Source organism: Vitis vinifera, chromosome 7, assembly GCF_030704535.1.
Source record: "Vitis vinifera cultivar Pinot Noir 40024 chromosome 7, ASM3070453v1".
Taxonomy (NCBI): domain Eukaryota; kingdom Viridiplantae; phylum Streptophyta; class Magnoliopsida; order Vitales; family Vitaceae; genus Vitis; species Vitis vinifera.
The window spans coordinates 11,697,339-11,841,517 of NC_081811.1; the positions used below are offsets into that span (position 1 = coordinate 11,697,339).

The 144,179-nt window shown below is 33.4% G+C and overlaps 5 protein-coding genes across 7 annotated transcripts; 2 read left to right on the forward strand and 3 right to left on the reverse strand.

Moving 5' to 3' along the window:
- The first annotated feature begins 3,327 nt into the window (after positions 1-3,327).
- LOC100248225 (cytochrome b5) lies at positions 3,328-8,765 on the forward strand. Its single transcript, XM_002265641.5, has 3 exons — positions 3,328-3,694; positions 7,872-7,938; positions 8,269-8,765. Exons 1-3 carry the CDS (start codon positions 3,611-3,613, stop codon positions 8,517-8,519), a joined length of 402 nt encoding a protein of 133 aa, XP_002265677.1. The 5' UTR covers positions 3,328-3,610; the 3' UTR covers positions 8,520-8,765.
- A 4,998-nt stretch (positions 8,766-13,763) lies between these two features.
- On the reverse strand, positions 13,764-20,508 carry LOC100243107 (BTB/POZ domain-containing protein At5g48800). Of its 2 annotated transcripts, none has more exons than XM_002265750.4 (4): positions 19,699-20,508; positions 17,560-17,626; positions 14,911-16,083; positions 13,764-14,559 (listed from the first exon to the last, which is right to left on the reverse strand). In XM_002265750.4, the coding sequence occupies exons 1-4, from the start codon at positions 19,788-19,790 to the stop codon at positions 14,041-14,043; spliced, it is 1,851 nt and encodes a 616-aa protein (XP_002265786.1). In that variant the 5' UTR covers positions 19,791-20,508; the 3' UTR covers positions 13,764-14,040. The 2 variants fall into 2 exon arrangements, with proteins under 2 accessions (XP_002265786.1, XP_010652500.1); XM_010654198.3 differs by lacking the exon at positions 19,699-20,508 and adding an exon at positions 18,263-18,845.
- A 21,918-nt stretch (positions 20,509-42,426) lies between these two features.
- Positions 42,427-72,104, forward strand: LOC100854111 (uncharacterized). Of its 2 annotated transcripts, none has more exons than XM_003632321.4 (5): positions 42,427-42,673; positions 43,259-43,371; positions 52,347-52,444; positions 71,419-71,555; positions 71,710-72,104. In XM_003632321.4, exons 1-4 carry the CDS (start codon positions 42,520-42,522, stop codon positions 71,516-71,518), a joined length of 465 nt encoding a protein of 154 aa, XP_003632369.1. In that variant the 5' UTR covers positions 42,427-42,519; the 3' UTR covers positions 71,519-71,555; positions 71,710-72,104. The 2 variants fall into 2 exon arrangements, with proteins under 2 accessions (XP_003632369.1, XP_010652502.1); XM_010654200.3 differs by having other exon boundaries at positions 42,441-42,673; positions 71,714-72,104.
- A 20,647-nt stretch (positions 72,105-92,751) lies between these two features.
- Positions 92,752-96,415, reverse strand: LOC100854136 (cyclin-dependent kinase inhibitor 3). The gene is made up of 3 exons (XM_003632322.4): positions 95,841-96,415; positions 93,370-93,573; positions 92,752-93,249 (listed from the first exon to the last, which is right to left on the reverse strand). Exons 1-3 carry the CDS (start codon positions 96,221-96,223, stop codon positions 93,180-93,182), a joined length of 657 nt encoding a protein of 218 aa, XP_003632370.1. The 5' UTR covers positions 96,224-96,415; the 3' UTR covers positions 92,752-93,179.
- A 13,771-nt stretch (positions 96,416-110,186) lies between these two features.
- LOC100260196 (E3 ubiquitin-protein ligase PRT1) lies at positions 110,187-127,997 on the reverse strand. Its single transcript, XM_002266050.5, has 7 exons — positions 127,358-127,997; positions 118,834-118,862; positions 118,560-118,739; positions 115,164-115,562; positions 114,858-115,058; positions 112,821-112,942; positions 110,187-110,934 (listed from the first exon to the last, which is right to left on the reverse strand). The coding sequence occupies exons 1-7, from the start codon at positions 127,438-127,440 to the stop codon at positions 110,536-110,538; spliced, it is 1,413 nt and encodes a 470-aa protein (XP_002266086.1). The 5' UTR covers positions 127,441-127,997; the 3' UTR covers positions 110,187-110,535.
- Between the last annotated feature and the right edge of the window lie 16,182 nt (positions 127,998-144,179).

The window sequence follows — 144,179 nt, forward strand, 5'->3', positions numbered from 1 at the left end:
TTTGCAGCCCTCTTTCGAGCCTCGTTCACTTTGTCCCTTACTCCCCTAAAACGTTCCCTGTTGAAAGCTCTCTCACATGTCTCTTCCCCGTCCCATCCTATAGACCTCACCTTCCTTCCTCTTTCCTATTTTCTCTGTTTCTCTTTCTTTTCTTGCAAGCTTCCACCGGCTGCACTGCTCACCCTTCAGCAAAGATGTCATCACCCCAACCACCACCATGGTGAGTAGGTGAAGTCCTCTGCCACACGTCTGAGCATGCAGATCACCTAGCCCTCCACTCATTGCCTAGCTCACGGGGTGGTAAGAAGAAAAAAAAAATTCTTCCATCCGAGGGGTCTACAATATGTCTTTAATAATGTTGGTTTGTCAATTGTTTTTTAGAAACATTATACAAAAAAATCACTTTTCTCTTTAAATAAATTTCATCTACAAGCAATATTGGACCTAAATATAATACCTTCCTTTTTAAAATTAAATTCCCATGTTTGGCACTCTTTTTTCTAGTATCATTCATCAAAAATAAAAAAGTTCATATCTCTATGTATCATATAAATACCATTTTTTTAATTAAAATATCAATCATCCTTGTATATGACTCAAGTGAAATTTTCTAAGAGCCTATTTCTGTGTGTGATTTGAAAACAGTTTTTAAAATTTTTTAACATTGTTTGGTCGTTGTTCTGTGAAAATAATTTTTAAAAATCAAATAAAATAGAGAACAATTTTTAGAGAATAAGTGTGAGTTTTTTTTTCAATTGTATTAAAACATCAACAACCTTAGAAGTGATAAATAGAGAATTAGAAGATTTTTCTTATAATTTCTTACAAAATAGTTTATATATTCTAATGTTTGTATTTATTTTCCAAGAAAAAGGAAATGATGTTTGAAAACATTAGTAACTGTTTTTTAAAATAGTTTTTTGTTCTTAAAAAAAAAAAATGCTTGACACTAAAAAAATTTAAAAAAAATCTATTATAAAAAAAAAATTTAGTTGTTTTTACTTATTCTCTAATGATTGTCTTTAAAAATAATTATACAAATATGAAAATTGATTAAGAATAAAGTATTACATATAAAAGTTATTTTTAAAATATGTTAATAATAATTGTTTTTTAAAACGGTTTTATGTTCTTTAAAACAATAATGAAAAACATAAAACAATTTTTTATTCTTAAAAACAAAAAATATAGTATTTTCATAAAATATTTTTTTAATTGTTTTCATTTGTTTTTTAAAAAGTATTTTAAAAATAATTATTTTAATATGAAGATTGATTAAAAATAAAATAGTATAAACAAAATTTATTTTCGAAACATATTTAAAAACATAGAAAACATGTTAAGAATTGAAACATAATTAAAAACATAAAAAAATGGGTTAGGAACAATTCAAATTCTTAAACATATTTTTGTTTGACAAAACATTAGAGAACGATTTTAAAAAGTCTTTTTAAGAGTTTGTTTAACAACGATTCTAAGAAATGTTTTTAATTTAAAAGATAAAACATTTTCAATAAAAGTTTTTTGAGTAAAAATAATGTAAAACACATTCTTAAAGTTGTTTTAAAACACATTTCTCAAACATATCCTTACATTAAACTTTTTATTCAACAAAAGAATATAGATAGTTTTGAAAAATACTTCCTGATCATAACCTATATTTCTATTGTTCTTAGAAAAAGTGAAAAATATATATTATTTTTTAAAAAAAAGTTAAACACAAACAAAGTGATATAACCAGTGGAAACAATTTTGAAACAAAATGCTTGCAGAATAAAAAATTTGAAGAAAAATATAAGGAAAAGAAAAAAAGAAATAAAAAGTGAAAGAAAATAAAATAAAATAAATAAATTACATTTATATATTATTTTAAATTCATTTTACTTATTTTAATAATTTTGTATAAAGATTAAATAATTTAAAAGTATATAATTTTTAATTAATTTTAATTATATTTGATTTTCTTAGATATTTTTTATGAGACAACTAGATAGGAGAAAATAATTTTTCCATTCTTTTCTTAATACTTTTGAAAAACTAAACATAATCTCAAGAATTAATTAAAGTGATGATTGAATTAGCATTTATAGAAAATCTTCTTTTAATAATATCTTTTTAAGACCAATTGGTTTTAAGTTTTTTTTTATCATTTTTAATAAAATATTTTTTATAAAAAAATTAATTATAAAAGCAATTTAGGATTTTATGGTGATTGAAAACAATTTGTGAAATATAGTAGGAATTTGTTGAAAACTTCTATTTTAATGTAAAAATAAAATAATTAAATTAGTTTATTTATTAATTTTAATTTTTAATATTTGAGTGTGTATTATGGTCAATTCAAAAACCCTGTAAATATATGACTACATGGCCGAAGTTTACTATTGATGGTCAATGGAAGCACCTACCGCCCGAATTCCTTTTTAGGATATTAAAATGGATACATCCCTTTTTTAATTAAATAGCCGTCGTCCACCAATTTCCACGAGAAAATGGCGAAAATTTCAGAATATCACGGATAATTGAAATCGAATATATATTTTTCTACGAATTCCCAAAAAAAAAATTCGAGGATAATTGGAAATAAATCTGGTCTGCCCGATTTTCTCGAATTCCCGAATTATATATATATATATATATATATATATATATATATATATATAGTTTAAATAAAATACCTATCTACCACGGATTTTCAAAAAAAAAAAAAAAACTGCCAAAATTCCTGAAAAAATTGGAGATAAATTTGATATTTCTTTTTCTAAGTAACTGCCCACCGATTTCCACGAAAAATTCGGAGGACGAAAAAAATCAACGATAAAATCAGAAATCCCTTTTTTGAAATATTTATTGATTTTCATGGGAAAATTAATTTTCATAATTATTTTATACATTTATTTAGAAAAGTGTGTTTCTATATTCATTCATATGAAAAAAAAAATCATAAAATAAGAATTAAGTTTATTAAATATTAATTTAAAAATGATTAATATTTTATATTTTTTTTAATTAAAAGTATTATCTTTAACGTACTATTTTTAATGATCTATCTACCATCTTGAACTATTGTATATGCTATTTTGAACTGATAAGTGCATAAAATTTTAATTATTTTTAAAAAAATTTTATTTTATAAGTATTTTTAGATATGTGTGTGAAAATACGATATTTTATACATGTCCATGATAACAATCAAATTAAGTATACCAATGTCAAAATTAGAAAGATGGAGTGGATGAACTATATTATCCATTTAAAAAATATTTTAACAAGATTACTTTCAAAAACAAGATGCACCCATGGTATTAATGTTGTAAGATTTGAGGAGGGGAGGCCAAGTAGGAATAAACAAAACTATGGGTCAAAAGGAAAGAAATAAGGGAGAGATGAGGTGCATGTGACGTGGGGTGTGGTGGGTGACAAGCCAACTCCTCCTCACCAAACCCCTCGACCAATTAAATATCCCACTTGACCTACCAACCCAACACCCCCCCACCACACTCCTCATTTCGCCCTCTTCACCTTCAAACTCTCCCCTATTCTTTCATCCTATAGTCATAACACCAGCATCCTACCCCTTTCTTTTCATCTTTCACTCTCATTGCCAGTAATGGGTGAAGGGAAGGTCTATACTTTGGCTGAGGTCTCTGAGCACAACACCCCCAAGGACTGTTGGCTTATCATCGATGGGAAGGTATATTTTCTTGTCTGAATCTAGTGGTTTTGTTTTTTGGATTTGGTTAAACCCCATAAGGTTGGATGATTTTGGAACAGATTGGATCTGGGTTTGGTTCTCTTGTTGTTGGTCTTGAGATCTTTGGATGGTCCAGGGAATGTTCTTCTGAATATTTCTTTTGTTGGCCTGATGTTGGGTTGTTTTTTTTTTTTTTTTTAATTGGATTTCTGGGTTTTTGTTTTCATGGGTGTTTTTTGTTTGATTAGTGTGTAATTGTGGTTTCTTTTTCATTCAGTATATTCTGATGAACTTTGATCTTCCCTTTCTCTCAGTTTTAATGTTTGTGTATGTGGTGGGACTCAGGATTTTGATTAGTTTAAAATGGGAAAATCTTGAATCTTAGTACTCAGATCTGTGTAAACATTTTGTTCTTTGCTTGTATAAGATCAGGTCCCTATAGTTGGTTGGTCCAAACTCTATATGGTGGAAAGGAAAGATGCTGATATTGATTTTATCTCGTTGATCTTTTGCACTGTATCACTTTTTCAAAGTGCCTTTTCTTTTGTTTTTTGGTCCATTGCAAGTCTTGAAAGGCAATTAATATTTTATTTTTTCCTTTTGTGAGATTGAAATTCTCTAAGTTAGGACTGTTGGTAGACCTTGCATTACTTAAGATACAATGCAGGCCCAATCATGGTGCTCAAAAACACAAATCATGAATCTGCATTTCAGATGCAAGGTTCCTGATAGTGGGAAATATGAAATATGAAATATGGAATCTTGTCCAACCATTGGATCTCCTTCTTAAAGACTCAGTCAGGAAGTCTTTGCTTCAGATAAAAAAATTGCCAAACCTTTGACTATTGGGATTCATAAGGACCTCATCAGTGGGAAATTATGAAATGTAGAATCTTGTTAAACATTGACTATGGTGCTTAAAGACCCTTTCCCAGAATTCGGATTTCATCAAAGTTTGGGGACTCTTAACCGTCGGGAATCTCCCAATTGTGGAAATAATGAATATAGAATCTTGTAAAACCATTAGGCAATTTGCAAATGAGAATTATCTAGTTTTGTCCTTTGCATTTTTCACATATTATTAGACCGATGAGGATGGATCTATTTATTTATTGTGAAAACCATTTTCAATCTAGATGGGTATTGTTATTTCTGATATTGGTGCTTGGGATATTAGAATATTAGGGTGAAATGTCTCTTCAATTTAATCGGTATGGGAAAAATTTGATGAAATGTTGTATTTATGTTTATATGACTTCTTAATATGCCATTGCTTGCCAAAATGTTTTTTTAGGCTATAAAAAACTCCTTACCATTCCATCGGATGCTCATTAAAAAGCTAGAGGATAGCTTTTGCAGTAGAATTGGAAGAACCTAGTTAGAAATAGTGTTTGGCATGGTGTTAGTAAAATAATTATTTGATATCTCCATTCAATTTTTTAAATTAAATAGTAGCACGAAAAACCATTAATTAGGCGAAAATGCTATTCAAATTCTTATGATAAACCATTAATTGTTATTGACTAAGGAAAAAATGCTAGTTTTTAGGGGATGGGAACTATTAGATAAAATAATCTAGTTGGCTTCCCATTTTTCTCTTCATTGGAACAAACATTTTACTTGGATTATCGTTATTCTCATCATTGCTACAGACATTAAATTAAAATTGGTTAGATTAGATTATCCATAATTTTACTTGGACCCTGGACAGCTAGTTCCAATTAAAATTGCATTTTTGGTAGGACATGATTCAAATTATAAATCATTAGGTTATTAATAAATTATAGGATTCTTCTCATAAAGGGCTTGCAACCTAGAATTCAAAAGTGTTTAAAAACAGGCCTGCCTGCTTGATGTTCTAGTTAAGGCTGGTCCCAAAAATCTTATTGTGCTGCTGATTAGGTAGTTTCTGGAATCATGTACTTTGGATTTAATTATGATCTGCATGTTATATTGCTCTTTGTTAAATGAGTCAAGTTCTAGAGACAAACTGAATTATTTGAATTAGTTGTTTTGATGATTGTTCTAGTGTTTCCTATCTCTCAAGCTCACTAAGTTGAAGTACATCTTAAGGGTGCTTTTGGCCGTCCCATAAAAACTGAATTGCCTTGTTATGATTTGTTTTAAAATTTGACATTCATAGCCAGCCTAATAGCAGAGGTGACGAGGAAATGACAGTCATCAAGAAAAATGATTGTAAAAATTTAATAGTGCAGTCTATGAAATCTTGTAAATAATCCCATTCCAACATTCTTGGTAGTGGCTCCAAGTTTTCTAATGGCCTCCTAGCTGATGCTTTAATCCACTTCTCATCCCTACTTGGATAGAGGGGGCACACAAACAAGGAAGGAGTTCAATGCTTTAAGGAGACTAGCCTGGCCTCTTTGCATAGTTTTAAAAGGCATATTTTGAGCGTGCCTAAGCCCAAGGCGCAACCGCTCCCTAGTTATAATGCCTTGCTTGTCAAGACATGCCTCTTATTGAAAAGGCATTCCTTGTCTACTTTTCCTTTTTAAACACGTTTATTTTTTAAATTTATAATTGTATATTAAATTTATATAATTTCCTCACTTTTTTTGTTGAATGTTTGAAATGTTAAATTTTTTATTGATTGGATTAGATTTTGGATGATATTTCATAAAATTGATGTGCATCCTAAGTCAGGTTTCATGTCACTCAGGTGCACGCCTTGTATTGCACCTAAGCTATAGGACTTTTGTGTCTTAGGTGCACCTTATGCCTTTAAAAACTATGCCCTAACACGAGTCTTTATTACCTATCGCTCTTCCTATGGCTTTTTAGTAGAGGGATGAGCCCAGGAAGAGGTGCTAGTCACCTTGACATAGAGGAATATTTTTTTTTTTTGTATAATCGAGGAACCTTCCATGGCCAAGCCCTTAGGACTCTCCATGGAGGCCAAACCTCGGGGTGTTGACCGCCCTGCAACAACCAATACCGAGTAAATTCGGGATATCATTAGTGGTAGGATTCGAACCTAAGACTGTGTCACTTATTGGGATCACATTTCCCAATATTCGCCTTGATCAACTGGGCTACCCTAGCGGGTCCTCAACATAGAGGAATATAGGTCAGGGATGGATAGAAAATGAGAGGTAGGCAGCCCCTTTATTCTAGACTTTTGGAAGATGTGCTAGTCACCTTGGCATAGAGGAATATATATATATTTTTTTTTGATAACCGAGGAACCTTCCATGGCCAAGCCTTTAGGGCTCTCCATGGAGAGGCCCAAACCTCGGGGTGCTGACCACCCTGCAACTACCGGTACCGAGTAAATTCAGGATATCATCAGTGGTAGGATTCAAACCCAAGACTATGTGTCACTTACTGGAATGACACTTCCCAATGTTCGCCTTAACCAACTAGGCTATCCTGGCGGGTCCTCAACATAGAGGAATATAGGTCAGGGATGGATAGCAAATGAGAGGTAAGCAACCCCTTTACTCAAGACTTTTGGAAGTTCGGGTTTAACTTCTATACTATTCTAGATACCATGACCTTTTTTATGAGTTCTGCTACCATTTTTTTTTTCTTATTCCCTATTTCCAATTCTTGTATGCAGTCTCATAGTTCAGAACCTATAGGTCATCGTATTTATTTTCTTTCTAGAAGTGCAGTAAATGATCTAATAATAATGTAATGGCTACTTATTTTACTTTCACAATTTCTAAGATTCCCTCTCTACGATATAGTTCAATATGCATCTTATTGAAAAAATAGGCAATAATTACTTGTACGATTGACACTATCACTTTGATATGACGGATGAGACTGTTAGTCCAAGTAGTGATGATGTTTTCAGGGTAGGACTTTTTTTAACCTTTTGTCAACTTCAAGGTAAATGTTAAAATGGGGATCACTTTGTCTCCTCTGCATGAGGAGTTCTGAACCAGTTAACTGTACCTCATCTTTTTTAGATCTTGGATGTTGTATTTGATATCAAATGTTCAGAGTTTATGAGAACGGTTTTGAGCTATGTTGAAGCACCCACAAGGTCCTGTACTCTGAAGGTCTGCCAACCCAAATATGGAGGGTGATTAACTTGGAAGTTAGGAGGTTCAATTGTGCTACCTGTGTTTACCATGTTAAAAGTTTGGCTGCATGTTGTCTTTTTCATTTTCAATAATGACAAAATCTGTGTCTTAATGTGTCGGAACAGGTATATGATGTGACAAAGTTCCTGGAGGACCATCCTGGTGGTGATGACGTTTTGTTGTCAGCTACAGGTATAATATAATACAAGCTTCAATGTTTTCTCATAAAACTTCTTGTTTATAATAAAATGGTTGGGTTGGGTTCAGATTTGATCAAGTTTGTGACTGGAAATGAAATTGTAGATCCCATACAACACCTCACCTCAAATGTTAATCCATAGGCAGTGCCTGATACCTTGCAATTCAAAACTGGGAAAAAAGAAACACTTCTGATATTTTCAATATTTAGTAGACCCAGAACCATCACAAGTATTGACTGTGTCCATCACTTTTGGACCTGCAAATAATATGAATTGGCAACCCTGTTTTATTGATGTGCCTTATGTGATATATGGTTTGCAGGGAAGGATGCGACAGATGATTTTGAGGATGTTGGCCACAGCAGTAGTGCAAGAGCGATGATGGACGAGTTCCATGTTGGTGATATTGATACTGCAACCATTCCCAGCAAGGTCAACTACACTCCACCCAAGCAACCCCACTACAACCAGGACAAGACATCAGAGTTTGTTATCAAACTTCTCCAATTCCTAGTTCCCTTGATAATCTTGGGAGTGGCTGTTGGCATCCGCTTCTATACCAAATCAGCTTAAGGATTGAGAGCTCATGCTGAGATGGAGAAGAGATCAACAATAAGGTTTATTATGTTAGTGAACAATGACCTCTTGTTATTTCTTTTCATCTGGAACTGTTACATATCAAGGGGTGTTAGGACATTTGACTTGTCTCTGGTAACGAGTATGCGCTTGTTCCCTTGCCAATATTTTTTTCATTGTGAGATCTGAATTACCTTTCTTCATCCTCAATATGCCATTGATAAAAGAACTTCCTTATTATAAGTTGGTGCTTCTTGGTGATTTGATTTGCCTTCATCACAAGGACCTTAGACCTATGACAATTAATCAAGAAATGGCATGCAGCCACATAAGTAATTAACAGCTGCTTATGCTTGGGGGTTTGCTTGTGAGATCACTGTTTCTTTTTGGGCTTACCCCTTATGTTTTGCTTGTTTGCTTCTGTTATTGAAATCACATGGTATATTAGTTATTAGATGGTGTAGTTTGAAACAATAGCCCCAAGCTTGATTTGTTGTCTAGCTCACATGAGCTTGACTTTATTTGTGACCCTGAAAAAGGGTTCATGTAGATGATTCAAAACAGCTGGAAAGTGGTTGTTTCTTGAGTGTGAGTGAGTTCATTACAGATTGCTGTAGCTGTGTCTCGGGTTTATTTTGATTAACATATAATTGCTTTAGGCAAGGTTTAAGTACATAATAATGTGTAGCTGCAGCTGGAGATGAAAACTGTTTCTTTTATTGAAAAAGGGGATTCCAATAACAGTTTTTGGAGAAGGGCTTTTAAGAAAGATAGCACCCCAAAAAATGTGTACTACTTTTAAGCATCTTATAGTTGAAATGGTAAAAGTTCTTTAGGCATTTATAGAAATTGTATATTATTTGTCTTTGGCATTTGTTTCTTCTTGTCAAATCTTCTGACCATGATCCAAATGGAAACAATTAAATAATAGTGTGGATGATTCACATTGTGGACCATGATTCACATAAATTTAAATAATAGTGTGCATGTATCACATTGTTGAAAGGGTTACATGAAGGTGCTTATTTTCTAGAGATTATCTATTTGTCATTGTTGAAACAATGGAACCCAATATTGTTGATATGGTTTGACTTTGATTATTGCCTCTCCAAAATTAATTTCTTTAAGGGGTGATCCTTATCCATGGATCATCTTCTTTATTTTCAAATGTTTGATATTGATTATTAATATACTTTTGATCAAGTTAAACCCATATTTAAATCCCTTGCTTGTTTATTGTTTGTTTTTTTCCTTCTCAAGCCCCAATTTTGATAAGAATCTTTTAAGTTTTGTATTCAATCAAAGACTCAGGAAACCTAGAAAAAAAGACTTGGAAAAGGATGCCAGAATGGAAAGGGAGTGAATACAATCATACAAGACACGATTATGATGGTTAGCATTACTAAAACCAAGCAAGAGCTTTGGTAGCAACTATGGATATTCAAAAGCAGTAATCTCTTCTGCTTGGCCTTATGGTTGTGCTGCTCTCATTTTCTTAAGGATTTGTTGGCATGGTCACAACTTTTGATGGAAGGGTTTTCTAAAACCATTTCTATGAATGTGAGATTTCTATCTAACATGTAAAAATAAATAAATTTAGGCTTTTATTTGAGAGGTTTTTAAAAACAATTGTGAACAGTAGTTTTTAGAATTATTTTTAAAAATTATTTTTTGATGTTTGATAGAATAAAAATATGTTTAGGAATTTAAAATGTTTTTAATTTGTTTTCCATATTCTTCAATATTTTTTTAAAATAAACTTTTATTTTTAATCGTAAAATTACTTTTTAAAACAATCTTTAGAAAACAACTAAATTATGCTCTTAGAAAATACCTTATTTTATGTTTTTGAGCACAAAAAACTACTTTCTTTTAAGCTTTAAAAAATGTTTTGTTTTTTTTTTTACTGAAAAATAAAATAATGTTTTTGAAAACAGCTTCTGCAAAATCATGAATTTTGAGCCTCAATCTCTTCTGCTTTGTTCTAAGAGTTGAAATGAGTTTTTAAGCATTCCAAAAAATTCCCAATATAATAGTTAAAAGGTTCATCCTAAATCATTCCAAATATCTGATGGACATGCACCTATGCAGTGTAGCTCCAAATGTTACTTGAAATATACAATATTCTAACATTATTAACATAAGATAAGAATAAGAGCCTTCAGCCAATGCCCAAGGCTATAACTAAGTGCAAATCCACATCCAGAACTTGAAAAAAGACAAAGTTTGAACAAGATTTTAAACTAGAGAATTCTTAGAACAAAGACAACACCTTCTCCAAAGATCCTTTCATGGAGTTCATTACCTTTTTGTCACTGTGTGACACAAGGGGCTTATAAGATAGGGAAATAGCCTGCTTGATATTCCTTCCCACCATTTGACTCTATTCTATAGTAGATGTGAGAAAGAAACTGAAGTTTGATAATGGAGGACAGTATGAAGGAGAAAGGTGTACTGAAATTGGTGCACCCGGGTGGGTTTGTGGAGATTCACACAGAACCCATAACTGCTGCGGAAGTCCTTAGGAAGAACCCCAGGCACAGCATTACTCGCCCTGATGTGTTCAGGAATCCATGGGTTGTGGTTCAGCCTGAGGCTGTTTTGACGCCAGGAAGAGTGTTCTTTATTGTCCCTAATCAAACAATTTATCGTCTGTTAAAAGCCAGTGGGCACTGCAAGCAATCAGCTCCCTTGCCACAATATGATTCTCCAAAAGCCACCCATGATCTGTGCCGGTTTCCAAAACAAATTTCACCACTCAGGGCATGGGCTGGGATAACTCCCAAGCACCAAAACCCCAAGCAGATCCTTCAGCATCAGGTTCGAACCATGCCTAGGAATGGGGTGATGAGTTCCTGGGACCAAGACTCTGATAAGAACCTCAGAGGACATTCTCTAGTTGAACCATGGGGCAGGGAATTTGGTAAGCACAGACATTACCACCAAGAATTTGAACAGGAACCTCTGTTAGAATCAATGGGTGAGACCACATCTTACCATGCTAAAGAAAATAGTTCCATGATCAATAACTGCAATGTATCACAGCCTAAAACCAAAGAAGGTGAACTCAAGTATAGACGTCGTAAACAGGCTACTATGTTGAAATCTTGTTTAAGGAAACAGGATAGTGTTCGGAAGGCACTTAGTCCAAGGGTAACATTTGTCTTGCCAAACAAGGATGATACGAAATGTAGGAAAGATACCCTGTTTCCAAAAGAATATGTGTTCTTCATTTCTTCTGATAACTGAAGATCAGTGGATTCTTTCATTACCTTGTCACTATGTTGCACACCTGTTCATGTGCCTATATCTGATAATGTGGTTACTCCTTGGAAGATGTTCTTATCTTCATTTGTTTGTCCTAGGGCAAAAGCGAATCCTTAGGTTGTCATAAGGGTTGGATTGTTTCTTTAATCTAATGTTTTGATATTTGGATGTTCTTACTTGCGGCCAACTCCAAGGGAAAAATGCAGCCACACACACACACAAGAGTAACGAAGCTTTTGGTCTACTTATTGTACTGTGTACTTTCTTCATATGCACTACTTATTGTATTGTGTACTTTCTTCACACACGCACAACTTATTGTACTATGTACTTTCTTCCCTATGTACTTTTTTCACACACTACTTATTGTACTATGTACTTTCTTCACACACATGTAGGCACATATGCACGAGTGATGAAGCTTCTGGTCTACTTACACACACAAGTGATGAAGCTTCTAGTCTACTTACACTTTCTTTTGTACATGTGAGCATTGTGATTTTCTTACAAACACATACACACACACAAGTGATGAAGCTTCTAGTCCACTTACACTTTCTTTTGTACATGTGACCAGTGTGATTTTCTTACAAACTTCTATTAGAGTTTTTGCAGTCAAGTTTTTTAGCGGTATCTTCTGAACAATTCTTGAAACCACACATAGGTCTACTTACACTTTCTTTTGTACATGTGAGCATTGTGATTTTCTTACAAACACACACACACACACACAAGTGAAGAAGCTTTTGGTCTACTTACACTTTCTTTTGTACATGTGAGCATTGTGATTTCCTTACAAACACACACACACACACGAGTGATGAAGCTTTTGGTCTACTTACACTTTCTTTTGTACATGTGAGCATTGTGATTTTCTTACAAACTTCTGTTAGGGTTTTTGCAGTCAATTTTTTTAGCGATATCTTCTGAACAATTCTTGAAACCACACACACACACACACGAGTGATGAAGCTTTTGGTCTACTTACACTTTCTTTTGTACATGTGAGCATTGTGATTTTCTTACAAACACACACACACGAGAGTGATGAAGCTTCTGGTCTACTTACACTTTTTTTTGTACATGTGAGCATTGTGATTTTCTTACAAACTTTTGTTAGGGTTTTTGCAGTCAATTTTTTTAGCGATATCTTCTGAACAATTCTTGAAACTACACACACACACACATGAGCGATGAAGCTTCTAGTCTACTTACACTTTCTTTTGTATATGTGAGCATTGTGATTTCCTTACAAACTTCTGTTAGGGTTTTTGGATTCAATTTTTTTAGCGATATCTTCTGAACAATTCTTGAAACTATAATAGGAGCTAGATTACCCTCCAAATATCATATTTTTTGGTCTGTGACAAGGAGAAGATTGATAATAAAGTATAGCTCAGTTAATAGTGTCATTGACCATCTGCCTTGAGAAAAATGACTATGTTACAGTGGGAGAATGTACATGCCATTACATTCTCAATCTGGAGGATAAAACCATGGGAAACAAAAGTAACTTTTGTTATTTTCCTTAGGGTTCTATTTCTATGTAATTGACAGGCTAACAGCCCAAAGGGATTTTAATGTTGAACTTCGATTTGAAGTTTCAACAATATTTTCTAGGACAGTTATGGCCACAGTGATGACCCTGGAATTCAGAAAATCTTAAGCTATCAGGACAATTTGGAATCTGGCAACCTAGGAAGTGAGTGGGAACACAAAGTTCAGCACTAGCGGATAATTTGAACAAGTACTAAAAAATTGACCACACTATGTTAAACGCATGTTAAGAGAAGGAAAGTATGAATTGTCAACCAGGAACTAGTTGGGAAATTGGGATTTCAGTAATCATTTGGATGTCATTTACAAGACCCAACTTTCAAATCACTGAAAGTTGAGTGATACAACCTGGTTATATAAGATCAGTTTTATGGGTTGATACCAGAGCCAAATTGAAAGTTGTTTCAGTAAAACAACTGTAAACAAGCTTTTCTTGCATATTAACGTTGAAAGATTTCATTCTGACTATGTGGAATATAAACAATATCAAAGTTAAACTCACCAAAAACAATCACTTCCAACAAAAAGACCCTATGGTTGGTAACTCAAAGCACCATAACTCATATACAAGGTGGGAAAAAGAAATGAAAAATGGCGAAAAGGAAAAAAAGGTCATCAAAAGCAGGACTTCCAATTACTCAACAGATATAGAGAAAAGAACCTGGGTTGTGTAAATTACCTAAACCATGGTTATTCAAGTTCTCTCAATAACCTTAGAATCTGTTCTTTGTGAATGCTTCGAGGGAGAACTCGATCCTCTTGAAGAACTATGTCCAAAAAAGTTCAGCTTACCAATCTTCCTTGAAAAGGAACTCATGAAGTTAAGAGAATGAGATTTCTCCATATCCCTCTTCATATGAACATGCTCTTTCTCCAGATCATTTAATCTCATTCGTAACCGAGCTAGCTCAAGTTTTAGCTCTCGGTTTTCTCTCCTTAATGATGCATAGTTGTCTCTTGGTGACATTGCTGCACTGAGAGCACCACTGCTGATCCGCCATGACTGGTGCACTGGCTTCTGGTCCTCATCTGCATAAGATGTGCATAAGGCATTTCTGAGCCGTAACTGCTCAAAATAGAGGACTTGGACTATAGATTGGAGAGGGAGGCGCTCGTTTTGTGCAGCATGTGCGCCAGCTTCTTGTGAGAGCTTTTGGAAATCAATCAGTTTGGAGAGCTTCTTCTTGTCTGGATCAGTTAAACCTTGATGGGCCTGAAATATGTATTCATAAAAGAAAAGAAATTAAAAGACTGAAATCCAATAACTAGGATATAAGGACCATTTTCTGTCCTTGTAAAATATAAAGGGAAACCTAAGTGCAGGAATTTGTTTCTTTCATCAACTTTTTTCACCTTCAATCCCTCCCTAACAAAGCTAATCCCAAACAGGAGGGAAAAAAAAACTAATTAATGCTAAGCTGCCAACTTCATAAAAGCTTAAGCTCTCAATATTTCGGGATTATAGCTTTGATACTATGTTAAGCAACTAACATTTTTTAAGACTCAGGATGTGGCTAATATGGCCTAATAACATATACCAGTCCAACAATAAATATGTACGTACTTTTAGGTAGATATCAATGGCTCGATATAAACCATCATGAACAGTACGTGCATGTGCTGGTAAAGTCTCTGCAATGACCATGAACTTTGAAAGCTTGAGGTTTGCATCAGGGGCAATTTCAGCAAGGTAATTATCCACTAGTTTTGAAACTTTGAACAATGCTGTTTGGGAGGGTGAAGGAGGACTTTCAGATTCAAAAACAGAGGCATCATCCATATCTTCTTCACTGTCATCTTGCTGAGAGAAATTTACTAAAATTCTATGCACTGTGTCAACATCAAATAAGGTATCACCAGCATGCCGGAATGATGGGATCAAAAGATCGTCCAGAGTAGCAATATCCAATTGGGACCCGATTCTCCTTTCAAGATCAAGCCTACTAGCAACTGAGCAATCAAGCATCACGGCGCTTCGTAAAATCCCAAATAGAAAATTAATGGGAACAGCAAGTTTTTCAACTGGCAGAAGGCTGACAATTGTCTCAACCACGAGTCGCTCGTGCACACTTGAACCAGCAACCAACTCAACTTTCTGCTGGCCAGATGGATTCCATAAACTGGATTTCTTTGTCAGTTCCTTCTGGGCATAGTTCACAAGTGACGCACCAATGCTTTCAGGGCGGACTCCACGGCACTTCATGGCTGTTATGACTTTCTGATACAAGTCAATGCGAAGAGCAGAAAGATCTTCTATCCACCAGTCCCCATCACATTTGGCCTGCCGGTTCATGTGAAGCCTCCCAGAGCTGCTATACTCCAAGCGCGAGAAACTTGAAGCAATTTGCTCTACACATGCTTTGGAGGCTATTGCATCTATACATCGGCCAACTATCTTCAGCTCATCGGCAAGAGGGAGTAGGTTTTCACATTGTTGCAAAACTTCCACGCACATTTCAAGGTTCTTGCAGACAACACTTTCAAGATACTCTTCAGCACGGGAACCAAGATTATCTTTTGAAAATTCCTCAGTCATCTCGAGGTAATCTGAAACACAACATAGCTGAGCAACATTTGCAGAGGTGATTTCGAAATTAACACCATAGCAGAATTTTGCTGCCAACTCAAATGACTCGGCACCTCCAGGTAGACTGAGAAGCTCAATCCTAGAATTTTCAGAATCCCTGCGTTCTGCTACTAACTTCCGTATTCGTCCACTTCGAGAGACGAGAGGGAACTGCATCAAACAATAAGATAATCATGAATTTTTATTGCAACCAAGACTGGATATCTCAGTGGAAAGAACAAATCAACAAATATCTGCTAACAATTGACAACCAAATCAGGACATGCTATAAATTTTAATATTTTGGAAGAGTATGGTATCAAAAGGACTGAATATTCGATACTTTTGCCTAAGATCATCAATTCCCCAAACCAAAAAATTAAGGAAGGGGGTGGCAGAAAGAAAGAAAAGAAAAGAAAAGAAAAAGAAAAGGCAACCAGTGACAGCAAATGGTCAACACTTTTTAGCAATGATCATGTAGTTCTTGTCCCTAGTTACTTATCCATGGACCATTAGTTCTAATTATCCTCTCTTCCAAATCATTTCTAGAACAGTTAATCAAGCACTCCACATTAAATCATAACCAAAAGGAGTACAAGACTGGTTTTTGAAAGTTCTATCCCAAGTAAACTAAAAGATTTCCAAATGCTCCATTTGGTTGCTAAAAAGAACTGAAGTAGAAGGGGGAAAAAACAGCAATCTTAAAACCATCTCAAGCTGGAAGGTTGTTTTAAGATATCTATTATCTTCCTTTTTCATCTTGGTGTCTACAGAAAAAAGAGCAGAATGAAAATCTGCTAGTAAATTGCAATCTCATATTGGTTTATACTTGACCTTGAAGGTCTCTCAGAACTTCGGATAATAGTAAATATATCCGAAGATACCTACTACAAATATGAATATGAAGCAGAACAAATATAAGCATATTGGAGAAAGCTGAATATGAACGACAATAGGGAAATAATATCTTTCTTGTGTTTTAGTTATCCCTAGTGAAGAAAACCGCCAAAAGTAGAAGCAAGAGCATCATGAAATCAAAAGGTTGCGCCAGGTACATGGGTATAGGTTTTTGGAACTCAAGAAAATTAGAGAATGCAGAAATACATAGTATATTACAATTCCAAAGTAACAGAACTTCATAGGGTTTGTTTTAATTTATGATGAAAGAAAACTAAGGTTTTGAGGAAAAACTTCAAATTTTTTATAGAAAGAGTATACACAACCTTTCACTAACCCCAATTTAAATTGTTCAGGCTTCTATAATCTGACAACCATTCATGAAGAATACAGATATTGTAAAAAACTTCTGAATATTTGCAGTATTCTCAAACTATTATGAATAATACCAGAATGAAATAATTCTCCTTTTCGTTTTTCTTTTCATAACATGCATCTCATTTTCTCCACTTGAATATATTGTATGGATTTCCCAACTTGTTTCCAAGTTTTTCCCCAGTTAAGAATTGATTCTAACTAACAGGAACGAAAAGGAGTACAATTATGATGAAGTGAACATGAAAGGAAAGTAATAGGAACAGAAGCCATAACAAAGTTACAAAAAGTAGTTTTGTCTATTTAAGAAGGAAGGTCACCAATCAGATAGGGAAGGTATGAAAAGATTCATCATAGAACCATGCAGAAACTCACCTTATGTAGTGCAAACATCCCTCCACTCACTTCTATTGTAATATCACTTGGAACATCCCGAAAAATCCTACAGAAGATAAACAACCAATTACTGACAAAAAAGGTAATTGTGAAAAATGATTATCATATAAACTTCAAGATCAGAATAGTGTCACTTGGCTTCTGCAGGATACACTACACCTAACAGCCAACAAATAAAAAGAGATCCATACAAGAAAGATCTGAAGACAACTTGTATGCATATTCAATCATGGTAGAATGTCATCGTCAACTAAAACAGTGCTTATGGAATTTGTGGTGTTGAACACACTGTTATCTACATCATCAGAATTTAAAAAAATGATTAAAAAAATACACAACAGAATACAAAAAAGGGTGAGTAAAGATCACTATGGCATGCCTTTTGCCTTCTAAATTTTTTTAGACTGATGAACTCTTACAAAAATCTATTTACCAATAGAAAAACAGGAGAGGTATCTAAATGGTGTGTTCAATCATGGTAGAATGTCATCTTCAGCTAAAACAGTGCTTATGGAATTTGTGGTGTTGAACACACCTTTATCTACATCATCAGAATTCCAAAAATTATTAAAAAAAAAAAAATGCACAACAGAATATAAAAAAGGTTGAGTAAAGATCACTATGGCATGCATTTTTTTAAAACTTTTTTTAGACTAATGAACTCATATGAAAATCTATTCACCAATAGAAAAACAGGAGAGGCATCTAAATGGAAGAGAGCATGGTGTGCCATTAGAAAGATATCGCTGCAGCATATTTGAAGAATCCTATTGCTGGTGTTACAGAGTTTTGAACATTCGAAGGATCTGAGAAGATGTAGGGACTCATTTACTAATCCAAACAAGAAGCACTAGACAGGGATTAGGGAAGCAGAGCAAAGAAATCTTCATTCACAGTGGGGCACTTCTAGCTATGGTGAAGCAAGAATATAATATTGGATGAAGATGTGACTTCTCTCTGGTTATATCAGAATTAGCTTATATTTAGTGAGAACATCCGAGGCAGTAACACTCAAAATCAATCATAGGTGCATGGGTTTAATAATGGATTAAACAAAGTCAAGGCTTCCGACATCATTGAGATAGAGACAAAATGCAAAAGGGTATTCAATGATATCGCCGAATGAATTGAAAATACTTCACATGGTGTCAAAACGAGGCTAGGGTGGACTCTATCATCACAGACATTTTGCAGCTACTAAACATACAAACACACCATGGACAAGAAATATGTTTGGAAGCTCAACTGCTCTACTCAATAAAAGGGTTGATCCCCACTACTGGGGGGTTGGCCAAGAAGTACATTTGAAAAAAGGAAAAAAGGAAAAGAAAAAGGAAAAGGAAAAGAAAAAGAAAAATAAAGGAAGGGAAGGGCCACAAACTTTAAGCTCAATAAGAAATAAGATCTGTATGCAAAGCCTTTTAACTTGGATCAAGCAGAAAACCATGGAAGTTCCCACTACCCGCTCGATCTTGCAACAGAAGTCCAGAATTGGATTCTCAATATGCATCAATAAAAGCTAATTACATAACTCAATATCCCAGTCCCATCAGCATCCTGACAACATAATATATCGATAAATAAATACAAACTGTAGACAAAATGCAAAGCATAACACCTCTTTTTCCTTAATGTTAGAGCCCTCAAGCACAAATAGCACAGCTCATCAAGAATATGCAAATACTCATATTTGAAAAGAAAAGAAGAAAAATCTTCTGGTTAACCAGCAGGAACCAGTTACACAAACATCCAGGAACAACACCACCACAAGACAGAACAAAAAAACACCCCGTAGACCAATAAGAAAAAGATTCGAAGTTCAATTGAATCAGAGCTCAAAACATCAAAACCAAGCAATAAAATGACTAGAGAACCAAACTTTTTTTATAAGAAAAAAAAAAGGAGAAAGAAAAAATTACCCAGAAGGCCAACAACAAGAACATCAAAAATTGAAGTGAACTACAACATCAAAACATAAAAACGGTGACAAACAAAAACGTTACTCTAACAGTAGTGAGAAGTGAGAAGTGAGAACTAATCATAAAACCAGTGTAAGAAATCAAGAATCCTTAGAACATCATAACAGAAAAAGACTAAAAACCAAACAAAGAAACAAACCATTCGTTGCATCGCTGACGTGAACACTTGGCCAAGGACAGCTGCTGCTGCTGGTGGTGCTGGTGGTGGTGGAGGTGGTTGTTCTTGTCCATGGGGAGAAGAGAAACCAAAGGGGGAGAAAAATGGTATTTTTAGAAAGAGAAAAGAAGGGTGGTGGGGTTAAGAGAAGGAAGAGAGAAGAGAGACAAAGACCCAGTTGGAGATGTTGCTGTTGGTGAAGCTCTTTGGCCATTTTCGTCAAACAAGTGATGTTCAAACCATGGATTGCAACTGTCCAAAGCAATGGGTCTCATTGGTGGGTCATGCTTTGCCTTTTCTTTTTGATATATCAACAAGACTACAACACACACGCCTGAGTTGCCCAACCATCTGCTTCATCTACTACTACTGATACTACATTTTCCTTTTTGCTTTGTTTAATCTTGTAAAGACCCAGGAAAACAGGACTGGGTTTGTAAGTTGTAACTTTGCTCATGAAAAAGTCAAGAAACCTCTCGTCAGCAACAGGAAAAGAGCAAGAAAAAAGGGAGGGAAAAAAGGCAGTTTATTTAGTTTGACATATTTTACGCTTTGTCCCCAAGACTTATAATTACAATTCCTTCCCTTTTTCACGAAATTGACATTTCCACTCAAAAAGTTCTCACATTTCTATCATGCCTAATTATTTGCATTCTCCCCTTTCTTGGGATCTGCGATTGCCATTTGGGTGTCCAAACCTCTTGATTTTCCCACTCTCTCCCCTCAGTTGCTGGTTTTTCCATACCTTGATTTCCAAGGAAAATTATTCTTCCTGTTTTTTTTGTCAAATATTTCGTTGATTTGTCTCTCTCTAATACATAATTTAATGCCTTATTTTACAATCCTTTACATTATGATTAGATTGAAACCAATTCTGATAAAAATATTTTTGATTTATAATTAGAATTTAGATGCCATAAAAAATTACTTTAGAGATATGTCTAAGAAGAAAAAGCATATTTTCATACACTTATATAAAAAATGAAAATGCATAAAATAGAACCGAAGTTTATAAAATATAAATTTTAAATAATTACTTAAAAATGATTAACATTTAAATATTACTTTTAACTATTCATATATTATAGGTACTATTTTTAACCAATAAATGAATTTAAATTATTTTTTAAAAATTCCTATTTTATGATTATTTTTATGTGAGTGTGTGAAAATATAATTTTTTTCAATAAAAAAATATCAAAGAAATAAAAAACACTAGTAAAAAAAATATTGGTTTTACCATAAAAATATACAAAAAACCTAAATATAATTAGAATTAATTAAAAATTATATAGTAGTATGTAAGAAATAAAAATAATTTATTAATTTTCTTATACTTTTCCTCATTCTACTACATACTAAATAATAGGGTTAAAATATAACTCCAAGCACTTAATAAAACATTGGACATGACAAATCTCAAAGGAATCAAACTTAAAGAAGTGAAGAATACTTGGAAATGGGAGTGGAATATATAAAATAAATGAGTAATTATATGGTGGTTTGATGGGTGTTGATGGTGGTGTCCACTTTGATCAAAAATGGGAAGTAGCATCCAACACTTGGACACAACAACCCAACTACTCATCCTGCTCTCACCCTTATAATTTCATATCATATCATAAACTTTATCTTTATATATATATATATATATATATGTATGTATGTATGTATGCCCACATAGCACTAGAAGACATGTGAAGAGCTATTATTAATTTCTTGGCTTCTTTTTTCTCATGGCTGAAATTTGTGATTGCACTAGTGGACCAGCAGACCAGTAGGTGATACTTTAAATTAAAATTTTATTTTAAATGAATTGTTTATTTTTGCTAAGGTTTAGTCATTTTATTTAAAAATAAATTGATTGTTAGTAAGATCAAGTTAATCCTCTAAAAGCCATTTGAGGTTACATCAAATCGTATAACTAATGCAATCCAATCCGAGACAATTACAAAGACTAATGCCAAATTCCGAACCTAACAAGATTGCAAACCTATCGTAATGTCAATGCTAAAAAGTGGGATTGTCAACTCAAAATATGAGGACTATCTCTTAGTTTTTGCTTTCTAATATTGATATTGATGTTGTATTTGGTTCTTGAAAAACTTAAAAAAAATAAATATGAAATTAATAAATCATTTTGTATATTTTCCTAAACTCTCACTCAATCATAGCCCACCTCCTCTCATTAACTAATTTTAATTATATTTAATTTATTTTTTTTATTTTTTCTATGATAATTCAAATTAAAAAAAAAATTCCTTGATTTTTTTTTCCTTAAGATGTGGTACAACATATTATCTTTATTTTGTTAAGAAATGCCCCCCAACTTGATGACCTATAAGGCTATAACTAGCATGATTGTGGTTGTAAGATCACCTTTTGGTTAGAAAATATTTAATTGATGAAAGAAGAAACAAATTAATTAAATGTGAATGTCAAAAGAGTAGTCAAAACTCCCACTTTAGATCTCCTTGTGTTTGACATTGCAATTGCAAATGTGAGACATCTTTGTCACTTCTTCACACAAAACATTATGTCCTATAAGGTTTGATGAATTTTACTTTCATTATACCATTTTTCATTGGAAATATTGTCATTTTATTTCTATTATTATTATTTTTTTATTTTTTATATAAATATAATTTTTTTTATATAAATATAATTTTTTTAAGAACCAAACATAAGACTAATTATTCATAAAGGGAATTATTTTATAGAAAGATTCATGGGATTTGACCATACAAACTTTTGCCCACATTGAATTTAAGGTTTTTCTTTTTAACAAAAGAATAGGAATGTGTGGTTTTGTTCATACCAATGACTTCCCAAAGCATGCAGCATAAAAGCAAGGGAAAAGGAAATATTAGCTTTAGGTGTTTCAGATATGGTGGGGCTGCAAATCCCTTTTCTTTCTTTTTGAAGTTGATGGGTTGGGTTGTAATTACTATAAATAACCCATTCATTATTTTTTAGGTTACAAAATTAAGAAGCTAATTAACAATAAGTTTTTTTTTTATTTTTAATTTTCAATGAATTGTGAGGGGTTTTTTTTATTTCTAAATTTTGAAAATAATTTTTATTTCTTATATTTTTTTATACAATCAACAAGAAATTAAAACAATTGAGGATCTTGTGAATAGGGATGATAAAAATATTAAATCCAAGAAAAATATTAAAAGATTATAAACATCATGCTTCCAAAAAATACAAAAAATTGAAGTTAAAAGAAGCATAAATTAAAATTAATTAGTTTATGAAACTTTATGCTACCATCCACTTTGCCTCCATTTCTTTATTTTTAATGGATTTTTGGGGGTATTGGTCTTCTTATCCCATAGCATAAGTTTGGTTAGGGAAAAAATTCCACTAGTGATCTTCCACTATAATTCAGCTATACATAAAATAATTAGCCTAGTCTAAAGAGAATGATTACTCAAATTAGAGACTTTTCCCCCTAATTTTAATTTCCACATAAAAATTTAGAACCTAGGATGTAGCTAAAAGCATTGAATCTTAGGCACCTAACTCCAATAATTCAAAAAAATTAGTGGAACATTTGTGGATTACAAGTTTTTAGTACTCCAATGAAGTGATTTTATCCCCCTTTTTTTTTTTTTTTTTTTTTTTTTTTTTTTTTTTTTTTTTGCTTTCGTATTTTTATCACTTTTCCGACTAGAAAGAAAACAAACAAGGAAAAGGTCAAAAAGGAAAAAGGGGAAAAAGAAAGACTCAAAAACTAAGATATGGGGGAGTGGGTGTGACCACTTTTTGATAATTTTATATGATTACCCACCACCCTCTAGCAGGCCATGTTGGGTGATAATAGGTGGGCGCTCATGCTTGGATCCACCACCCACATAATTACATTCATATCATATCATATCATTTCCTATCATATCTTCCACTATCTCCACCGTTCCTTTCATGTATATGGGAACAAAAAATATTTTGGTTTCAAGTCAAACTTCTTGGCATCTAAGGATATGGAAGGGCTACTTGTATATATATATATATATATGGAGGAGGGTCCCCCTATGAGATGGGGAAGTGTTGATGGGTCATGGGTCATGGCAAGTGAAGCTTTATAAATTTCCACTTCTTTGACTAGCTTGATTGAGTTCATATTACTTAATGTAGGATTACAATTTTGATTTGAAAGCCCTAATGTCCAAGTTCTTTGATCTCATCTCCTTTTTTTATGCCATTTTTTTTTTTTTTTTTTTGTGATCTTGTGATCTAGATGGAGATGGGGATGGGGAAATGTTTAACTTTTTTTCTTTTCACCATTTGGGATGATAACCGGTTTATTTTTGGACATTTTTTTTAATAATATTTTTGTTAGAAACGTCCTTAAGAAAAATGAATTGCTGTTTGAATTTAAATAATAATAATAAAAAAAAGGATTGTTTGGTTGAGTGTTACACAATAATGAAGTGGTTTTCAAGAATTTTTTCAAATGGTTTTCTAGGGTTTTAGAAATAATTTTAAAAGCTTATTGAATATCTAATATTTATAAGAAAGTAATTTTAGACTATAGAAAAGTTTATAACTCTCTCAAAATCACCATCAAAACAAGTTAGGGGAATACATATGCATGGCAAGAGAAAATTGATGAGTCAATAGAGGGGCAAGAGACAAAGGGACTCTCACATTAGGGAGAGGGATTGACTAAACACTCTTGATCTTTAAAATAATAAAGAAACTAGGAACTATTAATCATTAGATTGTTCTTGTGACACAAAATGAACCTTTCTTAGTAGGGGAAAGGAATAGTGATGGATTTCTATGGTGTTGGATTATTTCGAATTAATCTTAACAATCAACAGACTGAACGTTTGACACGAAAACTATTGTGTGTTAACGTTTTAGTTTGATTTCTAGTGACATATTGAAAGGAAAGATGTTATATGTGATACTTTGAATCTAGATGATTGCTTAGAGCCCCTCACCTGCATGATTTGATCTCTTTCTCATTTGTCGAGTCAAACTATAATATATACTGAAACTTTAACAACTCTTTTACTTTATTTTGGATGAGTTTAATTTCACTATTTTCTTCTCTTACTGGTATATGAAAAGAATGCATTTGATGGATGCTCGGGTATTGAGAAGGAATGAAGCTTTCAGAGGTATATATAAAGGTGGAGATTAAAATTATTATTAAAGTGATAAATATTAGTATAATAAAATTTTTATTAAACTAGAAATAATTTTCAGAAAAAATTTCATATTCCTAACTTTCACATTAAGGGTTTTTTTTTTTTTAAGGTTATAAACTTTTTTAATTAAATTAGTCAAATAGGTATAAAAACTTATATTGAACTTAAGAAAAAGCTTTGGCTTGTAATTAAATATAAATTTTAAATTATATATATATATAAAGATGCCCTTTGTATTTTTTTCTCACCTTGGATGCCCTCCAAGTAACTGTTCACTGTATTCTTTTCGGACATGGTTTGTGAAAAATACTTGAACATGGATAGGGATATTTCTTTTGTTTTTTTTTTTAATTTGTCTTTTTAAAAAAAAATAAACAATATTATAAAAATATTTTTAAAAAAAATCTAAATTATAAGCAAGGCAAGTGGTAAAATCATCAAATAATAATATTATTTGAAACTTCTAAGTATTTTTTTAACCCAACATCAATCTATTTAAATTCTTTATATTATACCAATTTATCCCCATAAGTTTTTTCTCAAAGTTGTACCCTCAATTGGAAAAACATTAACCTTAAATTTAATTTTAAAAAAGTTTAAGTTTTACGCAATTTGAGAACTAAAACACAATCATACGTGGTAATTATTATTTCTAGTACGCTTCCAAGATAGTCATCCTATATATATTTACTTGAGCAACATCTTATGATATTAGTCTTTCAATGCTAGTACCTAGTCTTTATCGAACCTCGCTTTCAAGGTCCCATCAAAGTTCTTTTCCTACTCCTACATTAGTACTTTTCATTATCGACTATTTGTGTTTGATTGATTCATCGTTACCTTTATTGTCCCATAGTTCATTTCCCCTCACATATTCGATCATCTTGAAAATAACCAACTAACTATTAGATGTTAATTAGGTCGTCAATTTATTATCATGTCTGTTGTTTCACAATCCATGTCTCTCTCATCCTTGACCAACTTGAGCTTAACCATCCTCCGCTAGTAAATGTTGGTCTCGAGGGCCATATGCTAAACCCCACCAAACTAAATAAATAATATTATATATGCACATATTAAAGATTTTTTTTTTTTAAAAAAAAAACTATATTATTATTATTATTAAACCTAGTAAATAACATGTCAAGAGAAGTCTAAAGTGATGTTATCAAAATGCATATGACCCTTAAAATTTCCAAACAGCTAGTTGTTATCATTGAAGATGTATTTTTGATATTAAATGTAACTAAAAGTTGAAAAAAAATACAATTTAATATATGAAGAAAGTCATTTTCAAGAGGGGTGGAAAATGTAAAAAATTAATTCTTCCTAAGAATGCAACATTCCAATGTGCAAGCTGTAACCATTGAAAATGTAGCATGATCAATGTTGAGTCACAACTGACAAGGGCACTTGCCTTTGCCCTAGATGTGGACATTTTTTTTTTTTTTCCATTTCTTGATAAATATTCTAAAACTTCATCACATGCATCCATGTTAAAACATTATACTCAAATTTGATCCAACGTACTATGATAGATACTTTTTACTTGTTTGTTTTTCTTTTCCATAATAAGTGGGGTTGATGGTAATATGAGATTTTTTTTTGGTATTCACGCGTGCCTAATTGAATGGGTTTGGAAAAAGTCTAAAAGTACGTGTTTGAAATATATATATATATATTAAGTTTGAGATAGATTAAAAAATTACCTTCTAGTTCCACCCGATTACATATATAATTAAATAAAAATAATTTAATTTATTTTTTATCTTTCAATTTATTTTAAGATATATAAAATAAAAATAATTGATTCCTGGTAAAAAAAAATATAATATTTATTTATTTACAAATTATATTTAAACTTTTTTATTAAATAAAAAAAAAAGGGTTAAATGGGGTAAGACATGTGGGAACTATCTTTATTAAGAAGAGATAGTGATAATAAGTAGGTATTTAGTAAAACTTAATATTTATTATTTAATTATTTAAATTGACTTTAAATTAAATTATATTTAAATTATTAATTTAAAATGTATTACTTAATTCTTATTTTAAGTATTAAAACTGTTTATTAAAATTAACTTAAAACATATTTTGAATAATTAAATTGATATATTTATCCTTATAAATTGTTATTAAGACAAAAAAAGTTGAGTAACAATAGAGATCATGAAATAATAAAAGAGATTATGAACATAATTAAGATAAATTAGGATAAAAATGTCAAATAAAGATATGGACTTAATAAGTTAATTGTTTTTACTTAAAGTTATTTTTTACTTTAACTCGTACTATTAAATTATTTTACTAAGCATATTTAATTTACTTAATAACTTAAATTAAGTTATTAAATTATTAAGTTGGTTTATCAAACACCGGATGTAACTGAAAAGAATCTATTAATGATAATGTTATATTCAAACGAAGTAAAATTTCATTTCAATATTCTAGTTGAATTTAACCCCATTCCTTAAATTCATGAACTTAAATTTCAACTTAGATTAAATCTACTCCATGATATAAGCAGTAATCTTGTACTTAAATCTTAATAGATGTAGAACAAAAGAGTAAGGAAGGAAAAAATTAAAATTAAAATAAAAGACAAAATTGTCTATAATTTATTTTTTTCAATATCAATTATTAATTTTATTTTTTTATATAAATAATAAACTCTAACTAGACATTTTTTTTTTCTTTATTTTTTTCCACTTTTCAATATGAGATTGAAAATTTAATATACCATTGAAAAATGGTAACTAATTAAAAGTCACTGCATGGTCATATAGATTTTATTTCTTCGTATCTTAACAATAGTCCAATTTTCACACTTCTCAATTTTTAGGCAATCAATTATTCATATTTAATCAAACAGCATGCCAAATATTCTTATTAAAATTTTGTTATAGTACATAAAATAATTTATTAATATTAAATTTGTTTTTTTAGTTTCCTTCAAATTTTTTCTTTCTTTTTATTTTCTTGTCCTCACATTTACCTTCAAAATTTTCAAAAATCAAAATAAGGTAAAATTCAAATTGAGATGAAATCTACATTATTATAGAAGTAATTTCAATCAAAAATGAAAAATTAACCTCATACTTAAAACCTTAACACTCTATTTGGTTTTAGAAAGTTTGAGGGAAAATGTAAAATAAAAAAAAATAGAAAAGAAAAGTATAGGAAAAGAAAAAAATGAAGAAAAATAAAAAATAAGTTTGAAGTCAATAAATTAGTTTTATATATTATTTCAAACTCATTTGACTTATTTAACTCTTTTATATAAAAATTAAATAATTAAAAAGTATATAAGTTTCTTACTAAACTTGATTATATTTTACATTTTTTGATAAAATTAAACATGATAAAATCATTTTTTACGTTTTTTTTTTCTTTTTTTAGTATTTTCAAGTAACCAAACATACCCTAAAAAAAAAGGTACCCGTGATGAATAAATAGGAAAAGGAAGAAGGCAAATCTAAAACTAAAATCAAATGGCAAGTGAGTTGAGGAGTAAGTAGGGAACAAAAACAGTGGAAACACAAAGGGTAATGGAAACAAGAGTTGACATGACATTCAATGTGAAAATAAATCATTAAAAAAAGCAAGTGTATGAGGGGTGGGGATGGTCCATTCCCTTGTGGATGTGGTCATGCATTGAAGCTTAGTCCAAATCAATCCCTTTGCATGCAAATTTATTTATTTTTATTTTTATTTAATTTTATTGGTGGGAACATAAAGTCATATCCTCTGTGAAAAAAAAGGTCACTTGTTGGGCTCACATCCACTTCTCTAATGCCATTGGCACGTGATCTCAATAGCCCAATGGACCCCTCTAGATAATGCCTTTGTTTGGTTGCAACCCCCAATAATACAACTACATTTCTATTCTTTTTTTATTGACAAGATGTATTTATTATTATTATGAAAATGTGACAATTGAATATGAATGTTTCTTAGTTTCCTTTTTTATGTCACCACCGACATTGTGAACACGTTTGTGACTGTAGTTACTTTTTGTTAGGTGGGAAAGGAAATGAGAAGTGGAAAGAAATGACTAGTTATATATATTTTTTTATTTTCTTTTTATTTTATCTACTAATTCATAACATAAATAATTTTGAAGTCCTTTGATTCCATTTATACCTCTCCAAGTCCACTAAGGTGTTGAATCATAAACAAGACGATAAAGAAATAAATAGAAAATAAAATTTGAAGCAAAAGAAAATTTCTAAGTATCTAAAAAGGGTTCATTGTTAAGATGATTCACTACTACGCATTTTATTTATATGACAAGGAGGATACATTTGTATTTTTATACCACAACAATCATGTATAATAAAGTTTTTATGCATATTTAATAAGCAAACAAGTGGTATTGTTGGCTAATGATGTGGAAGTGTTGGTATGTATCATCTCTTATAGTCCTCCTTAAGCGACTGGAGGACGCTATTGCAATGAATTTGGACCTCAAATACTAATATCGAGTGATAGCCAAGACTTTAGTTAAACAATCTACAAGTTGATCACAAGATGACACATCTCGGATTTCTAAATTCGAATCTCTTAAGGCTTCGTTCTTACATGATATACCTAACTTGTAGCCATAGAACCAACACTTATTTTGTCACACCAAATTAGTATATAGGTAGGAAGAGGAACTTTTAACTCTTTTAAGAGGGATCATAACCAAGTTAATTCAATCACTTCAAGGGCAAGGGCTTTATACTAAGACTATGTTGGATCAAAACACCACATGCTACTTTTTGGATGACCATGAAATCAATTAATCTCAAAGATAAGAACAACAACTGTTAACCGACTTTCGATCACGTGGATAGGAGCCTTGATTAGCATTTGAATATGCGGTTAAGACAAGCCTTTGACTTGGTTTAAGGGCAATACCATAGTCTATGGTTCCTTTAAGGTACCACAAAGCTCTTTTATCTACATGTCAATCAAGCATAATTAGACTCTACATATGTTGACTAAGCTTGGTCACATAGTATGAAATGTTTGGCCTAGTTAAGGTTAAGTATTGTAGGACACTGGTCTATCTCCTTTGTTGTCTAAAATACTAAGCCTTTTACATAGCAACTCTAGTCAAGAAAAACTACAGAAAGAGTCACTCCGGCTTTTGTAGTACTCCGAGTATTTTCCTCGAGGACTAGCTTATGGAAATTGTCAATACTAAGATAAAGGAATTGCTTTTGTTTGAATCCTAAAGTGAAAAACAATATGTGAAGTAACTTTTATGAAGTGAAACTAAGTAAAAGAAACTAAATTAATAACAAAATGAATATTGTTTTTTAATTCAATTGATTCAAGTTTGGGGTTTTCCACAATCTAACTTAAGGTATAGAAATAGAGAGAACAATGGTTTCTTAAATAAAGTGATCTTAGGGTTTTAGGGTCATTGGTTGTTCGTGATCAATCTTGCATTCTATAACTCAAAACTGCATCTGAAACCTAATTTTTCATTTTTAAAACAGATTCTTAAAACCACCAAAGGAATGATATTGATTATTGGTTTAAGGTTTGGCTTTTTAACCCTTCCTACTCCTTATAACTTTGTTTTAGGGCAAATAACGATAGGGAAGATCGGAATAACTAATGATCAAGAGTTACCAAGAATCATTAATATGAAGTAATAACCTATCGTATCATTCTCTAAACTAACTAACAAGGATAGGATGAAAAATTGATAAATTGTAATTCAATCAATAATTAATCTCATTGTTATAATGATTTACCTATTGTCCCTATAAGTTTCCAAACCCTTAGGTTTTCATACTTTAATCCCTAAGTTGGCTTTTTAGTCTCTCATGGGGGTAATGTCACATTCACAATCCATAATAGGGTAAAAATCCATAATTTGAATAAAAAGAAACTAAAAATAATATATTAAATAAAGAAGAAAATAAAACAAACCAAAGTTCTCATCTTCTTCCCACAAAGTTGTCAAACTCCTAGAAGATGATCCAAGATTCTTAAACCCTAGAACTAAGAGAGTTTATATAATATCATCAATTACCTAACATGTGGCACACTCTCATTCACCACTTATTGTAAAATAATTATTTAAAAATGAATAAAAATAGTAAAATGGAGATTTCTAGTTGTATGGGGCCCACTTAGGGCGGATGGAGTGCCCTAGATGCAATTCCCAAGGTAAAGGAGGCAAAACATCAAAATGGTAGTGGGTGAATTCGAAATTGGGGTCATTTCGAATTCATAAGTTGGATTTCGAATTCACAAGTTGAATTTTGAAATCATTTCAAAATGGTCCTTTAGCTTTGTGTAATTGTTTTCAAATGGTCATAACTTCTTCATTTTAGTTTTGATTTGTATACTGTTTAAAGCATTGGACTCCTGACTTCTCAAGCTTCGAAAAGATATATAGAATGTCTAAAATGGACTCAAGTAAGTACTCTAAATTTGTCCTCAAAGTTAGAGTATAGGTTGCCACCAGATTTTGAGTTCTAAATTTCTATGCAGCTTGATGAATCTTGCTTCATGCCTCATTTTCCATGTTTGCTTGCCTTCTTTCTTACTCCATAATGGTCATTTATCATCTCCCAAACTCATGACATTCTCGTCTTGCCTTTCCTTATGGTCCATGAGTCTTGACTTGCTTATTTCCTTATTTAACCATTTCTTGATCTTTCAAAATCTAAAGTGATTCAACTTGCACCATTTTTTTTCCTTGAACCTAAGATAAATATCCAAAATACAAGTTAAACTCATGGCTAAGGTCTTAGCATTGATTTAGGTTAAGTTGGGTGATTTAAGTGTCCTTTGGTGCACAAGTCATATTGAATATGTGCCGTTAGAGCACATATTTTGGCTTCAATCAAACACCAATCACGCTTATGAAAGTAGTAGGATTTTTCATCTTTTCTTTTTTTTTCCCTTTATCGTGGCTTGATGGTTTTTTTCTAATTGTCATTAATGTTGGACAAGATTTTAAGTTTTCTATTTGTGTTTCTCAAAGGGATTAGTCACATACTTGGATTAAGTGAGATATAACCTTATTAGATCATGATGGGCTTCAATGCCCAAAAAATACTGAATTCCTTAGTGTTTTGGAGCAAACTCTTTATTCAAGTCCCAAATGAGTTTGTTCAACATCTCATCATTCCCTATCAGTAGGATGTCATTACATAGATCAAAAGATAAATGAAATTGTCATTTTAATTGAAAATAAAGAAAGAGGTATCAAACCTTGAATTTTTAAACCTCATTATATTTATCAATGTTGGGATAGAGACAAATCAAGACATAATGTAACAAAGTTAGACTCAAGTTTCCACTTTTCTATTTATCATTTGCATTGATATTGATTTGAGCATTCAAACTCATATCACTTGCATTATCCATGACTTGGGTGCATTAAGAGTTACACAAAATATACAAGTGATGAGTTCCTTACAAGATGATAAGTAGTTCATAGTTGGTTCATAGATTTGGGAAATCTAGTAAAAATTGTAGTACACCACTTCTTAATTTGAGGAATGACTCATCTTAACCATCGGGATGGGTTTCCCACGATAAATGCACTAGTGTTATACAATGAACAAGATTTACGATGAATCATGACGTAAGGTTATCGAATTGTCATAATTCACCAAGCTATTATGTTGCATGAACTCTCAACCTTGAGAGGATATTGAGTTTGTGTTGAAATCAACAACAAGCTTTAACCCATGGGTGAGAATGTGGTCATATTGCAAACCCTCCATTTTGTCTTTTTGGCACATGTTATCCAAAGTTTACCCTTATTAGTCTTATGTTACCTTATTGTACACTTAGGATCTTTTTCTGGGCTTTTATTGAGTCCCCATCAATGGTCCACTATTACTCAATTGATTAATATTTTTAGATCTCTTTTAGAGTTATATCTTGGAGGACTTTTTAAGGATCCCTAGTGTGGTTGCTCAATAAACTCTGATTTTAGTTTAGGATTTTGTTTTATTTTGATTTTTTTTAGTGCATTTAGATTTTACTTCGTTTTTCCATTGCATGATTTAAAGATTAGATGAGTTTTGGATTGATTTTTTATTTTTGATTTTATGTGTTGGCTATTTTGATATTTGATTACATGTGATGGATATTTTAATTTTTAATTGTATGAAATTGATTTTTGATTTTTGTGTGCATGAGTTTGAATTTTGATTTTTAATTATATGATTTTGATTTTTGATTTTTAGTTACATGAAATTGATTTTTAATTTTGGATTGCAAGACTCATCTTTTGATTTTATTCTACATGAGGTCACTTTTGATTTAGATGGTATATAATTTGCATTTGGATATTGATGCATGATTTTTCTTTGTGAGGTCATGAAGGAGTAGGGACTTGAAGTAAGTTTTGGAAGATCATTTTGGAAGGGAATAGGAGCAGGTTTTACATGAGGGTATTCATGTAAAGGGCAAGGTTTGGTTAGATGAGAAGAGTGTGAGAGTTGTTAAGAGAGTTCTAGAAGGTGATATACAACTAGGAGAATAGAATTCTCTAGAAGGTAGGGTGCATCTAAGAGTGTGTGAGTGTGTGAGTGGGGTGAACTACAAGGGGACTTATCATGTTTTCTCTATGTTATTTTAGGGAAAGGACCACTAGGCAACAAGGAATGGACATTATCACTATGGATCAAGGGAGTTTCCATCATTCCATCAAGTGTTGTTTTTTTTTTTGGAGTTCTAGAAGACTTATTATGTGTTCTCTATGTTATTTTGGGGGAAGAATCACCAAGCAACAAGGAATGGACACTATCACTATGGATCAAGAGAGTTTTCATCATTCCATCAAGCATTTTTTCTATAGTTCTAGAAGACTCTGCTAGCAAGGCATCATCTGAAGGAGAATCACCATCAGCAAAGCATCTCATCATCATGCACCAATTGAGACCTCCATTTTTGGGTGTGCATCATATGATCATTAAGAGGAATTTTTTTTATTCTAGACAAGGTTGTAAGATAGGATCACATCAAGCTTATAGCCTCTACTGGATTGCCTCAATCCATGAACTAATTGTGGATAACTTATCTACTTACAAGGAACCCATACCTTGTATCATTTATGCAACTCCTAATGCACTTAAGTCATGTACAATGTAAGAGATATAGATTGGATGTTCAAATCAAAGTCAATACATGAAAAGAATAACAAGGGATAGTCGAGTCTAACTTTGTTACATCATATCTTATTTTTAGGGGCTTAATCTCAACATAACGAACCCATGACTTGTATCCTTTATGCAACTCCTATTACTTTTTTTTTTCTAAACAAGTTATTTCTTAAATAGGTAACCATCCAAGTCATGCTCTTTCTCTTGGGAATACCTAGATTTCTCTATTCCTAACCCTAAATCAATAGGGTGCATGTAAAAAACTTTCTATGAATCTCTATATCCATGAACAACGAAGACTATTGCATTTAAAAACCTTGATCTCTAAACAAGATGATTTTCCTGTGATTTGGACATTCCCAAATCAATTTTAATTTGATGAAGAAGCTTTGTAGATGTCATAGATCTCATAAACCTGACAATCTTTCACCCAATAGCCCTCTTTCTTATATTTAGGCACTAAAGGAGGTGGAATCCTCTTTGGAAGAGTAGAGGTTAGGGTTCCCTTCTAGAGTTTGAATAGTAAGAGTATATAATGAAGCCCTTATAGGTTAGGTAAATGCAAATCTTCCTAGGCTTTCTCTAAATCCTATACACAACGAAAACAAGCATATTTTTATAGGAAGATTTAGATCAAGTGCTATAGAATACAATACCTCAAATTTGGATGTTCCCAAATCTATTTCTTTCGATGTAGATGAAGATCAAATCCTCTACAAGTCTCATACACCTAAGATCTTCCACTTTAACTCTCCTTTGATCTTGGCATACCAAAAGTAGGTGTTTGGAAAGGTGGAGGCTATGACTCACTCTTCTCTCTGGATGGTGGAAAATGACTAACTTGAAAACCATAACCCCTAAGAGGGTATTTATAGGGTCCTTTAATTGAACTTAAGTGACTTGAGCCTACCAAGGGCCCAGATCACTTAGTCCAACATAAAATGGGTCCTAATTGATTGATTAACCTCACATGGTCATTTAATTAATTAGTTAGCTTAATTCAAAGACTTAGTTCAGTAACCTCTGTGCAACCTTACACAATTATCAAAACACCCTTATGCACAAAAGTGAACCAAGAGTCAATCTAATTCTTATAAACTGTGCCAATAAGGTATATGATCTTGAACAAGGATCACTGAAACCCATAGGACAGTACTGACTTCTTTAAAATCCAATTCTAAAGTTAATTTAACATCTCACTAAAGGATTTCAATTGCATTACAATATCCTATATAAATAACAACAAGACACTAAGTGCTCAAGTCCATAACTAGGTATTCATTACATTCATTCTCTCCATGATTTAATGCCCATGATTTAATAATGTGAAAGTTATTAGCCTCTCAAGACTACCTATACTATTCTTGAGTTCTAGAACCTCCTATTGTGTGTTCAACTTATATATCTTAGCTATCTAAGAGTTTCTATTAAGTTCCATTTAAGGAACTACTATGACCATAATTTACATAACACACCTTCTTAAGATCACCCAAGGGGACACTTTGTCTCAATCCCATGAAATGTCACGGTGTCTTTATTTACAATACCTATTATTATTGGCTTCCATCAATAGTGACCCAATCCATAACGAATATATGATCAACTTTCGATCTCACTTGTAGGTTAAAGTCACTGCTAACTTTAGCACAAGTTCAACATTCTCTCAAGGTTGAGAGACAACATAATGAAGTAATTTGGTGAGGTCATGACAACTTAATAACCTTATGTTATAACTTATCATAAGTCTTATCCAATGTGTAACCATATACACTATTGCACTCATCATGTGAAACCCATCCCGATGGCCAAAACTAACGATCCTTACAATTAGGAGGTGCACTATTGCCTTTAATGGGTTGCCTAGGTCCATGAACTAGTTGTGAACAAGTTATTTACTTACAAGGAACCCTTTACTCGGATCTTTTGTGGAACTTCTAATACACACAAGTCATGTACAATGCAAGTGATACAAAAACAACCATAAATCCCTAAAGTGGGTCTGTATAAGCTTACCTATGAGCTTAAACAACTTGAGCTCATCTTAGGCTTGAATCACTTAATCCAACCTACTTGAGTTCTAATTAATTTATTAACTCTATTGGGTTCCAATTAATTAATTAGCCCAGTCAAGAAAGATCATTCATAAGATCTCATACAATCTTAAGTTTTCGCCAAAACACCTTTATTATGAAACTAAAAATCCCTCAACAAAAGTGTTATCATGAAATATGAGCTCGAGCGGGACCACTAGGACTTATATTAAAATATTAGCTTCCTCGAAATCAATTTTAAAGTTGACTTAGCATCTCAGTACAAAGATTCAACTACACTCTAGAATCATATGATATTAGAATGGGATAAAACTTGGGTCCATGACCCATTATCCATTACATGTAAACTCCCCATGTTTTAGCATTCATAATCTAACGAGGTATGTGCTATCAATTTCTCAATATTGCATCTCCAATCGTTGAGTTACAAATCCTCTTATTATATAATCAACTAACATACTTTTGCTCACAAAGAGCATATGCCAAATTTCAATTAAGAAATTACTATGACCTTAGTTTTCTTGATCATATGTCCTTGGGATCACCCAATGGGACACATTGTCTCAAACTCATAAGATATCATAGTTTCTTTATCGAAAATACTTTTTGTCACCAACCTTCATCAATAGTGACTCAATCTATAAGGAATATATGACCACCTTAGGCTTTTACCCATAGGTCAAACCAATAGATGACTTCAGCACAAACTTAGTATCCTCTTAAGGTTGAGAGTCCATATAGTATAGTAACTTAGCGAATCATGACCACCTGATAGCTAATTTCATAATTTACCATAGGTCTTGTTTAATATGCAACCATATACAATAGTGTATTCACTATGGGAAAACTATCTTAATGACCAATATAAGTCATCCCTCTAATTAGGAGGTCGACTATAACCTTTAATGGATTATCTAAATTCATGAATCGATTGTGAACTATTTATCATCTTGTAAGGAACCCATGACCTGGATTTTTTGTGCAACTCCTAAGGCACCCAACTCATGTACAATGCAAGTGATATGAGCATGAATACCCAAAAAATAATTAATACAAACAAAGATAATAAAGGGAACTAAAATCATAAATAAATAAAAATTTATTAATGAAACTTTATTCTAGTATATCATGCCATGCCTTCAGTGGCTTTATCCTAACACTTTCACAATTAGAATGATGACAAATTTCTATTGTAGAAAGTTGTTTTGATCAAGTTTTACTCAAGATATATAACTCATGACATTGTCAAATAAAAAGGTTTTGTTAGCAATGAAGGATTGAGATAGGTCAATATTAGGTGAAAATGGAGCTAGGTTTGCTACTGTCAAGGTTAGAGAGGGAGAGGAGGTGGTTAAACCTATTTGAGGTCCTGAGGATGTTGAGTCAACCATAATTAATGGTGCTTAGTAACTTTGATACCAAGATAGAAAATAAAATTTAAAACAAAGAAGAAAATTTTGGATATTTGAAATGGCTCAACATTAAGAAGGTCCACCATTGCTTATTCGATTTATACGACAAAAAAGATACATTAAGGTTTCTACACCACAAGAATCATGCATAATAAGGTTTCTATACAAGTTTAATAAGCAACAACTTATAGTTGACATGTGGCATGTTGGCTATTGAGATGAAGGTGTTGGTAGCAATATCATGTGAAAACAAAGGTGAAGAATTGTAGATCATTATCCTTATTTTACTTTATTAATACTGTAAATGAAGGAATTGAAGTTAGTATGGTTTCAACTTTAGTGCGATGGTGATGCTTCAACATCATTGATAGAATGGTAGACAAAAATCGAGAAAATAATTATTAAATTTGGAAACAAGAGATGTGACTCATTTTGTTTAAAACAATTAATTTAAATTTAAATTTAATAATAAGAGAAATAAAAGTTCAAACAACTTTAATACTTCTTGATACTGTGAGACTTAGAGATGACAAATGTTAATGTAAAAAAGTTTTTTTTTTTTTTTTTGGTTTAATCTTTCTCATTTGCCCTTTAGGGGAGAGTGACATGAAGGAATTGTCTTATAAGTAATCCCATCCAAAAAGTTTTACCAACCATTTTCTCTTGTTGCTTAGCCGATGGACCATATGAGGCCTCTTTATGTTAAAAGGCTACATATAAGGTTGTGGGTGTGCTTGCTAAAGGAAATTAACATGATTTCTTTTATTTATAAAAATAAAAATAATGCACATTTTCATCTATCAATTGTTTTTATTTATAAAAAAAAAAAATCACTTTTGAGACATTTTGAGACATAAAAAGTAATATCTTAGGACTTTTCTAAAGGTGGTCATTTTCAAAAATGTTTCCTAGAAAAGTTTTGAGAATGCCATATGTGTTCTCTAATTTTCATTAAAATTTTGGGCTTGGGCCGGAGGTGGGCCTAACATTTGCCGGAATCATTACTATATATGCTCAGAAATGGTTAGTAGTCAATAGTCAGAGACAGACTTTCAAACTTTCAATGGGTTATGGAGAAGGAACCCTATTTCAGAAATTTGGCCCATGGGCTGCCCAATTAATAATGTAACATCCCTATAAGCCCAGATAAGGAGGGGTCATTGTAGTGGGATTGAGTGGAAGAAAATGTATTTGGATATGGGTAAAATGTGAGGGAATAGAAATAAAAAAGAAAAATATAATGAAATAAAAAAATAAAATGAATATATATTTAAAATTAATAAATTATATTTATATTTTTTAAAAAAATTATTTCTCATATTTTTTCTTTTTATTCACTTATTTTTCTCATAAAAAGATTAAATAATTTAAATATATATAAATTTGTAATTAATTTTAAGTATATTTTATTTTTATTTTGTGTTTTTTAAAAGAATTTTTTTTTCTTTCTTTAGTATTTTCTTTCAGCCACATATAGCAAGCAAAAAGGTTACTGGGTTTTGGGCTTTTGAAATATCAATCAATGTTTGCAATTTTTAGTGTCAAAATTATAGTTCATGTTTTAAGTTGATTTTTAGTGTTGAATATCAAAATGAATTTCTCATTCTAGGTTGAGATATTTATGTCAAAAGGACAATATAATTCGAAAAAAATAACTTCTATTTATTGAAAATATAATATATATAAAGCGAAAGTTATTTGATCAAGTATAAATACTACTTAGAGTGTGTTTGGTAGTGATGATGAAAAAATATTTTTAGTTTTTTTAATACTTAAAAATTTTTATTTTTCAAATATTAAAAATGATAAAAATATTTCTCAGAATCATTATCAAATACACTCTTAAAATGATTGAATAGATGTTTGTGCCTTTTTTTTTAAGTTAAAAAACTTTAAATTTTAGATTATTTAATTATTTCTTTTAGAACATGGAAGATAAAAATAAAAAAATGAAAAATCAACACACATGACAAAGATTTTTCACATGGAAAATAGATTTAAAAAAAAAACTAAGAAATCAAAGACCTCAAATTTACAATTTACTATATAAGAATATAATTTGCAATTTTATTTAAAAAACATATCCATCTAAGATTTACTTATATTATATTCCACATTTGTAACATAGTACTTTTGTATACTCTCAATGTATCTTACCTCAATACCGCAAGGATGCACATCTCCTTCATAATTTGATAGAAATAAATATAAAATTCTAATGGACTCAAATTAGAATTTTTCAAAATAAAAATCAGTTAAAATATGGAAAAAGAATAATTTTTGGATATTGGATTCTTTCCGTGAGCACTTTAAGGGTACTTAGATTGCTTGAGCATTTTTTTTTTAGTGTGTGAGCCTTTAGGTGGCACATAGATGTTCTCCTTAGTGCTTGAACATTGGAGGAGATTTTTAGAAATCTTTCAAAACTCCTTTTTACTTAAATATAAAACTGAATCCATACGATGATTATTCAACACTAATTTGTCTTTTTTAGACTTTTTTTTTATACTTACCTATATCATCCTAATTGATTAAGCAGTAATCTCAAATCTTAAAATGATTAATTGTATAAATTTTACAATTTATACATTGATAACCTTGATTAAATAATATTTTTTCAGCCTTGACTTGATGTTCTAGTGCTAAATTAATAATGTTATATTTTTTAAAAATAAATACTTCTTTATATATTACACAAAATTTAGAAAAAAAGTAAACTAAAAAAAGATTTAATGCATTCAATAATTCATAATCACGAAAACTTACCACCTTACTAAAAAAAAAAAAGGGAGAATTACCCTTAAAGGTAAGCTAGGAAAAAAAATTACTGAAAAAAGTTGGTAGATTTGATAATTCTTATGAAGAGCTTACATTTTTATTAGACCAATTTACCCTGAATATCTCAAGTCCATTTACCAATTGAGAAGTATATCTTCTTTTCTGACAATTATAAAGTATAAGTACAATACAAATGTAATATAGTTACAATGAAAAAATATTAACATTATGATACGTTACAATGTACCAAAATGACAAAATATTGAATTCGTTTTTTAATGAACTAGTATTTTTGGGCTATCATGTTGTATTTCTATCATAAAGCATCCTTGCAAGCCAAAATTATAAAAAGACAACAAAAATACACTATTATAATTTCAATACATGAAGTTGTTGATGGTAATCCAATAATGTATAAAAGAAAATCTATAAAATTAATTTTTTATATAAAAATATAAATGTACAATAAAAATACACTATAATTATAATATAAATATAATAACATTACGATATATTACGATAAGGTAAAATTTTGAAATTTTCCATTTTTTTATGAAATTGGGCGATTGTGGTTTTTTTTTTAAATAAAAATATAAATATACAATAAAAATACATTACAATTACAATATAAATACAATAATATCACGATACATTATGATAAGGTAAAATTTTCAAAATTTCAAATTTCTTATAAAACTGGGCAGTTGTAGGTTTTTTGGCATATATATGTCTAATATATAACAAATATAGTTTTTTATTATACAAAATGTTTCTCAATTGATTATAATTTTCAGTTTTCAACGAAAATCCAAATATGTTCATAAATACCCAAACAAAGTGGTTCCAAATAAGCATGAAACAACTGAATTTTTTTTTTCTTCTACCATGTCAAACAAGTCTCAACAACAAAACTAAAGTGCAAACCTTTTTAATGAAAATCAATAATAATCATATTAAACAACCCACTAAGAAAATAAATTAAAAATAAAAACACATCTTCAATATAACCAAAATAATATAAAAAAATTCAAAAAAAAAATTAAATAACATTTTACACAAAAAAATGTAATTTCTTTCTCAAAACCTCATTCAATATTTCAAATATAATATTTTAGATCTACATTATTAAAATTATTAACATTTCGTTCCTTCAATCCAAATTTTAAATTATTTATTTATTTATTTATTTGCAGAAACTGACGTATTTTTGTTTTTTGGCTTTTTTTTTTTTTTTTAAAATTTTACTTTTAATGGATTTTTTGCTAGATTCACAAAAAAATACAAGTTTTGTGGAGACAGTTTCAGATCATAATCTGAAGTGTTGAGTTTTTTCCTTTTTTCTTCTTCAATCCCGACAAGCTGCGGCTAGGTTAAAGAAGAATTTTTTTTTTTTGCTGTTGCTTTTCATTTATTAAGGGTAGTCTTGACATTTGAACAAAATAAGGTATTTGGAAGAATTATCATAATTTCACCCAACCCTTCAAAATAATTATTAAATATACTCACCTTTCTCGATCATATGTTTCCCCAGCCTACCCCTTAAGGGTAATTCTCCCTAAAAAAAAAGCCAAATTTTAAATCCACCTGTTTATAAACCTTATATATTATTTATAAAGTAAAAATATGATCATTGAGTTAGGTTTATGATGACCCCAAGATCAACCCAAATTTAAAAACATTTAAATATAAGTGTTTTATTCTGAATAGGCTGATAACATTGTATCAAATTTAAATTTACAATGCATTTTAATTTTTTTTTATATATTTATAAGAAATTAAATAATAAATAAAATAATATTTTCATATTTTTCTTTAAGAAGTTGAAAAATATAAGTTATGAATAATGCAAAAAAAAAAAACTTCCATGTTAGACTCTTGTTGCTTGGCTTAAAAAAAATTATATTTTAATCCCAACTTAGTAATAATAATATTATTATTATTATTATTATTATTATTAAAAAATGGCCCAACCCTAAAAAATGGCCCAAGCCTGCTCACAATTTGGATAATAATAATAATAATAATTAGGGCCTAAAAATTGGCCCAATCCTGCTCAGAATTTTGGGATGGGTTGGGAGTTGGGAGAATGGGACCACCTTTTTCATTTTTCATTTTTTTTAATTTTAAAATTTTTATTTTTATTTTTAAATAAAAAAATTTATTTACAGGCATTTTGCAAGATTTAATAATAAATTACTTAAAATTTGAAAAAGGGATTTATAATTATGGGAAACCCGTAACAGAGATCATCTGCAGTCGCATTACAGAGGAAGCCATGGATTTGTCTTCGTGGCTTCGTGGAAATATAAAAAAAACAAGGAAGTCTGATTCAGTGAAACGTCAAGAAGAGGTTCTTGGAGTGACAGACCAATTAATTGATACTGTCAAGTCCTTCTCCTTTCATACCTTCAAGAATTTCCCTCTCCAAGGTACTTTTTTTCTTCTACTTATTCTTCCTCACGTTGTTTGGCTCCCAGAAAATCTCTAGGAAATGGGAGCTTTGGAATGATGAATTCCTTTTGGGTTTCCAACCGTTTGGTTGCTGAGAAAATTTATTTATTTTTTGCCAAGGGAGTTTCTCTTACTTAAATTTTGCTGTGTTTTCTTGGAAATCTAATGGAGGATTTGTGTGATTTCATGTATTTGACAGATAATTTCAGTTTAGGTTTTGAAATTGCGAGGTCATAATCGGTTTTAATCGGAAATATGGGGATTTGATTGGGTTTGGTGTAGGTGATCAGGGAACATTTTGGCAATGATTCTCTGTTACCTAACAGAGGGGTCTTTTTGCTCATATGGCCTGTTTGGTTTGCAGAGAAAATGCTTAATGCTAAGAGTTACAAATAATCCTGTCTAAACCTAGATTTCTTTTATTTTGCTGAGTTTTCTTGGAAACCAGATTGAGGATTAGTGTAATATAATGTAGATGAGAAAGAATTTTAGTTAGATTTTGAATGGTAAAGTGATAATCTCATTCAATTGGAAATGGGGGGATTTGATTGACTTTTGTGCAGATGATCATGGAATTAATGGTGGTGATAATTCTCAGGCAACTTCAACTAACATTGGGAAGGATCTTTCTGAATGGCAGGAGCGACACGCAATGCTTGTGCTCTCAAAAGTGAAGGTTCAAGCTTATTTTAGTATTCAATATTTAATTTTCAGTTATGAATTACTGAAACATGAAACATAACTTTCAAACTGGGATATACTATATATACTCATCTATTGATTGAGTTACTAGTTGTGTGCATTATCAGATATATATACTATATATACTTATCTCTTGATTGATTTATTAGTTGTGGCATGATAATGCACTTTGAGTTCATGAGTTATGGCTGTTGAGGTTAAATAGGGAGAAAACATTAATGTCAACTTTTTATAGGTGTGCTGGGAATTTGCTGGAAAAAAAATAGTAATTGAATTACTGGAGTGATAATGCAACTAGAATATTGAAGTTAATGGTTAACCTCCTCCAACCCTTTCTTTCAAATGCTGATAATATGCATCTGATCATCTTGTAACTAGAGGTTAGGAAAACCAGTGGAAACTATTGTTTAAATAAAAATGGAATTAGATTCAGTAAGGTTCATTAGTGTTGACATCTAATTTTGTGCTGCAACATTGACTAATAATAAGTGTGTTTCATGAATCCATTTTGACATGCATGGTTAGTGACACATGGATGACTACCCAAAAATCATACCATTAGTGGTCTAACTCCATGTAGCCCTCCATTTCCACACGGTTACTGCAACCAATGGCTATGAATCTCCTTCCTGTGCTAGAATATGGTGGAAACCTTGGGTGGTTGCCCAAGTTCCTTGGATTCTCACAAGAAGTGGATGCTTGCTCATGGCGGATGCTGAAGGAAATTCTCCTACTTTATCTAAAGATGGAGGAAGCTGCCTCATAAGGTGAATGAAGGAGAGGCCACTCTCAACATGCTACAAAGGCAGTGACCATCTCGTTGAGGGTGGAATAGTTTGTGCTGTTGTAACCCTGCTGTATCCAGATTGAAAAGGAAAGGGGGCTATCTCTTTCCATTTTTATTGCTTTTCCTACTGAAATGGCTGGCTGGTTGGCACATGAATTGTCCCATTGGCTCATGGGTTTTAGCTTAATTGGCTTCCATTTAGAAAATCCCTGTGAATAAACTTAAAGGATCATAGCAAAAAGGGGGATTTGGTTGATTGAAAAGCTGTAGCTTAAAAAGCCAAGTCTTTGAGTTCTTTGAGATTTTTTGTTTTTTGTTTTTCTGATTTTTAAATTTTAGGAGTCTTTCTGGAGACTACTACTATACTTTCCATTTCCTTATCACTCTTCAATATTTTGTACTCCCCTCTCCATCATGGACACCTAAGCATCTAAGTGGTCAACCTCATTTTCTGTTAAGAATCCTAGTTCAAACAATTTGCTAATCTCAATGTTAATGGATAAGGCTTACTATATGTCATGTTGTGATGAAAGTTGTTAGTGTCCTTCGTTGGTGACAGTCATGAAGTGTGATGGTCATGATAACTTAAAAGTAATTAAAGCTTTGAAAACTTCTAAAGCAAAAGTATAAGGGGAACCTTAACCTTTCTAGCTTTAGGAACTTGTGGCTTTCAGCACCTGATTTTGGGACTATAAGGAAGTGGTGGAGTGTGGCCCAAGTCATTGGTTGGAAGGTTATTCAAAAGCTTGGTTTATTGAAAGCTTATCTTAAAGTGTGGATTGAAGACTTCTTTGGTAAAGTTGGAGAAAAAAAAAATCATATGGTGGCTAATAGAAGGAGGAAAAAAAAGCTGACCGCATCTATTTATGTGGAGCATGGTTGTATTTTAGAGAATTAGTATCTAATTTATGTGGAAATTTTAAGGTTCTTTGATCTCCTTTATGAGTGAAGGAACATTGAGAGGTTGAGGATTGAAGGGTTAGATTTGTTGCCCGTATCAAGTGTTGAAGTGGACTTTCTAGGAGGAAAAGATTTGATGGACCATTTTATAGATTGATAGGAAGAAAGCTCCTTGAAAAGTTATTCGGGCGAAGTTATCTTGAAAGTTTTTTGACAAATTCTACCATGATGGGGTTGTTAATAGGAGTCCCAACTCTTCATTGCTCTTATCCATAATGTGATCTTGTTGAATGATTTGAGGTTGGTAGAAAGTTTTTGTGGGTTCATTACCATTTTCTACTTTTGGAATTGATGGGTTTATCTAACCTTGAGCTTATCTTCAAAATACTTGGGTTAGTTTTAGGTTTTAACATCAACACTGACAAGATTGGGTTAGCTAGTCTCAATGTAAACCTATTATATCGTTTTTTGTGGATTTTTAGGATATGAGCCCATTGCTTACTCCTAACCTACTTAGGCCTTCCCATGGGTGGTAATGTTAGAGAACCCTCTTTTCAAGGCTAAGTAATGGAGGAAGCATGTAGGAGCCTTGATGGGTGTAAGAAGTCTTTGGGCTTGTTTATGATTCTTTTTGACCCCTTAGAATCACTTTTGTTATAATTTTTTCCTTTTTATAAATAATCTATTTTGTAAATGAAAAAAAAAAAAAAGTGATTGCCTGATTATTTAACTCACTTCATTTTGAGGTATAGGTAAGGGGTGGTTTTCCCAAAATGGATTTTCAAGAATCAATGGTCTCTTCTTACATGACATATTGAATTGTCTAGCATCCGTCAAATAATTTGTCAAATACTACCTTTGGTTCTCACATTCTTTGATTTAATTTCTTTTTACATTCTTCTTCAGATATTTTTTTTATAATATTCATTTTAAAATATAAAAAAAAAGAGAAAAAAAACCTGCTACTATAAATATTTTTTTTTGAATTCAGTTAAAATAGAAACATGAAAATACTCCTTAAAGAAAAGAAAAATGAAAATAGTGAGAATTGATCTTTGAATGATCGATTTATTCAATTAATGGTTGATTTTTGGGTTAAAATAAAAAAATGATTAAAATTTTGACATGCCTATTTTGGTTATTATATACCTTCACACATTTTGGTGATATAGTTTACCACATGTAAATGTTACTCTTGAAAGTTACAACTGAATTTTCTTTTAGTGTAATGAAAAGTGATTGTCCTAAGTGTTGCAGTAATACTAAATCGACCTTTTCTCTTGCCTTTGGGAGGATAATCCTAATTTAGTCTTGATTGCAATAAACACTTGTATCATCTCCCTTTAAGGTGCTTGTCCAGTTAGCATTTAGAACAAAAAGAATTTAAAGAGACAATTTGTGGGTCAAAAGTTAGTGTAATAGAGAGACACAAGGATCAAAGAGATCATTTGTGGTCAGAAACTAGTGAAATAGCAGAGAGACATGATCCGGAGAGACCATCTGTGGTTAGAAATTAGTAAAATAGAAGATAGATCATGTGATTGGGAGGTATCAAGTGTCTAGGCTGAAATCTGAGGGAGGCTTGGGTGGAGGGATAAAGCTCATAGGCAAGTTGGCATAGTTTCATAAGAGTAGATATTGGTTGCAAATTAATTGATATGACGTAACTTTGTAATTAGGAACTAGATAATTGTCCTTAGAATGCTATCCCTATGGCTCTTGTGATTTTACTAGTCATGTTCATTGTTTGGAACAAAACAATTATGGAACCAAACAATGTTTCTCTTGTAAAATTGAAAAACCCTTCAATGCTTATGTTAATGAAGTGTTTTGTGAAAATACAAAGTATTAGAATAAAGTACATAATATATATTACGCATACCTTGCAGTTGTTTGGTTCATTTGTTGCAAGTGGGTCATTTATGAAGATAGCAACCTCCAAATGATGGAAATTACATTGGTTTTTTTTACCATTGGTACTATTTGGCCTTTATAAATCAAAATATAAATATCTAACATTATATATTGGAATATAGATAATTATTTGGTATTGTTCATTGGTATCATTATATAATATTCATAAAAAAAAAAAGAATAAAATCATTGGTATTATTATATAAATATCATTGGTATTTTCACTTTGAGAATATGTGGTTGAAGGAGGAGGAGTTTAAGGACCTTTTAAAAGACTAGTGGCAAGGGCTCATTTTCAGGGGTTCTAGCAGTTTCATTTTGGCAGCAAAGTTGAAGACTCTTAAGGGTATCTTGAAAACCTAGAACACGGAAGTGTTTGGGAAGGTGGAGGTGAATAAGAGATTGGCTTTGCAACAGGTCAATTTATGGGACACTCAAGAGAGGTCTAGAGCCTTATCGGTGAAGGAGGGGGGAGGCAAGAAAGGAGGCCAGGCAGGAATATAAGAAATGGGTTTTCTTGGAGGTAAAAATCTAGAGAAGTGTGGCTAAAGGAAGGTGATAGGAATATAGGTTTTTTCCACAGGATGGCGAATAATCATAGAAGGAGTAATTTGACCAAGATTAAAATTAATGGTTCTTGGATAGTTGAGGGAGGGAGATCCAGGGGGTTATGGTTAGTGCTTTTCAACACCTGTTGTTGGACCCTGGTGGCTGGAGACCAAGTGTGGATGGGCTAGTCTTTGACAGATTAGAAGGGGAAGAAGCAGCTAGGCTAAAGGAGCCTTTCTCTATTAAAGAGGTTGTATCGGCTCTTTTTGACCTAAGTGGGGACAAAGCTTCGGGGCCAGATGGTTACTCCTTAGCTTTTTGGTAGTCCAGTTGGGATTTGGTGAAGGAGGAGGTGATGAGTTTTTTGCGAGATTTCCAAGAGCATGGGAGGTTTGTAAGAAGCTTGAACTCTACCTTCTTGGTGTTGGTCCTAAAAAAGGGAGATGCTAAGGACCTGAGAGATTACAGACCTATCAGTTTGGTGGGAGGGTTATACAAACTGTTAGCAAAGGCGTTAGCTAATAGGTTGAAGCAAGTGGTGGGTAAGGTGGTATCCTCTTCTCAAAATGCTATTGTTGAGGGGAGGCAGATTCTGGACGCAGTGCTAATAACTAACAAGGTTGTAGATTCTCTATTGAAAAGTGAATGTGGGGTGATGTGTAAACTTGATATAGAGAAGGCATATGACCATTTAAAATGGGATTTCTTGCTCCAGGTGTTGAGGAAAATGGGGTTTGGTGGGTTAAGTGGTGTATCTCTATAGCTTCTTTCTCGGTGTTGGTGAATGGCACACCGATGGGCTTCTTTAACAGCTCCAGGGGGGTTGAGACAAGGGGACCCTCTTTCACCTTATCTTTTTGTATTAGGTATGGAGGCCTTGAGTTGTTTGATCAAAAGAGCAGTTAGTGGGGGCTTTTTGACAGATTGTAGGGTTAAAGGGAGGGGTGGTGAGGGAGTTCAACTCACCCATCTGTTGTACGCTGACGACACGCTGATTTTCTATGCTGCTTCCAAGGACCAATTGGCTCACCTAAGCTGGGTGTTGATGTGGTTTGAAGTCATTTCTAGTTTAAGAATTAATCTGGATAAAAGTGAGATCATTCCAGTGGGGAGGGTGGAGAATCTGGAGGTGCTCCTCAAGCCCTTAACATCTTACCGTCTTACATGGCTAGCCACTTACATATAAGAACTTAACACATAAATAATTGGTACAAAACATATAGGAATTATGACTTGCTATATATAAAATTTATTTTTTTATTTTCAAAAAAAAAAGAAAAAAAAAAAGAACAAAGATGACAATGACAGAAAGAAATTTATTTTTGATGTGGGGGCTTTTTGACAAGTTGTAGGGTTAAAGGGAGGGGTGGTGAGAGAGTTCAACTCACCCATTTGTTGTACGTTGACAACACGCTGATTTTCTGTGCTGCTTCCAAGGACCAATTGGCTCACCTAAGCTGGGTGTTGATGTGGTTTGAAGTCATTTCTAGTTTAAGAATTAATCTGGATAAAAGTGAGATCATTCCAGTGGGGAGGGTGGAGAATCTGGAGGTGCTCCTCAAGCCCTTAACATTTGACCATCTTACATGGCTAGCCACTTACATATAAGAACTTAACACATAAATAATTGGTACAAAACATATAGGAATTATGGCTTGCTATATATAAAATTTATTTTTTTATTTTCAAAAAAAAAAAAAAAAAAAAAAAAAAAGATGACAATGACAGAAAGAAATTTATTTTTGATGTGGGGGCTTTTTGACAGGTTGTAGGGTTAAAGGGAGGGGTGGTGAGAGAGTTCAACTCACCCATCTGTTGTACGCTGACGACACGCTGATTTTCTGTGCTACTTCCAAGGACCAATTGGCTCACCTAAGCTGGGTGTTGATGTGGTTTGAAGTCATTTCTAGTTTAAGAATTAATCTGGATAAAAGTGAGATCATTCCAGTGGGGAGGGTGGAGAATCTGGAGGTGCTCCTTAAGCCCTTAACATCTGACCGTCTTACATGGCTAGCCACTTACATATAAGAACTTAACACATAAATAATTGGTACAAAACATATAGGAATTATGGCTTGCTATATATAAAATTTATTTTTTTATTTTCAAAAAAAAAAAAAAAAAAAAAAGATGACAATGACAAAAAGAAATTTATTTTTGATGATATCTTTGTTTAAAAATAGCCCTTGAGGCCTATCTCAAGTGGTAAAGGGACGAGGAGGGTTTGTGGGAGGTTCCAGGTTTAAGTCCTAATAGGGACACTAATTTACCTATTGAAAAAAAAAAGAGGGAAAATGACTTTGTTTAAAAATAAGTATTTTGAAAATTTTAAAATACATATTCTAGTATTAAAAAAATGCAACTATTGTAAAACAATGAATTATCTTTGGAAAACTTAACCTCATTTTTCCATCAAATATGCACATAATAAAACAATTATAAAAATAAAGGTTTTTATTACTTTTACTATTATTTAAAGATGAATATGTTGTTACAATATCCATATCCATTTTTTAAACTTATATCCATTTCCATTTTTTATATGAATATCCATGTCCTCTTCATTTCAAATAAAACTAAATTTCCATTAAATACCCATTTACCCATTTTGAATTGAATACCCATTACCCATAATTTAAATTCCAAGTAAATACCCATTGAGGCCCAAGTATACAACAACCCTTATCCATTACCAATTCTATATCCATTTCATACCGTTTCATCTTTGAATTGAAAAATGCAAATTTCATCTCTACATTGAAGAGTAAAGATGCATGGGAAATCAATGATGGATGAAGTAATGGTAGGAGAGAGCATCTCAAAATGTATGCTCTTGTTTAGACTCTTCTCTCACTCCTCTCCCTCCAATCTTGTCCATGTTCACAACTCTTCCTCTTCTCCTTTCCACGTGTCGCTTTGGCAAATTGCCTTCTTGATCACCTAGATTGCATTGTCTCAGAGTTGTCTCAATTGTGTTACTCAAATCGTCCCATGACTATTGATTCCTCTCCAAGTTGGCCAAGTCGTTTTGCAATTAAAAAAATTGTTTAACTCAATTATGGGTATCATAAGGGTGACGACCTAGTTGGATTTGACTCGGTCTAGACTGGTACAAGATTTTAAAACTTGGAGATTACTATCTTAAGAAGGACCTAAACTTGCTATAAACAAAGCAGCCAACTGTAAAATAAGGATAATATATTCGATGTACTTTATACTAATACTCTTTTTCAACAAAACTCGTACTTCATATTTCATATTAATACTTTCCATTCCTACAAAATGAGTCATTGACTTTAGCATCAAAGTATTTTTTTTTTTTTTTTGTTTTTTTGTTTTGTAAGTCCTCCTTCACTGCTTAGATTAGAAGTTGATAAAGACTCAAAAGATAAACATTGTTGGTTCCATGGTTTTATGGTTCCAAGATTTGCCTTATGGTTATTGTGGATTGAAGATAGAAATTCTAGGTCTGCAAACCAACCTCTTTTTTGTAGCCTTTTGTGTAGCTCCTATTTATGTCTAAAGATTCTCTTATTCTATTCTCTCTTTTATAACTCTCCATATTTGGAACCTTAATTTTTGATAAGATCTTATTGATTTGGAATCCTTCTTGAATGAAAGGTGTTAGACCTTAAACCCTTTGAGCTATGTATCCTTCTTTTGAGCCCCTTCTGAAGTGATACTTAGACCTCTTTTCCTCAAGACAAGGTTATTTGGAGGTTGAAACTCCTTAGAAATTCGGAGCCTTTACTTGGTTAGTGGCTATGAGAAGGTCAATACCAATGAAACAGGCTATAATACGATTGGCTTGGATGCTATGCTTTGTTCATATAGAGTGTGAAACTGTTGAACATCTTTTCCTTCACTATCCTCTTGCCTTGAAGTTGTGGTAAAACTTGTTTCATTTGACTAGTGTTTTGTGGTTCCTTCATCCCTTCCTAAAAAGAAACACAAACGAAAGGGTGACTTAAGCTCGAATTTGATGGAATTGGGAATGGGTATTGGTGTTTTGTTAAGTGAAATATGATGGTGGGATTGTTAGAGCTTGCTCTAGGCTAGCTGGAATTGGGTTAGTCATTAATAGGGATACCTTAATTTTATGTCACGGAGTTTTCTTTATTAGGTTTGTTTGTGGGCTGGTTGCTTGTTTGGAAGCCATCATCTTAAGCTTCTTTGTTTTTCCTTTCCCTGGTGTCATTAACACCATTTTTCCTGTTTCCTATTAGAAATACCTTATATTAGTCTTTGGGAAGAAAGCACCCTCAGTATATGGAAGATACTAATATTGCTTAAATTCTATTTCTATTATTTAAAAGACATTATAAAATTTACTTTTAGGTGCCCCATTGGCCAGCTCAACTGGTAGATGCTCTTACTCCCATGTGATAGGTCTCAGATTTGAACCCCAGACTTACTGGATACACAGTTATGTGGGGGAGGGGTCATGTATTAATGGTGTTCCCTGGTTCTGGGAAGCAAGATAGTCTGCCTTCAGCAGTAGTTCTCTTGTGCATTTCAAAAGATTTCATGTTTCCCTTTTCAAGATAAGGGAACATTTTGTATCCAAAATTAAGATTAAAGAGGCATACCTTTTCAATTGGATGAATTGGTTTTATATTACTATTTTTTAAGTGTCTCTAAGTGGAATGTTATTGGATTTTGTTGGATTTGTTTTGTGTCGTCTCTCAGAGATTTTTCAAAATATTTTCAATACAGTTTTGTCTCCAAGACTTGATTCTGCTCATAGACCTGTAGTGATTCTTCTTCTTGATTCTATAATCTTTTCAATTTTTTCCCAGGAACTTTCGCAACTTAGGTATAGGCTGTGCCCTGGCCACTTGAAGGAGCAACAGTTCTGGAGAATCTATTTCATGCTTGTCAAAAGCTATGTGGCAGAGTAAGATTTATATGTTGCCATTAATTTTGATAAATAATTACATTTATTATGGAATGGAAGCTGTTGGCATAATGTTACCTCATGACTTGGATTTCATATTTTGCATCTTCAATTAGTAAACCGGATACTGATTCTTTTCATTAGTCAAGACCTGGCTCCATGAGAAAAAAGGACCATTCAAGTGCTTGTTGTGTTGCTCTCCTTTCCCTTAGTTCAGTAGATGTGCCATAACAAGCAGAATATTTGCCTTTTTTCTCATCTCAAGTTTTAAACCCTAAATATCCACTACTTATTAGATGGAAAGGAACTACGTGGCCTTGATCCATGGAAATGGATCATTTTTGCATTTTAAAAAAGCAACTTTGTTTCTAGTTCTCTCTTTGGTTCTGAAGATGCTGTATTTCACAAACTGAAGTAAATCATTTAGAATTCTTGTATTTGGAAACTATTCATGCTTATTGTTGCCCCTGGATCTTGGCTCTGTTGTTAAATGGGTGGATGGTGTTGTAGTAGGTCTAGGGTCAAATCTGATATTGTATGTGCATGAAAAGAAATCCATGCCAATTATTAGCCTTAAGGTAATTTAGTGAATTCACATATAAAAGGTTATAGGGATAAGGTTGGTATGTTTATCACACTGCTTTGGCATCTTTGATAATATTTATAATACCTTTTATTATCAACAAACATATCAATCATATGTTGGTCATGGAAATTGAATGGTGTATAAATACTCTTTAAGTGCATGGAAGAATATGTTTAGTCATATGCTCAACTGGCATCTGAACTAGGTTTGAAATCTGTCGTTCCCTCATAACCAGGATATCCATTTTAGAAATTACTTGAGATTAAATTGGAATCGCATTAGGATTTCAAGTGGATTCTAATTGAGGCTTTAAAATGTATGAGTGCCAGGGTTGTATGAATGTATCATGGCTGACCAAGTACTTTGAAAAATTTGTGAAATCATGGATATTCTGAGTAACTAAGAAGACTTGAAAGCATAAGGACCCAATAGCTTCCAATTAAGGCTTGGAAGCATATAGATGATGTCACGATAATGGTGTATGGCAGTAAGAGTGTATCTTGGTTGACCAATTAAGAAATGGCAGATAAATGAAGAAAATCTTATGTGTGCTTGCACATGTATGAATATGTCTGCATGCAAGTGTAGACAAATTCATTTGTGAAAAGTCATGGCTATCACCAGTTGTGAACATGAGGAATTAGCTGAGATGTCTGGATTATGTGCCACAAAGCCAAGGTCAAAGAATGTGGATCAAGCTTGCCACAAAAGGTATTAAACAAAGAAATACAACAAATATACATAGCACATGTCATAAGCCTCAAAATGGTACACAAGAGTAAGTGACCCCAATAGAAATTGTTAAAGACCTAGCTTCTCTTCTTATCCAGAATGTAACCACCTGATTGGCTGTTCTAATAAAAGAACATACAATGGGCAAGATCATGAATCTACCTTATCCAATGGGCAAGCCAATAAGGACCTCTGCCACTCAAGGAGGGCAATGAATTACAACTGATGAATCTCCTCTAACATTAGGGTTCCTAACAGCAATGAATCTCCCAAAGTGCTAAAAGCTCAGCATCAGTGGTGCAACATGTGCTAGCCTCTTTAGAGGAACCAACATTCCATGCCCTTTATAATCTATAAAAATGCCTGCAGAACCCAGTTAGTCTCAACATTTGAATTTGTAGCCATCAAAACTTAATTTGAAGAATGAGCACAATGCATGAACTTGTATAGCTTCTTAAATTCCATGCAATTTGTAACTTGGGTTCAACTTCACCAAATATATGTGACTAATTGTAAGTTGGAACTAAAAGTTATGGTTTAAAATTCAAAAAGTTTATTTTGTGGATTTGACAATGAACCTATGTATTTAAGTGTCATGTTTTGTTGAAGGTAAATTTGTCAAAATTCTGGTATTCAATTTTTGGTGTGTACAATATTGATAAATGCCAATTGTTTTGACTTTTTTAGTGTTTCTATATTTATTGTTTTTTTGAAAAAAAAAAAAAGAAGGATTTTATTCATTGCGTTTTTGACAAAATAATAAAATATTTATAGCGTGCAATCCTACAAAATTAGGAAACTAAATTATGCAAATAAAGTTGACTAATTCCTAGACTCCTCTACTAATATGAAAAAAAAAAACTGGAAATACACAACTATATAATCTTGAAAATCAAGGAATTATACAACTATACAATCCCAGAAATCGGGGAATTATTTCCTTGGTATTTTCAATCAAATCTTGGAAAGTAGGAACTTAATTCCTTAGTATCTTCAATTAGATTAGTTAACACTCCTCAAGTTGGCAAGTAGATATCATTAAGTCTGGGCTTGTTAGTTATTGTCTAAAATGAGTGACTTGATAGACCATTTATTAAGATATTAGTAAGTTGCCTATCTATTGAAACATAAGAAGTACAAATTAATCCACTATATAGCTTGTCTTTGATAAAGTGTCGGTGATTTCAACATGTTTTATATGATCATGTTGAATTAGGTTGTGAGTAATATTGATTGCTAATTTAATATTGCAATTAAATTTTATAGTCTCCTACTTCACTTCTAGATCACCAATAATATTTTCCAGCCAACAGTGGTTCATAGATTCCTTGTGCCATGGCTCTGAAATCTACTTCAACATTGGACCTGGCAACTGCATCTTGTTTCTTACTTTTGCATATCACCAAATTTCCACCAAGAATAATATAATACCCAGAGGTTGATATGCAGTCTACTATTGATCCAGCCAAGTCTGTGTTGTTGTAGGCTTCTGAACTGAACTCTTCATTTTCTTAAAGGAGTATTCTGTTACTTGGAGTGGATTTTAGGTATCATTTGTAGCCTATAAGTGAGCTTCTTTAGGGGAGTGCATGAACTAGTTTACTATACTCATTGTGTAGGCTATATTAGGTCTCATGTGAGACAACTAGATGAGTCTCCCAACTAGCATATAGTAACATCCCTTGTCTATGGTTGCATCTTCTAATGCTTCTCCAAGCTTATGATTTTGTTCAATAGGTGTGTTAGTAGGTTTATATCTGAGCATCCTGATTTTTTTGAGATCAAGAATATACTTTTGTTGGGAAATAAAAGGACCATTTCTTGAATGAGTCACTTCAATCCTAAGAAATACTTAAACTTACTTAAGTTTTTTATCCCAAATTCTTGGGTCAATCATTTCTTAAGTTTGTCCATTTCTTCAATATCATCCATTGCCACAATTATATCATCCACGTAAATAGCTAAGGCTGCAATTTTACCAGTTATTAATTGTTTAATAAAAGGAGTTTTTTTTTTTTTTTTTGATTGGAAATGACACAGAGATATATTGATAGAAAAAAAGAAGTACAAAAGAAAGATGAGAAATCCTCCAGCCAAAGAAAACTAAATTACAAGAAATTACACTATAAAACAAGCGAACCCTCTATAATGGACCATTCCTTATGGAGTACACGTACACACCGCTAACCAGTCAAGTTGTAACACATTAAGGGGAGTCCCCTTAAAAACCTTGGAATAGAAAACCCAAAGAGAAGCAAGGAAAACAATAGAGTCCCAAAGATACTCTGAATTCCTAACTTTATCCTAAAAAATCCTCGCATTTCTTTCCCACCACACAACCCGAATTAGAGCGATGCTTGCAGCTTGCCACAAAACTACCCCCTCTTAGATGAACCAAAACCATTAAATTTGATGGACATCATGTCAAAGATACTCCTCGGGGGGACCTAATCCGTCTTAGTTAACTGAAATAATCTGTGCCACAACCCAATTGTCAAGGAGCAATGTAGGAAAATGTGATCTGCTGATTCTCCATGCTTCATGCACATAATACAAATATCAGGACTAAGGGCTTTGTAGGGTCTTCTCAATTGTAGCATGTCATTAGTATTCACCTTTTTGTGTGCCACTAACCAAACAAAGGACTTCACTTTGAAAGGGACTTGAGATTTGCAAACGAACTTAGAAGGAAAAACCTGAGGAGAGCCAAAAAATTGAGATAAGGCTAGAAAGAAAGATTTGACTGAAAAAAGCCCTGAAGAAGATAATGGCCAAAATCTGGCATCTGGAACCGAAGGAGATAGATGCAATCCATCAAGTGACTGCATGAGGCCTTCTAAGTCCTCTATCTCAGAATCTGAAAGGTTACGACATAAATTAAAATTCCAAGAGAAAGGACGAGTAGAACCGAGAACTGAAGAAATAGGAATATTTTTATCCAAGACTACTCTAAATAGTCTTAGATATTGGGTTCCCAAAGGTTGGTCCCCCTACCACAAATCTTCCAAGAACCGAATTCTTTCCCCATTTCCTACCACAAACCGAGTAAACAAGGAAAACTCCTGAAAGACTTATGCAATAGCCTTCCAAGGACAGCGATGTGACCATCTGACTAAAGTGTTAGCATCCCAACCATTAGAGTGTGATCCATAAATGCTTAATATGACCTGATGCCATAGAGCTAAACCCTCTCTAGGGTACCTCCATAACCATTTCCCTAAAAGAGCGAGATTTCTCAGAGAAATTTTCCCAAAACCCAAACCTCCTATTGCCTTCGGTTTACACACAACATCCCAACTAACTAAATGATCTCTTTTGCCTTCCCCAATCCCTGACCATAAAAAATCCCTTTGCAACCTCTCGATTTTTGTAGCCACTGAAGCGGGTTAATAAATAAGGAAAGGAAGTAACAGGGCATATGAGTGAGGCAAGATTGGATAAGAGTTATCCTTCCACTGAAGGATAAGTAAGCCTTTTGCCATCCATCTAATCTTCTTGAGATCCTCTCAATCACTAGATCCCAAAAGCCACACGCCTTGGGGTTCCCTCCCAAAGGAAGACCCAGATAGAGTATAGGTCAATCAGAAGCCTTGCAATCAAGCATCTCAGTCAATCTTGAAAGATGATTCTGATCAAGATTGATGCCATAAATATTACTCTTGTCAAGGTTGACCTTGAGCCTAGAAATGTGCCCAAACACTAGCAAAAGACTCTTGAGAGTCTGCAGATCTTCCTCCCTAGTGTTAGAAAAGAAAATGGTATCATCTGCAAATTGCAAATGGGTCACCCTAGTTTTGTTTCTACCCACCCTGAAACCCTCCAACAAATTTCTTTCCTCTGCTCTCAATAGCATCATGCTCAGTATATCTGCGACTAAAGTAAACAAAAAATGGGATAAAGGGTCACCTTGTCTTAATCCTCTAGATACCTTAACCCACCCTTTAGCGCTTCCAGTCACCAAGACTGCATAAGATACCGAGGATAAACTACCACTCATCCATTTCCTCCATCTAGGACCGAACCCCTTCTTCTCCAACACTTGATCCAAAAAATCCCACCTCACGTGATCGTAAGCCTTTTCAAAGTCAATTTTCAAGACGACACCTTCCTCCCTTGATCGTCTTCTCTCATCCACTATCTCATTGGCTATGAGAACCGCATCCAAAATTTGTTTCCCTTGAATAAAAGCGCCTTGAGTAGAGTGGATGGTTTCATGTAGAACCCCTCTTAGACGCCCTGAAAGCACTTTGACTATTATCTTGTAGAGGCTAGTGATCAAGCTAATGGGTCTAAAATTTGAGATTTTCTTTTTCAAACTCTTTTTGGGTAACAGAACAATGAAGGAGGCATTAGTGCTTTGATTGATAATTCCGCTCCTGTGAAACTCTGCGAACACTCTCACTAAATCTTCCTTGATCACATCCCAACAATCTTGGAATACTGCAATAGTAAAGCCATCAGGCCCCGGTGCCTTGTCCCTATTCAACTGAAAAATGACCTTAGAAATCTCTTCTTCAATGAAAGGGGAATCCAACCTTAACACGCTCTCTCCCAAAATAGGGGACCAATCTAATCCTTCAACGCTCCAAGACTCTCCTGTAGGACTCACGTAGAGCTTTTCAAAGTAAAGCAAGATCTCCTCTGTGATACTCTCGGCATTATTCAACACTAAGCCTCTTTCATTTTCCAACACCTTGATATATTTCCTATTTTGCCTGCCATTAGCCACTTTATGAAAAAACTTAGAGTTACAATCCCCTTCCTTAACCCATTTCACCCTAACTTTTTGTCTCCAATGGATTTCTTCCCTCAAAATTAATTCCTCTAGCTCCCCTTTTCTTAAGACTCTTTGATTTAACAGATCAGAATTGAGACCCCCCTACTTGCTCAATGGCATCAAAGTTAGCTAAATCATTGAGGATACTTTTTTTCTTTTCATTAAGCTCTCCAAAAGAAACCTTATTCCACTCCTTCAATTTGGCTTTAACAGATTGTAATCTCCTCATGAACTTGTGGCCTTCTTATCCATTTCCTTGAAAACCTCTCCACCAATTTCTAAAGTTCTCCTTCAAACTAGGATGTTGCAACCACATGTTCTCAAACCTAAAAGGTGTTGAGCCCCACATGAACGGGTTGGTATCCAAAACAATTGGCCAATGATCCGAGGTCCTTCTAATAAGGGCTTCTTGAAGGCCTTGGGGAAAGAGTTGCCCCCACTCATTTGAGTAAAGAAAACGGTTCAATCTCTTACACACAGGAGACTCTTGCAAATTTGACCAAGTGAATGATGCGTTCCGAAGAGGTGGATCAAGCAATTCACATTCTCTTATAAAACTTTCAAAGTCCTTCATGCTTGGAGTTGGACTAGAACCCTCCAATTTTTCTGAACTTCTCCTTATGACATTAAAATCACCGCCCACGCACCATAACGGGAAAGATAGGCCATAAATGTCAAAAAGTTCCACCCAAAAATCCTTCTTAAGTGAGAGACTGTTTGAGCCATAAACTACGGATATCCAAAGAGGTCCATAATCGTCCAAAGCAAACTTGACTAAGACCGAGAAAGATCCTATTACCACCTCCTCACTACACAGTTTTTTAGAGTCCCAAATGATCAAAATCCTACTGAAGCCTCGCACGCTGGAAGAGCAACCCATTCCTTATTTCTGATCGTCCAGACACTACCCACAAACCTTTTGTCCCACTTCTCCTTTTTTGTTTCCTGAATCATCACAACATTCGGATTCTTTGACCTTAGAAAATCTCTAACCACCCTTCGCTTATTCCTTGTGTTAAGAGAGAGAGAGAAGAAAACCTTGATTCTCATTCATGTAGTGTCTACTTACAATTGAGAAAATATATATATACAAGGTTAGGAGTCCTAACTACCATACATGTGACCTATATTAAAAAAAGGAAAGATTGTACACTATAAATTCATTATATTCAACACTCCCCCTCAAGCTGGAGCATATACGTCATATGCACCAAGCTTGTTACAAATGTATTTAATCCTAGGACCTCTGAGAAATTTAGTGAAGATGTCTGCTAGTTGATCATTTGAATTAACAAAACTTGTAGCAACACATCCTGATGCGATCTTCTCTCTAATGAAGTGATAGTCAACTTCAATATGTTTGGTCCTTTCATGAAAAACTGGATTAGATGCAATATGTAATGCGGCCTAGTTATCACAGGTGAGTTTCATCTGTTTATCCTTTCCAAATCTCAACTCTCGAAGAAGATGTCTCAACTATATGAGTTCACATGTTGCCAAAGCCATACCTCGATACTCAGCTTCAGCACTAGATCTGGCCACTACATCTTGTTTCTTACTCTTCCAAGATATTAGATTACCTCCAATAAAAACACAGTACCCTGAAGTGGAACGTTTATCTGTGGGTGAGCCAGCCCAATCTGCATCTGTGTAACCAACAACCTGAGTATGACCTCTGTTCTCGTACAACACACTTTGGCCTGGTGTACTTTTGATATATTGAAGAATACGGATTACGGCATCCAAATGGCTATCACATGGTGACTGTAGGAATTGACTAACAACACTCACAGGAAAAGAAATGTCTGGACGAGTAATGGTGAGATAGTTCAATTTACCTATGAGCCGTCGATATCTCCCAGGGTCTCCTAAAGGCTCCCCCTGTCCTAGTACAAGTTTGACATTCGGATCCATAGGTGTGTCTATCGGTTTATAGTCTAACATACCAGTTTCTTCCAGGATGTCTAAAGCATACTTTCTTTGGGAAAGGACTACACCGGAACTGGATTGAGCTATCTCAATTCCCAAGAAATACTTAAGTTTCCCCAAGTCTTTGGTCTGAAAGTGGGTAAAAAGATGTTGCTTTAATTTCTGAATACCATCCTGATCACTGCCTGTAATGACGATGTCGTCCACATAAACAACCAGATAAATACACTGCCCTAAGGAGTTATGATGATAGAAAACTGAATAGTCTGCTGTACTACGAAGCATGCCAAACTCTTGAACAACAGAACTAAAACGGCCAAACCATGCTCGAGGAGATTGTTTCAAGCCATATAGAGAACGGGGTAACCTGCACACTAAACCAGACTCCCCCTGAGCAACAAAACCAGGAGGTTGCTCCATATAAACTTCCTCGGCAAGATCACCATGAAGGAAGGCATTTTTAATATCCAACTGATAAAGAGGCCAAGAACACATAGCAGCCATGGAGAGAAGCAAGCGGACAGAAGCAATCTTGGCAACAGGGGAGAATGTGTCACCATAATCAGAACCATAAACCTGAGTATAGCCTTTAGCAACTAAGCGGGCCTTAAGGCGATCAATCTGACCATCGGGACCAACCTTAACTGCATAGACCCAACGACAGCCAACTGTAGATTTACCAAAGGGTAAAACAACAAGATCCCAAGTGCCATTAGAGTGCAGAGCAGCCATTTCATCCACCATTGCCTGTCGCCAACCTGGATGGGAAAGAGCTTCATGGGTGCTCTTTGGAAGAGAAATAGAGGATATAGCAAAAACAAAAGCAGAATAGGGTGAAGATAATCGATGATAACTCAAAAAATTGTAAATAGGATGAGGATTACGAGTAGAGCAAGTACCTTTCTGAATAGCAATGGGTAAATCATCAGGAGAAGGCAGAGCCGGGGCAGGAGAAGCCGAAGGGATAGGAAGTGAGTTAGCAGGTGCCTCAGCAAAAGGGAGAGGAGCAGCGACACGAGGGCGACGATGATAAACCTGAAGTGGTCGAGGAGGCACAACATCAGATGGGGAGACAATGGGAAGGGGTAAGACTTCAGAAATAGGAAGAGACTCAGAAGTGGTGGAAAAGAATGGTGAGTCCTCAAAGAAAGTGACATCAGCGGAGATAAATTATCGATGAGTCTCAAGAGAATAACAATGATAACCCTTCTGAAGTCTGTAATATCCTAAGAAGAGGCACTTCATGGCTTTAGCGGAAAGCTTGTCTTGTCCAGGAGTGAGAATATGAACAAAGCAAGTACTACCAAAGACACAAGGAGGAAGGAAATAAAGTGGTTGGTCAGGGAAGAGAAGGAAATGAGGAATATGATCATGTAAAACAGAGGAGGGCATACGATTAATCAAATAACAAACAGTAAGAACAGCGTCCCCCCAAAAACGAAAAGGAACATTACTATGGAGGAGGATAGTACGAGCTGTCTCAACAAGATGTCGATTCTTGCGTTCAGCTATCCCATTTTGTTGAGGAGTATGAGCACAAGAAGACCGATGAAGAATCCCATGATGAGACATAAATGAAGTAAATGGGGCTGAAAAATATTCTCTGGCATTATCACTGCGTAACACACGAATAGAAATATTGAACTGGGTTTGGATTTCAGCATAAAATTTCTGGAAAATAGAGAATAACTCAGCTCGATTTTTCATTAAAAATAACCAAGTATATCGAGAATAGTCATCAATGAAAGTGACAAAATACTAAAATCCTAAAGTAAACGCATTCCGACAAGGACCCCAAACATCAGGAGTAAGAGGTATCACAGTCAAGAACTCCTTAAGAGAGGCAATCTTGCCAATATAAGTAGATAGATCCAAGTCCCGTTGGTTGATATGGATAATAGCAAAAGCCACCTTATAAAGACGTTGGATATCATTCGTGTATAATCCTTTGGCCTGAGTCCAAAATTTAAAACAAGTTTTGTAGGCCCGAAGATGAAGAAGGATCTTGGGATCAACTGATTGCCATAATACACTACATAACTGGGCATCTATCTTTCTCCACTGTACGCGCTCAACCTCAGGGATATTTGCCTCCTATGTAACCAAGTGATCCTCATATCCTTATCCCATAAACCAAAGTTCAACAGAGGCAGACCAAGAAAGATAATTTTCACTGCCAACCAATTTCTCCGAAGTAATCATAGGAGATCCAAATATGACAGAGGAAAAAATGGAAGTTTTAGTAGTCATATCCACTTATCTGGAGAATGAAGTATATTTGGATCGAAGAGAGCCCTAATACGACTTCAGATGCGGCTGAAGAAGGAAAAACCGAAGAATCGCCCTTGTGAGAGACCAAATAGAAAAGAAAAAACAACCGTGGCACCATCGGAAAGGTAGAAGAACACTTCCCAAGGCACGTGCAGGGATTGGTGTTGAGAAAAAATAGCCGGAGGACGCCGGAAAAACTGTTCGGAGGGCCGGCGGAGGCAAAAGAACCCCAAAAGAGGCACGTGCAAGGCTCGGATGGCAGAAACAGGTATGAAGGGTGGCTAGTCGGCGTCAGGCGAGGTTGGAGGAGGAAGCGCATCACCGGAAAGTGGCTCACGCGCCCTCACGGGCCGGCACATGAGGTGCAGTCGCTGGCCGGAAAAACGCGCATGGCCGGCGCGTGGGTGGTTTTTTGGCTTCGGTGCTTTGGGAAAAATTGGAGATCTCCTCCAGGCGCTCCTTGCGGTGTCGGAAAAAGACGTTGCCGGAAAAGTTCGCCAGAAAAGTCGCCAGCGGTGAATGTTTTCTGACGACGATTCGACCGACCAGAAAGCTTTGGGGTCTGGGGAAGGTGACCGGAATGAAACACGGTCACAGGAAGGTTTCCCGGGAATTGATGACACGGGGAAACTGGAAAGGATTAGGTTTTCTCCCTTGGCTCTGATACCATGTTAAGAGAGAGAGAGAAGAAAACTTTGATTCTCATTCATGTGGTGTCTACTAGAAAATATATATATACAAGGCTAGGAGTCCTAACTACCATACATGTGATCTATATTAAAAAAAGGAAAGATTGTACACTATAAATTCATTATATTCAACACCTTGAACCCAAACCCCTGGTGTTCCAGCTGATAATTTTCATGGAAAAACTCATAGACCCTAACCCGCCAAACCAAATCCACCAAGTCTCAATTACTTGTGGAGCAAGTGTTCTTCCTCCTGGAATAAACCTTAATATCTAGAGAGTATAAAACCTTTCGCACTTTAGCCATTTTCCTGGGGGATAGGCCATCAATAAGGAATTCGCCCGATGGGGATACCACAGTATTCCCCTGGCTACCTGTCATCAGGTTGGAATCCTTCTTAGGCGAGCTAGGTTTAGACTTACTAGGGTTAAAACTCTCGGACAACTGGTTTGATAAAGCAAACTAGTTCTCCTCCTCATCACGGACAGGAATGCCAAGATATTTTTGATAAAAAGAGCCAACAACGTCTTTTTTAGAAAAAATTTCAGAAGTAACTTGATTTACCTTAGGCGACTAAGAAAGAGAGACTGAACTAGGGAGATGTGGACCAGAGGGACTCGACAAAGGAAGTTCTAGACTACAAGAAGGGATGGAAGAAGACTCGGGTGGCTAAGAAGGAAAAGACAGACATACCTCCATGTTTTCCACTCCCGGAATTTCACAAATCCCCTCAAAGATGAGTCCTTTACCTCTGATTTCTGAACTATAAGGTAAATCTATGACTGCTGAACCACGAAGATCGGACCCCATTCGGCCCAAAAAGCCTTCTTTGTCTTCTTCGAAATAGGGATTGCGCGGATCCACCTCTCCTCTTGACATCGAGGTCCCTTCCCTTGAACGCCGCTTTCTGTTACTTGACTAAAGACAGCGAAAGAGAGGACTCTCTCTTAATCCTCATTCCATCTGAGATTCCGTCCCAAAATCGTCTTCCAAACTGCGAACTTCACTAAACGACGATGATTTCCCGAGGAAAAGAGGCTCGCTGCTACTCTGATGTCCTTGTCGACAATCAACACTTGGAGGGAAGAGGGTGGTCCACATCTTCTTTGAAACTATCATCTCTTCCTTCTGCATAGAGCCTTTTGTTTGATCCACTGGAGCTTTCCCCTTTCTCGCTGCATCATCTTCTTCCCTTCGAGATTGACCTTTCTCACCAGAGGACATCGTTCCTCCTAAACTTTGGCCCAACCCTGACGGGCCTTTTAAATTACAGCCCAGGATAGTGTCTGAAGGTGGGCTAGGGTTGGAAAGAGACTGGGCCTTTAACTCAAAGGCCCGACCATCCTCTGCAGAGAAAGCCTCGATGCCGGCCCTCACTTCAATTGGACCTTGAGAGCGTGCAAGCAGCGTGATCGCCTTTGCAGAAGAACCATTCGCTGGAGTGTTGGAGATGATAACGCTACAGTCTCGTGGACTTGAGGATCAACTGGGCCAGCGTGAAGCCCACGATTCTTCGACCCTCTTTGGGCCCTAATAGGCTGGGCTTTAAACAAGGGCTCAGGCGCTGTGGGCCCATTGAATATTTCTTCTGCTGGGCCTAGACTACTCCCTCCCCAACCATTCTCCCTTTTGGTCGCCAATTTTGTGCTTGAACACCGATAACGTGACTGGGGAAGAAGCCTCCTATTGTAGCACTCATTATCCCTAATGCTACCGCGTAGCCCCTCTGCATTTTTTGACCATTGAGAGACGCAACCTCCCGCTTTCAACAACTTGTCCTTGCTACGGGTTGACTCAGACGTGACAATGTCGTCTTCATCAACTTCTCCGATGACTGAAACTGCAACTGTAAATGTCCAGGCCCCATCTTCCACCTCAAGCAACGCTGGGAGCACGACATTTGGAAGCATCTCCACCCACAACTTCACCTTCGACAAGTCTGCCAGCTTCAATGATTCCCTTGCCACCTTCGTTACCCTCCCCCACTTCTTTAGAATGAATTTCAATTGATCTTCATCCCACAAGTGAAAAGGAAGACCTTTCAATTCTAACCAGCCTCTTCTGAATTTTCCGAAAACAACCATATTTTCACTTGGCGACCATCTCCTTAGGAGAACAAACCTTCCTTTCACTAAAAGTCTTCCTTGTTCTTGGAACCATTCAACTCTCCTTGCTGAACCCACAAAGAAACACCCCTTGAAAGCAGAAATGGGAGTTATAGACACCATTCCTTTTGTGCCCATCATCCTCGTGATAGCTTTTCCTTCGTGAGTCCAGTCTTGAATTTTTTCTTTGCATTCGCAAATTACAGCTCTGGCCCATTTTCCAGCTGACAACAAAACTCCATTCCTATGTCCATCCTCTGCAACCACTTCTGCGTATGACCGGCAACTTCTGTAAATGCCCTTACTCATTTGAGTATCTCCAAACGTCTCCTTCGAAGCTCCTCCAGCTTGATCAGAATACTCTTGCACTGAAAAAATCGCCTTCCTAAGGTCTTCCCACCCATTGCCTTTAACACCCTCGGGGACGACAAGAATTAAAGGTTTCCTTTTTGTAACAATTTCTGTAATTTTCATGAAACACCCTCTATTATTGAAACAAATCTCCATCAAGTGAGTCTTAGTCTTTCTTATAAATCCCCTGGAAGCCTCCAACTCCACAACTTTCTTCAAATGCTCTATCAACCAATCCAACTCCTCCTTTCCAAATCCTACTAAGACAACAAAACCTCGGCTCCTTTCTGTTACTGATTCCCAAGTTCCCTCATTCGATCCTTCAAACTTTACCTAAAAAGACTTTTTCTCCACTTCAAACTTTTCAACCTTCATCCTTGTGATTTCAAGTTTGATGGATATTGCCACATTAATAAAAGGAGTATGATCCCCCTAGTTTGTTGTACTTCCAGTTTCTCATGGTTTAAGCAAATCTTCCAAACCCTGATATAGGAGATTGTTTTAGGTTATGTAATGCCTTTCACAATCTGCATACTTCATTAGCCTTGAATCCATGCAGGAAGCTGTTCCTAATGTCAAACTGTTGCTAAGATCAACCAAGATTAGTTGCCAAGGACAACAATACTTCTATAGTATCCATCTTTATTATTTTAGTGAAGGTTATTTGATAGTCCACTTCATATGCCAGATTGTAGCCTTTAGCTACAAGTTTAGCTTTGTATCTCTCCAAGGTTCCATCTATCTTATATTTTACAGTAAACAACTACTGACACCCCATTGGTTTCTTCCCTTTTGATAATTCAATAATCTCATATCTTTTTTTCTTTTTTTTTTTCAAGAGCACTCCTCTCCTCGCCCATGACTACTCTCTAATTCTCATTCCTAAGTGCCTCTTGAACTGTTGATGGAATTTCAATAAGATTTAATTGATTAATGAAGGCCTGGTGTTGTGAGGATAATTTATCAAAAGAAGTGAAGTTAGAGGTAGGGTGTTGGGGTGCATTTTCTAACTCCTTTCCAAGAGGTATTGACAAATTTAGGTCTTCAAACATTGGTGACAAAGGAGAATGAATGACTAGGGTTAGATTCAGTATCTATCATGGGTTTAGGTTCTTGGGTTTGCATTGAAACAGGGTTCAACAATCTTCTCCTTGAATAAACTTATAGTGCCATGATCCTCAGGTTCAGAAGTGTCGACCTCTGTAGGAGTAGATTTGATAACTATGGAAGGAGTTGTAAGGGACAAATTTGGTGGATTAGGTAAGCTCAAGTCAGCCTTATCTTGATTTAATGATAGAGACTCCTCCTCAAGATGAGGATAGGTGAAGAAGGGATGGTTTTGAGTAAAAGTGACATCGATGGAAATTCTCAGCCTCTGTAGGAGTAGATTTGATGACCATGGAAGGAGAAATTCTGTAGATTAGGAAAGCTTACGTTAGCTTGATCTTCATTTAATGATAGAGACTCCTAAAGATAAGGATAGGTGAAGAAGGGATGGTTTTGAGCAGAATTGACATTAATAGAAATAAAAAATTTCTTGGAAGTAGGGTGGTAACATTTATGCCCCTTCTTTATTGGTGAATAACCAATGAAAGACACATTTACAAGCTCAAGTATCAACTTACCATGACTTTGAGCATGAATATGGACAAAGGAGACAAATATGAACACTTTAGGTGAGATCTTGCTAAACCAATGATAATCAGTGAAGAATTCAGAGAGAACATTTACTAGGGCTTTGTTTCCCAACACTTTTGAAGGTAACCAAATGAATAAGTAAGCAACAATTAATACCGCTTCCCCCAAATATGATTTAGGGACACTTTTTTCAAATAACAAGGCATGGGTCATCTCAAAAAAGTGACAATTTTTTCTTTCTGCAATTGCATTTTGTCATGGAGTATTTGGACACATTGACTCATGTTTTATTCCTTATCTTTCTAGGTAAGAGGATAAGATCTGGTTAAAGTATTCTTTCTTGTTGTCAAATTTGATACTCTTTATTTGAACACTAAATTGGGTATTGATCATCTTGTGAAAAGTAGAGAAAATAGAAATAGCATCAAATTTGTTTTTCAAAATGTATAACCTAGTGACATTGAGTAAAATCATCAATAAAAGAACCTAACCAACGAGCTCTAGTGATATTTAGAATCTGAGAGGTCCCTAAACATCAATATGAATTAATGTAAAAGGATAAGATGATCATCTATTATTGCTCAAAGGAAAAGGAATTCGATAATGTTTGGTCAAGTGACAAACTTCATAAAGAAAGTCATTAACATCCAAAATTTGAAATAATAAAGGAAACATAGTTTCTAACAAAGTAAATAATAGATGTTCTAAACATACGTGATGTAGCCATATTTGAACTTTATTTTATCAAAGCTTGAAAGATGAGATAATGGTATGCAACCATTGCCATTATCACTCCCTACATCAAGATAGATCTCCTTTTGTTCTCTAGCCTGACCAATCGTCCTCATTGTATCCACATCCTAAAACACAATGGGATGGGAAAAATGTTACTTTACAATTTAAATCTTTGGGAAACTTGATGAATTGACAAGAGATTTACGGAGAGTTTAGGAACATGTACAAATTTTAGGGAAAGAGATGGCGTAAGGATAATTATCCCTTGTCTAGCCACAGTAACTAAACTTTCGTCAACTACTTTGATTTTTTGGTTTTTGGGACATGGCTATAAGATGAGAAATGATGAGAGTTGTGGTCATGCGGTTAGCATCACCCGAGTCTATAACCCAATTTCCATGCCAATAATCTTTTAAGGCACTAAAAGAACTAGTCATGAAGTACTTACTTGATCTAGCCAAGGTGTATGGTGTGTTGGGCATATTTAGAGAGGTGAGAAAACTCCGAAGTCTTTCAATTTCTTTCTTTTTTAGTCCCCCAAACTCCCAGTTGTTTGAATTCTCATGGTTGGATTTCTCCTCTAAAAGTGTCATATTTGCTTGGCCTCCTTACTATTCGAACTATTGCTGGTTTCAGTTTCCACCATTCCTATCAAGCAATTGTGGTTTCCCATGTAACTTCTAGCACATCTCCTTTGTATCCCTTGTTTTCTTGTAATGAGTATACCCAAGGTTATCCTTATTACTTGACTACTTGGATGCCTCTCCTCTACAAGAATTTGTGCTAGGTCCCTTAGTTTCTTGCAATGAGCATACTAGAGGTTATCCTTGTTACTTGGCTGCCTGGATACCTCTCCTCTATCAGAATTTGTCCTAGGGATTGGACCACTTTGAAAGCCCCAAAACAACAAAAGCAGACCCTTCACTTGCCAGAGTGCCCAATGTTATGCTTCTTCTCCCTTCTTCAGCCCTTATGATTGAAATACCTCATTCGAGGATGTCAGTGATTCCTTCCCAAGTACTTGAATATGTACCTAATCATATTCCGCGTTAAGTCCAAATAGGAATTAAAATATCCTCTCTCTTTTGATAAACTTAAGAAACATAGCATATCCTCGCTATTCTTTGTTTTAAGATTTTGATAATAGTCCAATTCAAACCATAATCTCTCATACACTCGATCATGGACAAAGCACCTTACTTTGTAGAGTGCATTGTGGTCTTTATCTACTAAATCTGAGCAGCATCTTGGACTTTAGAATTGGTTTGTTTCATTGTCTCCTAGATTTCCTTTGCCATGGTTAGGAACATACATGCTCCACTGATTTTGGATTGCATCGTGTTCTATAGCCAAGACATGATCACTGAATCCTTCTCATTCCATGCAGCCAACTTGGGATCATCTTCACTTGGCATTGGTCCAATCGAGTAATTGAGCTTGTCTTTTCACTTCAGGAACGTGCTCACATGTTGAGACCATACCAGATAGTTTTAACCATTAAGTTTGAATGAGGGCCGAAGGTTTTGGAAGTCATTGGTAGGTGTTTGGTTTTGGAATGCATTGTTTGAGACTGGGTTTTTGAGATTTTTGATGTAGTGGACTGTGAAATAGAGACAAATCAATGGTAAAAAAGGCCATTGAGAAGAGAAAAAAATGGTGACAGCAATGAAAACCGCTTGAGGCAGGGAAGAGCAGGAATGAAGGCCACTAGAAATCAACAGTAATAAAGAACATTGGGAAAAAATATTGGAAGAAAACTTTGAGACCTTGAACAAGCTTTAATACCATGAGGAAAAGAATGATTTTATTTATTGCATTTTTGACAAAATGATACAATATTTATAGTGTAGAATCCTACCAAATTAGGAAACTAAATTAGAGTAAAAAAATTTGAATACTTCCTAGAAATCCTCTTCCCTACAAATGATAAAAAAAAATAATAATAAAGCAAAAAATATACAACTATACAATCTGGAAAATCAAGGAAGTATACAACTATACAATACCAGAATTCTGAGACTTAATTCCCTAGTTAACAATGTTGTCAGAAATTAGGGGGTTAATTCCTTGGTATCTTCAATCAGATTAGTCAACAACTTTCTATTCTAATCTTCCAACATGTATGTGCGTATTTTTCTGTTATTATGTTAAAAAAATTTATTTTATACAATGTGATATGATACACAAACAAAATACCATATGATTCATAAGTCGACAAGTATGAAGCCAGGACTAAATACAGGACCTTGCCTAACCTATGTAAGGTGGCTAGGTGAAGAATACCAATCTGAAGATTTGTGAGACGTGATTAATTGGCACTTAATAGTGTGATGTGGCCTTCTGCCTTGAGTTTATCACGATCTTTTAGGTTATACTCTGACTAATAATTCATTACATATAATATATATATATATTCTATCTTGTTGGGTCTTAGGCAAATCAAACTTGTACCAATCAGAGATCTTCTAATTGCTGAGTTTAGGACAATAGCAGGTCGTTCCTTACAAAACATATTGATTACTTTACCAGTGATATACCAGGTACTTTCTACTAATCCCGCAGGTTCAAGTTTTCTTTTTGTAGAAGTCAGATCATTTAGGGAAGCAGTACTTCTGCTAGTTACTTTATGATTTGAGTATTATGGTCAATGCGTAGGAATTATAACTTTTACGCTCTTTAAGGGAGGGGAAAAAAACAGTGCATAGCATATTATTGCTCACACTATTGTGGTGAGCTGCTGTTCCTGTTACTGTAGCAGTATTATTAGAGCTACTGTAGCAGTGCTAGATCAAGGGTAAATGCCAAAAAACAAAAGTGGAAAACAATTGAGAAAGGACAATTCATGCAGTGATAGAAGTGAAGTTACACTATTTCTTTAAAGTTTGTTCAAATTCCTTTAGTCTACTTGCTCCGTTTCATTTGTGTGGCTAGAGTTTGACTGTGTATATTCGGCCAACATAATACTGAAACAAGCTCTGCCATCCATTTTTCTTCTCAAGTATGGTTTATCCCTTTTTCCTATTTCCCCTTGGAAAAATTGCAATCAAGTCTTAGCCTGATAAGCAGATAATTCATGGAACTTTCTAATTTTGAAGCATTTTCTGCTCATTTAGCATGTGAGGTTGTGGGCTAAAAATGTTCTTTTCTTGCTTTGTTATCAGATATGAGAACTCTTTAGATACTAGCGCATGTGAAGTTGAATTGGCAGAGACAAAGCAACCTATAAATGGACCACCTCCAACTCCTTCAGACGACAACTAAGATTCTCTCTTCATTGGAACTAGAAATGGGGGAGCAGGTATGAGTCATTTTCTCTTAGAAATGAACCTCTCATAAATATATTTGGGCATTTTTGGTGTTGAGTTAACAAAGTGTTAGAAGTTAATTTTTTGTTGATATTTGTGCTAAGCATTTGCTGATGATATGCTTAGTTTTGTCTTTTTGAATTAAAGACAGGATAAATGGCCGAGAGAAGATATTAGATTTGGAACCTTAAAAGGAATCTGAAGATGGCCTTTGTGGGAAGACAAGCTTGTCAAGATTTGAGAAAACTTTTCGGAAATTTCTGGGGAATTATACCTCGAAACCCTGAAAATCACTCAAATTACCCTGCCAACAATTTGAATATCCAGCATTTTTTAAAATTGTTTTGTTGCTTTGTAAGTAGTAACAGGAAGAGACACGGTTTGAAAATTCAACTAATGGGTTGATCAATCGATACCTTTACACATTCATTTTCCTAAATTAGGTACTAAGATCAAATTGTCTTGTGTCAACTGTAATGTGATACAATATTGAACCTTATACATATTTGAGCATTAACCATAGTGGATAACTCTTTCGACTCTACCTGAGTAGCTGCTGCATTTTGCTCCATGCTGTGGGAGAAGGCATTTGCATATGCAATGTATCTAGAATCATTCTAGATGAATCTACTTTCCTTAGCCAAATTAGAAATCAAAATTTTGTATTATTTGAATTTTGGTATCCAAATTCTGGGTAGAACTCAAGCAGAATCAGATATTAGTTTAGTTCCAGACATTTTCAATCCAAACATGAACTTCCGAAAATATTCAGCTTAGCGAACTATTTGTTTGGTTTCACAATTGTAGCCCCCCTCATATGATTGGATGTTCTAGCTTCATCTTAGTAACAAAGGAGTATCTTGTAGGTAGAGTCATGAATCTTAGAGTACGTTTGAGAGTGATTTTAGAAAGCGTTTCTTACATTTTTAACTCTTGAATGATAAAAATTTTCAAGTATTAGAAATCTTAAAAGCGCTTTTTAGAATCACTACCAAACGGGCTTTTAGAAAATGTGAGATCAGACTAATTTTAATTAAAATGGTTTTACATGGAATGTTTTTAGAATTAATTAGTTAAAAATGATGAAATGATTCCTAAATTTGTAAATTTAGCTATTCTCATGTTTTATTTGAAAAATAATCCATTTTTTAAAATAATCGTCTTTTATCATTTTAAAATGAAGAAAAAATCATGTAACAATAAAGATTCTTATTTGTACAACTAGTAATTCGAACGTGAACCAATATAAAGAAATTAATGATTACTTCTTTTATCTTTTGTACTGTTTTATTGGATTAGTTGCTCAAACATTTTAGTATATGTTGAGAGTCGATGAAAAAATAGGATTACTTCTTATGGGATTTGTTAAAAATCCCTATTATAAATTTAAATAATCACTTAAGTAATTGATACACCATTCAATGGATACTTTCATTAAAATTCACTTTTTTCGTTCCTTTTTTTTTTTGGGTCATGGAGATACTTTTTATAATTTATCTTTAAATACTTGCTAAATCTTTATATAGCATTTATGAAGTAATGTTTTTGTCTTTCAATTCACTCGAAGGTGGGTGGGGTTTGCATTTAATTTTATGGGCCCACGTGTCTTTATATTATTGGATTGTGATTTGTGGTTGATGATAGTGATAAGACTCCAAACTTGTTTCATTCCACCTACCCTCCCTTGGTTTTTGGCTTTCATTCGCAATCAGCCCATTTCGGTTTGTACTTTCCAAAAACCTCCCATGTGGCCAAATTTGTATACATTTAAAACCTTGCTCAAACACGGTTTTCCAAAAATACCGGTGAAAGAAAAAAATATATATTAATTATTTTCCAAAAAAAACCATCCACAAAAACTTTACGGATATAAAAATCATAAATAAAAAATTACATAATTATAATATATTAAATATGATAAAAGAATGATATACATCTATAAAAAAATTATGACTTTTTGAGATTTATAATCCATAACCTACACGTAAATGCCAAAAAAAAGGGATCTCTTTTTATGATATTTAAAAAATCTCCATTTCATTTTTTTTTTCTGATGATGTTTTTGAAAAACGAACTTAATTGATTGATTTAGAACATCTGATCCTCAATAGTATCTATTGATCCTTTCAAAGTTAGAAGAAAATAGGAATCACTCGATTTTCTGAATGATACAGTATAATATATATATTTTCCTAGATCTGATATCATACAAATCCTTTCTATACTCATAGATTATCACGTAGCATTATGCAAACTCCTTAATAAACTTTTCTAACACTTAGAGAAAACTTATTGGTCTAGTAATCAATTTAACATATTTTACAAAATAAAAAATAAAAAATAAAATTAGGAAACTTAAAATTTTTCAAAAGATTTTAAAACTTTTCATAACTTCCCAAAAAGAAACAAACTCGAAAACTTAAAAATTTAGGAATAATTTGCAAATTTTCATATTTTTAGTTTAAAAACATTTAGAAAGAGTTTTCATTTAAAAATTTTAATTTAAATTCTTTTCTTAAAAGATTAGTAAAATTTCTCTTTTTCAAATTCTCAATTTAATTTTTTAAACTAATTTTATTATTAAAAGATTGTTATTATTTTTAAAATTGTTTATTTAAACATCTATTTTATCTTTTGTGACATTATTATGATTTAATTTAACGTGCATAGAATAAGTAAAATCCTAAATTAGGATGGATAAAATAAAATTGTTAACTTAATTTAAATAGCTTAATGTGCCGATAGAAGGATTTCTGGCATATCAATTATTTTTGGCCATGAAAATAATTGAAATAAAAAGGGAACAAAAATAAAAAGAGAAACGAAAAAGGAAAAAACACTGTTGAAATTATTAAATTTGATTGGAAATTAATGATGGGGGGCAAGGTCATGTGGCAACTTGTGCCACTTGACATCAACCTGTCGGCGCCGCCATCTTATCTTATCACAACTTTTATCCACGTTTACCATGAAATCAAATAGAAAAAGTTAATATATTAATAAGTTTTTATCCTTTTTTTTACCCTCCCTTTTCAATTAATAATTGAGGGGTAAAAGCCCTCAAAAGTTCAAAATGTCTCATTTTTCATGACTTCCAATGGTCTTTTTGTTTTATCTTGACCACATTTTTTATTTCTAAATTGTAATTTTTTTCTCATATTTAAATCATAATATAGATTTGATCACATTTATAGATTTTAAGTTTAATGTGACATTGAATGAATACCTTAAAAAATTTTAAGGTAATATAATATTCACCTAATCCATGTGTTCATCTTTTGTCATGTTATAAAATACAAGATCTAGTTTGATTTATTTTAATTTCCCTTTAAATTCAAAGAAAATATAAGTCTTATTTATTTACTATTGAGAATAATATAAAAACTTACTAATTTTTAACTTTTATTATTTATATAAGAAAAAAAAAATTAAATGATTGAAGAAAAACCTTATGGGGAAGGCTTAAAAGTGAGAGTTGTCCGATCTTGAAGCTTTAATTGGATGATAAATATCTATTTCACTTGATTTGTTAGTGGTCAGAAATCTCTAATTCAACATATGCCCGACCACGCCACCTCTATTCTAGAGTTGGGTCCTTTTCTTGTAGGTTATGTAATTATTAAAGAGGTTGTGTCCATTGCATAGTTAATGTTGAGGGCATTCTTTAAGTGAGAGGTCATATTTTGCTAGTGGTGTCTATCTCTTGTATAGGGACAAATCGTGCTATGATGTGATGATGACGACAATCTAGTCATATTTATTGTGTTGTAGCATGGTGGACCCCTTAATAGTGTGTCATGTAGTTCAAGTGCACCACTTTTATTGACTTGACACATGATGGAGGATCTATGTGTGCCTACATTTTTTTTCTCTCATTTTCTAGGTCATTTTGATGAAATGAGTTGGAAAATTGAAGTGGTTATTGTAGGGACCCCCCCTAGAGCCCACGTGGCACACCACCTCTATCCGGATCAACTCTATTTGTGTCCCCCAAGGGGGACACGTGGCACGCCAGCTCTATCCGGGTCCCACAAGGGGGCACACGACACTCTCAAATATTATACCTGGACGGTGCTCTATTTTATCCGGATACATTGTCCGGATCATTGACAGTAAAAAGCAAGTAATGCTGAGTCACCTCAGACAGCCTATCACAGCCCACGTTCCGCCGCCTGTAGAGCGAAAGGACGGGAATGATGGCAAGTCACCTCCCACGATTTCTGACAGCCGCCTGTAGGGTGATGATGACTCTACCATCACCTCAGGGGCATCATGACAGGCCAAAAAGTCTTCCCACCATTAAAGGGTGGCAGAACTTTTGACACTATAAAAGGACCCTCACGTAAAGAGAAATGTGAGCTATCTGACTCAAAAAAAAGGCAACAGACTGATCCTTTGAGCCATGGCTAACAAAACCATCGGAGGGTGTGTCTGGACGCCCTGTCCGGACATCTTTTGCAGGATTGACTAAGCCAGAAATCACCCTTGGTTGAAAGCATGCGTCCACTTGGCAGCTGCGAGGATCCCTGGGACGCGAGGCTTCAACAGTTATAACACATTTTTTCAAGGCAAGTGATCATTTCATCTTCAATAGATGTCTTAGGTAAGTCAATTGTCACTTTTATAAAAGGGGGTTCGGTTCTAAGAAGTTTTGCTTTTCTATTTCCTTTCTCTTCTACCTCATTCTCAAATTCTTTAGATAATGACAAATTTTAGTGAAATCAAGAAGCACCATAAGATTCTTTCATGTGTAAGGATTTTTTTTCTTCAAAGGTGATCTCCCCTTGTTGAAGCTTGGGGAATGCTTAATTCCTATTAAGCAATTTGAAGGATGGCCTTTGACTCCCTTTACCCTTGCTTATGTGTTACTTATTTTATTTTATTTTTTTCTTTTGTTAAGGTGTCTTTCCACCATTTTAATCTATAAGTGTTCTAATGGCACTAACTGTAATGAACCATATGCTTGATCATAAGATCAATTTAGGGTAGTTGCACTTCTTATACTAGGTGAAATGCCTTAACACTAGTCCATAGTATATTTCTCCAAACAATCAATTAAGGATTCTAGTTTCTGAAATTCCAAACCTCAAGAAGAAAATGAGAGGACCAAGGTTTTTTCATTGGTCAATGAAGAATGAGAAAGGCTGAATATGCTAGAGGTTGCATCTTCAATGCCTTTTAAAAGGCATTTATGTTCACCCTTCCATCCTTTTGTTTCATTTTCCTTATTTTTTGAGTTGGGATTGCTTTTTATTTTTTATTTCTTAGAGAGTCTTGTGGATACTAGGCAACTCACTCGTTAGGGGAGTAGTTTTTTGGAGTGGTTAAGATGGTGAATTTTGGTACTTCCTACTATTTTTCCATATTAGAAGTTTTTTTTTTTGGTTTGAGAAAGTTAGTTGGACTCCTTACTCTCGGGAGCATGTTTTTGTTAGGGTCATTAAGGGGGGAAATTCCACTAATTTTAAGATTTTTAGTCTAATACCTTTCCTCTTTGCAATAGTTTAAGGATTTTGTGATTCATCTCAATAAAGATATTCCCATTAAGGATATAAAGACCCCCATTTTAGATCTATTAAAGGTGTTATAGATCCTTGTGCTTAACCCAAAAAAGAAGTTAGTTGGTAGTGAAGGCTAGAGTTTTTGTCATACATTCGAATTTAATTTGATTACTATTAAAGGATTGCATATCACACATTTGTTGTACTTTCGATATAAGGCATTTGTTCACTTGTGCATTATGATTTTTAGGCTTGACCCATCATAGAGGATGTTGAGCTTATTGACCTAGGACTAGAGGTTTGACATGGGGAATTCAAGATTGTGACTCATTTATCTTACAATCCGAGTAGTACTTTACCTTATCTACTCTAACACCTTGATTTTATTAACCTATACCTATCTATTTTGTGCCTTGTATAGCATCACCCCTTAACACCATTGCATGACTTTTTCATCCCCTATATAGAGCCTTGTATATCTTTTCGATCCAACTAGGTAGACTCCAAGGAGATTGAGCCTAAGATGAGTCTTGCATGATGAGGAGTGATTTATGATGAGAGAGTGGATTGACCACTTGATGATATCGTTGATTATTCTATTATTGAGAGTAGCATTTTTCAAGTTGTTGCAAAGTATCCAGTTTGGGCCCTTACACATGACTTTAGAGAATTAACATGACTATAGAGGTTGGTTTCTTGAATGATGACAAGGGGCTTGTGATGAGTGAGTGGTTTGATTGCTCTATGAGTTTGTTAACTATTTTATGGATGAGAGGAGTGTCTTTGAGGTTATTGTAGAGTATTCCAATTAGGTCTTTACACATGACTTTAGAATTCGCATGACTATCGAGGTTGATTTCATGAGATGATCAGGGAGTGACTGGTTTCTTGATGAGATGCTTAACTATTTGATGGATGAGATGGATAGAGAGGTTACACGGAGTATCTAGAGTAAACTTTCGCATGATTCCAAAGAAGGTGACATGATATATTATATGGATATCAACCTTTAGTGTTGATTGTTAGGACATTAAGTCTTGTTTACTTGTTAGCAAGTTTGTTCATTTTAATATTTGGCCATAGAAATCCTTTTAGATAGTGATTTGCTCTCCATTGAAAATCAAGGGTTGTTGTTTGTCTAAGTAGGAAGTCACAACAATGTCTAAAAAGATTTGGTTTATGGCAAGTTAAGCTCTTAAGAAGTATAAAGCGGAACAATACCCTTTCAATTAAAGAAAATTGATTTCTCATGAATCTAGAAAGAAATAAGGGACACTTGAGCAGGCAGCAATACTCAACTGCTTAGCACTGCTCAAGAGCCTAAGGCGTTTAGGCAATGGTTAAGTGGGCTTGAGCACTAAGGTATTTTCTATCGAAAATTAGAGAATATTTTTGAGATTTTAACGTAAATTGGATTTGGAAACCTATTCATATCGAACCTCTTTGGGTTATTTACCTATACATGCCGCATTATAACCTCAAAAGGGTTAGAAATCTTAATTTCTTTAAAGAGGTTTTCATTGAGGAAAAAGTCTAACGAGCCACACCATTTCCGATCTCTCATTCAAAGGATTCAAGCTTTGAATTTTGGGTTGAAAACCTTCATCCTTTCAGGGAGGCTAAAGTACTTTGTTCACTTAAGCAATCAAAGGTTATTATTTTGCAAACATGGGTTAAGTTTTAGGTACTAGAGAGTAAGTCTTTAGGGTAAAGCAACCAACTAAATTTGTGTAACTATATCTCATATAATGGATTTAGATTAGCGGTTTTAAACCTTATGGTTTTTTTATTTCCATAGTTAGTGTGGAGGTTTTTCACATAGAAATCCTTGTGCCTCATTGCATATATTTATTATCTTGTTTGCATTGCCTATAATTGAAAGAATTAATAATCCCTAACTTCTTGCATGGAAAAATTTAGTTATAATATACAAATAATTTTTTAATTTTTTAAATACACTCATTCACCCTCCATTTGTTACCCGACTGGAATTCCAGGCTTTTTCAGTTGGTATAATCCTATTGATTAAAAATCAAATTTTTATTGATCATATTGGTTAAAACTCAAATTTTTATTAATTATATAGGATAAAAATCGAATTTTATTGATCCTATAAATCCAATGTGGAACAATAAAAAAATGGGGCTCATTTGAATAGTCTACCTTACTTCAATGAGAGTAACTATCCCCACTGGAAAACTCGGATGAAGTTCTTTCTTAAAATGCAAGGTGAATGGGTATGGAATTTAATGGAATATGGATGAGGACCCCTATTAATTCTTGATGTCCATGGAAGATCAACTAGAGAACTAAAACCTAAACAAGATTGGGACAAAGCCAATAATAAAGGGAGTAAAGCCAATGCTAAGACTCTAGTTAGTATCTTTAATGGAGTTTGTCAAGATGAATTTCACAGGATAGAAAACTGTACTTGTACTAAGGAAGCATGAGACATTCTTCAAGCCACTTATGAAGGTACATTTACTGTTAAAGTTTCTAAATTACAAATGCTTACTACTAAGTTTGAGAACATTAAGATGCATGAAAATCAAAACTTTTCTTCCTTTTATTCTGAACTAAGTGATATAGTTAATTCGTCTTTTAACCTTGGAGAACCTATTCTAGATTCAAAGGTTGTAAGAAAAATTTTAAGATCTGTTCAAGAGAGATTTAGACCTAAAGTTACTGTCATAAAGGAGAGAGATTTTGATATAGTTAATGTTGACATTGATTCAATGAAAGTTGATGAACTTTTTGGCTTCATACAAACATATGAGATGACCTTACCTAGTTCTCAAAAGCCTAAAGACATTGCCTTTAAGGCTTTTGAGAATTAGGAAAAAGATATTGAAATGCCATATAATATAACTAGGGATGAATTGGTTCATATGGCTAAAAGAACTAAAAAGGTCATGAAATTCAATAAAAAGTTTTACAAAAATCAAGAATCTAGAAAAAGAAAAATACTTATTGAAAAATCCTTTAAAGAAAATGATAAAGGTTTCTCCAAAGGTAAGAAAGTTGAATGCTTTAATTGTGGTGGTATGGGACACTTTGCTATTGATTGTCTTAGCCTCAAAGATATTAAAAAGTCTATGTAGACTACTTGAAGTGATACAGATTTTGAAGAAAGTGGTTCCACAACTTCTGAAGATGCAAGGTAAGATCCTAATGACTTTTTAGCTTTTATTACATCTACAAAATTTGTGCATGATAGTGAATGTGATAGTGATAATGATGATGAATTCATTGATGATCAAAAGACTGTTTTTTTGAATTTCTTATTATTGTGCATGAAAAACTAATTAAGAATTATCTAAGAGATCATGATATACTTGAAGCTCACAAATTTAAGATTGATGTGCTAAAAGAAGAGAGGACTAATCTACTTGAAAAATTTTTTGAGTCTGAACATCATTTTTTCCTTGATAAGAATAATGCTCTTACTCAAGAGTTGAAAAATAATAAGCCTTCTTCATCTGTGAATGAGATCTTTCACCCTAAAACTGAAATGCTTAATGAAATTATTGATAAATGTAAAACCCATGGTTATAAAAAAAGGTTTGGGATACATTAATAAGGATAAAAATCCCTTTAGTGGAAAAACCATGTTTGTCAAAGGTAAAGATAAACCTTATAACCAAGCAGTATCTCCTGAAAACCCATCACTATGCATGCATTGCAAGAAAACAAGACACATCAGTATAAGTGCTACACTAAATTCCTAAAGAGATTTGAATCTCAAATGAGTAGGCTAATGAATGACTTTAATCTCTTAAAAATAACATCTTGAATAATGGGAAAGAGAATAAATTTAATTAGAAGCTTAGAAGTCAACAAAGCTCCTCTAAGTCACCATGTAAGATTAAACAAGTTTGGATGAGAAAAAATAGGGTTAAATGTCAAATAGTCTTCCCGCACTTAAAGTTAAATCTTCTAGTGAGTGGTACTTTGATAGTGACTACTCTAGACACACGATAGGAGACAAGTCTTTTTTCACTTCTCTTAAGGACTATAATGGTGGGATAGTTACCTTTGGGGATGGGAGCTTAGCTTGTGTGAAATACAAGGGAAATATATCTATCCTTAGTTGTCCTAAATTAGATGCAGTTCTCTATGTAGATAGATTTAAGGTAAACCTCCTAAGTATTAGTCAGATATGTGACAAAGACCATAGGGTGATTTTTTTTCAAAACTTATGCGAGGTAGTCAATAAAGAAAAAAAAGTAATTATCATAGGACATAGGATAGTTGGCAACCGTTATGCAATAATACTAACTTTAAAACACCTCTTGTGTGCAATAGAGCTAGATTTTATTGAACTTTGGCATAGAAGGCTAGGTCACATAAACTATAGGGATCTTGTGCACTTAGTGCATAGTGTAAAAGTCAAAGATATCCTTGAACTCTGTGGTGAACCTAAACCCATTTGTGGTAAGTGCATGAAAGGTAAATGAACTAAAAGTTCTCACAAAAAGGTTAAGGAAATTAGGGTCACTACACCTTTAGACTTTCTTTATATGGATCTTATGGGTCCCATGCATACTGAGAGTTGAAGTGGTAAGAGATATGTCCTAGTTGTTGTGGATAATTTTTCAAGATACTCCTTTGTGAATTTTCTTAAGGAGAAATAAAATATCATAGAGCACTTGAAGTCTTTGTTCACCAGAACATAAGTGGAAATAGGTCATCCAATTGTAAGGATTAGGAGTGATAAGGGGATAGAGTTTGACAATATGGATGTTGACCTTTTTTGTGAGTCAAAATGTATCAAACATGAATTTTCAACCCTTAGAACTTCTCAATAGAATAAAGTGCTTAAAAAGAAAAATAGTGTTACAAGAAATGGCTAGAGTGATGAATCATATGCATAATACCCCTATGCTATTTCAAGTTGAAGCTATAAATAAAACATGTTATACTGCCAACAAGACTTTTCTTATACCTAGAACAAAGAAGACATCTTATGAATTATGGACTGTGAGAAAGCCTAACCTTAAGTATTTTAGGACTTTTGGCAATAAGTGATACATACTCAGGAATGGGGAGAACCTAGGGAAATTTGATGCAAAATTTGACATAGGTAGTTTCCTAGGTTATTCTACTACAAGTAAAACCTATAAGGTTTATAATCAAAATTCACAAATTATCCAATCTAATGTGGTTATAAATGATATAAGGTATGATCAGGATATAATTAAGAGTCAAATTTTAACCTAGGAATTAATTGGGGATAACCTTAAAAATGTGGTGACCATAGAAGATAACCTTAATAATATGCTTGAAAGTAATGTTAACCCCAACAAGGATGAAACTGTACCTCAAGAAGTTAATTATGAAGAAACGAGGAATAAGCATAAATCCAGAGTACCCAAGAACCACCCTATCTCAAATGTTATAGGTAACGCGAATGAACGTGTGGTTACTTAGAGACAATCAAGATTAAATGAGATGGGTCTTATATGTTATACCTCCCAATTGAAGCCAAAGAGTGTGGAGGAAGCTTTAGGAGATGAGTTTTAGACCATTGCACTCCAAGAAGAGTTAAATCAATTCACTAGGAATGATGTATGGTATTTAAACCCTAGGCTTAAAGATAAGCATGTCATAAGTACAAAATGGATTTTTAAAAATTAGCAAAATGAAATTGGGGTCATAGTATGAAACAAACAAAGACTAATTGCCCAAGGATACTCAAAGATAGAGAGGATTGATTATGAAGAGACATTTGCACTTGTAACTAGATTAGAATCAATCAGGATACTTTTGGTAGTAACATACTCCTTGAGGATAAATTTTTATCAAATGGATGTTAAGAGTGCTTTCTTAAATGGGATTCTAAGCAAGAAAATCTATGTTGAGCAACCTAAGGGGTTTGAGGATTCAAAATTCTCCAATCATGTCTATAAGTTAAAGAAAACCCTTTATGGATTAAAGCAAGCTCCTAAATCTTGGTATGAGAGGCTCACTACCTATCTTTTAGAGAAAAAGTTTGAAAGAGATGGAGTTGATAGAACCTTATTTATACATAGGTCCAAGGATGAGTTATTAACGGCACAGATTTACGTCAATTATATTGTTTTTTAAGCCACCTCTAGTGACTTTACCCTTAATTTTGCCGAGGAAATGAAGATTGAATTCAAAATGATAATGGTAAGTGATTCGTTCCCAATTGGTGTCTCAGCTGATTCATGTCCTCTCAATGGTCCCTGACAGTGGTGCCATTTGATTCGTGTCTAGCTGGTGTCCCTTGATTGTGGTCCTTAGAGAGTAATCAACAAAATTTATAACCTATTACACCATGTACTAGGATAGCCTTAGCTAGATTAGCATAGTGGCTCTAGGGTCGTTCACTGGGATGGGTTTTCACTTCACAATTGATATTAATTCAAAGATGAATTGGTGCATTTTCATTTCAAGGTTAGCTTTAAAAGAAAACATAAAGATGTTTAAATGAGAAAGGTTTGTTTTTAAACTAACCAAAAATAGTAACTGATTTTACTTACAAAGAAAAGTGTTTCCTGGAGTTTAGACTACTGGGCTCAGGTTCCTCATACAAAAAGGAGAGTTCCGGTCACTTGTTTCTTTTCCTCGCATTAGAGAATTAACATATAGTTAATTCTCTAACCGGTGCGGTACAGATGCTTCCCATTAATGGGTTCAAACACTAAATCCCTCTCACTGATGCACCTTGCAATGGCTCGTGCCTCTCACCTAGCATTTACCATTCAAGGTGATCTTTAACTTTGGACTTCCCTTCTCAAGCTCGCAAGAGATAACTAATGGATGTCTCCTTGGAGTCCAAAAGCTTACCAAGTGTTGGCAATTCTAGAAAATCCTACCTTCAAGTCACTTCCCAAAAGCTCGCAAGAGGCAAACTAGTGCATCTCCATGGACGGAGATCACTTGCCTTACCAAGTGTTGGCTCAAGTGAGTTAAAGGCGGTTTAAGTTAACTAAAAAGATAAAAACCATTAACGGGTCATACTTTCTCTTCATTAAAAACTAAAACAACAAAACTTCCAATTTATGCATGAAGAAACTTACCCGGCTTTCTTTACTCCAAGAGACAAAGAGCCTAGCCACTCATCCTCTGAGGAAAAATCCTTAGAGTTTGATTGGCTAGAAAGAAAAAGAACGAGAAAACAAAAATATGAAAAACAGAGCAAGTGCTCTGTTCGTCGGTTTCATATATATGATATATCTATTCTTTACATTGGTTCAAAGATATATATAGAGAAGATATTTTCTAAGAAATATCCCAATAATATCTTTGACTGATTACAAGGAGAAAATAGAAATTTACACAAAGTATCTTGAGAGAAAAAATCTAACTTAGTCGGTGGCAAATATCGGGAAGCTTCAGGAAAACACCGCGGCACTGTGCAACATTCTGCCTTCAACTTGGAGTGATCCGGGTAAGCGCCATGGAGGATCCGGACATGGCTGACCAGGGACGTTGAAACGTCCTCCTCTCCCATCCGGATGTGAGATATCCGGATGTGAAATGTCGGCAGACGGAATTCTTCCCCGAATGGAATGAGCTATGTCGTAAGGAGGACCGTCTACGTGCAAGGTGTAGGGACCCCTCTCCCGGATGACATGGAGTGCGCATGGCTATCCGACGCAACTCCATCCGGATTCCCCAAGAGGGCATGTGGCGTGCTCTCCTATCCGGACTCCTTCAGAGAGAAGCACACGACACTCATGAACATCACACCCAGACGATAGCATATCCTATCCGGATGTGTTGTTCGGATCATTGACTTAATGTGAGCAAGCCTTGCTATATCCCATATTCCGCCGCCCTCCGATGGTGTGTCCGGACGTCTTTGCCAAGGATTCCAAAGTACTCTCCTCAATCACGGATTGCTTTGGTGATCAAAAAGCTATCAAAACACCAAAACTTAACACAATTTGATTAGAATTGATTGCAAGGGTCCTTAATATGTTAATTGGGTTAAAAGGTGATAACTACTACTCAAAAGTGTTTAAAAGAGTTAATTACAAGCTATGAAATAGCACTTTTTGAGTAGTAATCAGTAAGTGAGCTAACTTTCTTCCTAGGATTGCAGATTAGACAACTCAAAGATGGAATCTTTCTTTCTCATTCTAAATATGCTAAGGAGTTGGTTAAGAAATTTGGTCTATAATCCACCAAACACTTTAGGACACCTATGAGTACTACCACTAAGCTTAGCAATGATACATTTAGAAAAGAAGTTGAGCAAAAGCTTTATAGGAGTATGATAGGAAGCTTATTATACCTCACAACAAGTCATTCTAATATATCTTTTAGAGTTGGAGCTTGTGCTAGGCACCAAGCAAACCTCAAAGAGTCACACTGAATCTCTGTTAAAAGAATTATGTTACATTAATGAGACTCTTAACTATGATTTGTGGTATCCCCACGATTCTTTTCTTGAGAATGCTGGTTATTCTGATGCTAAATGGGCCGAAAATATTGAGAATAGAGAAAACACATCTAGTGCTTGCTTTTTTGTTAGTGATTATCTTGTGGCTTAGCTTAGTAAGAAACAAAATTTTCTATCTTTATCTACCATCGAAGTTGAATACATTGTTGTTAGGAATTTGAGCTAATCCAAACTATGGTAATCACCCTAGAGGGAGGGGGGGGGGGGGGGTAAATAGGGTGATGGTCTCTTTTTTACAAATTTAAACTATGCAAAAATAAGAGACAATTATATGCAAATATATAATAAACAAAATAAACACAATTGCATATACTTTAAAAGAGTTAGGGAAGAGAGAGTGCAAACACGAGAGTTTATAGTGGTTCGACAATTCCTTGCCTACGTCCACTCTCCTTAACCTCCTAACCGAGTGAGGGTTCCACTATCTTGAAGCTTCAACCAAGCTTCCAATCTCTTTACAATTGTATTATGGTTCCAATTCACCATCTTGGACTTTTGGCTCCAAGCACCCTTTACACTTCTCAAGAGTTATCCCACTCTTGAACAACCTCTCAAGTGATACCTCTCACTTGAGAAAATTCCTCTCAAAGATATACAAAGATTGATCTCACAAAAATCCTAGTAATAGAACTTTAAGCTCAAATGATACAAGAGAAACTAGGATTGAATGGTGCACTAAAGATATGCAAGTTTTGGAATAATGGTGCACTAAAAAATACTCTTCCAAGGCTCAAATATAAGCAAGAAAGATTTGGGAAAGTTTAGCTTATGAAACAATGAAGTTTGGAGCCTTTTTATAGAAGAAAAAAGTCATACTAGCCGTTGGGGGTTTGACCGGTTGAGCTACGGGTCGACCGGTTGACTAGCCGTTAGGAAAAGTGACCGTTGGGCCTCAACCAGACCTCAACCGATCCTCGACCGGTTGGTTCAACCTTGACCGGGAAGAGAAGGCCACTGGGAGAGAGAGAAACTCTTTGGCCTCCCTCAACCGGTCCTCGATCGAACGAGCACAACCGGTCGACCAGTTGAACCGGTTGAACCATTTTTTTAGCTAAACACTCAACCTTTTTCAACTTAAAACCTTTTAACACAAGTTTGAAAATCATTTAACACAAGGTTTTAGTTAAAAACATGAAATCATCCAATTCTTAAGATATTTAAAACAATATTACTCTTGGATGATTTTGGTGCATAAATAAACAATGAAATGCATGAAAGTCCTAGTGCACCAACAACCTTACAAAGAGATCTTAAGAAGCTTTGGTCTTGAAAAACTCTTCTCTTTGAGGTGGTCTTCTTCTTCATGATTTCTCCTTGGCTTGATTTGTCTTTGGATTGCCACTTTGGAAGTCGTCTTGCCTAATCACACTTGAAATATGATCATTAGTTCTAAACCTTGTTTTGTTATCATCAAAATCAAGATTAACCAAACCTTGGTTTCACAATTGTTCTTGAAAGTTGTTATACACAACTCTTGTGGATAAAACAAATGATGAAAGACTATGGGATTGAGTAAGGGATCATAAACATACATTGTGACAACTTTACTGTTATAAATAACTCAAAGAATACTATTCTTCATTCCCATACTAAACTCATTGAAATTTCTCATCATTTTATTAAGAATCTTATTGAAGAAAAGGTTGTCTCTCTAGAGTTTATCCTCATTGAACATCAATTGACAGATATCTTTATAAAACCCCTAGATTCTCTTAGGTTTGAGTTCCTTGTGAAATCCTTGGGCATATGCCTAATCGACTAACCATCTAGAGCTATAGGCCTAAAAGGTTTTAAGCTTGGTTGTTTCATTTTCTGCTTTTCTTTGGCCTTATGATTTTTGTTTACCTTGGGCATATGATTTTTGTTAAGTTACTTGATATATTAGCATGATTCGTAATATCTTGAGTTTGTGATCTAGAGAAATATACTATATCTATAAGACCTGATGTGAATTGGTTATTAGACTTGTAAATCATTATTGACGTATTTGATTCCTGATAATAAAATGTCTTTGTATAGTGGAATTTCAATCTTAGTTACATTTTGTGCTTGATTAAAAAGGAGACTTCTTAAGTTTAACTCATAAAATAGACTTTTTTCACTTTGGAAAGATCATTTTTCATGCTTAAATCTTATAATCCATATGCCTTGTTTGACTAAGATTATTATAATTGTTTCCAGAGATAAGTCAACAAATTCTTAACTCATCGGTTAAGCAAAAATCTCATACACTCTCCAAGATTCATGCTCTCAATTAGAATGAAAGGAAGGAAAAGTTTCTCATTTGCAACATTTGGAAACACCCTCAAAGTGGATACAAAGGCAACCATGAATAAAAATAAAAAGAAAAATCAATAAAGATCATGGTGTACAATGCATCCACTTTCAAAAGAAAAAGAAAAAAGTAATATATATATATATATATATATATATATATATATATATATATATATATATATATATATATATGTATGTATGTATGTATATATTTAAATTAAGGAAAAGTCAAGTTGTGTTATATATAGATTAACGAGGTTGTGTTAAACAGAAATCCAACGATCTTAAATCAAATTGACTAGAAGTGATCAATTTCGAAATATAGAACTAGATAGTGAGTTGTATTCCCTTGAATATCAATACTTACGTCTCTATGTTGGTCTTCTCATACACTAATAGTTATGCATTGGGTTTCAAATTTGAGATTATGATTAACTCTAATCCTTGAACTTGAAACTTCATTCTGAATGGATTGATATATACTATCTAGGAAATTCACATGGTATATTACTAATTAATCCAATGTTGAGAGTTTAAGAACATTATGATTCTACCTCAAGGTGTTTCTCATAACTTTCCTTCAATTCTTAAGAATTTCTTTAAAGTTTCTAAGATTTTAGTTTGTCTTTCTTTCCCTTCTCAATGCTAAGTTTCTACTTCCAACGCTCAAGCATTGTTACCAGTGCTCATTCCAACGCTCAATTACTATTATTAGTACTTAAACACTCATTCCAACACTCAAGTGCTCATTCTAGCACTCCAAGTGCTCATTATAACGCTCCAAGCACTCATTCTAGCACTCCAAGTGCAACATTATAAGTTATTTCCAGTGCCACTTGGAGCAATTCGAGAGCTATAATTCGTATCTAGCTACACTTCCAACGCTTGTGACACTCGAGTGCTAATTTGTATTAAGCGATCCTGTAGGCTATTTAAAGCCATTTAATGCACCATTTCACCTTTCCTGGTTGTTTCGAACACTTTCATCATAGACTGTACCTTTACGATCGATCATGTTTAGTTTTGTTTGAGTTTGGATTGCACCTATATTGATCTGTTATTTTCATGTCAGTTTTTTTTTTAGTTTGGCTCACACTTATATATTGATTGATCATTTTCATGTCAATTTGTTTTAGTTTTAGGCCACACCTATATCCATCAATCATTTTCATGTCAATTTTATTTTAGTTTAGGACTGCACCTATATCCATTTATCATTTTCAGGTTAGTTTAATTTGAGTTTTGGGTCGCACCTATATCGATCAATTATTTTCATGTCAGTTGAGTTTGAGTTTTAGACCACATCAATATCAATCAGTCACATTCACCTTCATTTATGAGTCTATTTGGCTTTGAGTTGCACCTTTATTTTCATTTGATGAGTCTTCTTATGTCAAGTCTATTCTCCTCTCTCTGCATGTGGTAGTCCTTTGAGCTTATTGCGTCATGTGTTAGGACAAAATTCTAGTTTTTCTTGTCATTTGGTATAGTTCACTTTGTTCCACTCATTGCTCACACTTGCATGTATTTTCAGTACTCACATTATTTACACTTGTGATCTTTACCAAAGAGGGACATATTTGTAGATCCATTTTATCCTCATAGCACATGTTATTCATCATATTTGATCCCCCTCACCTTGCATGTTCATGTAGCATGCGCATAGGATCCTGTTTTACTTAGTTGTTTGTCACGATCCTTGGTGGTCTGCATGTTACTAGGTTTAGCATGGACTCTTAGGCCACTTTTGGAGACCTTTAATAGGGAGTTTTTGGACCTATAGTGTGGCTTTAGAGGTACCCTAGGTGTTCCCAAAGTTTCATTGCAATTGGAACTCATTTGGGCACTTTTTAGTGACCCGAAACTCATGTTAACCTCTTTTGACTTGTGTTGAGGGTTCAACCGGTTACTGTAGCAACTCGACCAAATACTGTAGCAATTAAATTGGTTATTGTAGCAACTAATCGACCTCTTTCTATATTTATTTGTATTAATAATTAACTTTGTTAAAATTGAAATTAAATAATTTAATAAATTTATTATTTATTTTTTATATTTATTCTTATTAATTGTTTTTCTTTTTTTCTTATTACTAAATTCAAATATGAACTCAAATATACAACGAGTGATTAAAAATATTGAAATTAGATGGATTATGACATGTCTATACATATGTTCTAATATTAATATTTTGAATAAAAATTTAGATATTAAATAAAAAGTAATTAATTATTTTTTATTTAATTAATTAATTGTAATGAATATAATTATATTTTAATTCAATTTATTCTTTATTCTTTAATAATTAAGCATATTTTATTATTTGTTGAGTTTTGAAAACTAAAATAATAATCCTATTAAAATAAGATTTCTAACTCTTATAAAACTAAAATATATATATATATATATATATATACACTTTAATTATAATTTTCTTCCATAATGTATCAAAACTAAGTATGAAAGTAGGGGCATTTATAAATATTGAAGAAAAAAAGTAGGCCTTAATTTTGTGACACCTATTATAGTTAGAAAATAAGTTTGTTTTAAATTAAAAAGAAACTTAAATTTTAAATTCAAATAATTATTTGAATTTTGAAATCAATGTGTCATTGTCTATAATTTTATATAAATAGAGAAATTATTTAGAGAAAAAGAAAACTAGAAAAGAGTTGAATATAATTTGGTAGTTTTATTACAATTGTAATTAATCTTTACATAAGTCTATCAAAATAGCAATATCTTCCATTGGAAGATAGAATAAGAGAATTATATATTTTTTTGTTTTAAAGAATATACCAAATTCTTAATTTTTTTTTTTTTGTTATTTAATTTTATAAATTGAATTTGTTTTAAATAAAAATAAAGTTTGTATTATATATATATTATTTCCATTCAAATAAGTGTAATTATTTTATTCCCCATAATTTCTTGATTTTCCACTCTTCAAACGTCTATGAGAAAATTCTAGTTTTGAGAAAAAAAATTAAATTTTTTATATGAATTCTATAATCATCCATAATAGTAAAAAAAGATATAATAATTAAAAAATGTTATCTAAGAATGCTTTTTAAATAATTTTTTTATAATCTTATTGTATTGTTATCGATCTCTCATTTGTATTTAACCTTGAACAAAATTTACCACTTGATTGGGGCATGAAGCATGCCCCGACCTTTGGCATGGTGTCATGACTCGTGCCAAGACATGTGATGCATGCCACCATCCGTGTCATAACGCGTGCTAAGGTCCCTACTGTCAGCCCCTTAGCCTCTTCAAGGGTGTGACACCTACCATGGTGTCATGAATCGAGCCAAAACAAGTGAGAGCATGCCTGTCAGGACCCAAATGATGGTGAACTATACTCGAGTGAGGTGAAGAAGACAAAATAAGAAAATTATATATATTTTTTATTTTAAAAAATATCTTAGAAGAGTGTACTTATATTTTTTTTCTTTTAAATATAAATTTGTTAGTATATACTTACTATTAAATTTCAGATATCAAAATTTGTATTTATTAATTTATTATGAGATGTTTATTTTTCTAAATTAAAAAAAATTATATATATCTAAATCTTATATATTTGACAACACATGAGGTAAGTACAAGAAAATCATCAAGGGGAAGGGGTAATGCGTTTCTCATATCCCTCATGTGTCACCATCCCATCTTTTCTCTCACCGACAACCTTCAGATTACATAGAAGCAAGGAGACTAAATGATTATTTAGATCCTTAAAAATTTATTGAACATCTAACTTTTGCAAGGGACATACTCATAAACATTAGGAATTGCTTCTAACCCTTGTAGAATTACTCCTAAACCGACCTTAAAATCTGGAAAAATGAACAAATAAGACCTCAGTTGAGATGGAAATAAGAAACATATGTGGAAGCAACTCTCACCTTTTGAAATAGTGAAACTTTCACCCTCAAATGCATAAACCTGGTACCCTTCCTAATGGCCCAAAAAATTTATACTTGTCATTTAAACTTTTGTTTTTATTAGGGGGAGGGGAGAGGATTGGTGGAGAGTGAAAAGGGGAAGAGGAAAAACATGGAAAATAGTAGAGGAAGGGTGCCCCACAAGGCCACAACTAACACGGGAAGTAGATTGATTAAGAAAGAAATAGTAAAAGAGAGGAGAAGAGGACATCATCAAATCTATGTTGAAGCCAATGCTACAAACTGTACAATACAAACACTGCCAACACCCGTACTGTGTCCCATGTGAATAGCCAAGTAAAAGTTTTTTGTCACACAATCCTAACACCCCCAATGCCCTCTCAGTCTCACACACTCAATAAATGAGTGCCCACCTGTTATGCTGTCTTCTGCAGCCTTTTTACCACACATTCAACACTCCCTCTCTTGTAAAATGTATAATACTACGACACTACATTAGTGGAAAAGTATCAGCACATCTTCATTGTCAGAACAGCCCTGAGCCAGTGAACCCCTCCCTCTCCCTCACCCTCTTCCTCTTCCCCTGCCCCCCTGAAGTTAAGACAGTAGTCCTCAGCCCAACCCCACCATTCTTTTTAGGCATATCAGGAAACCAAAAGTCCACTTTCAACTACCAGCCCATGATGGAGAGTTTGAAGAGAATTGGAACCCAACATATCATTGAGCTTTAGAAAGGAGGGAAGGTGAGCAGAGTAGAGTTGGGAAGAAAGCCAGTGGGGTTTCGGCCATGGCCGTTTCTTTCAATCTGACTGGCAGGTGCAGTTAGGGCCCCTTTTTATTTCCTTTTTCCTTTTTTTAGAGTACCACTGACCACCATCCCCATGATCACTACAGGTTAAAACACGGACAGAAAACAATCTTACCTAAGATTTACATACTGAGAGTCATCACTATCAAAACATAAACTGAAGCTGCAGGCTTTGTTTTTTCATAGTGGAGAAATGGAAATGGTAAAAGAAAAAAACTACTGCAGGATGCGCAACACGGGCAAAAGATAGAGACAAGAGACTTAAAGAAAATAGGCGACCTTTATTGCTGAGGACCATCCCAAACAATATAGGCATAATGGATAACAAGAAGAGAAATTGTGAAAATTTAAATATACCCATTGAAAGAAGAAAAGAAATTACAATGATGAAAGCCATCAAGAAACTATGACTACCAATTCTCCCCATTATCCCTCTCGAATGATTTTCTTGTTTTTTCCATTTCCATTTTTTTTTTTTTCTCTTCATGAACAAAGGATTTTGGTTAGTGTAGTTCAGCAGCTCTGATGTGTTAGTCTTACAGAGGATTTTGGATTACACATCTTTCACAGCTCTAAGTCTTTTTACATGGATTTAGAAAAGGGCGATGAGAAATGAACTGAACCGCATCCACTCTTCCGAACCCCTTATCCAGATCCAGAGACCCCTCCAATGCAATGGCATTCCCCATTCATGGGCTTACTTGAACCCATTCAAAGCGTCCAGGGAGAGGTGTATCATTCACTATGTCAAAGTTGTACCTGCAAGTATCACATGGAAAAACAAAGGATTTTTCAGAAATCTGCGGGTGTGGACAAAGTTATTACTAAAGAAAGAACTCTTTAAACAACTAGAATAGAAATGAAAGTAGTATATACTACTTGTCCATGAACTCTTTCTGGGCATGTTCCTCTGCATGAGTAAAAAACTCCTCTAACTCAGCAGCTGTTGGGATGTCCCCCAGCACATTACTCCGAACTCTTCGGGTGGTTACACTTGAGCTAGACGGCCTTGTTGTAGAACCAGGGGTTGCAATGGTGTCTGGGTCCCTAATCAAACTGCAGGGTGTACTTTCCCTTGTGCTTCTGCAAAGCAAATCAAAGTTAAGGCACTACCTGAATATAAAACACTTACCACATTTGAAAAAATTTCAAATTGCATGACTTGTACTCAAAATAACTTCTTCATTGAAGAATTTAAGCCCCTAAAACAAATTGTTATTGCTAACTACAGGTAAATTCAACTTAGCCAAGCAAGAACAAGAAGAAAGAAATCCAGTTTACTTGTTTACTAAGGGAAGCAAAAAGGGCTAACATAACAAAGACTCTCGGATATTGACCAAAAATCCAAAAGGACAAGCCAAATTTTGGCAGACAGCGTCTATACAATGAAAGAGCCTGAGATTTTCTATTCTTTGCCACTTACATATGGCCCAACACAGAGTATCCCACATACAAGTTTCAGTCTGTAACATGGCCCCTGATGAATACGATACATCATTGCAAACACAAATGTGGCAGAAGAGTGAATGTAGCCATTATTTACAAAATTAATATCATGATTCGTTTAAATAAGCACCAGAGTCTCCATGAGGCTATTTTGGGGATCAAAGAGAAAAACCGAAAAAACAATAACCACAATCACAACTGCAATGAATTCATATTCCACAAGATCACTTTACGACCATTTCCCAGTTCCATTCATCTGGTATACACAGAAAACACTTTCAAATAATAGCCACTCAGATGAAGTAAAATGAGAGAAGATTAAAGATCCCTATCACCAAAGCATATGCAACAACATTAACACAATAAAATGCATAATATTCTATTTGATTTCATTTTCTCTTGTCCCTTTTGAAGAAATAAAGAGCATTAATTTAAATCAGTCACCTCAAAGCTTGTGACATAAATAACCCTGCAGAGAGGTACCCACATCTCAGAAATATAATATACAGTATAAATACGGCAGATGAAAGAGTAAACTAAACATGAGAGACCCTCAAGAAGAAAGATTGCATTCAAGTAAAGAAGCCTCCCCTTTTATTTAATTGAAATAAAATAAAGGAGTATACATGTTCAGAAACACAAACACACGTTCTAGTAACCCATTTAAACTTCACATCCCATGCCCGGGTTGCAGCTCAAGTTGTAAAGAGAAACAGTAGACTAATATCAAAACACATGAACAACTTATTACCTAACTCACAAGCATGGCATATTCAATTTTTTTTTTAAAAAGACAAAAATCATAAAAACCAAAATCATAGAATGAAAGAGAAAAGAAACCCCACTTCACAAGGAACAGCACTCTGGATTTTTTATATCTCAGGTTACAGCGACAGATCATACAAATGAACCCACAAATTTCAAACACCAAAAACAGGTGGGTTTTTTCCTTTTTCTTTTTTTTTCCTCATTGTGAAGGAAATTGGTAAAGGAAAGGAAAAGTAGGTGTTTTTTTCTTTATTTGAAAGCTTCTCAAAGAGCCCTTTAAATCAAAAGCCACAAAAGGACCAAAAAATTTCATGCAAAAACTCAAATCCTTAAGCCTAAATGCTATCAAACACATCAAAAGACAAAACAAAAAAGACGAGCCACTGCAAGTAACAAACAAGAACTCTCCCATAAAACACCAAAAATCCAAAAAGGAAGAGATGACAAATCTAACACCAACCACTACCAAAAAGCAAAAGCAGCATTAATATAGACAGAAACACTCTCGAGGATATGTTTGGTTCGCAAGAAAACTGATGAGAGGAGAAGTAAAAAGAATTATGAGATCATCCATTTTTCTTTTGTTTGATGAGGAATCAAAGCCGCAGAAATCATGTGAGCTAAAGCTCTGGCTTTCTTCATTTTTCCTCCACTTTTTCAACAACTAAACAAACAAATTTTGTCAAAATGAAAAAAATAAAGGAATTAGGCCAAAGCAGAGAAAGCCCATTTTAGAAACAAACAAGATTCCACTTTCTTTCATTTTCTTCCGGTTTCTCGGCAACCAAACAGAGCATAATATTTTCGAAAAACTAAAAGGAAAAAATGAATTATGGAAAAACAAAGTAACCCATTTGAGCAACCAACAAGATTTCACTTCGTTTCTTCCCCACCCCGCTCCTCCGCATTCTCAGCAACCAAATGGAGCATAAAATTTGTTCCAGAACTGAAAAAAAATATATATATGGAAAAACAAACAAAAACCCAATTTCGAAACAAACAAAATTCCACCTTCCTTCATTTTTTTTCCTCAACTTTCTCAGCAACCAAACAGAAAAACTTCGCGAAAACACCAAAAGAAAAGGGTGAAACAAAGAAAACCCGTTTGAAAAACGAACAAATTGAAGCAAAAGTACCTGTCTCTGCCCTCAAACTCCAAAACATTCTCGCCATACGAAGCCTCAACACCCACATCCTCAGTTTCCACGGCATTAATTTTCTCACCGGGTGGCACAGACCCAACAGAGTTTGAGTTCACTGAACCCAGCTCCACCCTTGAGCTCGCCTTAGGGTTAGGGTTTTGCTTCTTGTTGGGTTCGCTGAGCAGTGGAGGCTTCTCTAGCCTACGGCTTCGGAGCTCGAGATAAGAGGTGTCTGGCTTCGGCCCTTCCTGGTGAGTCGTTTTCTGGAGCCTCTGCAAAGCTAGGGTTTTGGCTCTGGTTCGAACGCCCAGAGAAGATGACACCTCCATGACTGTCACGTCGCCTGTGATTTTAGCTTTCTTCATGTACTTCCCCATATTCTTCTTCTGCTTCTTCTAGCAAAGCTTCATGGGATGTTTAGAAAGAGAATAGAGGGGAGAATTTAGAGAGAGAAAGAGAGGAGTTTCTCAGAGAGAGGGAGAGAGGGGTTGGAGAGGAGGAAAACGGAGGCACCAATTTGTATATATGGTGAGAGAGAGAATGAGAGAGGGAGAGACTGTGAGATAAAAAGGTTAGGGTTACGGTGGCACACTTTTGTGCTCTATTCCAATTTCTCGTGATATTTTCATGGCATATTCTCACTGATTCTTTATTATTCTTTTCCCCTCTCTAATTTTGTTTTTGAATTTTCAATTTTTATTTTCTATTACACAGATAAAATATATATAAAGTATATAATTTTAATTATTAAGTATATTTGGTAAAATAATTTAATTATGTGATTTAAAGTTAAAAATAACTTTAAATAATAAATAAAAATAATTAATTTATTCTTAAATTCGTATTTTTATTTTATTTTTTATCTGTGTTAATTACTTTTACCATCTCTTTTTCTATTTTACGACATTCATTGTTACTCAATTTCTTTTATCCTATTTATAATTTATTTTTTTTACTCTATTTATAACTTATAAGAATAAATATATCAATTTAATGATTCAAAATAAATTATTATTTAATTTTATCAAACAACGTAAAATAAAAATCAAGTAATAAGTTTTAAATCAATAATTTAAATATAATTTAACTTAAAAGTTAATTTAAGTCTTTAATTAATAAGTATTAAATTTTTAAGTGATAAGTTTTATCGAACATTCCGTCCACTTTTTTTCCTTTTTTTTAACCTCGTATTCTCTCTTTCTCATGACTAAACTTATTTAAGAATTAATTTGTAACTTATTTCTTAAAAATAAAAAATAAATCTATACATTAATAATATAAAGAGAAAGCTACGTTTTAGCGCATAGTAGCTGTAGGAAGTGAAGACAATATAACCCAAAAGCTTAGAGCACCTTTCCTCCTTATGGAAAGTGGAAACCTCTTTATTGCACTCTTTCATCCCTTGCTGTCGACATTCTTCATCCACGTGTAAATGAAAACATGCATTATTTCTTTTTCTTAAGGATGAAAATATCGATAATCACAGATATATCAGTAGTTCGATTTTACGAATATATCAACGGATATTTGGAAAAAAAATCGGTAAACATAAAATTGATCAAAATTTATAAAAATATAATAAAAACTTCATAAAAATGTAATTAGAAGTATAATGATATTTTTAAATTGTTTTATTAAATAATTTGATATATGTATAATATGATTTATCATATTCGATAATAATATTATATGTGTTAATAAAAAAAACTATAAATTTCATAAGTATATATTTATTATTAAATTATATCAAATATTATTCATAATAATATTTGTGATATTTGATTATAATATGTCTAATTTTAAAATATATTTAATATTAAAATTATAATTAATTTAATTTAATTGTATTAAATGATATAAAATAAATTATGGTATTTGTATAATTTTTAATACTTAATTAATATATTAATAATATTAAAAACACTATGAAGAAAATTATCACGATAATTTTTATATTTTTGGTATTCAAATAGATGAAAAAAATTTATTTAATTATAAAATAATTATAATTAATTTGTTCTTTAAAACATTTTTTAAAAATTATGTTTATACGATGAATTTGACTTTATATATATTTGATGCACATTATATGTCGGGCAAACTTGCCCCTGCGGTTGGCGGCGGAAATCTTAAGGCATTTTTAAAAGTATGACCGCGGATCCTCATTTGACCGCCCAAATTATCGCGATATGTTGAAGATAAAATGATGAAATGCCAATAAGTCACGAGAAAAAGGTGAAATTCACGATAAATTGATAAAATATCGTGGAACCGATATTTCTCTAAGATATATCGTGTCGAGATGCTCCGATACACGATATATCGCCGAAATATCGTGACATTTTCCTCCCTACTTTTTCTTTCTCGTCAACTTTTCTTTTTTAATTAATATATTTTGTTAGAAAAAAAAATAGAAATGTTATTAATTCAAAATAATGAAAACGAGGAAAAAAAATTATTTTTCACTTCTATTAAAGAATAATTTGATAAATTAGTACTCACAAGGTAATTAGATAAATTGGTTTAGTTACGATATATTTGATCATTCTAATTTAACAACTAAAACCTAAATCTTGCATCGATTTTAAAACTATACATTAATAATTTATTATTCAAATATGACGTTGTTTGAGATAATAAAGGCTTAAGATTTACTAATGATGTTTCAGTTATAGTTTGTAAGATCGTGATATTCTCTTATTTTATCAATCTTTTAATAATTTATTTATGTTTACTTTCATATTTTCTACCAATATTCCAAATATATGGTGTAAAAGAAAAAAATTATCTTAGATGCTCAACATAAAAAGGAAAAAAAAAATTGATTAATAATGCAATGTCACATGCTACCCATAAGCCAACAAAAGAAGATCTTTTAAAAACAATTTTTTTTTTTTCTAATATTGATTGGACAATTGAAAAAATCTTTACCAACCTCTTACATGTTATAAAGCTTGAAATAAAATACACACCTAATCATTTGGCATTTTAGGGGACAAATCTTGTGTTATTTGAGGCAATCAAAGATCTAAACTTAATATCCCAAATGATAGATGACATTGAGGGGACATCTCCAATGCACATCCACATGGGTAGTTCCATTAGCAATCTTCTAAAGTTCTCTTGATTCATCTTCTTGATATGTTTCTCAACCATGTTCTTTATTCCTAGTATTTTCTATGGATATCCACAATGTTAGCTAAAAAAATAAAAATAAAATAAAATAAAATAAAATAAAAGCAAATTTTAATTCACTAATATGATAACACACGACATCCTTAGGTAAAAAAGAAAGAAATAAAAAAGAAAAAAGAAAAAATATATATTTCTTTGGTATTGATGGGCAATAGGATAAATCATGACAAAATCCTTAACATTTGATAAAGTCTATGTCAAAGTCTTATTTAACAATTATGGCATGGATAAATATAATTTAACATAAAATTAGTGTCACTTAATAAAAACTAATTTAAAGTGTGTTTAACACTGATTTTAGAAAACGTTCTTAGCTTTTTTAATACATAAATGATAAAAATTTTCAAGTATTAAAAAGGTTAAAAAGGCTTACTAAAATCACCAGTAAATGAGGTTTTAGTACTTTATACCACAAATATGTTGTTGTATGAGATAATGTGGGTCCGAATATGCTAAACGTTTGTTAATACTAATGGAATACAAAAGAACATGATTTGCCAAGTCGAATATTGTGACACTAATAAGCCAAATTTAATGGTAAAGCCCATGTCACTCCATAAAGCCTAATTTAATACTATAAGACATGCATATGATATATCATGAGGAAGTTGTAATTAAACCCTAATATGATGATTGTTCTTTGAAACCAATGTCTTTCATTGATGACTTATAAACTCTTAATATTTTCTTGTCTATTTCCTTTTTTCTTTTTCTTTTTTTTTTTTATCTATTTTCTAGATTCATAATTGCTATCCTTAGTATTTTTTTTAATAGTTATCCCAAATGTTTAAAAGGAAGGAAAATGTTATTCACCAATAGCACAATGCCTTATGGTGCCATAGGTAGACAAATGTTTTTGTAAACAAATATACTATTTCTCTATATTTGTAGAACCATTCAATAAACCTTAGAAGCCTAATTTAGTAATTCAAATGTAATCTTGATCTCAAAATCTAGAGTTAGCGTTAGATGATATTAAGGCTTTGTTATGTAAGGTAACAATTAATGTCCTAATAACCATGCTTAAATATTCATTGGTGATGATTAGATTGTTGAAATGCACATTTATATAGTTAATTTCATTGATTGTCTCATAACATTAAACTCTTTCATCGTCTTCCTGATCTTTTTATTAATTCATGTTCAAAACTATCATTAATAAGTTTCCTAAACAATGGTTGTGAAGAAAAATATTATTTACTAATGATGAGACTTTGCACAACTTGGATAAACAAATATGAGAAGATCTTTGGTTGATATTAATGGGACAATTAAGTAAATCCTTGCAAAATAGCTAAATTTAGACAAAATCTTACTTAACCCATTAGTAATACTTTATGATCATGGATCAACCAACTTATGACCCTAATATGCCTCATTATCGTAACAACCATGTCCCGTTATAGATGGGGTTTAAGTGGTGTTAGTGTTTTTTTTATTGAATAGAAAAAGTTAAAATATTTGAATTTTTTTATGCAGTTAAGAGTAATAACTAAAGTAAGCTTGTTATCAATAAATTTAGTTTAATTATGTTGATTGATATTAACTAGTTACTTTTAACTTAATATAAAAAGCTAAATATTTTTATTTTTTTTATTTAGCCAAAAAGCAAATACCACTTTAATTTCTTAAAATAACTCTTCTTATTTGCACCAGTGAACCATTTGATTTTAGGGAAATGGATTAATCCAATCTCAAAAATAGGCAACAATTTCTCATAATTCACCTAGAATAAAAAGATAGGGATTTCACTCAAAGAGGGTATACAAGAATTGGAATGATTCTTCCTAAATCACACCAACTTAATCATTGTAGTTTATTGGTTCATCACCACATCAATGGATTTTGCAAGTTAAGGAGGCTAAGAGCACAGTTGATGCTAAATTCCAAGTTTTGCTCCAATCTTTGAATCTCGTGAAACTATAACTTTGGCAAACAAGTTTATATTAAATTTAATTCATTTTTATTATCTAATTATAAAGGACATTAAAGTTTACAAAAATTGTAGTTTTTTCTTTCAAATGAGACATCCACGATAATTAAAAAAATTATCATTTTAATTTAATCAAATGTTTTTTTTTCTTTTTTTCTTTTTTGCATTTTGGAAATAATTATTTAGCATATTAGACAACTTGATATTGCCATTGAAGAGTCTTCTCTTTTCATGGAGGAAGGCTAATACAACTGCTGATTACTTAAAATTTTCCTAAAAATACTCTAAGCCTCACTTCTTTAATCATTAATCTATGTTTTTAATTGATCATGAGCTTAAAAGTTCAAAGTATTTGCCTTTTTTGTTAATAAAAATAATTATTTTGAAAATAATAAATACAGTAAATTAATGCTATATAAAAAATAGGTGGCATAAAGATATAATATTAATATTACAAATATATACAATGAAAATAACATCACCTCTAAACACTACAATTTGCATATTATATAGTGGGTATATATATTGGTTCCTGTGTGATTTTACACCTTCAGCCACTTGTAGTTTGTCTTGGCATGATTTATTTCCAACTGAATAAATGAATCATATTTATTTGTACCCTTTAGTTTGTTCTTGTTTACTTTGGCTTCCATTCATTGCAACTCAAATTATTTATTTTTAATTTTTTTTAAATCAAAATTTATAGGATTTTAGTAAATATGAAAAGAGACAAAAAGAGAAAAAAGAAGATTGTATTTAGATTTTTAGTAAAGAAAAGTTAAGAGGATCGGGATTATGAAATTTATTAGTAAATTTGATTTTCCTTTTTTATAAACATAAATAATTATGTTTGACTGAAGAAATACTTTATTTTCTTTGTTTTACTTTTTTTTTTATACATTTAGGTGCTTTAATTTTCCCAACAATATTTCATCTATAATTTCTTTTTTGTTTTCCCTTTTTGGTTTCATGATTTTTTTGAAATTAAATGAAATGCATTTGTTGAGTGGAAACCCTAAGCTCAACTTAATGTTTTGTTGGGGATACCTCTTAGGTGGAGGTGGGAGCCCGTCAATTATTATGTTGGTAGCTAAGATACTACTACATCTCAATAAGGGTATTCAAAAAGTTCATATTTTCTACCAACTTATTTTCAAATAACTTGAGACCGAGTTGGAAGCTACTCTTTGAAATAGTTGTGTTATGAAGAAAAATTAATTTCTAACTTTAAAAAAAATGTAAGATAACTATGCCTAAATATATATATATATATATTTTAAAAAAAATATTCTAAAAACATGTTTTTAAAGAAGAAATTTGAATGTTTTCAAGTAATTTTTATAAAATATTCCAAAATATTATAGAGTTTTGGACTACATAAAAAAATTTCTCATCTATTTGATAATTTTATCTATAAATAAAATAAAAAGGACAAACATATAGAGAGATAACCATATGATAATAGCAACCATATCTTCAACACTCCATGATTTGATGCATGGATATTAATTAAGCTTATCTTGGATAAAGCACTTTGTAACATACTTTGAGAAAAGGGATATGGTAAAAACATTATCCTACTAATTTATAGAGTGAATGTAGGGAGTAGAAATTTCTCAAGCTAGTACCTTTTTTTAAGAATGAAGTGACAATCAAAATGTTTCGTGTATTCATGTAAAACAAGATTAAAGGCAATGTGAATGGTCGCTTGATTGTCACAAAGTCTAGGGGAAGCATATGAAATTGGGATACCTAACTTATTCGTCATTTTTGAAGCCGAATGAATTCACGACATGTGTGGGTTGTGATTCGATATTCAACTTCAACACTATTATAGCTACCATGGATTGATTTTGTGGTATTCCATGTTACCAAGTTGCCCCATAAAAATTTACATGATCCTATAGTAGATCTTATATTATCGGAAGAACTCTCCCAATTTGCATCTAAATAGTCAACAATATTTAGAAAACCTTTGTTTTGAAACAAAATTTCAAAGTAGAGCATTCTAGATATAATGAAGAATTCATTAACTACTTCCAAATGTTCAATATATGGCACATGCATGCATTTATTGACAAGACTAACTGAATAGGCTAGATTAGGGATGATTCTCTCCTCTTTTATTTTTGGTTCTTCCATCCTCTTACATATTTGGTTCTCATATGCCTACATTTTTTGAAACATTTCCTATCATTTTGGTAGGCGGAGATGGAATTGCTAGAGTCGATGTTCCTTCTAGAAAGGCAAAATCAAAGTATAGTGTTGAACAAGTAGGTGTGATTGTTGAGTTATATAGTGGCGAACTTGATGGAGTCATTTCAAGATAGTCTACTATGCTCTATTGGTCGGTTTTCCCTATTGTCAAAAATATTAAACTTTTTTATATAACAATTCTGATTAAGAAAAATCAAAGAAAGAGTTACCAGGATTTTTATAGTACTTCAAATGTCATCATCAAGGACTAACCTATGGAAATTGTTCAAATTAGGTAAAAAAAAAATTATTTTTTTATCTAATTCTCTAAATTTGAATGAAATTTGGGTTTGTTAAATAAATCTATTTTAAAATGGGAGAATTCAAGATTGGATGTTCCACAATACAATTTTAGGTTTAGTGTTTTAACTAAAACAATGGTATTTAGTTTTATTAATCTTATGGTATTCAAGACTTATGGTCAAACAAGATCAACTTAAAACAACATACATTTCCTTTTTCTTTTCTTTTTTCTTTTTTTTTTTATCTTTTTTTAGAAAAAAAAAAAAGTATGTGTATCCAAATGGATACTAAAAATCAATTTAAATAATAATAATAATAATAATGACCCTACATGAGAAGAAGAACTTTATACAAAAATATATAAAAATAGATTTTAAATGAAGATAGTAAAGATAGACCCAAACCCCAATTTTCAACAATTTTTTTAAAGACAAAAAAACTAGCAATGCTATATGTTGTTGTAAAAAAAAAATGAAAGAATAATTTTTTTTTGTCCTATTATCTTATTATTGATGCAGATTTTATATATTTAGCTATTTATATTTCTTTTAAAAATTGTACTAGTGATGTATTTTTTTGGCAGGGAAAATTATTACTAACAAATATGACTTATAATTGTCTATTAATTCATAGACGTTTGTTTTTGCTACCATAATGTATTGAATTTTTTTTTTTGTCATTAAATATGTTTAATGAATAAATATTTAGTTTTGTTGAAAAAATATTTCATCTCTAAAACCAACTCTCTTTATAGTGGAGTTCTCTATATGATTGTATATCACACATTGACAATAAAAGGTTGCCAACTATTTAAGAGTTCAATTGTTGCATATCTCAAAGTATGTAGTAAAAATGAATCCATAGGCACCACGCCAAAGGCATCATGGATTTGGCCTCAAATTGCTCTGTCAAAGTGACCTCACATTGTCAAGCTCATGATGTGGATTGAGCACACTACCTCATAACTTAATGTAGTAAGTTAGGCTATTATATATATATATATTTTGACTTAAATTGTATCTTTTCATTGTTTAATAAGGAGATAGTAGTTTCTAGAACTAGAGTTGAAGTATATCATCATACCCCTTGCTTATCCTCCCACTAAACTCATGTAGATGAACTATATCTTTCAAGACATTGACATCTAACTTACTTTTACCATCAAAAATGCTTTCTGAAATCAAAGTGACCCTCAAATGAAGGCAAATTCAATTTTTCATACTCGTACAAAGTACACGGAGTTGGTTTGTCACCTCATTCATGAAAAGATTGATATTGAAGCTTTCGCCTTGTGTTTACACCCTTTAAACGATAAATTGCTCATCGTTTTGTAATAAAGCTCTGCGACAAGTTCCCTTTGAGTAGTTTCAAGTCAAGTCAGGTGGTCATAGCTTCCATATCCTAACTTGAGGGTTGATCAATGTTTCAAAATGTGGTTTCAAAAAATTTTTTAAAAAAAAATAAATAAAAGCGAAACATGAAAAAGAAAGTCATCATTTTGAATAAATGTTTTAAAATAGAACTCAAATACATATTTTTATTAATAAAAGTGTCATTTTCAACCAAAACTTTTGATCTCGATCATTCAAGGTCAATAATGACACATTAAATAAAATTTCCATATGATTCGAATTAAAACCCAAAAGATTCTCACACTTGGTGACTATATTTACTTTGTTTACAAGGCAATAATTGTCCGACCATATCCTATAAAAGTCATTATTAAATCACAATTATTTCTAATATAATTTTGTCTATATTATATTAATTAATTTATGTATTGCAATATCGTGATTTCATGAGACCCTTATGTATAACTGCTTAAAGATATTCTTTTATTGGCTATAAATATCATTCAAAATTTAAATTTAAAAAAAAAATTTAAATATCTTTTTTGAATTAACAAAAAAGTTAAAAAGAGAATATTTGGAAAGTATTTTCAAAAATACTATTTTCATGCTTTAAAACATGTTTATTAATTTTTTGAGAACTCATTATGAAAATAGGATTTTTATAGAAATATATATTTAATTGTTTTAAGATGAAATACGATCGAAAATAAAATATTATAATTAAAGTTATTAAGATAGTAATATTTCAAGTTTTTAAATAAACTTATGTTCAAAACCATTATAGACTGTTTTCGAAAATTATTTTTTTATGTTTCTAAACGGTCTCTAAGTTTTTTCTACATACTTTTTAACAATCAGGTCAATCTTTTGCAATAGGTTTTATTTCTTATATAGGATTATTACTATCTTTTGAAAGTGATTTTTAGTATCCATTTTGATATTTTTAATTTTGAGAAAAAGGAAAATGGATCCAAATGTACATTGGAAAACATTTTAAAAATTTGCAAAAAAAAGAGATATGGACAAACTTTTACTCCAAATTTAAAAATTTTAAAAGGCAAATATATATATTTTTGTATAAAAAGTTTTTCTTCTCATGTAGAATTATTATTATTATTTTTTGAACGTGATTTTTAGTATCCATTTGGATACACATACTTCTTTTTTCTTTTTCTTTTTTCTAAAAAAAAGGAAATGTATCTAAATGGATACTTGAGAATCACTTTCAAAGAATAATAATAAATTATATATAAAAGGTTTAACTTTTTATATAAAATGTATATATTTATTTTATATTTTTAAAAATTACTTTTGAAAAAGAATTGCCAAAAGAAATATGATTTTCTTATTTTGAATTTACTATAAAAACTAGAAAAAAAATTTGAATATTGTTAAATTTAGATAAAAATTCACATATTTTTAAATTATTTAATTTTATATAGAAAATTTAAAATAAATTAAATAAGATTGGTGTGAAATATGAAAATAATTTATTGATTTTAAATATATTATTATTTTTATTTTATAAAATTATGTGTTTTCAAATTAAAATGATTTTCCTTTATTTTATTTTCCTTCATCCCACACAATAATTGGGTGGGTTCTTCATAAAATTTACATTAATACTGCAACTTATTTGTTTCCTTACCTAAAAGTAACTTCCTTGCATGCTTAAAATATTTTTATAGGTTTTTTTTTGTTTAATTTATCATTTTAAAATAATTTTGTCTTAATAATAATAAATAATAATAATAATAATTTAAACTAGTTTTTTATTAGAAAAAAATATTTTTGAAAAATCATTATATAAGAAAGAATAAAAATAATAATATTGTTTCATGAGGAAAATAAATTTAATTATTAATTTTCAAACTTTGGTACTTAAAATTGAAATATGTCATATTTTTGTGAAATGTTTTCAAATATTTTATTTAGTTATAAAAAATAAAAAATAAATAAATTTTATATGGATGAACTCATCCAATTGGTAATCTTCATATACAAGACTTAATAATATTAGGATAATATTTTCTAATTTTCATATATTGATTGTGGTAATGGTCCATTCTTTTGGCTATATGCATCTCATCTCCACACAATTTTCAACTAAATTGGAATATTTCTTTTTCCCAATTCATAAATATTTCCTTGAATAAAAAATAAATAAAATAATTTTTAGTGTATTTCTTGAGATACTAAAAAATAAATAAATGAAAATCAAGGGGTAGCATGTCCTTGAAGGCTTAACAAAAGCCAAAGTTTTCCACAATTTAGGGCTTTTTGTTGAGAAAATAAAAAACAAGGAGTAATTAAAAGCACACTAATCAATGCCAAATTGCCAATACATCGCCCTCAATTAATTCTCCCCCCCAAAAAAAAAAAGAAAAAAAAAGTACAATCCTAGAAGGAATCTTTCTATCCCTAATTTTCCCGCCAAAATTTTGTCACTTAATTGGTCCAACCCCTACATGGACCAACAAACGCACCCACCGACCCCCGTCACCATTTCAACCCCATACATCATGATTGATGAAGACCCACTCACAATAGGCCCCCTAATAAATAATTATATATATATAATAAAATAAAATAATATAAAGTGAAATTTTCAAGTAGCTTACAAACTGAAACCATATCATGAGTTTGGGATTTTTTTTTAAACCCTGTTTTTTAACATCAACCGTCAAATTTTATATATAAAAAAAAGTGGGTCCCAAGGAGATATTATAAAATATTTTTATCTATTCTAATATTAATAGATTCCTTCTTTGAGATTAATGAATTAAAAGCGACAAAAGGATATCAATTTTATAAAACTAACATTTCTTATTTTTTATTTTGAAGAAAAACTCATTTTTGACTTAAATACTCTTAAACATTTTTATTATTTTACATATGTATTTTAAAAGAAAATGTTATTTTTACACTAAAAAAATAAAGATATTCTTGTCCAAAATAAGTATTTTTGGGTGAAAAAAAAAACGGAAGATTAGATTTTTAATTTCATATTTATTTTGTCCCTTTTAATTCATTATCTTTTTTTTTTATCAACAAAATTTTTATATTTAATAGCCTTTTGGTACTTTGAATCATCATGCATCATGTAAATAAATAATAAAAATGAATATTTCTTTTAAAATATGAATAAAAATTTTTAGTTGGGATTTTGAAATCTTTCTCCACCAATTGAACCTCAAAGCTCTTCCTTCTTGGGAGGGAATCTCCTGAAAACCTTAAACCCTAGAATTAGAAAACAAAATGGAGATAATATTAGTTTATGATGGCAAAAATGGTAATTACACGTTGTTGGGCACAAATTTCATGGGCCAAAAAATTTGCTGATGGGCTTTTCCAAGGGCCGTACATTTGGCGACGTGTGACTTCCCACCCAATCATCGCCCCCCTTTCCCTCCAAAACACTCAACCCTTTTCAATGCTTTTCTCACGTCCTCCCGCCATTTTCCTCGCTTCATGAGCGTGTCGCACACTTGCCATGGAGAGGGGGTGGGGAATTGAGTCTCCCTCTCTCTCTTCATGGACGTCTGAGGTCAGAGAAAAAGACAGAATTCACGGCGGGGTTTGGCCTATGAAGCCAATAAGGGAGAGCGTGGTGTGCACGCAGAATAAGGGTGATTTGGGCGGTGGGTTTGGGTTCCCAAAAGAGGAATAACATAGGATTCCCTGTGAAAAATATGTGATTCTTGGGAGTTGGGAATTGATTTAATTAATGTTGTTGACACTTGATCTTGATCTTCGTAGGTACTTACCATATTAATGGTTTTATCAAAGTCTCCTTTACTTTATTAAAATGTCATGAAAATATTCCTACCCTACTGCCCTAACACCTACAATGCTTTGACGGGGTGATCTTCTATTCCTTCTCCAAAATATTTTCATTGAGGATGATTTTTATTTTGATCGTAGTCGTGGGGATTTTTTATTTCTTTATTTTTTTTCGAATATTAATAAAAAGTTTATTTAAAAAATAAATATAAAATATAATATAATATCTCATATCACTGAAGAGTGAATAAAAAAATGTAATATATATAAAAGACTTTCATAACACACTATCAAAGTAACCTCTTTAGGATATAGACTTAATAAATAAGAAAATTTGGAGTTGACTAAAGGATCATATGTGCATCATTATAACCCTGAATTTGATAATATTGGAGGAAGAGTAGTGTCATAACAAAATGGTATTGGAGCTTTATTTTTATTCGAAAATGTAGTACGTTAAGCCTTAAAAGAGGTGGACTAATATATTTTAAAGTGAGGTTTGGGTTTGTTATTATAAATGATTACGATACTTTTAATCATAATTTCTTTTGAACACAATGAAATAGAGTTCTTATATTTATATAATTTCAAAAAATGGGTTCTTTTTTATTTTTATTTTTTTATACTCAACTTGTTTTGTTAAATATATATATATATATATATATATATATATATATATATATATATATATTTTAAAATACCATATTGATGCAACTAAAAAGAATATTTGTAAGGAAAAAAATATTATAATAATAATAATAATAATAATAATAAAATAAATATAAAAATATGATACTTTCTATTATATGAACTCATGTTTTCAAATGGAGTTGATGTTATTTTATTTTAGGTATTTTGATTTGTAAGAAATTAAACTAAAATTCAATTATGATTTTTAGGGTGTTTGATAAAACTTAATATTTATTACTTAATAACTTAAGTTGATTTTAAGTTAAGTTATATTTAAATTATTAACTTAAAACTTATTACTTAATTTTTACTTTAGATATTAAGGTTGTTTGATAAAGTTAATTCACAATTTATTCTAAATTATAAAATTGACATATTTATCATCATATATTATAACTAGAGTAAAAAATGTTGAATAATAGTAAAATGAAGATCATAGAATAACAAAAGAAATCATAAAGGTAACTAGGATAAATAAGAGTAAAAATGTAAAATGAAGTTACAAATTTAAAAATAAGTTAATTATTTTTACTAATTACTTAAAGTTATTTTTTACTTTAAGTTATACCATTAAATTATTTTATTAAATATACTTAATTTAATTAATAACTTAAATTAAATTATTAACTCATTTAAAGTTATTAAATCGATTTATCAAACACCCACTTAATTTTAAAATAACATAAAAATGAATTGAGAAATTTCAATCAAATCTGGGGTTGAGTTGGGGTTGGGGGGAGGCTTCTCCAACCTATATTTTATGTATATTAGTTGTGTTAATATAGTCATATTTTAGAAGTTAGTAAATAAATTTGAAGTTGTTATAAATTATTTATGTATTTGAAATTTTTTTGCTACTTTCGAATTCAATTTTATCCAGTACATGAATTTAAAGCAAAACTCCTTTGAAAATAATTGCTTAGTAATCATCAGCAGTTCTAGTAATAATAAAGAAAGAAGACAAGCATATATAATGGGTTGACAGCTTAAGAGGGTGGAGAAGATCTTCTGGGACAAGAATGATATACAAGAAATACAGCTCATGGAAAGGCACTCAATAAAAACATGGCTGTATGGGAAACTCATCAGAAATGAATTCTAAAATGTATGTCCCAAACCTGTAGTTTAGATGGAGGATTGGAGATGTTATTCCTAGGGCTGGAGTTTTTTAACTTGGCTGGATCAGGCTGCATCATCCCCAAAACCCTGCAGAAGCTACTCATGAAGTTTTCTGGGCTTATAGCTCCGGAGCAGCATCAGAGGCAGCCAGGCCATTCACATCATTTTCTGCAGTCTCCTCAGCATCATCATCTAAAACAATGGCAGCAGCATTTTCTGCTGTCTCCTCAGCATCATCTAGTGAGACAAAAGCAGCAGTAGGATCTCCCGGTTGTTCTAAACTAATACCAGAGAAATAGGGAGCAGCAAAACCATCTCCTAGTTGCTCTACCATCAGCCTCATCATTTCTTGTTTCAATTTCCAATTCACCAACTCAAATTTGTGCTCTGGGGTATGCTGCTGATTAAACCGGCCTGGAAGCTTGGAGTTGGTATTGTAGCAATCTCCACAAAGGTCGAACCCTATTTTCTCCTTGCAATCTTTGCATCTGTATCGGTCCCCAACTATCGGATACATCTACAAAGACAAAACTCAAACATTACTGTGCTGCAGATGAACTCTATACTGCAGACAAGGAAGAGAAAAAACTTACCATATTGCATTTCAAAATGGTACAATAATTTTGATTTGAACAGAAAACTACAGAAGCAGAAGTTATCTGGGTTTCTGCTTTTAGTTCAACAGCCATTGTGATATAATTCTAAATATTAGTACCCTTTGAAAAGGTGAACAATCTTTCTACTTATCAGAAAGAAGACGAAAATCTGTGTTCAGGAAGCAATGTTGGTTACTCAGAAGGATGTTGCCTAAACTCCAACAGGCATGGGAAGTGTAAAGCAAACCCAGAAGAGAAAAATCACACAAGCAAGCTTCTTATCATCTATGCAATTTCAGATGCTAATAGATGTCTGTGGGCACACATCTATGAATATTTTTGTACTCATTTGTCCTCAAAAGCATTTCATGGTTTTTAAGTACTAATTTTAAGAAATCTTGAAAATAATCTAAACAACCGATTTCCAGGGACAATAATGCATTATAAATAATCAAATAATGAAGTAATTTTTTTTTTTAAATCAGAATCAAATAATTAAGGTGATGTTTGGAAACACTTCCTATTTTTTATTTTAAAAAAATAGAAACTCCTATACAAAATTTAAGAATTCTGATATAAAAAGCAGAAATTTTCCTAGTGTCCTTAAAACTCTTTTCAAAATTCAAAATTATCACTTTCACATTAAAACTCCTTTCAAAGAACTCCCGTCATTCTGACACCATCCTAGGTTCTATGTAAGTTTATTCTTAGCTCCATTGGACTCACATCATTGCGACACCAACCTAGGTTCTATCTAACTTTATTCTTAGTTCTTTTGAACTCCCCATCATTGTGGTGCCATCCTACGTTCTATCTAAAAGTTTATTCTTAGCTCCTTTGGACTCCCATCATTGGGATGCAATCCTAGGTTCTATTTAAGTTTATTCTTAGCTCCTTTGGACTCCTGTCATTGCGATACCATCCTAGATTCTAAGTTTATTTTTTGTTACTTTGGATTCCCATCATTGTGACACCATTCTAAGTTATATCTAAGTTTATTCTTTGTTCCTTTTGACTCCCATCATTGGAACGCCATCCTAAGTTTGAAGTTTATTCTTATAGCTCCTTTGGATTTCTGTGATTAGGCCGTCATCTTAGGTTCTATCTAAGTTTATCCCTAGTTCCTTTGGACTTCCGTCATTACGACGTCATCCTAGGTTCTAAGTTTATTCTTAGTATCTTTGGGAGTAAAATTTGTGAAAGTGAAAATTTTTTACTTAAATTTTAAAAATTGTAAAATGTGTTTTCAAGATCGCAATGTATGTATTTATTTTTTATATAAGAATTCCTACATTTTGTATAAGATTTTCTATTTTTTTTTTTTAAAAAAAGGAAACGTATCCAAACATGCGCTAAGTAATAACCGTACAGTTGCTTCTAAATAAAAATGACTGTACACTTTCTGCACATTTCAGGAAGATCCATAGGTTGAACGTTTTGTGGCATGCATACAGGTGTGGGCATGCATAAAGAACTGTGTAACATACTACCAACTGATAGGAAGAAGTGTCCAACACATCATAGAAACAATTCCATTCCATGCCAATGTGATGAGGAAGCAAAAAAATGTCTGCCAACAGCCTTCTCTTTTATCATAAGCATGCAAATGTTGTTTTATGAATTATCACATAATGGAATGTGAAGACAATATGTACCATTACAGTTTTCCTTCTGAGAGAACCAAACTATCCTTGTTTATTATTACAGAATGGAATTTTACACTGAATTTCATGCTAATTATAGGACAGGCCACTCAATCACAGGCTTAATGCACACATGTAGGAAATAATGGGAACAGGATATTTACCCCACAAGAATCACAACCAGCACAAGGATGAATCTTTGGCCCATTATCCCTCAACCATGTAGAATATTCCTCTTTAGGCACCGAGGACCACTTGAAACCTTGTATGCCAGAATTTTTTGACCCTGGAGCACACATCAGGATTAATACATGGCAAAATTAAAAAAGGAAATGAGTGCAGAACTAGCAAAACAGCAATACAATAGCCATATAACTGAACTCCCCTTGGAAACATTTTGAGAGGTACCATAGATATACCTGACATATCTGTCATACAACAATGATGTCATCAAAATAGCATCAACTATTTTATCTTAATACTTTGGTAGAGAGCAGAATCATACTTTTTCTAAACATCCCACCATTGTAATGGTATTTTTCACTTCTAAGGGTAATCAGTAAGCAGTGAAGCCAAAACCCATAGCATCCTTCCAGATGCCTGTACCACCGTGCTAAGGTTGTGTTGGCCTTTAAAATACCATTTCAACAAGGTTTAAGATATCATTCATACCATATTTCAACATGTTAAGAGTGAGCACTGAAATGGAAGGACTTTCTATATAATTGTCCGTTTTAGTCAGGCTTACAAGAATGAAGTCACATCTGGTATTTCCTAATAATCTTGTACATTTTATGAATTTCATCATCTATCCCCAAATAAAGGGATTCATCCAATCAATGTTGAAAGCTGTAAAACAAGTACATAGTAGTTAAAAACTGAAAGCATTGGGAGTATCAGGGAGTGGTGCTACTCACACGATCTGGTTTAGACTTTGATGTTTTACCTCAGACATTACTTAATAAAGATGCTAAAGGGCCATTACACGTGTTCTATATATTTTGGATCTATTTCAATAATGAATAATTCTTTCCCTTCAAATCAGATTTAAGAAGGTATTACATGACTAATAATTTTCCTTTTCCCTCCCTCTGTTCCTGTTTTTTCTCTTTTGATTGACAACTCTTTTCCAATTGTTCTTAGTTCAGCTACTCAGGATGGTCTGACAGCTCTAGTTCATCCTCCAACAGTTTAATCACTCTTGTTGTCTCCCCTTCTTGAACCAGACAACTATACGTTTGCACCATGTCATAGTCCATGTAGGAAGGACAAAATGAAGCCGTGTCCATGTTGGACACAACCACCCTCTGACATGAATCTAGTAGACATGCATGAAACATTCAAGTTTTTCCGGAATTTTAAATAATCTTATACATATCATACATACAATTACACTGGCAGAACATGCAATCAACATGTCAAGACAACATCAGAAACAAATATAATAGTGGCAGTATGGATTACATTTGTTGATCTTCATCTTCCATGTTATGCATTTGTAAGAATAAAAATCAGATCAACTGCCTATTTTTTTTTTTTTTTTTTTTTTAATGCTAATTTGAGTCACATTCAAGTAATATTGTAATGCTAGTCCATCGATTGTCTAAACATCAAACAAGGAACTGAAAATGTGGATTACTCATAAGACTTTTTCCATTCTATGAATAGACTTTCTCCAATCAAAAGAAGCAGATTTTCATTCCACTCCTACACCCTTCCCTGTTGCATTCACAAATGCAAAATGCCCACAATTTCTCAAGTTATCCTTTATATTCTTCAGTATTTTTGCCCATGAGACCATGGGGTTTTTCAAAGACAAAGTTCATTAAGTACCAATATTCTAATAATTATTCTCAAGTTTCACCAAAAGGGAGGCTGACCATATGTTATTTTTACAAAATAAGAAGATGCGTTTATTTCAAAAATTGGACAAGGTCAAACAAGATTTCTAGCCCCTGAGGATTGGCCCAGATGGTAAGGGGCTGGGATTGGAGTTGGGGAGGCTCCAAGTTGTCTCACATGCAAAAAGGATAAAAAAGGGTAACTATAAAGCAAAAAGTCATTTGTGGTTGTGTATTGCTCATAAAGAAAAATAGCTTCCAAAAGTATAACTTATAAGAGCTCATGTCATAACTAATGAATAAACTCAGATGCATGAAATTAAATTGGCAAAATATAATGAAGGGTATAAAAAGACATACAGGTACTTGGAGCATCATGCAGATGAACTGCTTTGAGCTGAACAGCTTCTCTTCTCAATGCATATTCTTCAGGAAATTGTTCCTCCAAGAAGTTATCAAGTTCCAAACAAACTTTTGGAAACCCACTTGGATGCAGAACCTGGCAAACCTTGCATCTAAACCTCTCATCCACTGGTATATTGAAACAAGTTTCACAATATACTGAACAATAAGAAAGAATAAGGAACTCAGTAAGTACATATTGATCAGATAATTAAAAGGAAAAACCAATTCGTGATGTACATGGGCTTTATTAGATAAGTGTACCATGGCCACAGTTCAGAACTACAGGTCGAAACAGCAGCTGCTTGCATGCAGTACACTGTACATCAGCGATTGAAAGCTGCTCACAAGTTTGATCAAGATTATTTTTAAGCACAACATTCTCTTCATCAGCAAGTGTTGCCCCTTGAGGATTTCCACCAGAGGTTTGTTTGGAAATAGGAATGACAAAATCTTGAGGCAGCGACACAGGTTGTCGTTGCATTAAATCAGCAAAATGTTTCTTTACCCTATTGGAAGAAGAATCTGGACACAATTTAAACTCAAAAACTGTGATGGAAGGATCTGCAGGATCTGCTTCGATCTTCAATTTTTTATAAGTATGTGATCCACCTCCATAAGCATCAAACCGTGGAGAGAAGCAGCGTGTTTCCTCTTCTCTTTCTGGAACATGCAAAGACCACAATACATTCCTGATTAAGAAACAAAGACACAAAATACAGTGGCCTATTTCCACCTCATCTTTCACTAATCCAGTTTAAGTGTGAAAAAACACATGCTGCATAATGTAAAGCACATGCAATGGATAAGCCAAATGTGAAAGCATGCTAATATACAAGGTAACTTTAACACAAGGCATTAACTCCACCACAGCATCTGTAGGATAGTAAAATTGTAGATCCCTCTTAGAAAATTTTTATGGGTGCATCCAATTCCCCTCCACCTTTTGATTATTCACAGCATGACTGAGATAACGTGTTTTGCATAAACAAAAAGATATGGAGAGTACAGACAAGAATAGAATAGAAGTAAACATTCTTTTTTCATTCATCTAAAACTTCAACATGCAAATTTCTTTTACTTTTACATCTAGCTTTTCTATTGCAAGGCATGCACATAAGATTTAAGATTTCTAGAAAGCTTCAATCATCTAAACTCAAGATGTGAATCACACTTTATTACTCAATTAATAGTTAAAAAGAAAGTAACTATTTGAGACCTTAATAAACAAATAATAAGAATTGAATCTAAGGGCATGTTTGACAATATTTTCGAAAACAGTTCTCAAAATAAGTTATTGAGAACAATTCTTGATGATCTTCAGGAACAAATGCTGCTTAGAAGCTCTCTTTGAAGGCACTGCACACTTATGTACAATGCAAAAGTTCCCAACCTATTCTCTATGTTTCCAATTGTTTATCAAAACCTGAAAATATTTCAAATTTGTTCTAAAAAATCAACCCGTTTCTTAGAACAAATTCTCAAAAAAATTTATCCATTAAAAAATTTGCAAAACATGTTTCAAGTTAGAAATTTTTTTTCAAAAGGAGTTTCCAAACAAGCCATAAAGCTCCAAGTGTTTATAACTACAAATACTGTTATAATAAATACAGACAATGTCAATGGATGCAAAAACCACAAATAGAATAGCTATACCTATGTTGCATAGCTTTGATGAAGGTGCCAAGTGCATGCATGTGTCTAGGTGTCCAATACTTCATAGCTTCAAATTTTAGGATATGGGGAATCGGCTAAGGATCTCATAAAAGTAAAGACATTGGACATAACATAATAAAAATAAATAAATAAAGAAAATAATTAGAAATCAATTGAAGGCAAACTATTGGTCACAGAAACTCCGTTTCTTTGCTGAATGAAAGAAAGGAGATGAGAAGAGACTGAAACAGGAAATAAATGCTTGAGAAAGTTCCACTCCCTTTCTTCTCTTTTATTCCAATCTTTTATTTCTTATCTTTGAATATTCTTATAAAAGTTCACTTTCTAACAAACTATGTTATTCTTCAATATAACTATTTGCTAAGAAAGTTGAAAGTGAAAAATGAAATCAATTGAAGTCAAACAACCATATCTGAAACAAAAGAGGAGTATCCAACAAAGGAGGGTGCACCAAGGTACACATGATGTATAAAATATGCGCTAAAAGGTGAAATAAGCGGGAAAGGAAACCCAAAAAACTTTCACCCTTCGCTTGGAGCTAAACCAATCAACAAAGTCTAACATATTTATGGAATAATCATCGATTTACGCTCTAATGGATTCTAAAAAAGTACTCATAAAAAAAGTGGATTTGAATGCTTGGTCTGACAGTTCCACATCTTTGAAAGATTTCCCATTTCTTTTCTTCCAAACAATCCAAAACATGCACAAGAGGGCATACCACAAAATAGTAAAAAAAAAAGGGGTTCCTCGCCTTTTTTTTTTTTTTTTTTCTTATTAAGTATTCATGCCAACTAAGAAGGGTTCCTCTCATTGAAGCGTGCAACACCCAAGTCACTCTAAATATTAAAAAAAATAGCTACCACAAAATGCTTGTCTTAAGGCAATGAAGGAGGATGTGATAAGTTGATCCTTCATCCTTCTTACACATGGTATACCTACTCGGTAAAACCCATCCCCTCTTTTTTGCACATGTCAAATGTCAAAGTTAAAATCCTACCTCAAGTAGCTTCCTAAGCGAAGAAACCCACCTTTATAGGAGCTCAAGAATTCCAAATAATGGTTAGGGGAACAAACTCCCTACTAGTCTGAATGAAGAAGGAATAAAATGACCAAACAAAGAAAATGCCACCTTTAGAGACCTTCCAACTCATTTTATCCTCTACTTCCCTTCTGATACAAATGGTTGTAATCTCTAGAAGAAGGAAGCCACATGTTCAAGGTCCCAACCATGGAATTGTGTAGAGAAGCACAGACTCCACCTACTTGCTTCTCCTACATGCTCCCACACCTTTGTACTCTAGTGTCCTTAATAGAGGCACAAATCTAGGAATGACTTCTCTAACGAAACGTCTCTGCACTATTTGTCCTTAAAAAACTTAATCTTTCTCCAATTGCCAACTAAAAGGCAAACTTTGCTTTTAAAATCCTTCCAACCACTTCTAATAGCTTTCCATAAGCCCACGCCATAACCACCCATCATACCCTTAGAATACCATTCTCCCTCTTGTTCCCCAAACTTTCCTATGATCACATGCTTCCAAAGGGACTCTCTCTATTGCGAATCTCTAATTCCACTTACCAATGAGGGCCTTATTGAGGAAGGATAAATTTCTTATGCCAAGACTATATGTTTGTGTCAACAAGAGTACATTGACACAACAAAAGTGTGAACAAGAGTATGTCAGACGAATTTGGAGTGTTTACGTATTATCAGGCTGCAACTAGTGTCCAATTCAAAGATCATTAAGACCAAAGGATCTTTCACCATCATTAATAAATTATGATACTTCCGCCTTACACATCCTCTTGTTGGAGGACCAAAGTCTTTGTCGTCACTTCTCGCCTTTAAAGAGCATGTTTCATATTAAATAAAAGATAACAGTCTCACCAGTGCACCTTTCCATAACACATTTCACATGCAAACATGATGTCTGTAGGTGTGTGCCCATTTAAGCACTTGAGATAAAATATGAACCTCACCTAGAGTTTGCTTCTCCCGTCTTTTGTAGGCAACAGGATACATCTTCAAGAGCATGAAGTGAAGCATCTGACAGATGGTTGGGAAGTGACTATATGGATTCCTACAAATTGGACAATGAGACTCATGTGCGCCATCCATGGAATAATGGACACACCAGAAACAGGAAATATGACCACAAGCTGCAACGAAAGAAAATATTAGAAATCAATTGAAAAGTAACATCTTTCAAAAAAACACTTGTAATTAAGCAAACTTGCAATAGTAACATCTTACCCAGCACAATCGGCTTGTACAGGAGATCCCTACACCAAAAAACAAAAAGGCACATTAGAAAGGATTCAACAATAAAACCCATTTACAACCAGTGTATGCTAATTGCTAAAAATATAAAACCTATAATTATCTTTTCTTCTTTAAAACAAGTTGTCAATTGGGTTTGAGATTTTATGCTATACTTCCTTTTGCTGGCTAATTAGGTGTTGTCCTGTTTATTTGTTGATCAAACTATTTCCAGAAAACCAAAAGGCAACTCTAAATTCTGTTTTCTAGAACAAAATTGTCCACTATTTCCTTGCATTGATCATGCTACTGTGTCATATGCAGAAAGTTAAATCTTCTGCTCTCATATTTTGTGATGAAAGAAGTCAAGCTAGCTATTTGTAACTTCAAAAGATTTTTCATAACCTTATTGACATGCATATAAATGTTTTTTCATCAGAAGCTAAAAGATTTTCAGACATGTATATATATGTTAACAGCAATATTTAAGTTAAACAACTTTTTTTGAAGCAATAAATCAGAAGCATGTTTCTGATTTTAAGGATTTGAACACAAAAAGACAGAAAGCAAAATATGGATATCAAGATGGCATGCATTAGAAACCTCCTTGTGGAGGGGCACTCCTCAGTGATTATATCGTGTGCTTCCCCATGGTACAGATGCTCCTGGCGGATTAATCATTGAATCTGTAGGATCTATGTTAACATCAATACTTAGGTTAATCAACTTTTTTTGAGAGCAATAAATCAGAAGCATGTTTCTAATTTTAAGGATTTGTACACAATGACAGACTGTGAAATATAGATATCATGATGGCATGCATTAGAAAATGCCTTGTGGAGGAGCACTTCTCAGCTGTTATATCCCATGCTTCCTCAGAGAATAGATGCCCCTTGTGGCTTAACCATTAGATCTGTAAGATTTATGTTTTCTCTAGTGGCCTAATCCCATCATGTGGTTGGAATATGAGATCATCTAAGCATCTAACTGATTATTTGAAAAAAGATTGGCCAGATCCTTGGACCATGTAGTGGAACTCTAACCCCATGGTGATGGTTAGATCTCCTATAGTAGCACAAGGTTTTGTTGGGTTTTCTTTGGGCCTCACACTGCTATTTTGTTGTTTCTTGCAAGTTGTGTCTATTAAAGAATATCTCCTCTGTTTTTCATTTCTTACATTTAACGAGTTGTTTACTTATCCACTGAATAAATGTTGGCATGCAAGTAAAATAGACGTTTTAAGCTACCAATTGAACCAAAAGCTTAGACTGTTAGGTAATGGGCAAACAAGGTGAATCAAGTTTATTTAGGCTAAAGCCCTAACACCTTGTCTCACAGGCTGCCTTCTTTGAACCCATGCATGGATTTAATAAATTGGGGGATATAAAAATCTGATGAGGGTTAAACTTATGACCTCCTTCCATAAAACAAGGCTTTAGTACCATGTTAAATTACCAATTAACCTAAAAGTGTAAACTCTTAGGGAAATGCGCCAACAATGAATATCAAACTTATTTGGCTAAAGCTCTAAGAAGTTGCAAATTCCTATAATATCTAAAACTGTCAAAAGACTGTTTGAGAAATAGGCGATATAGTGAGAGTACAAGCATAAGTAAAAGCAAGAGCATAGACAAAAATTATAATGGCCATAGAAATTACTAAAAGAAATTTTGACCCGGTTAATCAACTTCTTGCTTAGAATTCAGTTAAAGTACAACAAAAAAGAAGGTAAATTCAAATTACATTTGTACTGCTCTAAACCTGGTGAGAATTTTGGCTTCATGTCCCTCATAAAATGATCTCTAAATGTAGCTGGAAAAGCCACATCTCAGAGCTCCATCATCTATCATGGGAGTTTAAATCATGCCACCAGATGATCAATTCTAATCTTGGAACATGGGTTCCCTAGTTTATATCCTCTTTGAGATTCTTGAAATTTAAGGTTCCTTTTCTTATTTTCAGTTTATTGAAATTTATGTGGTATAAGCAGGATAAGATCTCTTTCCTTCTTGTCTAAATAATCATCAAACTATTCATTTATGCTTAGTTCATTAGAAATGTTTCAAGTCCCAATCAGGCTACAAGTTTTGTTCAGTCTTTTTCTTGCATTTGAGTGTGATTGTCCCACTGACAGTAAAGTTTTCAACTCAGGGCATATAACCTTTCAATTCAGGATGAATGGTTATTTTCGTTTTGATAATGGAAATCCTCAACACAGTCCTTATAATGGATAATAAGAGAAACAAATGGAATTAATAAGCGGTACAGACCATCTCCATTATTTTTTTTTTTTTTGATAGATAAAGGAAATTCATTAAAAGCCAAAAGGCTAAAGAGAGTATACACGAAGTATACCAAGATACAAAGGATCAAGAAACAAAAGGTTCTGACCCTTACTTGGTGGCTAACCAATTTACAAAATCAAACAACGATAAAGTATGGTCCTTAATATATACCCTAGCCCAATTCACAAAAGTGTAAAAAAAAATGGATTTGATATCTTGATCATTTCTTTCCACATCGTTGAAGGCTTTTCTATTCCTTTCTTTCCAAATAGTCCACATTAGGCAAAGGGGGGCAGTTTTCCATGCTTTCTCCCTTTTCTTGCCCACAAAAGATCCATATCATCCCAGGAGATTCCTTTTCACAGAGGAGTGCATCACCCATTGCACCCCAAAAAGGGAGAAGGTTAGATACCATAACATTCTGGCTTTCTCACAAAACAGGAGAAGGTGATCAATAGACTCCTCCTCATTTTTACACAAGAAGCACCTGTTGGGGATGTTCCAGCCAAATCTCTTTAGGCGATCAATGGTGAGTAGTCTGTTCCAAGCCGCCTCCCAACCAAAGAAACTAGCCCTGGTTGGAGTCCAAGACTTCCAGATAGTACTAGCTGGGAAGGGGTGGTTGATGCCCATTGAGAGTGAGCTGTAAAAACACTTAACAGAAAAGGTCCCATTCTTATTTGCTTTCCACCTGAGCGAGTCATCCACACCTCTTCTAATAGCCAAAGGATGAAGCTTGCTTAATAAGTTTTCCACTTCCCCCACCTCCCAATCATTGAGGTGTCTGTTGAAACGAGGTCCCCAACTACCCCCAGCACCGTCTTCCTCCCAGGCCTCAGCAACCAAGCCTTCTTTGTTGACTGAGAGATTAAATAAGATGGGAAAAGCTTCTTCCAGAGATTGATTTTCACACCACAAGTCCTTCCAAAACTTCACTCTGGTGCCATCCCCTACAAGGAAGCGGGAGTGAGATCGAAAGTTTTCCCAACCGTTTCTGATGGCCTTCCAAACACCCACCCCATAACGATCTCTAACACCTTTTGAGCACCATCCCCCATCTTGAAGGTCATATTTACTAGAGATAATTTGCTTCCAAAGGGGCTCGTTCTCATTGGCAAATCTCCACAACCACTTACCAAGAAGGGCCTTATTAAAAATAGCTAGGTTGCGTATGCCCAAGCCTCCATCCTTTTTAGCGGCACAAATAACCTTCCAACACACCAAGTGAGGTTTGTTTTCTAAAGCGCCCCCTCCCCATAAGAAATCCCTTTGGATTTTTTCGAGTCTTGCACAAACTCTCTTAGGGATCACAAAGAGAGAGAGAAAGTAGGTTGGGAGGCTAGAGAGGGTGCTTTTTAATAAGGTTAGACGGCCACCTTTGGAAAGGTATTGCCTTTTCCAGAGAGACAATCTTTTCCTGAATCTTTCTTCCACTGCATCCCACACACTAGTGGATTTGTAGGGGGCTCCAAGGGGAAGACCCAGGTAGGAAGTAGGTAAACATCCAATCTTACATCCCAAAATTGAGACGAGGGACTCCATGGGGGGGCACTCCCCCACTGGGATGGCCTCAGACTTGCTCAGATTGACTTTTAACCCTGAAATCGCCTCAAACCACATGAAGGTCCAGCTAAGGTATTGTAACTGAACTGCATCGGCATCGCAGAAGATTAAGGTATCATCGGCGAATAGGAGATGGGAAACGATCAGCCCCTCTCTACCTCTTCCTCCCACTTTGAAGCCTGAAAAAAAGCCCTCATTTCTTGCACGTGACAGCAGTTGGCTAAGAGCTTCCATGGCAAAAAGAAAGAGGTAGGGGGAGAGAGGGTCGCCTTGCCTCAATCCCCTAGAACTACGGAAGAAGCCCGTGGGGCACCCATTGATGAGGATTGAGAATGTGGCCGTGGACCAACACCATTTGATCCAATTGATCCATTTGTGCCCAAATCCCATTCTAGACATCACATCTATGAGGAAGTTCCAATTTACATGGTCAAAAGCCTTCTCAATGTCCAATTTAAGGAGGAGGCCCGGCACGTTTTCTTTTAATCTAGAATCAAGGGCTTCATTGGCAATAAGAACAGCGTCTAAAATCTGTCTCCCATGGACGAAAGCTTGCTGCGAATCAGCAATCACCTCTCCCATCACTGATTTCAGCCTATTAGCAAGGACTTTGGCTAGTAGTTTGTATACACTCCCTACCAGGCTGATTGGTCTGAAATCTCTTAGGTCTTCAGCCCCTTCCTTTTTGGGAATGAGCAATAGAAACGTGGAGTTCAAACTTCTCTGGAAGGTCCCATGGAGGTGAAACTCTCTGAAGAGCTCCAAGATTTCTGATTTAACAACATCCCAGCAACACAACCAAAAGGCCATTGTAAAGCCGTCCGGGCCTGGAGCTTTGTCGCCACAGCAGCTGCTTAGGGCTGCATAGATTTCCTCCTCAGAAAACACAACTTCTAGGCTGCTGGCCAAGCCTTCTCCCAGCTCCTTGAAGTTAAGGCCATTGATATTAGGCCTCCAATCCCCTGGTTCTGAGAGGAGGGATTTATAGGCCCTACAAACGCCTTCTTTTAAGTCATCACTAGAAGAGAGAGTGACCTCATTTATTCTAATTTTAGACAAGAAGTTCTTCCTTGCCCTAGCATTGGCCATTTTGTGGAAGTATTTGGTGTTCTTGTCGCCTTCTTTTAGCCAAATTTCTCTTGACTTCTGTCTCCAAGAAGTTTCTTCCAACAGAGCCCATTTCTTGTAGTCCTCAAGAGCCAGATTTTTAGCCTCTACTTCACTAGCAGTGAGGGGGCTGTCGTTCTCCCTGGTCTCCCATCGCTGCAGGCGAGAGAAGGCTTCTGCTCTATTGAGAGAGACATTACCTATCACCTCCTTGTTCCAGTTCTTCAAGTCCTTCTTGAGCGCTTTGAGCTTCTCGGCAATGCAGTGGCTACTAGAACCTTCAACAGAATACCCATTCCACCAGCTTCGGACTAGGTCTTGGAAACCATCGATTTTTAGCCACATATTTTCAAACCGGAAAGGACTTTTGCCTGAGGAGAATCCTCCAGCTTGAAGGACTATAGGACTATGGTCAGAAATCAAACGAGGGAGAGCAGCTTGGGTGATGGCGGAGAAGTGGTCTTCCCACTGGTCCGAAAACAGAAAACGGTCCAGTCTAGAGGCAGCTTGAGAGTTCAAACCCCCTATCCAAGTGAAAGGGCCTCCAGCCAGAGGGAGATCTTTTAGCCCCAGTTCCCCTATAACCTCTGAGAATCTTCTCATTTCAGTTGTGAGCCTAAGGGAGTTCCTTCTTTCCTCTGGGAATCTAACAGCATTGAAGTCCCCTCCTAAGCACCAGAGGTCCCCCCAGAGGCCACGGATGGCACTAAGTTCCTCCCAAAAATCCTCCTTTTCACTGCTAATCACCGGCCCATATACCCCAGAAAAAATCCAAGTGAAACCATCGACACAGTTTCTGAAACGGATAGAGATAGAGTACCCCCCCCCCCCCCCCCCCTTTCTACCTCCAGATTCTCCAAGACTCTGTTGTCCCAGAGGAGCAGGAGACCTCCTGCCGTACCCCTAGCATCTACAGAGGCCCAATTAAGAAATCTTCCAGTACCCACATTGTTGACCAATTGCTGAGACATCTCTCTCACCTTCGTCTCCAAAAGGCAAACCAAATCTGGTTTTTGATTCCTTACCACGCCCTTGATCAACTTTCTTTTCTCTGAGTCATTAAGCCCGCGAACGTTCCAACAGAGAATTTTAATTCTCATTAGTCAACTGGAACCAAATCCAAGGAATTGTGGCCGGACTTTTTGGCTAACCCTGAAGTCTCCCCGTAACGAACAGAGCATTCCAACCTTTTCAACTCTCTTTCGAAGCGGGTGGTGCAAGATTTTTTCTTCTTTCGTCGCTTGCAAAGGGTGCTATTTCCCGTCCTCAGCTTCAATTTCTCAAGTAAATTCAGAATTTCAACCTCGTGTCCTTCGACAGACATTCCCAAGACTTTGCTAAAATGGAAGAGATTGGAAATCTCCTCCTCTGACCATACTTCTTCGCGCGGGGAGATATCTATGTGGTCCTTCTGCTTCGCCGCAAAGTTTGGGGGGTCGGGCCTCAGGACCACTGTCGACCCATCTCTAAGCATCAAGGACAGAGGAATCGGCGTCTCTTCAGTCTCTCTTGACGTCGGACCCGTCTGTCCAGAGCATTCCCTTTCCCTCTCGGTTCCCGTAACCAAGAATGGAGTAGAAGAAGGAGAAGAAGGCATCCCACTCAAGGGGGGTGGAGGGGGCAAGAGCATACCTTGAAGATTGCGGCCTTCGGCAGTGGGAGGGAGGTCATTTGCCGACGTTGCTTCCAAATGGGACGGCGCTTCCAACTGGGGGCTCTCAGCGGGGGGTCCTCTCCTCCGATGCGGGGAGCAGGTAGGGGTTCCCAGCCCTAAGTCACTGGAAGAAGCTGGGCCAAGGGGTATATAAGTGTTTCCCAGAGAATGGGCCTTCCCTAACCCAGGCCCAATGGGGCGGGCTAGGTCCGGGTGGGCCGAGGAGTCCAGACCAAGGCCCAAATCCAAATCGCAGGCAAGGGCCTGGTGGGCAGTTGACTTCGACTTGTCTGATGCGTCATCTCTCCCCAAAACCGGCGGAGATAGCTCTTCAGGCTGCGGAGGCAGCTTTTCAGGCTGCGGAGGCGGCTTTTCAGGCTGCGGGGGCAGCTTTTCAGGCTGCGAAAGGGCTGAGGAAGAGGGCGGAAAGCCCACGCTCCCCTCGGCGCGTGAGTGGGTCACTTCGTCATCCTTGCGCTTCCAAGCACCGGGCCCATGGGAAGGGAGCACAGTGGAGAAGCGGGGTTCTTCTTCCCACCAGAGCTGCAGAGCGAAACAAGAGGAGCCGGCGACCACCTGCAGAGAACTTGGGTGATGCCAGTCTCTGGTTTCGATGAGGATTCTGGCCCACTTGAGATTCCGACGCTCGGCTGTGTTTTCATCCACAGCCACGAATCTTCCACAAGAGTCCCCAAACCTCTTGAAGAGGCTTCTTCCCCAAAGGTGCAGCGGGAGACCTAAAATTTTGACCCATACAAGGCGCGTATCCCCGTTGTCTTCCTTAAGGCAGCCCATTGAAGGCTTCCATTTTTCAAGGTGGAAGCTTCTTCCTCTAAAGCTTTTCTCCCCTAAATTAAGCACCCTCTCAGCTTCGTCCGCAAACTCAAATTCCAAAAACAAGAGGTTTTCCCTCATGTTAGACAGCCAAAGATTCCCTTCTAGGAGCCAGGTATTTTTCGCCCATGTCCCGAAGGTAACGAGATCAGGGAGGCGGTCCGAGTCTCCCTTCCAAAGGCCTATCAGACACCTACCCAGCATTTCCTCATTTCTAACGAGAGATTCTTTATCAGCTTCTAACCAGACGGCATCGCGGGGCGCGGGACACGCCCGAAGGGGGGTGGGGGCTCTGTCCACACCTCTGTTAGGCAGAGCTTGAGGTAGATGTTGCACCAGTATGGTATACCATACCAAACACCACATCCTCCAATGTTTTTTCCTTTTCCTTGTCTATTAATCTCCTTGTCCATTTTCAATTTTTGCTTTTATCACACTTTTTTTTTTCTTTTACAATAATTTGGACACATCCCTGTGCAGTGGCTATCTTCTAATCAAGTCAAATAATCCCTTTGAGCGGGATAAAATTAACAAAGGCATACAACTAAAGTGATCAACAAATCAATCTTGATTTTAACAACACCAATCAAACCAAGAATTTAGCAAGCTTCACTAAATCTGCTTAATGCACTTCGAAGAGGCACAGGCCATAATAGAACATTTCTGAGTCCTTACACCAATTTTTTTGCATCACTCATCAATTCAATTTTCATTCCTTTCCCAAGGAACAAGCTAATCGTAATGAAAACTTTTGAATTCCCTCAATTGCAGTACAGCCTGTGAACTGCAAATAACTTTCCAAAGTTCCAATTTTTATCTGATAAATAATTTGTTCTTTATTTATTTCGGGCAAGAGTTAATTCCCAAGGAAAATTCAATCAATCAGCAAAATACACGTTATCATTCTCTAGCAAAGCATGCTCAATTCACTACCTTACAATTGCAATCAAACAAATCAAACAATGCTAAAGAAGAAAAACACAGATTGAACCAAAACCCAAACCACATATAAAGCAAAAAAAAAAAAAAACAAAATGAAAGAATCAAGAGAGAGAGAGAGAGAGAGAGAACTGACAAACAAACGCAGCAGGTAAAGCTTCTGGAGATCTCATCCGAATCAGCGCCATCCAAGAACTGATCTTCCATTGATGGAGGCATATTCTTGGGCTTTAGAGGGAGAGGAAAAAAAAGGAGAAATGGAAACCCTAGGCGAGAGAAAGGGATCAGGGAAATGGTAGGCTCACACCGCCACAAACAGAGATGATATTCATTCCAAAAGACCGGTGAATTAGGTAATCATGTGATTGATTCCTAATCTTCACTCAAAACCGGAACTACCCTTCAAATATAAAAAATAAAATAAAAATGAGAAATTCGGATAATAACCAAAACGATTGAATGGTAAGTCGACGCAACTCCATGAGAGTGACGGACAAGCGAGAGGGGGACAGTGAGCACCGAGCGAACTCCTGTGCCAAGTATTTCTGCTTGATTGACGCCAGTCAATTTTCCCTGTTGGGATTTATCCCCCGTCACTAAAACTTGTATGCCTCTTAGTCACTTCCTTACTTCTCTCTGTGGTCCAGCCCAGTGGACATGCACCGCCTATATTGAATTCCTCAACTTTCCTTCTCTTTTTCACTTTCAGTCTTTAATTGTGAGAAAAGGATGTCACAAGTAGGCAAACTACTTTAATGTAGATAGGACACCAAATCCCCCCAACTATCATATAAATATATTTTATCATTTACGTTATATAAAATAATCATATGTCTCATCTAGTATCGTGTTTCTAGAAGCCACCAAAAAAGTAGTTGAATTTTAGGTTTGCTAACGAAACCTTAAAATAATCATATTTATCGTTCCAAAATTCTAAATTAAAAATAAGTGAGAAATACCCGATCATATTTGATCCGACTTCTGAGAAGTTAAAAGCATTTTTTTTTAACTTTAGCAAGAGCTTCTATGTTGACTAATTTTATTAAGAGAAATTAAGATTTAAGGTGAATATAATTTGTTTTTGGATTTTATGTTGTTTATTTTATTTTTATCTTTTTATGATTTATTATAAATTTTTTGTTGAATAGAAAAAATCAAAATATTTAAAATTTGTTTGGTGATTGTTTTAAAAAACAATTCTGAAAAATAGTTTTTGAAAATTGTTCTTTGATTTTTGTAATACAAAACTCTATTTGAAAATTTAAAATGTTTTTAACTTATTTTAAAATATGTTTTAAAATACTTTTTATATCTAACGTTTTATTGTTATTCATCTTACATGTTTATATAATCATTTCTTAAAATATCATTAAGAAAACAAATTACAAAAAGTATAAAAATAATTAAAAGCATACAATAAAACAAAAACAGTTTTCTATGCCAAACGTATTTTTATATTTTTTTTTAGAAAGCAAAGAATTATTCTCAAAATAATTCCCAGCACATGCCTTTAACTTTTTCTAAATAAAAAAATATTTATTTACCTTTTAATGCTTAATAAAAATAAAATATTACAAAACAAACAATTTAATAATTAACATTAGTTTTAAGTTCTATTTAAAATGGAGGGAAAAAAATTAAATAAATAAACAAACATCACCTAATTTAAGATAACTTTATGTTTTTGGTTTTTATTTGAAGTTGAAGTCAAAAGATTTAATATTTGAGAGAATTATATTGTATTATAAAAATTTAATTAAACATACAAAAAAAAAAAAGATTCAAAATAATGTTTTTATAAGACGTAATATTTTCCTAAGACTTCGTGTTAAGTTTTTTATATCATATATTCTTTAAACAAAATTAGACCATATATACATTTTGATTGGGTTTGAAAAAGAGCTTTTGTTTTTCCAAAAATTGATGCGAACAAGTTGTTTTTTTATATAATTTTTTTTTAATATTTTAATAAGACTTTTACCATATTAATATTATTATTTTTTTAAAAATTATGACTTTTATTTTAACTTTAATTTTTAATTAAAATTAAAATTAAAAATTCCAAAGCGTTCTAAATAGACTAGAAATAAAGAACTTAAAAAAAGATAGAATAGTCTTGATTTGAAAATACCACATCAACCTATTCAATGTTATTTAGATCCCAAATCTCTGTAAGAGTCAAATCATGTTGCAGCCTACTTGCATAGGAGGGGCCAAAGTCACATGCTTTACAAGAAAAAGGGAAACACAAGTTTGGAAAAAAAAAAGAAAAAGAAATTTAATCCACGAGAAACCCACTCACGAAAAATGTTTTCTATGAAATTAACAATATATATATATGAATAAAAAATGATAAATATGAATAGTAAATAAATACAATAAAAGCGTTCTTGTGTTTTTATTTTTAATTTTATTAAATATTTTTTTGTGATAATTTTTTTTTGTAGAGATTTTTATATTTACTAGATGGACGTGTCCTATACGTGTGAGCATATACATGATATTATTTTAATAATGTTGTAAAATGAGGATAAATGCAACACAAATAAAAGTAGAGATAACTCTATATTACTTTAACAATATATATAATGGGAGGAAGGAATCAGAGAAAAGAAGTGAGAGAGTTGGAAAGAAATAGAGAATGAGAGAAAGAAAGATTTCTTCCTTGCTCGGGATGCATCTTATACAAGGGATGGGAAGCCTTTTTATAGGCTTTCCAAATGGTTTCCATTAATGAGTATTAATGGAAGTCATAAATAATACTTAATTAATATTTATTATAATTAATAATGTGGTGGCATTCACCACTTCATTCATAACACCTCCCCTTAGATGTCCACCATATTAGAAGAATATGCCTCATTAAAACCTTACTAGTAAAAAATCTTATGGGAAAAACCTAGTAAAGGAAACAAAAGTACAATATTCTTATAATTCTTTAAGTTGTTCTTGGTCTGTTAGAACTACCTTGTTAAAAACCTTGTCAGTAAAACTCAGTCGGACAAAACTTGGGCGAAGAGAAAAATAGTACAATACGCTAACACCCTTTTACAAGCATACTCTCCCTCATGTCGATATCCTTGAGTTGATGCATTCCAATCTTGTGTATTAACTTCTTGAATGTTAAGGTTGACAATGACTTTGTGAATAAATATGCTAGATTATCACTTAAGCGTATTTGTTGAACATCAATTTCACCACTCTTTTGGAGATCATGTGTATAAAGGAATTTTGGTGAAATGTGTTTAGTTTTATCTCTTTTAATATAAACCCGTTTTATCTGTACAATACATGCAAATTATCTTCAAATAATATCATTGGGTCACCTTTGATAGAGAAGAGTCTATATGCTTCATGAATATTCTAGATCATAAATCTTAACTATATACATTCATGACTTGCTTCATGAATTGCAAGTGTTTTTGAATGATTTGATGAAGTGGCCACTATTGTTTGTTTGATAGATCTCAATGAAATAGCAGTACCATTGCAATGAAACACATACACTGTTTGTGACCTAACTTTATGTGGATCTGAAAGGTATCCTACATCCACATATCCAAGCAATTGTAACTTTGATTCCTTTGAGTAAAATAGACCCATATCAGTAGTTTCGTGAAGATGACACAATATATGTTTGATACCATTCCAATGTCTTTAAGTTGGAGTAGAACTATATCTTGTTAATAAATAGATAGAAAAAACAATGTCTAGTCATATACAATTGACAATATATATAAGTGCACCGATAACACTAAGATATGATACTTAAGGATCAAGAAACTCTTCATTTTTTTCATAAGAACAAAATGAGTCTATTTTTACATCAAGTGATCGGACAACCATTGGAGAACTTAAAGGATGCACTTTATCCATATAAAAATGTTTCAAAATTTTCTTAATGTAAGTTGATTGATGTATTAAAACTTCATTTGGAAAATGCTTGATCTGTGAGTTGAGACAAAATTTTATTTTTCCAAGATCTTTCATCTCAAATTCATTTTTCAAATAATTTGTTCTTATGAGCTCTTCAAGAGTTCCAATAAGATTTAAGTCATCAACATACACTATAATAATTGCAAATTCAGTTGTTGATTTCTTAATAAAGATGCATGGACATATAGGGTTATTCACATACCCTTCTTTTAGTAAGTATTCGCTAAGGTGATTGTAGCACATGTGTCCAGATTAATTTAATTCATACAGGGATCGTTGTAACTTGATTAGGTACATGCTACGAGGTTTTGTACTATTTGCTTCAAGCAATTTAAATCTTTTAAGGATTTTCATATATATATATCATTATCCATGGATCCATATCAATATGATGTAATTACATCAATGAGACGCATATCCAGTCCTTCTGAGATTGTCAAACTAATTAAGAAATGAAATGTGACTGTGTCTATGATGAGAGAATATGTTTCCTTGTAGTTAATATTAGGTCTCTACGAGAAACCTTGTGCTATTCGCGCTTTATATCTTATATATATTTCATTATTCTCATTGCGCTTTTGTAAAAATACCCATTTGTACCCAATAAGCTTTACATCTTTAGGTGTTTGGACTACAAGTCCAAAAACTTATCATTTTGTTAATGAGTTTAACTTTGTCGGCATGGCTTCTTTCCATTTTGACCAATCATTTCTATGTCGACATTCTTCCAAATTTCATTGTTCGGGATCTTCATAATTTCTTATGATATTAGAGGCCACTTGGAAAGTGAAAATGTTGTTAATAACAATATTATTTTGATATCATTTTTCTCCCCTGTGTACATAACTTACTGAGATCTCACAATTTTCAGGTACTTGTACCTCTTTAAGGGTTACATGTTCAATATGTGCTTCTTCAAGGGTGTCTTGTTTAATATTTGCCTTTTTAGGGGCCTTTTACATTATTTGTGCCTCTTTTAGGGTTATAAATTTATCAATTTAAGATTGATCAGTCATTTTGATGGCCTCTTCTAGAGTGCCTTGTTTTCCTTGTGTTATTCTTTTCCGAGGAATTACATCATTTGAGTTGATAGGTCTACCATGCTTCAAGCGTATCTTAGATTCAATTTGTTAACCGTCTTATAAGGACATCAATCCGTGTTGGAGTATTTGTAGCCGAGATATATGACTTTTTCACTTTCTTTGTATCAATGAATACATCTGGTAATTGATTTGCAAGATTTTGCAAATGAATGATCTTTTGAACTTCTAGTTCACATTGATTTGTACGAGGATTAAGATGAGACATAGTAGATGCATTCCAAGTAATTTCTTGCCATTCTTCAGGAATCTGCTTTTCTCCCCCTAATGGTGGGAAAACACTCATTAAAATGACAATTTTCCAAATGGGATGTAAAAACATCGCCTATAAAAGATTCAAGATATCTTATGATAAATGGAGAATCAAAACCTGCTTAAATCCTAAGTCTTCGTTGGGAACTCATTTTAGTGTGTTGTGTAGGCGCAATTGGTATATATACTACATAACCAAATATTCGCAACTGAGAGATATTTGTTTGTTTTCCAAGTACAAGTTGTGAATGAGAGCATTCATGGTAAATTGTAGGTTGAATACAGACTAAAGTTACAACATGCATAATAACATGTCCCCATGCAGAAGTAGGTAATTTGGTTTTCATTAGTAATGATTGAGCTATTAATTGGAGATGTTTGATAAAGGATTTTATTAAAACCATTTTGGCTATGGGTATGAGCAACAAGATGCTCAATATTTATCCCTACTAACATATGATGTGAATGTTTAAGAAGTGAATTCACCAACATTATCAAGACGTATTATCTTAATTAGATAAGGTGGAAATTGTGCTTATAATCTGATCATTTATGCAAGGAGCCTAGTAAAGACAACATTACATGTAGAAAGGAGACAAACATGTAACCACCTAATAGATGCATCTATTACGATCATAAAATAACGAAATGATTTACATGGTGGATGGATAAACTCACATATGCCCCCATGTATTCTTTCTAAAAAGACTGGTGACTCAGATAAGACTTTAGTAAAAGATGTTTTGACTATTAATTTACCTTCTGAGTAGGCAACAAATGAGTATTCATTGGGCAAAAAAATCGTTTGGTTCTTTAGTGGGGATGCCCATATGAGTGTTTGATTATTCGACGCATCATTGAAGACCTTGGATGAACTAGCTTGTCATGCCAAAGGACAAAAACTTTTGGGTCGTTGAACATCTGGTTCACAACAACATATGATTCAATAGACTTTATAATTGTATGATACAACCCAGAGGAGAAAGCTGAGATTTTTTCCATTATAAGCTTTTGATTAGATATAATTGAAGTAATATAAATATATTCTACATTATCTTAATTCATAGTATATGATATCCCTTTTTGCAGTTACCTTTAAAACTAAGCAAATTTCTTCTGAATTTGCTAGAATATAAAACATCATTTATATGGGATCTAGTTCCATTTGGTAGCATTATGTTTGCTTAACTATGCATTAACTTAGTTAGAGGCATAGTTGGGATTGTATGAATAAAGTGAAGGGAGACACAAAAACAAAGATAAATTTTGAATTTTTTATAAGAGAAGGAGAAAACCTTAATAATAATAAAAAAAACGAAACAAAAAAACAAAAAAAAAAACAAGCTTCACAAGGAGAAGGTAGTTGAAGTTTTACCTATTGAGACAACCAACCCACAAGGCTTTGCTCCATTGCTTGTGGGACATGAATCAGACTAGGGGTTTGCACCATTAGGAAAATGTTCCAATTGACAATAGGATTGACTACCTCAAGAATAGATCAAATCGATCCAATTGTTTTTTTTTTTTTTTGGTCCTTGCAATTAGATTAGTTAGATTGGTCATTCCCCATGTCAAAAGACTTGTTTATGGTTTATTGGGCTAACAATGGAAAGCAAAGACATGTGACTTGGTTTCATGGTTTATGACCTTATAACCTAAACTACATTTCCTTGTTTTTCCCCAAGGGCACTCATTTTAATCCTGATAGCCCTAGCCTGGTTGAGTGGAAACTCTTTTTGGTCTTTGTGACCACTCATCCAAGAGAGGCCATGTTCAATGATAAACCGTTAAACCAAAGGTAAGATGGCTCAAGGGACTGTGACTCCCATTACTACTAATGGAGTAGGAAAACATAAACAACAAACATAACAATGTAAAAACTAAAAGTTAAAATTTTTATAAAAAGAAAATGAAACATTACAAAAGAAAAAAAAACTTAGATCAAACTTATTATGCTCCTTTTATCCATACCCTTGGAGGGAACTCATTTTCTATTTTCAATTTTCCTATTTATAAGCAAAAATCTCTCTTCTCCTTTACTGCTTCCAAGCTACCCCTAATAGCTATACCTCTTGCCCATGTCGATGATGTAATAGAACTATACAGTCGTCAGTCATAAAATGTCTAGGTGAAGTGCAAGACTACGACTCCTTTATTTTCAATTTAGTGGCTAGAGAGTATGGATATATCAATCAAATCTTCAAAAGCACTACACAGCCTTGGTCAGTGCATAAAGATAGGAAGATGTGATTTGAGTATAAAGTGGAACGACTAAGATAGTGCGCTAGAATGGTTGCTTTGCAATGTGTGCTCCATAGGTGGATGAAGGGGAGTTTTTTTATCGAGAGGTGTTGTTATTGGTCAAAATTGTGCGTCTCAGACTATCGATATGTGTTACACTTTAGTATTACAATAGCTCACGCATATGATCAACCATTGTGAGTCCTTGTAGGCTTAGAGTCATGAAATGTGCTAACTTTCTTAGTACACTTTAGGATTGTGCATTGTGAACACCTAAGTTAAATGGGCTTTTTGCTTACTCACTTTGCTTAACTTAGGCCATGACCCTTTAGTGCACTTGGTGAAGTGCTCAATCTAAATTGGGCTCTTAAGTGTGCAATCCAAGTTGACGTTGAAGGGTGCACACTTCAAGTACGTTTTCTCAATGCATAATTAGGGTTCACACTCTCGAGGTTTTCCATTTAGGCTTGGCACTTATTAGTGCACAAACGATAACATACCCTCATTTAGGTGCTTTTTTTGTCCATGAAGTTCTAGAAATGCGTTAAACATGCTTCAATCCTACAAAATTATGACAAAACACATTGAGTGAATTTTCTAAGGTATTAACAACAATCTAAAGTTGGGAATGTCATAAGTGCTTTAAACATATTGAAATTAGTTCTCAGGGTGCCATTTTAGTACACAAATTTGATTTCTCATTAGTTTATTTTTGCCTATGCATCACTCATGAATAATTTCTTCAAATTCACTCTTTCTTAATAGACTATTTAAGGCAATATAGTTTTTGGCAAATCTTGTTGCTCATAGACAAACTATGTCTTCACTACTAAACTTTCTTATCTGTGCAAGTAACCAACTATAATTATAAATGAAAGTGATTATCTTTCTGGCAACGCTTACCTCATGTACAATTTTTTTCCATTTACTAACATCTTCAAACATTAGATGGATGTAGTGTGTTGCACATGGAGTCCAATAGAAGTCAAACTTCTTCATTAGCATTTTCTTAGCCTTCATGAATGTAAAACCATTATTAATGACAATCTGAACCACATTTATTGGGCTAACATCATATATAACCTCTTTTATCAAACTTTAATACGCATATAGTTATATAGTTATAATTATAGTTATAGTCCTTGATTTTATTTGTTGCATCCATTGATTTCAAAAAGACCACGTTTTTTAGAATATACCATGAAATTAATGATACTAAGTTTAGTTGGCTCTATCCATCCATTTCATATGATTGTGCATCCGTACATCTTTTATTTTTTTCTATAGATGTGTGTGTGTGTGTGTGTGTGTGTGTGTATAGTGTTAGTCCTTGATTTGATTTGTTGCATCCATTGATTTCAAGAAGACAGTGTTAGTTTTAAAATACACCATGAAATTAATGATGCCAAGTTTGGTTTTCGCTATCCATCCATTGCACATGAATGTGCATCAATATGTCTTTTATTTTTTTTTCTTTGGGTATCAACCTAGGCTCTTATTTCCTTATACTCTATATCCAAGTACTTAGCTTTATTTCATATAAAGATGGAGTAGTTAAATCCATACCTATAATGTTGACAAGTAATAAAAAGGTAAGAAATACTATAAATGTGTCAAATAACCGTTCATATTGTTGATACCTAATAGTTATTGTACACTTATAATAAATTGATAATTATATGCTTGTTGAGCATCGATAATCATGTTTTTATAGTGATAAGATGATGAATTGTGTGAAGGGACACTTTCATAGACGAAGAATTTTTTAATCAATTGCTTTGATTGAACCACCTTTGCACATAGTTTTGATATGTTTTTATTGTTGCATTAGATGATTAGAAAAAAGATAGTGTAATTGGCGGTCTAACATATAAGACTCGAATACTTTGTGTGCCCCTTGTAGGTGTTGGTGTACTAATAGGATGATAACTACTTGAAGACTCTTCTATCATATGCTTGCTTCCACTAAACATGTTGTTGTTGTCTTTCTTATTCAATAACTTTCAATGTTGGGATTGATCTCCTAAAAATAAGACATAATGTAACAAAGTTAGACTTTACTTTCTCTTTATTATCCTTTTTATGCATTAACATTGACTTGAGCATTTAAAATTATACCACTTGCATTTTATATGACTTGGGTGTATTAGGAGTTGTACAGAAGACATAACTCATGAGTTTCTTGTAAGATGATAAGTTGTTCATAGTTAGTTCATGGATTTAGGTAGTTCAGTAGAGATTATAGTGCACTACCTCCTAATTGGTGGGATAATTTTTCTTAGCTATCAGAATGGGTTTCTCATGGTAAGTGTGCTAGTGTGTATGGTTACACACTGAACACAACCTATGGTAAATCATGATGTAAGGTTATCTGGTTGTCATGATTCATTAAGCTACTATGTAGCATGGACTTTCACCTTAAGAGGATATTGAGCCTCTATTGAAATCAACAGGTGGCTTTGACTAATTGGTGAGACCTTAAAGTGGTCATATATTCTCTATGGATTGAGTCATTATTGATGGAAGTTGGTGACAATAGGTATTCTCAATAGAGACACCATGATATCTCATGGGATTGAGATAGTGTGTCTCATTGGGTGATCCAAAGGACATGTGATCATGAAATCTATGGTGTTGACATCTTAGATTTAAGTAATAGAAGTAATATTAATTTTTCAAAAATTGATTTTTAGGGTTAAAATACTAATCTTTAGGTTTGGATATTCCCAAACCTTAAATTTCAAGTGTTAAAGAATTAAATTGATGTCCTTAGAAGTCCTACAAACCTATGATTTTTCACTCAATGACTTAACCTCATTCTTTAGTACACAAGCAGTGGGTGGTTTAGGAAGGTGGAGGCTAGGACTCTCTTTTCTCTTTGGATGGTGGAAGACAAAAGTGATGGAAACTCTAAACCCTAAGGATATTTATGTGGTTCTTAACTAGGCTTAAGTGACTTGAGCCTACATGAGCTTACATCACTTAATTTAGCCCAAATTGTGTTCTAATTGATTAATTAACCCCATTGGGTCATTTAATCAATCAGTTAGCCCAATCCAAAGATGTCATTCACTAACCTCTATGTAACTTTTAATAAATATCGAAACACTTTTATGCACGTAAGTGAACTTAAAGTCAATCTAACCCTCATAAATTATGCTAACAAGGTATATGAACTTGAACAAAGACCATTGGGATCCATAGGATAGTCCTAGTTCCCTCAAAATTCAATTCTAAAGTTGATTCATCCCACTATAAAGAATCAATAGCACTTTAGTACCTTATGCAAATGATAGCAAGACACAAAGTGCTCGGGTCCATGACTTACTATCCATTGCGTTATGTCTCCTCATGAAACTGGTGTTTGTAGTCTAACAAGGTAAAAACTAACCTTTCAAGACTTCCTCTACCTTATATTATCATTGAGTTATAAATTCTCTTGTTGTGTGATTAATTGACATATTTTAGCTCACAAAGACCTTATGTTTAATTCTACTTAAGGAACTAATATAACTATAGTTTAAATGAACATACCTCCTTTAGATCACCTAAGGGGATATTTTGTCTCAAGCCCATGGAATATCATGGTGTCTTTATTGAGAATAACTATAGCTACCGACTTCCATGAACAATGACAAAATCTATAGGGAATATATGATCACTTTATGATCTCACCTATAGGTCAAAATCATTACTAACTTTGACACAAACTCGATATTCTCTTAAAGTTGAGAGATAACATAATGAAACAACTTAGCGAAGTCATGATAATTTGGTAGCCTTATGTCATAACTCACCATTAACTCAATGTGTAACCAAATAAACTAGTGCACTCACCATGGAAACCCATTCCAATGGTCAAGACTAGACATCCTTCTAATTAGGAGGTAGTGCACTATAATCTCTAATAGATTGTCTAAATCCGTGAACCAACTATGAACAAGTTATCTACTTACAAGGAACCCATGACTGGGATCGTCCGTGCAACTTCTAATGCATTCAATTCATGTAAAATACAAAAGATGTTAGGCAAAAATGCTCATAAAGTATAATGCATGAAATAAGGAAAAATAAAAGTAAAATTTGAATGTCATTAAATAAATAACGAATTCCAAATTTGTTATATCATATCATGCTTTTAAGGGCTCTATCCTAAAATTCACACACTAACTCTCAAAGCATATTAAATACTCATTTGAAACCTATGTTATCCTTGTGACCATCAAATAGTCTCTCTCTCTTTCTCTCTTCCTCTTCCCTCCCTCTCCCTTCTTCTGTCAATGTCTTGGTGAGAGGATCTATTAGGTTATCCACAAGAGGTATCTTGTCAACCGTTACATCACCCTTTTGTATTATCTCAACACTTTGGAACACAAACACATAATCTCTCGTTCTTTGAAGATACTTGAGTATATGCTTGAAAGTTTTTCAGTGTTCTAGACCTAAATTTAAGTAATATCTATTCATCATACCTATAGTAAAACAAATATCCGATTTAGCACATAGCATCATATACATAAGATTACCCATTGCAAAGGCATAGGGTACCCCACTTTAATGAGATTTCTCTTCTTAGGTGTTAAAAACATCAATCTTGAGAAAAAACAACTCCAAACCTAAAAGGTAACAAACTATTCTTAGAGTTTTAAATCATGTACTTGACCATTTTCTTGTCAATATAAGAGGCTTGACATAACATAATTTTTATATTTTTGCAATCTCTAAGGACCTTAAACCTAAGAATATATTGTGTTTCTCCTAAATCCTTCATCTGAAATTGAGTAGACAACCAGATCTTGACTGATGATAATAACCCCACACAATTACCAATGAGTAGAATGTCAACACCATAAAAAATCATATAGACCATCATGCTTTCTTGCACCTTCTTATACACATAATGCTCTTTTGCTATGAAAATGTCCAATTGCATCATATAGATGCTAACATCAAGATGACCATTCAAGAATGCTATCTTGATATCTTATTGTTATATCTCATAAATGGGATACACTACAATGTATAGGGGTACTTTGATGGATTTGAGTATGACTAACGGTGAAACTGTTTCTCATAGTTGAAACAATGTTTCAACTATAACCTTTAACTACAACTTTAGTCAAATAAGTCTTAAACCTTCCATCTATTCATTTGTTCCTCTTATAGACCTTAAGGTGCTTCTATAGGAACCTAAACTATGTTAGAATATAAAGATTCTAACTATCCCTTCATAGCCCTTTGTTAAGTATGACCATAAACACTACAAACCTCCCACTATGATGAGACATTCATATACTAGAAGTATTGGGAATGATGTGTGCATATACCTTTAGATCCATAGTATCTTATGCAATATGAGACTATTTTTGTAGTGTTCTCCAATATATATCATTGTTTACCTTATTACATATCATATAGTCTTTATTAGAAATATGGTATTTATACCAACAATACCATTTGATTATCTTGACTACAAAGGCAATCCTCAAAATCCTTTTGGATATCCTATAAACTGATATACCTCTTATCCTAATTCCAACTAGTCTTTCTTTGAGTTTAATATGAATGTTGTATATTTCCATATGTGAATATGTTGTAAACTAAGTTTACAACATGTCCACATCTATCTGGAAGTTAAAGGTATCGACCTAATAATGGAGGTAAGAGATATAGTTTCCAAGGCATATCCAAGTAGATGTAGGAAGTGATAAGAAACCAATCATCAATCTCACTATATTGATCAAAGTTTAATTTCTTCTTTCTATTATTTTATTTTGCAATGGAGTCCTTGGTGCACACGACTAGGATATAATCCCACACTCTTATTGAAAGAATCAAACTTTGATTTTATTGAATTGCATTGATATGTTTGTCTAATAAGTTATTTGATTCTACTTTAAATTAAATGAACTTATTTAAGGCATCAAATTTCCTATGTACTAGGTAAACATATTAAAACCTAGAGTATTCATCAATAAAAAAAAGAAAAAAAAAGAAATGAAGTACCCATACTATTTCCATATATAAACTCCAAAAGTTCCATACACATTAGTATGCACTAACTTCAAACATTCCTTGGCTCTATGTCCTTTAGCAATTAAGCGTCTCTTAGTTTTTTTACCACTTATATAGGATTTGTAGACTGGAAGGTCCTTCATAATCTAAATGTTTAATTAGTTTTAGATTATTTCCTTTAGTGAGATTTGACTATTTTCATTACTTGACAAAGTGATAATGGAGTTTCACATAAAAGATGTGATACCTCCCACTAGCTTACATAACTAGCTTTCCACATGAAACTAAGGTAAGTACATTTCCATTATATATCCTTCTCAGTTATTAAAAACCCTATAAAATATTGCAGATAGTGGGCTTGGAATCTATCCACTATAGTTGGTCAAATCCATCACTGTCTATTGAACAATGAAAAATATGGTGTGTACTTTTCTTTTCCCTTAAGTAAATCGGGCATTCTTTTTTTAGTATGCCAAAGGGTTACAAAGGAATCACTACTCCTAAGCTTGTTCTCTCATTCATTTTCTTGAACTTTCCTTATTTGGTGTTTTTCTTTTCTCTTTAGTAGAAGAGCTTAAAACCTTTAACTTCCATATGAATGTCCTTTCAATCTTTAAGAATCCTCTTGCCCATCCCAAAGGAATTCAGTAAGATCTCTAAGATCACATGAATCTTATTGTTCATAATAGCCCTAAGGGTAACTTTTTTAGTTGAATTGCCTTTATCATCAAATAATCTTTTTAACTTTAAAAAGAATATCATAGAACATGACAATAGACATCTGTTGCTATTACAACACATTATCCGAATACCCAAGTATAAGATATTTGGTCTTTTAATCCATCTTATGCCACCTTTGATATGTTTCTCTTTCTTTAAGCTAGGTCTATTAAAAGAAAATAACAAGTATGACCTTAATTAGCTTCTACGCAACTAATACTATGTTCATATTATTTTTTTAGTCTATAACTAGGTTTAAATTAAACATAAGCCAAGAGTTAGTTAGGTTAAATACTTGATATCCCTAACAAATAATATAATTCTAGACATTAATAAAATGAATTTAGCATTCAAGGCAGATCGATAATTAGTTTAACAAAAATGTAGTGCTCTCAAACTAAATGTATCTATGCAAGTTATCCTGGTATCATAATAATCAAGCTTACTTCAGGTAGGTCATGATTCTTATTACTAAGGTAGAGACTCTCTCTAATTAATCATCCACCTTAAACCTTAAAGGATTATCCTAAAGCAATAATGAACATACCTTTAATTTAGTCCTTAGACTGTGCAAGTGGGACCACTTCAGGTGATTTGACCATTTCACATCCAAGCTAAGTGTGTAACTAAGAACCTTGATATCAATATTACCAAGTGAAGAGTTTCATCTTCAAGAGTGGCCACTCCCACTACAAATATTTATAGTCTCATCCATAAAGGATAGTATGTTAGAACTAAAAGTGATTTTAAAAACCACCTTAAGCTTTCTTTCCTTAAAAGTTAAATTTTCTTTTATTAAATATTTGATTCATTTTCCCATGCATGAATTTTGATGAAATTAAATTAGATTTATTTTAAAAGTCACAATTGGTTAATGGTTCATTGATAGGAAGAACCGCACTACACCTAAAAATAGAAGAATTCTTAGTTCATTTCTTTACTTTTACAATTCAATGGAAGCTTCTCATACCTATCATTAAGGAGTGCATAAAAGGAAAGTATGAGAGAATAGATAAAAAAAAATAAGGAGTTCAAGACGGTTACTTGAAGAACTTCAAATTATTGTGATGTTAAAAGTATGGATCAAGGTATTGTTTTCTTCTTATTCATATCCTAGATAATATTTTTTTTATGTTCAATATTAAACACAAGTGAAAATATTTTTCCAACATTTGGTATTAGAGCGAGGTTAATCATTTTGTGTGTTTATTTTTTTAAATTTGGATATGATCAAGAAAAGCCATAGCATAAAGCTATGGAGAAAAAAAAATTCCTATGGAAAATCATAACTTGGTATTCTGAATAAATTAATTTATTTTTATAGCTTGAAGCTATGATAAATGTTATACTTTTATAACTAAAAGTTATGAATAAAGGAATTCACACATGATAACCTAAAGTTATGAAGTTATGGAGAAAATCTCCTCATATGAAAAATCATAACCTGACTTTATGAATAAATTAATTCATTTTCATAGCCTGAAGCTATGATAAAGGTTATACTTTTATAATTGGAAGTTATGAATAATGAAATTTACACATATTGTAACTTGAAGTTAGGAATAAGTAAGTTTAAATTCTATAATTTAAAGTTGTAACTAAAGAGATTTGTTGATATCATAGCATGCATTTATGAATAAATTAGCTAAACTAGAAATATATAGATATGAATGTTCAACTATTTTGTTTTTGGTTGTAAATTATAATAAGCCCAAAGGATGATTAATATTATTTGAAAAACAAAACATAATGGAATAAATTAATGCAATTATGATAATATTGGACTCATACCCAAAGGTAGAGAACAATCTTATTTAGTTAGATTAATTTATATGTGAGTTTTCTCACTTAGTAAATCAATAATATGTTGTAAACCTGACCCAAAGGAGGGATTCAATGATGCAATATTTGCTCACTATAAGGATGGATTACATAAAATTCAGGATTATGTTTTATAATTAACTCATAACATAATTGATTTAGTGAGCATGTTTCTTTATTTCAGTAGTGACACCAACTTCACTCTCTGGGCATTTGTTTGGGATTCTAGAATTAAGTGATTCTGATTTCTTATATTGGAATGAACAAATTATTATTACCTTAAGCTACTTTAACTTACATTTGGCTTTTCAAGTTAAGAAACCTCTTATACAAACCAATGGCAATACATCTGATGCAAAGACACTATGAAAAATGGAAACATTCTAATTGAATGAGTCTCATGATAATGAAAAGTAAAATAGTCAAGAATATTAGAGGCTTAGTTCATGCTTCTATAAGGGTTAAAGAATTTCTTAACTTCATGGAACAATAGTTTGTAGCATTAAACAAGGAACTAACAGACACATTGATCTCTAAATTAACCATTATGAAGTAGAATGGAGTAAATGGTATTAGACAACAAATAATGGAAATGAACAATATGACCAATTAACTCAATACTCTGAAAATGAGCATTTTAGAATTTTTTTTTTTTTTTTTTTGTGCAATTCATCCAAAACTCTTTCCTTTTAAAGTGGACCATCCATGAATTAATTGTTATTTGTGTGCAAGAAGAAGGAAGATTGAAATAGGAAAAATTACAAATGGTTCACATGGGCACATAACATAAATTAGTTTTAAAAAAACAAAGAACCAACAAAAAAAGATAAAAAAAAAAAACTATAGATTCAAATAGTAAAGAGAAGGAAAGGG

What these genes read in the sequence shown, in the direction of transcription:
- LOC100248225 (XM_002265641.5), top strand. Translation starts at nt 3,611, where the DNA reads ATGGGTGAAGGGAAGGTCTATACTTTGGCTGAGGTCTCTGAGCACAAC. An exon ending in GGCTTATCATCGATGGGAAG is followed by an intron (nt 3,695 to 7,871) that starts GTATATTTTCTT and finishes GTGTCGGAACAG; the next exon opens with GTATATGATGTGACAAAGTT. An exon ending in CGTTTTGTTGTCAGCTACAG is followed by an intron (nt 7,939 to 8,268) that starts GTATAATATAAT and finishes TATGGTTTGCAG; the next exon opens with GGAAGGATGCGACAGATGAT.
- LOC100243107 (XM_002265750.4), bottom strand. Translation starts at nt 19,790, where the DNA reads ATGGACAAGAACAACCACCTCCACCACCACCAGCACCACCAGCAGCAG. An exon ending in GGATGTTTGCACTACATAAG is followed by an intron (nt 16,084 to 17,559) that starts GTGAGTTTCTGC and finishes TGTTTGATGCAG; the next exon opens with TTCCCTCTCGTCTCTCGAAG. An exon ending in CCATTGATATCTACCTAAAA is followed by an intron (nt 14,560 to 14,910) that starts GTACGTACATAT and finishes TACATATTTCAG; the next exon opens with GCCCATCAAGGTTTAACTGA.
- LOC100854111 (XM_003632321.4), top strand. Translation starts at nt 42,520, where the DNA reads ATGGATTTGTCTTCGTGGCTTCGTGGAAATATAAAAAAAACAAGGAAG. An exon ending in TTGTGCTCTCAAAAGTGAAG is followed by an intron (nt 43,372 to 52,346) that starts GTTCAAGCTTAT and finishes ATTTTTTCCCAG; the next exon opens with GAACTTTCGCAACTTAGGTA. An exon ending in GTCAAAAGCTATGTGGCAGA is followed by an intron (nt 52,445 to 71,418) that starts GTAAGATTTATA and finishes CTTTGTTATCAG; the next exon opens with ATATGAGAACTCTTTAGATA.
- LOC100854136 (XM_003632322.4), bottom strand. Translation starts at nt 96,223, where the DNA reads ATGGGGAAGTACATGAAGAAAGCTAAAATCACAGGCGACGTGACAGTC. An exon ending in GAGTTTGAGGGCAGAGACAG is followed by an intron (nt 93,574 to 95,840) that starts GTACTTTTGCTT and finishes TTTGCTTTGCAG; the next exon opens with AAGCACAAGGGAAAGTACAC. An exon ending in CAGAAAGAGTTCATGGACAA is followed by an intron (nt 93,250 to 93,369) that starts GTAGTATATACT and finishes TGATACTTGCAG; the next exon opens with GTACAACTTTGACATAGTGA.
- LOC100260196 (XM_002266050.5), bottom strand. Translation starts at nt 127,440, where the DNA reads ATGCCTCCATCAATGGAAGATCAGTTCTTGGATGGCGCTGATTCGGAT. An exon ending in AGTTCTGAACTGTGGCCATG is followed by an intron (nt 115,059 to 115,163) that starts GTACACTTATCT and finishes CTTATTGTTCAG; the next exon opens with TATATTGTGAAACTTGTTTC. An exon ending in CTGGTTGTGATTCTTGTGGG is followed by an intron (nt 110,935 to 112,820) that starts GTAAATATCCTG and finishes TTGTCTTTGTAG; the next exon opens with ATGTATCCGATAGTTGGGGA.